This window comes from Engystomops pustulosus, chromosome 6 (genome assembly GCF_040894005.1).
Source record: "Engystomops pustulosus chromosome 6, aEngPut4.maternal, whole genome shotgun sequence".
NCBI lineage: Eukaryota > Metazoa > Chordata > Amphibia > Anura > Leptodactylidae > Engystomops > Engystomops pustulosus.
Genome location: NC_092416.1, coordinates 15955655 through 16099833, shown reverse-complemented (window position 1 = coordinate 16099833; position 144179 = coordinate 15955655). Strand labels below are relative to the sequence as shown.

Here is a 144179-nt window from a genome sequence, read left to right as displayed (position 1 = left end):
TGTTTCAGCTTGTGCACCAGGGCCTGCTGGTATTCATGCATTCTCACACTCCTTTCCCCTCCAGGGATGAGAGTGGAAAGATTTTGCTTGTACCGTGGGTCCAGGAGAGTGAATACCCAGTAATCGGTGCTGGAATAAATTCTTTGAACGTGAGGGTCACGGGATAGGCAGCCTAGCATGAAATCTGCCATATGCGCCAGAGTACCAACGCGCAAGAATTCACTCCCCTCACTGGCCTGACTGTCCATTTCCTCCTCTTCCAACTCCTCTTCTTCTGCCCATACACGCTGAACAGTGAAGGACTGAGCAATGCTCGCCTCTTCTGTCTCGCCAACATTCTCCTCCTCTTCCTCCTCATCCTCCTCCACCTCCTCCGATATGCGCTGAGAAACAGACCTGAAGGTGCTTTGGCTATCAACAAGGGAATCTTCTTCCCCTGTCTCTTGTGACGAGCGCAAAGCTTCCGACTTCATGCTGACCAGAGAGTTTTTCAACAGGCCAAGCAGCGGGATGGTGAGGCTGATGATGGCGGCATCGCCACTGACCATCTGTGTTGACTCCTCAAAGTTACTCAGCACCTGACAGATATTAGACATCCACGTCCACTCCTCATTGTAGACTTGAGGAAGCTGACTGACCTGACTACCAGTTCTGGTGGAAGTTGACATCTGGCAGTCTACAATCGCTCTGCGCTGCTGGTAAACTCTGGATAACATGGTTAATGTTGAATTCCACCTCGTGGGCACGTTGCACAACAGTCGGTGAGCGGGCAGTTGGAGGCGGCGCTGCCCTGCCCTGAGAGTGGCAGCATCTGTGCTGGACTTCCTGAAATGCGCACAGATGCGGCGCACCTTCGTGAGCAAATCAGACAGATTGGGGTATGTCTTGAGGAAACGCTGAACTATCAGATTTAACACATGGGCCAGGCATGGCACATGTGTCAGTCTGCCGAGTTGCAGAGCCGCCACCGGGTTACGGCCGTTGTCACACACAACCATGCCTGGCTGCAGGTTCAGCGGTGCCAGCCACAGATCAGTCTGTGCCGTGATGCCCTGTAATAGCTCTTGGGCGGTGTGCCTTTTATCTCCTAGGCTCAGCAGTTTGAGCACCTCCTGCTGTCGCTTAGCGATGGCACTGCTGCTGTGCCTAGAGCTACCGACTGATGGCGCCATGCCCATGGATGGTAATTCGGAGGAGGAGGTGGAGGAGGGGTGGGAGGAGGAGGAGGCATAGTAGGCCTTTGAGACCTGGACTATACGTCCTTTTGCGCTCCAGCGTCTGGGGTATGGAGAGCTGAACGCTGGTGGATGCTGTGGAGGATCGTGGAGGCGAAGATGGCACAGGGGAAGGAGCAGTGGTGTGCCCAGCCGGAGGTGAACGGACTTGGTGCCATTGAATGGGGTGTTTAGCATTCATATGCCTGCGCATACTGGTGGTAGTTAAGCTAGTAGTTGTGGAACCCCTGCTGATCCTGGTTTGGCAATTCCAACCTGTTCTGCTATAGGACTCGCCTCCGCCTCAGAAGCAATGTGTTCACCCGGCCTATCAACCCAGCTTGGGTCTGTCACCTCATCATCCTCCGATCCCTCAGTCTGTTCCCCCCTCGGACTTCCTGCCCTGACAACAACTTCACCACTGTCTGACAACCGTGTCTCCTCATCGTCCGACACCTCTTTACACACTTCTTCCACTACGTCAAAAATGTCATCATCACCCACAGACTGCGACCGGTGGAAAACCTGGGCATCGGAAAATAGCTCAGCAGCAACCGGACAAGTGGTTTGTGACTGTGGGAAGGGTCCAGAAAACAGTTCCTCAGAGTATGCCGGTTCAAATGCCAAATTTTGCTGGGAGGGGGCAGACTGGGGGGAAGGAGGCTGAAGTGGAGGAGCTGGAGGAGTGCTGATTTCGGTGACATGGGTGGACTGCGTGGAAGACTGACTGGTGGACAAATGGCTAGAAGCCTCTGACCCCTGTAGTAGTTGGACGCCCACGTCCATGCCCTCGTCCTCTACCCCTAGCCCTCGGGTTAAACATTTTCAAAATTAAAGTGTAAACTTTAAAAAATTTTTTTTTTTTGGTGTTTTTTTTTTTTTTTTTTTTTTTTAAACAAAACGATGCTATCCTATTGCTATGGCTAGTTTCTAACCTACACTGACAGCACAAACTGGATTTTGTGCTGTGCCTGATGACTTTGAGCTATAAAAAGAAATAAACGTAAAAAAAAATAAATCACAAGACTGTGCCTAATTCAAATCAAACCCCTAATAAATTGTCCCACTTCGTTGTTTGAGGTGGATATGTGTGTCACTAAGAGCTAAACACAACGGTCGCAAGTCCCCCTGCAAATTTCTCACAATATGGTACTAGCTGCACTACTAGTGGCAGCTAGCCCAGCCACAAGCAAACAAAAAAAAAATATAACGTTATTGTAGCCCTAAGAAGGGCTGTTGGGTTCTTGGAGAATCACTCCTGCCTAACACTATTCTAATAGAACAGCCTAACGCTTTCCCTGACCAGCAGCAGCTCTCTCCCTAGCGGCATCCAGACACAATGATCTGAGCAGCGCGGGCAGCGGCTAGTCTATCCCAGGGTCACCTGATCTGGCCAGCCAACCACTGCTATCGACGTGTAAGGGTACCACGTCATGCTGGGTGGAGTGCAGAGTCTCCTGGCTTGTGATTGGCTCTGTTTCTGGCTGCCAAAAATCACAACGGCGGGAGATGCCATTTTCTCGAGCGGGCGAAGTATTCGTCCGAGCAACGAGCAGTTTCGAGTACGCTAATGCTCGACCGAGCATCAAGCTCGGACGAGTATGTTCGCTCATCTCTAGTCAGGGCCTTTCTATTTCTGTCTGTGTTACCTTTCTGTTCGCAAATCCAGTGTTACAAATACTCTATTAGTTTTAGCCTCATATTTGTGATATACAGTATATAGTACATAGTATTATTTCAACATAATGTATTTATGGTCATGTGGAAACCCGGACTTATCTCTCCTACCTTCATGTTTATCTCCAATCTGTAATGTCATGGTACAAAGTCATTGCCCTCTTAACAGTATTTTCCAAGATTCCCATTTGATAAGATTTAGGGGTTGGGTAGTGTTGTACATAATTATAAGGGAAGGGGAAAGTGTAGGGAAAAGTGGCAGTAAAAAATAGCATTCATTAATTATATTTAAAATAAATAGTAATTGTGAACAAGAATTCTAAACAAATAGGAAAAGTTCATGGGATGTTCTCCCCTTCCATGCAGAGACTGACCCCCTATAATTTGACTTCCCTTATATTGAGGGATTTATTAGAGGGTATCAACTTTGTAGATATTGTTTGTAGTATAATGTCCTGTGTTAACTTTATTAATACTTTGTATCTCATTTGCAATAGAACAATGTTGCACTTTCCTAATCTCTCAGCTCGTTATTTAGAATGGTTTGTCTGTTCGGGCTGAGGGGCTTTGGGCAGCACTGTTTTTATAGATAATGCCTGCACAGAGGGGCAGATTTACTTACCCGGCCCATTCGCGATCCAGCGGCGCGTTCTCTGCGCTGGATTCGGGTCCGCCCGAGATTCATTAAAGTAGTTCCTCCGCCGTCCACCAGGTGGCGCTGCTGCGCTGAGAAGCATCGGAACGCTATGGAGTTCACCGGCTCGGGCTGAGTGAAGGTAAGTGCAATTTTCGCGACACATTTGTTTTTTTAAAATGCGGCGGTTTTTCCGAATTCGTCAGGTTTTCGTTTGGCCACGCCCCCCGATTTCCGTCGCGTGCATGCCGGTGCTGATGCGCCACAATCCGATCATGTGCGCCAAAATCCTGGGGCAATTCAGGGAAAATCGCCGCAAATCGGAAATATTCGGGTAACACGTCGGGAAAACGCAAATCGGGCCCTTAGTAAATGACCCCCAGAGTGTTGTCCTGCGCACACTGTATGTGTTAAATGCAGTGTATAGTATTGTATTTAATGTGGCATCGGTCCCTGGGTTCTGGGAACGATGTTCGCATCACTAGCGTTGCTGCTCCTCTAATGCTAAGTGCTCGTGCAGAGTAGTCAGAGGCAGTCCGTGTAGCAAGCGATTGCCGTGTCAGGACTGCACTATCACAGCAGCATAGTCTCACTCTTCCATGTGAGTGACAAGCCGCTGTGCGCGATCGCGGCTTCACTGCTTCTTCTATGCCGTTAGTGCGCCGCTATCTAACACACGGGTGTCGGCTCCCGTTTCGTGGTGCTTTTTATTCTAATCGGAATGATTGACATCTCTCGTCACCAATCGGATTGGATTCATTGTTCAATTATTTTTAAAGCATTTTCTTTTAGTTTTTATGGCGTATTCACTGTCGATGCTGACAGTATCTTAATGGTAATACTATTCTTGTGTACATATGACAAGATTTATTATTTATTGGAAAATCCATTAGCATAAAAAAAAGAAAAATTATATTTTTATTATTTAATATTTTTGTTATTCTGCTCTTATGTGGTTATTGATCCCATCAAGAGAATTTTTATCGGTATTGTTTAAATCCTTTTACTTATTAGTCGTGTCTTATCAATTGTGATATTGATTATATAGTTGTAAAAAATATCAGATGATGTGGGAATTCCAGAGATATTTTCATTTCCTTATTAGAAGGGGGCAATGTTACTTCGAAGGGAAAATAGTGTACCACCATTGTGTCTCCAGGACACATAGAGGGGGAAGATTCCCCTAAGGAATATAGGTAGGTAATACAAGATAATTGTTCCAATAAGGGATTCTCAGTACAGGCGGTCCCCTACTTAAGGACACCCGACTTACAGACAACCCATAGTTACAGACAGACCCCTCTGCCCACTGTGACCTCTGGTGATGCTCTCTGGATGCTTTAAAATAGTCCCAGACTGCAATAATCAGCTTAAAATTGTCTGCAATGAAGCTTTATTGATAATTCTTGGTCCTATTACAGCAAAAAAATTTGAAACTCCAATTGTCACTGGGGCAAAAAAAAAAATTTGTCGGGAACTACAATGATAAAATATACAGTTTCGACTTACATACAAATTCAACTTAAGAACAAACCTACAGTCCCTATCTTGTATGTAACCCGGGGACTGCCTGTATGTTTTTCCTGGAATTATGTCTTCTTATGTTAAGCAATGGCTCCACTCTCCATTCTCCCGAGTTGGAGATCGTGGGTCCTTTACCATAGCCAGGTGTTGGTATGCCTGACCTAGTGCTTATATCTTTATTACAAGAAGCATCCAAAATTAAAGAGTTCATTTTAAAAATCCATTCACTTTCCTTCTGAAGAAGGATCTTATCCAGATCTCCTCCTCTGATATTAAGTTTTTTTTGACAGATGGCCCATCCTTTCAATTCACCGATTTTTTCTTTATGGACCACATTCATGTGTCTGGCTACTGGTGTTGGTTGAAAGATGTTCTTTTCTCTTCTGCATTTTTCTTCTTCTTTTGTATAGTTTTTTATTTTATTCAGGTGTTCTCTGATTCTTACTCTCTTGGTTTTTCCCACATAATAGAGATTACATGTGCATTGCAGTATGTAAATAATGCCTTTTGATGCACACGTAATGGGGGTCATTTACAAAATTATGGGCAACAGCATGGCCATGACAGAGTGACTGAATGAGGCTAGATAGCATCTAAAACATCCAATAATTGACCCTGACACTATAGGGGACGGCATGCAGAGGCAGCGGCAGCAGTGGCAGGCTAGAGAGTGTCATGGCGACATACCCTAAATGGACTCAGGCTTCAAACCAATTTAAAAAATTCCTTTTGGCGAGGATAACGTGTAGCACTGTATGGATCAGTATTTTGCCTGGTTAAGACGGCAGAGAGGAACCAAAGGAGGTGAGCAAGAAGCGCTGAAATGATTTCCTCTGTGAACAAAAGGTTGACGGTATATTTAGTCGATAACACAGCATGGTGGCGACATAGTGACCAAGTTCCATAACGTATCTGGTGAAACACCCGAAAAATGTGCCTGACACAGCTCTTTTGATAAGGGGACGACATGTGGAGGCAGCCATGGAGACGACTTCCATGATTAAGAGCGACAGTATGGGGCATCCATATTGCGCTGCTATGATTGAAACTTCAGGTCTCCAGTATGGTGGCGACAGATGCGCCTATTCCATTATGTATCTGGTGAAACACCTAAAAATTCTGCCTGACACAGCTCGTTTGATAAGGGGATGATGTGGTGTATATCCTCTCGCGCTACAGCGTCTGGAGTATAGAGAGTTGAAAGCTGCACATGGAGACATTGGTGGACGCTGTGGAGGATCGTGGAGGCGAAATGGACAGGAAACAGCAGGGGCAGCATGCATGGATGCCTCTGAGGCTGCCTAATCTTGAGATGGAGCTGGCGGTCCGCTGCCAGGCGAGCTTTCGCCTGTCCAAGCCCCTGTCTCTCGGCTCCTCCCCACCCAAAATGGGCCTGGGGGCCAGAAGCATTAACTTTGAAAAAATTATAATTTTCAAACCAGGCGGGGGCTACAAACAGCACTTCTAAGAACCTTTTGTATAAGATCAAGTGTAGTCGTGTTCTTATAAGTAATTGGCTTGGTTATGGTGGGTGAGGGGAATGTAAACAGATGCGCAAGAAGCGCTGAAATAATATTGGTAAATGATAAAAGTTTGCCAGTATATTTTGTGGATAACACAGCAGGGTGGTGACAAAGTTAACAAGTTTGATGTGGAAGCCATGAAAACAACCCAAAATTCTGCCTGACACAGCTCGTTTGCTAAGGGGACGATGTATGGAGGCAGCTATATGGACGACTTTGGGAGGCAGCTATAAAGACGACGTGTGGAGGCTGCTATGGAGACAATTAAATTTGGATAGTGCCTGTATGTGGCAGTCCAAAAAAGTTTTCAAACCAGAGGAGCAGGTAGGTGGTCCTCCAGAAAAATTAAATAGATTGAGTGCCTGTATGTGGCAGTCCAAGAAAGTTTTCAAACCAGAGGACCGGGTGTGTGGCCCTCCAGAAAAATTAAATACATAGAGTACCTGTATGTGGCACTCCCAAAAATGGTTTAAAACAGAGGACCGGGTAGGTGGCCCTCCAGAAAAATTAAATAAAATTAAATTGAGTACTATACCTAGAGCCAGTTGGCCCTGGGAAAAAATTGCCAGTTTCCTCTGCTTTAGTGTACAAACAGGAGGAGAAGGAGGAAAATGAGGAGGAGGAGTGCATACATTATTCAGGTTGAGCTTCTTTCACCTGGTGGAGAATGGAAATCCTGAGAAATCTAGGCTTTATTCATCTTGATAAGCGTCAGCCTGTCAGCACTGTCAGTCGACAGGCGTGTACCCTTATCGGTGATGATGCCACCAGCTGCACTGAAAACCCGCTCAGACAACACGCTAGCGGCAGGGCAGGTAAGAACCTCCAAGGCGTACAGCGCCAGTTCGTGCCACATGTCCAGCTTTGAAACCCAGTAGTTGTAGGGAGCAGTGTGATCATTTAGGACGATGGTATAGTCAGCTACGTACTCCCTCACCATCTTTCTGTAAAGATCAGCCCTACTCTGCCGAGACTGGGGACAGGTGACAGTGTTTTGCTGGGGTAACATAAAACTGGCAAAGGCCTTGTAAAGCTTGCCCCTGCCAGTGCTGGACAAGCTGCCTGCTCGCCTACTCTCCCTCGCTACTTGTCCCGCAGAAGTACGCCCTCTGCCGCTAGTGCTGTCAGAAGGGAAATACTGTTTCAGCTTGTGCACCAGGGCCTGCTTGTATTCATGCATTCTCACACTCCTTTCCTCTCCAGGGATTAGAGTGGAAAGATTTTGCTTGTACCGTGGGTCCAGGAGAGTGAATACCCAGTAATCGGTGCTGGAATAAATTCTTTGAACGCGAGGGTCACGGGATAAGCAGCCTAGCATGAAATCTGCCATATGTGCCAGAGTCCCAACTTGCAAGAATTCACTCCCCTCACTGGCCTGACTGTCCATTTCCTCCTCCTCCAAGTCCTCCAACTCCTCTTCTTCTGCCGATACACGCTGAACAGTGAAGGACTGAGCAATGCTCCCCTCTTCTGTCTCGCCAACATTCTCCTCCGCTTCCTCCTCATCCTCCTCCACCTCCTCCGATATGCGCTGAGAAACAGACCTAAGGGTGCTTTGGCTATCAACAATGGAATCTTCTTCCCCCGTCTCTTGTGACGAGCGCAAAGCTTCCGACTTCATGCTGACCAGAGAGTTTTTCAACAGGCCAAGCAGCGGGATGGTGAGGCTGATGATGGCGGCATCGCCGCTGACCATCTGTGTTGACTCCTCAAAGTTACTCAGCACCTGACAGATATCAGACATCCACGTCCACTCCTCATTGTAGACTTGAGGAAGCTGACTGACCTGACTACCAGTTCTGGTGGAAGTTGACATCTGGCAGTCTACAATCGCTCTGCGCTGCTGGTAAACTCTGGATAACATGGTTAATGTTGAATTCCACCTCGTGGGCACAACAGTCGGTGAGCGGGCAGTTGGAGGCGGCACTGCACTGCCCTGAGAGTGGCAGCATCTGTGCTGGACTTCCTGAAATGCGCACAGATGCGGCGCACCTTCGTGAGCAAATCAGACAGATTGGGGTATGTCTTGAGCAACCTCTGAACTATGAGATTTAACACATGTGCCAGGCATGGCACATGTGTCAGTCTGCCGAGTTGCAGAGCCGCCACAAGGTTACGGCCGTTGTCACACACAACCATGCCTGGCTTCAGGTTCAGCGGTGCCAGCCACAGATCAGTCTGCGCCGTGATGCCCTGTAATAGCTCTTGGGCAGTGTGCCTTTTATCTCCTCGGCTCAGCAGTTTGAGCACCACCTGCTGTCGCTTAGCGACGGCACTGCTGCTGTGCCTAGAGTTACCGACTGATGGTGCCATGCCCACGGATGGTAATTTGGAGGAGGAGGTGGAGGAGGGGTGGGAGGAGGAGGCATAGTAAGCCTAAAAGACCTGGACCGAGGTAGGCCCCGTAATCCTCGGCGTCGGCAGTATATGACCAGCCCCAGGGTCAGACTCGGTCCCAGCCTCCACCAAGTTAACCCAATGTGCCGTTAGCGAAATATAGTGGCCCTGCCCGGCAGCAATCGCCCACATGTCCGTGGTCAGGTGGACTTTGTCAGAAACGGCATTGGTCATGGCACGGATGATGTTGTCTGACACGTGCTGGTGCAGGGCTGGGACGGCACATTGGAAAAGTAGTGGCGGCTGGGGACCGAATACCGAGGGGCGGCTGCCGCCATGAGGTTGCGAAAGGCCTCGGTCTCTACCAGTCTATAGGGCAGCATCTCCAGGCTAAGTAATTTGGAGATGTGGACGTTGAGGGCTTGGGTGTGTGGGTGGGTTGCACAGTATTTCCTCTTGCGCTCCAGCGCCTGGGGTATAGACAGCTGAATGCTGTGCATGGAGACATTGGTGGATGCTGTGGAGGATCGTGGAGGCGAAGGTGTGGTTTTCGCACGGGAGGTGTTTGGGCCGGGGTCCTGGGCAGGGGGCTGACTAGCAGATAACACAGGGGAAGGTGCAGTGATGTGCCCGGCCGGAGGTGAACGGCCTTGGTTCCATTGAGCTGATTGTTTATCATTCATATGCCTGCGCATACTGGTGGTGGTTAAGCTGGTAGCGGTGGAACCCCTGCTGATCCTGGTGATCAGGATTTGGCGCTGATGCACCAGCTCTGGCCCTGCCTCTCTGGCCCCACCACTGCTTCTTCCAACCTGTTCTCGTCCAGGACTCGCCTCTGTCTCAGAAGCACTGTTTTCATCTGGCCTCTGATCCCTCAGTCTGCTTCCCCCTCGGACTTCCTGCTCTGACAACAACTTCACCACTGTCTGAAAAATGTGTCTCCTCATCGTACGACACCTCTTTACACACTTCTTCCACTAAGTCAACAATGTCATCATAACCCACAGACTGCGACCGGTGGAAAACCTGGGCATCAGGAAAGAGCTGAGCAGCAACCGGACAAGTGGTTTGTGACTCTGGGAAGGGTCCAGAAAACAGTTCCTCAGAGTATGCCGGTTCAAATGCCAAATTTTGCTGGGAGGGGGCAGACTTGGGGGAAGGAGGCTGAGGTGGAGGAGCTGGAGGAGTGCTGATTTCGGTGACATGGGTGGACTACGTGGAAGACTGACTGGTGGACAAATGGCTAGAAGCATTTTCCGCAATCCACGACATCACCTCTTCGCACTGTTCTGGCCTCAACAGTGCTCTACCACGAGTCCCAGTAACTTGAGACATGAACCTAGGGAGTGCAGCTCTGCGGCGTTCCCCTGCTCCCTCATCATCAGGTGGTGTCTCACCCCGCCCAGGACCACGGCCTCTGACCCCTGCAGTAGTTTGACGCCCACGCCCTCATCCTCTACCCGTACCTCTAGCTCTCGGGTTCAACATTTTCAAAACTAAAGTGTAAACTGTAAAAATTTTGTGTGTTTTTTTGTGTTTTTTTAATGTTTTTGTATTTTTGTACACAGCAACCACATAAGATAATGATGATTGCTATGGCTAGTTTGTAACCTACACTGACAGCACACAACTGGATGACTTTTACTTTTGAAAAAAAAAGACTCTGCCTAATTCAATCAAACACCTAATAAATTGTCCCACTTAGGTGTTTGAGATGGATATGTGTGTCAGTAAGAGCTAAACACAACGGTCGCAAGTCTCCCTGCAAATTCCTCACAATATGGTACTAGCTGCACTACTAGTGCCAGCAAGGCCAGCCACAAGCAAATAAAAAAAAAAAAAATATATATAACGCTATTGTAGCCCCAAGAAGGCCTGTTGGATTCTTGTATGCCTAGTTTCTAACCTACACTGACAGTACACAACTGGATTTTGTCCTGTGCCTGTGAATTAAAGTTTTGAAAAAAAAAAAAAAAATCGGCAGACTGTGCCTAATTCAATCAAACCCCTAATAAATTGTCCTACTTAGGTGTTTGAGATGGATATGTGTGTCACTAAGAGCTAAATAGAACGTTCCCAAGTCTTCCTGCAAATTCCTCACAATATGGTACTAGCTGCACTGCTAGTGCCAGCAAGCCCAGCCACAAGCAAATAAAAAAAAAAATATATATAACGCTATTCTAGCCCTAACAAGGGCTGTTGGGTTCTTGTAGAATCACTCCTGCCTAACACTATTCTAATAGAACAGCCTAACGCTTTCCCTGACCAGCAGCAGCTCTCTCCCTAGCGGCATCCAGACACAGAATGATCCGAGCAGCGCGGGCAGCGGCTAGTCTATCCCAGGGTCACCTGATCAGGCCAGCCAACCACTGCTATCGACGTGTAAGGGTACCACGTCATGCTGGGTTGAGTGCAGAGTCTCCTGGCTTGTGATTGGCTCTGTTTCTGGCTGCCAAAAATCACAACGGCGGGAGATGCCATTTTCTCGAGTGGGCAAAGTATTCGTCCGAGCAACGAGCAGTTTCGAGTACACTAAAACTCGAACGAGCATCAAGCTTGGACGAGTGTGTTCGCTCATCTCTAGTTGCCGTCTTTTTTCTGTAAAGCTCGGTTTCGATCTTTCCATATTCACCTTGATATATGGTGAGGTCTAAGAATGGTATTTGGTTTCTACTGAATTCTACTGTGAGCTTGATGTTAAATTCATTCCTATTTAAGGCCTGGAAGTATTCAGTGAGCTCGTTTTCACTGCCTTTCCAGATGCATACCACATCGTCTATATAACGACGCCACAGAACTATGTGGTCTTTCCATCTTAGGTGGTTTTCTTTAAAAACCACTTCTTGCTCCTACCATCCTAATAATAAATTTGCGAACGTTGGTGCGCAAGCGGCACCCATGGCCGTTCCATGGATTTGTAAATAGAAACGGCCACAAGGGTCTTTCAGGAGGAAATATTCGACTGCTTTACAGCCCAAGTCATGTCCTATACTAGTGTATAGGCTTTCTACATCACAGGTTGTCAAAATTTCGTCATCTCCCAGATTCACACCATCCAGGTCTTGTAATACCTGCATGGTGTCCCTGGTATAGGAGGGTAGTTGATATACATATTTACGAAGTTCATTGTCGAGCCATTGGCTTGCCTTTTCTGTAAGGCAGCCAATGCCCGACACAATAGGTCGTCCCGGGGGGTTGTTCTAAATTCTTGTGGACTTTAGGTAACATATAGAAAGTTGCCACTTTAGGATGTTTATTTTCCAAAAAGTTTTCCTCCTGTTTGGTTATGGCTAGATTCTCCATCCCTTCCGCAATCAGAATTTCATATTCCTTTAGGAATTCTGCACTAGGGTCTGCCCACAGCGCTTTGTAGCATTTTTTGTTGTGTAATTGTTTATTCGCTTCTGCTACATAAAGGTCTTTTGGCCACAGAACCACATTCCCACCTTTATCTGACTTTTTGAAGACTACACTGTCTAGATCTTTCAACTCTTTAAGTGGTTCTCTGTCATTTTTTGTCAGATTATCTTTGAAATAGTCTTCTGGGAGTGCCATGATGTCTGCTGTTACTAAGTCCAGGAATACTTTTACATGTGGGCTTTTGTCAAGAGGGGGCATTCTTTGAGATTTAGGTTTTAATCTTTTCTTTTTATATTGTTTTGAGATTTCTGTTTCTCTATCATCTTGATCTGAGATCAAGTTCAGTAAAACATCTAGATCTGTATCTATATTATTCTGACAGAGATTCCAGGCATTCTAAGGCTTCCTTCTCCATATCTGTTATGTTGTCATCCAGGAGATCCTTCGATTTTGACGTGAAGATCTTTTTATAAATTAATTTCCTTCTGAAAAGATGTAGATCCTTTATGCACTCAAATTTGTTGAGACGTCTGGGTAAACAAAAAAATCAGACCTTTCTTTAGTAGGCTAGCTTGAGCTCCTGTTAATACATGTTTTTTTTTTTTTTTTCAAATATAAATTTTTATCGTTATTTTCATTTTATACATTGACAAGTCATGGAATTTTTCCAATTTTTACAGACAGTATAATAAATGAACATTACATTTCTGACGCTTTTCCTATATATATGTTGCCAAAAGTTATATGCATTTACTATGACTGACTTTGCTGTCAGCCAGTTATCTGCATCATTTTACATAGACCTGCCAAGATCAGTCTCATTTCTCAGGGTAGAAGACCTAGCACCTAGACCCTGATACCCTGCTTCGTCAATAATAAACAAAACTATAACCTTAACCCCTTAACGACTTGGCCTTTTTTAGTTTTTTCACTTCCATTTTTCACTCACCAACTTCAAAAATCTATAACTTTTTTTATTTTTCCACATAAATAGCTGTATTATGGCTTATTTTCTGCGTAACAAATTGCACTTCATAGTGACGGTATTTAATATTCTATGGCGTGAGCTGGGAAGCGGGAAAAAAATTCCAAATGCAGTGAAAATGGTGAAAAACCACATTTGTGACGTTTTCTTGTGGGCTTGGATTTTACAGCTTTCACTCTGCGTCCCAAATGACATGTCTAATTTATTCTTTGGGTTGGTATGATCATGTGGATACCAAATTTGTATAGTTTTTATAATGTTTTCATACATTTAAAAAAATTAAAACCTCCTGTACAAAATATTTTTTTTTTATTTTGCCATCTTCTGGGGCCAATAACGTTTTCATACTTTGGTGTACGGAGCTGTGGATAGTTTTTGTCAAATTTTGATGTCGTTTTCATTACTATAATTTTCAGGACTGTGTGACCTTTTGATCACTTTTTATAAATTTTTTTATATTTTTCAAAATGGCAAAAAAATGCCATTTTCGACTTTGGACGCTATTTTCCGTTACGGGGTTAAACGTTGTGAAAAAACATTATCATATTTTGATAGATCGGGCATTTTCGGACGCGGCGATACCTAATGTGTTTATGATTTTTACAGTTTATTTCTTTTTATATCAGTTCCAGGGAAAGGGGGGTGATTTGAATTTTTAGGTTTTTTACTAGTACGGCGCGCGTCGGGAAGGGGTTAAACTCTGAACTGAGAAAGTGTTGTATTGATATGAATGAGAGTATGAAATTTAGACACTATCCTTTATGGTGCATGTTCATATTTCGAAGGTATGTTAAAGATTGTCTTGAAATCTTTAAGAGAACCTAAATATGTGGATTGTTTTGAGCTATGTACCTATCTCCAGCCATTTCTCACTTTTTGTCCGATTTCCTTATTATTTTTTTCCATTATGCAGTTAAACCCGGTATATCTGGGCTTGAGGCAGGAACTCTGTTCACCCATGGGTCCCACATCCCTTTATAAAGTCTTTCCTTATTGTTTCTGTAGGCTATTACTCTATCATAAAAGCAGTGCTCTGATAGGAGATCAGTAAGCTCCCACATTCCTGGTGCCCCTTTATTTTTCCACTTTCTAGCTATTAACAGTTTAGCTGATAGTAATATGTGGAGCACTATCTTTCTTGCGAAAACCGGGATTTTTGTTATACCTAGTCCAAACAACGCTAAAGACGCCTTAGGTCTGATGGTCGTATTTGCTACTGTGGAGCATAGCTTAAAGACTTCACTCCAAAAGTTTGTTAGAACTGGGCAACTCCAAAATATGTTACTTAAGGCACCTTCCCTGCTGCATCCTCTCCAGCAATGTTGCGATGTACCTGGGTATATCTTTGCCAGTCTGGTTGGAGTTAGGTACCATCTCGTAAGGACCTTCAAGTGTACCTCCAAAACGTTAGCGCTCCCTGAAGCCTTAGATACTCAGTAACTAGCCTGTTCCCACTCTGTTGGGTGGAACACAAAACCAAAATCTTTATGCCATTTTGCCTGAGCTACTACATTTATGCAAGAGGGGTCTTATTTGCATGTAAGTAAGAAATTCTTTGTGTCCAATCTGGAATTTCTCTACCAAAGATTGGAATCTGACTGGGGTAGTACCGTCAAATAATTCATCAAGATTCCTGATTCCTTTGTCTTGCCAGTGTTGAATTCTTATTTGGGGGTTCAATAGGCCCAATGTGTGTATTTGAATGGATCGTTTTGTCTGAGGAGAATTATGATGTAATGCTTTACATAAATTTTGCCAAGCCCCTATAGACGCCTGGATAGTGGGGGCTTCTTTGTATGTTGGAGGGTTTCCTAAGTTTATTTGGTGAGCCATTAACAGGTGTGAGGGATTGTCTACCCCCGTTATATGGGATTCCACTGTCGGCCAGCTAGATACTTCTTGCCTACCGCACCAATAGCTCAATTGTTGGATAATTATAGCGTTATGATAAAGTTTTAGATTTGGGACTCCCATCCCTCCTCTGTTTCTTGGAGCATATAAAGTCTTCGCCGCCACCCTCGGTTTTCGTCCCTGCCATATGTATGTGAGCATTTGTAATTGGAGCTTTCGAAAAATAGTATCTGGGATGGGGATTATCAGTGTACGTAGGAGATATAAAATTTTTGGGAGGATCCTCATTTTATATAAAATTATCCTCCCCAACCATGAAGACTCTACTTTATCCATATTTGTCCATAAGTTCAGCCCTTATTTGTTCCAGTAATTCTTGATAAAGGACAAATTTTTATCCCTAAATAGGAAATAGCCTTTTTCTCCCATTGGAATGGGAACTCCTTCGTTATCATCAGCAAAGAGTCCTATTTTGTGCTGGTTGTGACCTATTTTTACTCCCTCCACTGATTCAGTTATCCTCACTATCTCTGCTAAGGGTTCCATGACCATCACAAATATCAAAGGGGATAAAGGACATCCCTGTCGTGTCCCATTAGAGATTTTCAAAGGGTCTGACATATGTCCGTTCGCTAAAACCCTCGCAGAAGGAGATGAGTACAAAGCTCTTATAGCCTCGAGAATATTGCCCCGGAACCCAAATTTGCCTAGTGTGGAGAACGCAAATCCCCAATGAATTCTATCGAACGCCTTCTCTGCATCCAAAGTGAGGAGCAGAGAAGGCGCTCTAGTTGTTTCCATCACTGATGCCAGGTCAATAATTCTCCTCGTCCCATCTGGGGCTTGTCTACCCTTAGTGAACCCCACCTGATCATTATGTATTAATCCTGGTAGGACTTTTAAAATGTGATTTGCCAGTGCCTTTGCATATAACTTCGTGTCACAATTAAGCAGGGATATTGGACGGAAGTTTTGAGGGACTGTGGGTTCTTTGCCAGGCTTGGGTAGAGTGACAATAGTCGCCTGAAGCATATCGGGACGTAATGTTCCTGTTTGCATGGCTTGATTAAAAGCTTCAACCATATAAGGGCCTAAGTCTTCATGGAATTGTTGGTAGTATTCGTTCCCAAACCCATCGGGCCCCGGAGCTTTACCCTTTTTAGCCCCTCTAATAGTTGCTTCCACCTCAGCTAGTGAGAACGGAAGATTTAGCTCTTCTAATTGTCCTTCCGACAAGCATGGGACTTTTATTTTAGCCAAGAATTTATCAATTGCCTCCTGATTGGGTTGGACTGTGGTGTCATTATCTTTCAAGTTTTATAATTCTTCATAGATTTTTTTACAAAGGTTGGCTATTTTGTTCGGGTGGGATTCTTTATCAGCACGGACGTTAGATTTGTAAAGAAAAGGAATACTTGTTTTTAGCCTTTTCTGTTTTACCTTTGCTGCCATTAATTTACTAGGTTTGTTATAAGAGGTATAGAACGTTGCTTTCCTATATTTGACTTGTTTATCGTATTGGTCAATCAAGGCCGCCCTAAGTTTTTGTCTAGCTTGCATAAGTTTGTCATATAGATCAGGGATGTGACCTGCCTGCAGCTGATGTTCTAAGTTTCTTATTACCCTAACACTTTCATTTATTTGTTTTTCTCTAGACTTTTTATGTTGAGCACTCATTTGCATCAGCGTGCCTCTGATTGCTATTTTATGTGCTGCCCAAAGGTCCATTGCACTAATTTGGTCTCTGTTGTTTGATTTGAAATATTCCTGCATTGCCTTTTTTAATTCTATTTCTATAAGAAGGAATTGTGAATAAAAAGGTAGAATTCCTCCAGTTTCTTGTTGGTAAAATTTTAGGGGATAATGTAATATCCAGCTCTACTGGCGCATGGTCTGACCAAGTTGCCACTCCAATTTTTGAATTTGATACCCAGGATAAAGTGTCTCTGTCTACTAGAAACAGGTCCAATCTAGAAAAGGATCTGTGTCTATTAGAGAAAAATGTGCATTCTTTGGAGTCTGAGTTTAGACATCTGAAACAATCAAATAAACCTTCGTTTTGTAACCACTTACTTAATTGTGGAGGAGATACCCTGCTCTGGTTCGTGGTGTCCATCTTGTAGTCCGGGACCAGATTAAAGTCTCCACAGATCACGAGGTTACCTTTTTGAATTTTCCTTACTTTTTTCATCACTTTATTTAAAAAACGGACCTGTGCTGAATTTGGAGAATCGATGTTAACAATTGTGAATATTCTTGAGTTAATTGAACAAACCAGAGCAATGAATCTACCCCCACTATCAGACAGACAATCCATTGACTCAAAGTCCACTGTATCTCTTATTGCGATACTTACTCCCGCAACCTTCATTACCGCATTAGCATGCATTATTACAGGAAATTTTTTGTGAGTGAACAGTGGCTCCTTCCCCCTAGCAAAATGCGTCTCTTGGACACATACTACGTCTGCTCTAGAAGCTACTGCTTCCTTCCATACTGAAGACCGTTTATATGGTGAATTCAACCCATTTGCATTGATACTAACCATTTTAATTGACATTTTGAGGGTTCTCTTTTGGACTCAATTCTGAATATAGAAACAAACCACACCTTATTTTCAATCATACCACATTGAGCATAGTGCCTTCTCATAGAATCAAACCATATAACATAGCCTTGAATTAACCTGGCGATAGAGGGGACACATAGATCCTGCTGCCATCGCCCCAACAAAGCTGTAAAAACAGCCCAACTTAAGATCCAGACAACGTTCCTAGCGGGTTTCTCACTGACCCGCATGAAATCTTAGGGTAATTTCAGTTCACCTGGAGACCTTTCGACCTGAAATTGAAAAGTCCAAAACAATGTGTGGTGAGACATCTATCAGCCTATCAGGCCACTTCCCAGTCTTGTGCTGGCAATGTCTTGCGAAGTTTTTTCTGTTGCAATTCCCCAAGAAGCCAGCAGGTGGGGACCATCCTCTGGTTTCATTAATGCATGCGTGTTGCCATCTTTGCGAATCAGAAGCTTAAGGGGAAAACCCCATTTATAAGGGATATTTTGAGATCTTAGCGCAGTGGTGGTTTCTGCAAACTTCTTTCTCGCCTGCAACGTGGCTTGAGATAAATCAGCAAAAATTTTTATATTGCTGTATGGTGCCGGAAGAGATGATTCTTTCCTAGAAGCAAACATCAGCATTTCTTTTACATGGAAATAATGTAATCTCGCAATTACATCTCTAGGTAAGTTCTCAGGCACCGCTTTTGGCTTTGGCAGTCTGTGAGCTCTATCAATCAGGCATTCTGACTCTGGTATCTCAGGAAGAATGGATGTCATAAGTTGAGTCAAATACTTCTTCAGATCTCCCGTTGCGACAGATTCTGGAATCCCTCTGAATTTCAGGTTATTCCTCCTGCCCCTGTCTTCCATATCTGCAATCTTTATTTTTATTTTATCCATTTCTTCCTCCAGCCCGTAATGAGCATCTATTAGCTCGTTATGCGATTCTGTTAGCTCTGCCATTTTATTTTCTATGTGATCCACCCTTCCCCCCAGTTCCTCTATAGATGTGTGCAAACTAGATGAGAGGTGGTTAAAGTCCTTCTTTAGAGACCCTTTCAGTGCCAACATCATATTTTTAATAAATGCTTCAGAGGCTACCTTGTCTGACGATGGAACATCTGTTAGTGGGTCACGGTCTTCCTCCTCAGACAGCTCCTCATGGAGCTCCTTGTTTATGTCATGTCTTGACAATCTGGGTCTCTGTTTTTCAGGGCTCTTACTCGGGGATGATAGATTGCTGTCACTTTCCCCCGCCATTTTGTTTTCTCCAGCCTCCTCATTCGCCCAGTTTTGCCTGTCCTCTCTTTCTTTGTGCTTTATAGGAGATCCCCGCTTACCGTTTCCCCTCTCCTGCAGGTCCCGACTGGAGCTAGATGAGGACGGGGAGGGCTGCGTTGCATCCCGTGAAGGAGGTGAGGCGGGATCGTCGGCGCCATCTTGTGAACCTCTCGGTCCATGCGGTCTGGAGGCAAAGAAGTCCGTAAGCCTCTTCGGACTGTTCCCGGCGGTCCTTTTGCGGGTCATCATTGTAATAGGAGCAGCCTGGGTAAGTTATAGCTTTTTGTGGTGTCTTGCCACTGCTTATTATCGTCGCTCTCAGGTCTAGAGACGGAGCTCCTCTCTCACGCGTCCGTCTCGGTGCACGTCCAGGCCACGCCCCTCCTGTTAATACATGTTTTGAAAGGTTTATTATTTGCATGTTATTAGTACCCATTTTTGTTTCGCAATTTAGTATTTCCCTCTTCCTCTCCCTCTCGATCTCCCTCTGTGGTAGTTCTGACCTCTTCTTTGTTCTCTGAAGCCCCATTTTAAACGGTCCCTTAAAAAATGGGAGGGTCCTTCTTGGGAGGAAGATGCTACTAAAGTGTTAGAGCTGTTTATTTGTGGCGAGGAATCTTTTTGACTTTCCTCTTCTGTTATCTTCGTTCTCTGATTCTGTTTCTGCACCTGAGTAATTGCTAGTTTCTACTTCACTAACTTCGGGGGGTTGCTCTTGATCTCTTCGGTACTGTACCCTATCAGATTTTTTCCCCCAGTTATAGATCTGTCCCGTCTTATAATCTTTTTGATCTCTCTGATATATTCGTCTCTTCTTCTCCTTAATTTTGTTTTCTGCTCTCTCTATTTGGGTCAGTGTTCTCTGTAGTTTTTCCTCAAAATTATCAGTAGTTTTACCGATATTTTCTAATTTTTCTACTGTATTGCTGATTTGAGGTTCTTTATAGAACCTCAAATCAGCGATTACTCAGGTGCAGAAACAGAATCAGAGAACGAAGATAACAGAAGAGGAAAGTCAAAAGATTATTCACCACAAATAAACAGCTCTAACACTTTAGTAGCATCTTCCTCCCAAGAAGGACCCTCCCATTTCCCAAAAATGATCATCCTATAACTGCAAATTAAATGAATCACTCCTGAAAAACTCCCAATGTCTTTCAGAACTTAAACAGATGGTAGAAGTGTTCATAAAGGACCACAATCACGATACATCATCTCCAACATTAAAATGGGAAACCCTCAGAGGGATTCTAATGAAATACTGGGCACGTACGAAAAGAGCAGCCGAATCCAAATTACAATCACTTATGACAAAACTGCACGTGCTCGAAAATAAACATAAACAATCTCTCCAATTAGCCACCCTTAGAGAGCTTACTCTAGTCAGACATGAATTAAACTCAATACTAGAAGCTAACCAAAAGAGAATAAAACAGATATGCATCAGAACATGTTACGAATGGAGCAATAAACCAGGGAAATGCTTGGCAAGAGCGTTAAGAGACAAAAAAGCTACCACCTATATTCCAGCCATCAAAACGTCATCAGGCTCCACAGTACATAAAAGTGAAGAAATACTACTCCTCTCTATATAATCTACCAGCTCCATCGACAACATTCTCACCCCCCTACAACCATAACACTCTCTCAATATATCGAGGAAACCGCTTTACCCACAATTACAAAAGACGATTCAAAACAATTAGACCTACCCTTCTCAGTAGAAGAACTACAAGAAGTAATAAATGCACTTCCGAATGGCAAAGGCCCGGGGCCTGATGGCTACACAGCCATCTTCTATAAGACCCTCTTAGATGAGCTGACAACCCCACTCTTATACACGTTCAATGCAATTTCAGATTCAGTTCTTTTCCCCCCAGCGTTCTTACATGCGTATGTCACCGTAATCCCAAAGGAAGGGAAAGACCCACAATTATGCCAAAGTTATAGGCCAATCTCCTTAATAAACACTGACACCAAAATATATGCAAAGCTCATTGCAAATTGTCTCTCTCGTTTCTTGGAATCCCTGGTTCACCCAGATCAAGTGGGCTTTGTCCCAAACAGAGAGGCCAGGGACAACACCCTGAAAACCTTCTCGCTCATTCACCAAGCCAATAAGACATCCAACCCTTTTTAAGCACTCTCGCTCGATGCAGAAAAGGCCTTCGATCGGGTGGACTGGGGATTCCTGGTAGAGACCCTGAAACAAATAGGGATAGGACATAATATGCTGTCAAAAATTCAAGCACTATACAAATCCCCTCAAGTTCAAATTAGAATCAACGGCACTTACTCCCCCCCGTTCACAATAAATAACGGCACTAGGCAGGGATGCCCCCTCTCCCCATTATTATATGCACTAGTTATAGAACACCTTCTAGTAGCCATCAGAGCCCATCCTAAAATATCAGGAGTCAAAATAAAAGACAAATCATACACCTGTTAAGACAACGTATTGATATACCTTTCCAAGCCACTTATATATCTAACGGAGACCCTGCAAACTTTCGGATTTTTCAGCAACCACAAAATCAATCTGTCAAAATGTACGGCAATGAGCATTGGTCTAAAAGACTCTGTGATAAAAATTTTACAAAAAAATACCCTTTCACATGGGAAAAAGAGGCTTTTACTTATCTGGGGTTGAAAATAACCGCAAAATCAGACACCATATTTTCAAACAATTACTAAACACTCCTTAACATCTCCAATCAGATCTCACAAAGTGGGGACTGAAAAATATATCCTGGTTGGGAAAAATAAACACTATAAAAATGACCATCCTCCCCAAAGTGCTATATCTGTTTCAAACGATCCCACTCTCCCTCCCCAAATCCTTTTTCAACAAACTTACATCTCTCATAAACCATTTTATTTGGCATCCATCCTCAACTAGAGTTTCCAAAAACACACTAACACGTAGGAAATTACAAGGAGGTCCAGGTGTCCCCGATTTTAGAGGATATTTCCTTGCCGCTAACCTCTCTAGAGTCCTAGACAGGTTCCACCATAGCTCAAAACCGTGGGTAAAGCTGGAAGAACAACTCTCTCCCTTACCTCTATCAGGTCTTCCTTGGTCTCCAAGCTCAATTTTTCTCCCACATCACTTGACCACTCTGCCCCTGGTAACAGCACAAACTCTGAAGACTTTACACAAGCCGCTAGATACAACAAAACTATTTGAAAACAATGGCCCCGTCACTCCGATTTCTGACAACCCAGATTTTCCACCGGGAAACAACTCTGATTTTCTACTTCCTTTTAGAGAATCTCTAAAACCTCTAAGATTCCTTGACATAACAGAAATAGATTCCCTAAAGTCGTTAGAGTCTTTAAGTAATCCCAACCCTTGCTCCCAAAAAACACAATGGGAGTACAGGCAACTATCAAACTTTTATACTAGACACAAAAACAAACTAAATCTCCATAGAAAACCAACTCCATTCGAAGAATTGTGTCTCTCGCCATCACCAATCACCCACACAATTTCAAAGATCTACAATCTCCTACTAGACAAATGGGCTGAGCTTCCACTACAGAACACAACACACTGGGAAGAAGAATTAAATAAGAACTTCATAAAAGACGACTGGAGTAGAGCTTTTAAGCAAATACATAAAACATCAACATCAATTAAAGCACATGAAACAAACTACAAAATCCTATCAAGCTTTTACTGGGTACCCACTAAACTTAATAAAGTATTCCCCACAAGTCCAAATGAATGTTGGAGATGCAAAGACCAGAGGGCTCAATGAAACACATCTGGTGGGACTGCCCCATCTTACAACCTTTCTGGGAAAAAGTGTGCAAAATCTCCACAGAGATAACAAAACATAAAGTTCTCAACAACCCCGCCAAACAGGAAACAACCAGACAAACAGGAAATAATGATTACACTTTACTAAATTTTATGTTGACAGCAGCCGGCTCTTTGATTCCCAGATTATGGAGGACCACCAGAGCCCCAACCCTGACGAGCTGGTTTGAGAAAATTCTCCACCTTAAAAAAATTGAAGACTTGACTGCAGAATCCAAAAAAACACACAATAAATACTTAAAGATATGGGCCCCTTGCTTATCCTTTAAAGAATCACCAACATTCCTCAATACAACAGAATATTAACAGAAACACTCTATTCAAGCTCTCAATGCATCAGGTTAATCTAATGCTTGACCAGAATCCCACTCCCCCACTTCCCAACATCAACACACCCCTTACCCTCCTAGCCCTTCACCCACCCTTATTTCCCTATCATGTTCAATTTTTGACTCTGTTATGTATGTTAACAAAATTGTTGAATAATACTATGACTGATATATCACATCCTATAGAAGGTAAAATTGTCCCTTAAAATGTTATGTACTTGTTATAACTCCTAAAAATTCTCAATAAAGCGAGATTGATAAATAACTTACCTTGCACCCTGACAAAATCCTGGGGTTGGTCTTTGGTTTGGATGCATTTCAATAAACAACATGTGACTTGTCTGTGTTACCATTCTTCAGATCTTAGCTCCCACCTTTGTGCTCCTGTACAGCTCCTCCCTTCTGCTTTTTCGCAGAGGCCACTGCCTGGTGAGCTGACATCAGTGGGAGAGGAAGGAGCTGTACAGGAGCACAAAGGTGATATTGGTGGGTGGCACAGTGTGAAAGGGGTTCAACCTGATGGGTGCGGGCTATAGCGTGTCTGATCCTAGACCGCTATGTTCAACAGGAAACCAAGGAAGTAGCCAGCACTCCATCTTCAAATCAAAGGTGTTTATTCACCAGGTGGATATACAGCAACGTTTCAGCTAACTCGATGTAGCCATTCTCAAGCAGTGACAAGAGTGTTGGCTGAAACATTGCTGTATATCCACCTGGTGAATAAACACCTTTGATTTGAAGACGGAGTTCTGCTACTTCCTTGGTTTGCTGGAGCACAAAGGTGGAGGCTGAGAGCCGAGGAGTCTGCAGCACAGACAAGTCACGTGTTGTTTTTTGAAATGCATCCAAACCAAAGCCCAACCCCTGTGACTACCCTAGATAAGGTATAAAACACAGTTATATTGTAATCCAAATGCTTACAAAAGGCAAAGAGGCATTTTTGCACTGCAGGTGTCATGGGCTTCTGCAGACTGTCTTTAGTGAAAATGAGGTCCCGGGTGACAGGTTCCCTTTAAAAAAAACCTGACAGGGTACAACATCCCTGCTTAACTGTGCTGGTACCGTACATATTCTAGGTCCATTTCCCACAATGCGAGAGGAGGCACCGGTGTTGGATCTACCGTTGTGCCTCGTCAGACTCACATCCAGGTAGTATAAATGGACGCAGAAAATGGATTTTATTTAGAGATGGGCGAATTTGTTAAATTAGTTTCGACCCAATTTGCAGAATTTTTCGACCCGAATCGAATCAAAACTAATCACGTTAAAAAACAGGCATTTCCTGGCTGCAGAGAGCCTGTAGGGTGTTCTAGAATGTTGTGCCATGCTTAAATATGCATAGGGAGCGTGGTTTGGTCTTCAAACAATGCTGTTTTAGTATGACACGCACATGACAGCCGCAGCTCTTAGAATCGCTTCACTCTTCACTTCCATGTGCACTTACATAGGCCAACTTCCCCAAATAAGCGAAGAGTGAACGCAGCCTGACAAGGTAACGTCAGTGCCAGCTCGAAAGGACTGAGCTGAGGGCCAAGATCCCACTATAACATCAAAGAGTGCGCTCTTTTTACACTAAGTGGCACAATGATATAGTGTGTTGGTGGCATCAAAAGCAGCAGCAGGAGCCCGCAGAGGGGCACAATGATATAGTGTGAAGATGGCATCAGTAGCAGCAGGAGCCCGCAGAGTGGCACAATGATATAGTGTGAAGGTGGCATCGGAAGCAGCAGGAGCCCGCAGAGTGGCACAATGATATAGTGCGTTGGTGGCATCAGTAGCAGCAGCAGCAGGATCCTGCAGAGTGGCACAATGATACAGTGTGAAGCTGGCATCAGTAGCAGCAGGAGCCCGCAGAGTGGCACAATGATATAGTGTGAAGGTGGCATCAAAAGCAGCAGGAGCCCGCAGAGGGGCACAATGATATAGTGTGAAGGTGGCATCAGAAGCAGCAGGAGCCCGCAGAGTGGCACAATGATATAGTGTAAAGGTGGCATCAGAAGCAGCAGGAGCCTGCAGAGTGGCACAATGATATAGTCTGTTGGTGGCATCAGTAGCAGCAGCAGGAGCCCGCAGAGTGGCACAATGATATAGTGTGAAGGTGGCATCAGTAGCAGCAGCAGGAGGAGACCGCAGAGTGACACAATGATATAGTGTGAAGGTGGCATCAGAAGCAGCAGGAGCCCGCAGAGTGGCACAATGATATAGTGTGTTGGTGGAATCAGTAGCAGCAGCAGCAGGAGACCGCAGAGTGGCACAATGATATAGTGTGAAGGTGGCATCAGTAGCAGCAGCAGGAGCCCGCAGAGTGGCACAATGATATAGTGTGAAGGTGGCATCAGAAGCAGCAGGAGCCCGCAGAGTGGCACAATGATATAGTGTGGAGGTGGCGGACAATTCCAGTCCCTGGTAAAGATGGTAGGAGGCAGATGGTGCAATTAGCAGCAGATGTGTGGCATCAGGCGGGTGGCAGCAACCGAATAGTAGCTGAGGCAGGTAGTTAGAACCCCGACTCATTTCTCAACGTTTGGAGGAGGCGTCATGGCTGATCTAATCTGATGCATTAGGCATTGGTGAGTTGAAATCCTGGCCGATCCAAGCCTGATTCATCTTGACAAAGGTCAGTCTCTCCAAATTACGGGTGAACAAGCGGGTTCTCCTGGGGGTAATGATGGCCCCCGCCGCACTAAACACCCGCTCTGATGCCACACTACTGGCCGGGCAGGACAGCTTCTCTACTGCAAACTCCGCAAGTTGCGGCCACGCATCAAGTTTGGCTGCCCAGTAGTCCATGGGATACTCTACCCCAGGTGGTAAAGTGCTGTCCAAGAAGCAGCGGCTACCCTCCTCACTAGGCGGGTGAAGGAAATTGCTCATTAAGGAATCCAGACTTAAGCGACTGTTGATGGAACTGCTACTGCTCCTAGCCCCCCAGCTCCCCACAGCAGCCGTAGTAGTAGTACGTGAGCCATGACTGCCAGGAATCCCCCGGTCAGACCTGACAGAGGATGGACATAGGCATCGGCCAACTGTGTGCTCAGTATTTCTCTATAGTATGCCAGTTGTTCCTTCCTCTCAGCAGCAGGAAAAAAGTCACCCATTTTGGACCGGTAGCGAGGGTCCAAGAGGATGGAGAGCCAAAAGTCATCCCTATGCCGGATGTTGACTATTCGGCTGTCACTACTTAGGCAAAGCAGCATGCTGCGGGCCATCTGCGCAAGTGACTCTGAGGGACTCCCGGTCTCCATATCCACAGTATACTGCCACGGTGCTTCTGGGTCATCTGCCTCGTCTTCTACCTCCTCCGGATGCTCCTGCTCCTCCTCTCCTGTTACCTGAGTAGAAAAACCACAAATTGCACCAGACTCTGCTTGTGCTCCAATGTCCTCCTCCTACTCCTCCACTCTGCGGGCTCCTGCTGCTGCCACCTTTACACTATATCATTGTGTCACTCTGCGGGCTCCTCCTGCTTTTGATGCCACCAACACATTATATCATTGTGCCACTCTGCGGGCTCCTGCTGCTTCCAATGCCACCTTCACACTATATCATTGTGCCACTCTGTGGGCTCCTGCTGCTACTGATGCCACCTTCACACAGTATCATTGTGCCACTCTACCGCACATATTGGTGAAGGGCTGGCACAGCCTTTTTGGGAAAAAAATTGTGGCTTGGAACTCTCCACCCCGGTTCGGCACAAGCCATTAGTTCTCTGAAGGGTCAGAGTCCACGACTTGGAAAGGGAGAGACTGCAGTAACAACAACTTCGACAAGAGCACGGTCAGCTTCTACACCTTAAGATGGCTGGACACATAGAGTTGTCTTTTTGTAATCGCCTCGCTCAACGACTGCTGGCGCCATGCATAGCGAGGAGCAGGAGCATCTGGACTGGGAGATGATGTCAAAGACAAACAGCTCCCATCGGCAGAGGTGCTGGAGCCTTGACTTGCTGAAACAGCATGTTGGCCACTAGGTGCTGCTGCTGCTGTTGCAGAGCCTGCAGGATGGACTGCACCTGACGCCCGTTTCTCCCAGGCCATTGGATGGTGACACTGCATGTGTTGGCGCAGGGCCGTGGTGCCAAGGTTAGCTCCCTGGCCACGCTTCACTTTCTGCCCGCAGATACGACATATACCCACGCTCGGCTCCTCTGGTGTCTTTACAAAAAACTGCCACACCGCTGAGCTGGTAATTTTACCGCCAACACTCTGCACTGAGCGACTACTACTGCCGTTTCCTCGCTGAGCCCCTGTGGCACTGCTTATTTGGGCCTGTGAATCGGGATTTGTACCCCGCGGACGTTTGGCTCCCGTCCTCGCACTGCTGCCACCCTGCTGACTCACAGCCACAGTAGCGACTTGCTGCCTGCTCCGCAAGCTGAAACTCTTTTTGCCTGACGATGATGAATCCCCTGCTACACCAGGCTCCCAAGTGCGATCGGCTGCATCATCGTCAATTTGCGTTTCCCGGTCACTGTTACTCTCCTCACCGATGTCAGTATACACAGCCAGCCAACTGCAGGAAGCAGCGGAAGTCTGCCCCACCTCTTCACTGCAAAGCAGCTGCTGCCTGTCCTGACTTCATCCTCGCTGAATAGTGGCGCGGAGCCCAGACCACCTACTAGCTCTCTGGCTGCGGGAAAGGAACAGGACAGAGCCTGGTTGAGGACAGGTGAGGGCCGCTGACCTGCTCCTGGGCCATGCCAACTAATTGTTGTATCAGAGGAACCTACGGACTCTTAGCTGGGGTTGTCAGATGTTATATTTGAGGAATTGGATGACCTAGTCAACCATTCAACATCCTTTGAGTTGTTGATCAACACACTGCCACTAGATGAAAACGGCAGTTCTGGCCTCACAGAGTCACCCCTGCTGCGACATCCCCTTACTGTGCTGCCCCCTCTGCCTGCTCCACCTGCCACCTTTCTGTCTGATATAGTGGTTTATAAACTACGTGGATTTGACACGTAAATCTGGCTGTAAACTAGAGCCCCCAAAAGGTATTGCAATGTGCGTTATACAGATACCCCATAACTGACAGCTCACTACTGCAGATACATGAATGTCAATCAGATTTCTTCCAATTCGATTTTGTCACTAAATAGAACTGCTATTTGGGGTATACAGATCCCCCTTAAAGAACAACCAGGTATTAGTCCACCAATCGCTACTACAGATGCATGAAAGTCAAACAGATTTCTTCCTATTCGATTTTGTCACTAAATAGAACTGCTATTGGGGGTATACAGATCCCCCTTAGAGAACAGCGAGGGATTGCATCAAGAATCGCACAGCACAATAGCAGCAGCTGGACGCTACAACATGAAGTGTGAAGTGCTGAGATAATGGCTGGTTTTATAGGGCTGTGTGACATCACATGAGCCTGCCTGTCGCTGATTGGCTTACAGGTCTGCAGATGACATCGGGGGTATTCCTTTCTCCTTCCCAGAGTTCTCTGCCCCATGTAACACGTTGTTCTCGCGCCCATTTAGCTGAAACAGGAGAGGAAACAAACCCACTTCGTTCCCGCGAATCAGCATAAACTTCGGCTTTGTGGCGGATCGAACTTTTCCTGAAATTGTAACCGAAGTTAGAAACATTAGAATCGATTCGCCCATCTCTAATTTTATTATATACAGCCACTATTATTATCCCCATCCCCCTTATTATACACAGCCCCCCTTATATTTTACACAGTCCCTCTTATATTATACACAGCCCACCTTCTATAATATGTAGCCTCCCTTATTTTATAATATGCCCATTTCTAAAAAAATAATAAAGCCGTTACTCACCTCGACTCCTGTCACGCTTCTACGCGACCTTTCATGCCCTTTTCATCTTCCTGGCTCTTCTGCTCTGTGTCGCAGGCAGTGCCACCCCATCCCAGGCTCCCAGCCCTGAACTCTCCTTTAACTCACAGAGTTGACCGATCCTTCCATACACATTGTTATCAAAGCAATGGTGGAGATCATGTGCGATCAGACATTTGTAGGGACTGGCTAGCTGCTGATTGGCTGGTCATGTCATGTGTTGTATTGTTGTTGTGGCTCTGCACTGTAACTTACAAACACACTTATATGTCAATTTAGGAAAAACTTTGTTAACTATGTACCAGGACAACTACAAATTTTCTAAAAGTTTGGATCAAATTCCACTTTGACAGCTCTGCTGACTCTGTTTCCAGGCAGAATGTTAAGTAAAATTTTTTTCTGTTCAATTCCTTCAAGGCAAATTGACACTTTCTCAGGGTAACCGGTTTGTGCTGCGTGTCTTCGATCGTTAGCCCCTGGTCACATAGAAGAGGATATTTCCCATCACAAGTCTCTGAGTGATTTGTAGATAAAGATGAAGGTGAAGGCTCCTCATGGGTCGTTCTGTTCCCCGGAGGCACTTGGAGGAATAAGTGGCTTTGTTATTATCTTATATGAAGGTCGCCTTGGTTTAGGATTTCAAACAATTACTATAACAATTAAAGTAATATTAGCTTACACTATAGCAAGACAAAGGGGGCTGGAGAACCAACAAAATGGGGTGGGAGGAGGTCCATGTCACTAGAGTTTGGAAGATGTGGAGTGTCTAGTTGTGGGTTCTAAAATTACATTTTAACAGGGGAAGAGGAGTGGAGTTAGCACAGGACTGGGGGGTGATGAGATGTCCCGTCACGTAGCTCTTGGTTAAAGATGTCCTGGCTATTTCTGTATCATGGGCTTGTGGGGGGTATCTTGGTGGAGTTCTCACAGCAGCATATTTAGGGAATGCAGGGTCCTTGAAATAGAAATAATCACGGGGTATGTTCTTGTCCTGAACAGTATTGATAACCAATTGGTTGGACAGGCAAATGGTGGGACTTTTACATGGTGGGCTTCCTAGGAGTCAACGGTCCAAGATTGAGCCACCTAGCGTCGCTAAATACTGGATGGCGACAGATGATCTTTTGAGACACTTTACCACTTTGTGCTGTAGCTTCTTGGCCCAACTTGCAATTTTTACTTTGTTGAGTTTTATCTTACCCTTAGATTTGAGGACATTAATAGCTCTTGGGTAATATTTCAAAAAATCCTGAAAATCAACCATAGAAAATGTTTTTTATCTACTTGCAAATGTTCTTTCTTGCACAACTTGTCGGTCTTTATAGTATATCTACCATCACAATCCATCATGATAAAGCAGGGACATTACTCATAGATCCAGGCACCGGGACTGTGGTATCTTCTTATATTTGTGTATACTGGAAAAAATGGGGTATAAGAATATGTACTACATCTGAAGTTGAGTAGTTTCAGGTTCAAGAAAGAAAGCAGATGTAATTTACAAAATTACAGATGGATTTTATTAGAGTCAACAATACATAGATAAAAGCAATTAAAAACCCACAAAACGGGTCAAAACTCAGGTCCCCCAGTATTCAAGTATTACCAAAATTCATAGTTTTACAATAAATATTTAGTCATGCTATGGCATATTATGAACAAATAAAGTGCATTAAGTCATATAAGGTATCACATAATAATTAAAGTGCAAAGTGGAATGATTAAGCAGTTTAAGTGTAAAAAAATAAATAATAAAGTGCAATAGCAAAGACAAGTATTACAAAGAGGTATTACCAGTCATCTAGGTCCTGGGGGAGGAGGTAGGAATGCCCCACGCGTATCGCCCGCTAAACGGGCTTCCTCAGGGGATACAATATCAAAATACATCCTCCACCTTTTATACCTGTGCTTGCTCTGATGGGACGCGGCTAGTGGGACGCGATGCGCTGACTTCCGGTCTAAACCGGAAGTACGTCATACCCAGAATGCATTGCGTGCGTTTCAAATACAAGGAAGTATGTGTAAAGGGGTTGTCCCGATGTATTCCAGCATCGTATTGTGGAGCTGTCAATCAGTTCCAGTGACAGCTTGTGAGAGATTGTCAAATTTTGTACAAGAATGCTTAGATCTATAACGATCCTGTCTTTAAAGAGGGAAAATAAGTAAATAAACGAAGATGTGCAATTAATAAAGAGACCTGTCAAGGTAAGGCATATTGATAATTCATAGTCTCTTAATATAAAAGATTGACACAATTTGTCCATGATTTTGTGATTCCAGGTGCTGTCAGTGATGAATCCAATTTCTGCTAGCATTTTTGCCTATAAGATAGTGGATTAAGGTCATCATTGGTTATTGTCAGGCAAGATACGTATCAATTATTGTCAGATAAATTATTGTAACAAACGCATATGCGTATATAAGAAAAGTGGTAAATTTAGGATCATCATCAGTTATTGTCAAACAAAATTTATATTAATTATTATCAGATAAATCCTTATAGCAAGCGCATATGAATCGGAAAGGAGGGGGAGGGGGGGAGGGGGGGGAGGGGAAGCGGAAAGGGGGCTAGCCTAGGTCCCATCAGAGCAAGCATTAAGACATAGAACGAATGTAATAATATATATAACAATAATTATCATATTTTAATCATAAGTATTCAAAACATAATATATTTGAAAATAAGTAGGTCACAATTATCAATAAGGCATGTATAGAAAAGGTTCGCCCATATATTTAAGGTACATGGCCCTAGTAGAGTTCGTGTACATCAATTGATTCCTCCCAGCAGATGGAGTTACTGGTGCATGGTATTAAGGGATATCATATAGATCATATGATTCATTCAAATATTGTATTCTTGAGGCACAGGAAAAGTTCGTAGGGAATGGGAAATACAAGTCGCCATCAGCGGTCATTATGGAGGTGCATCTTGGTCCCCTTCTTTTATTTCTTTAAATAGTATACTGTAAATAAGTGATTAGGTGAAGGAGGATCGCACAAAAAATATACATTAAGTGTGGTGATTCAAACCTGTGAGAAGAAATAAAACGTGTTAGTGATCAAAAAAAACTTATATGTACAAAGTGATAAGGGGCCCAGTATACACAACAATATTCTTTAAGGGGTCCTAGTAGGAAAAATGTGAGGGAAAGACCCAAGGGAGGGTTGGGAAGTATATAAGTGTCAGGCTAGTGAATTCTAGCACAAATTAAACGGTGTGAAAAGAAAAGTGGGGTGGAGTATTGTTCCGGTGTATGAATAGTTACTGACTATATATGGTGAAAATCCTATTATTTGCACGAAATTGTTATTGTTTATAATGACCTGTAAAAAGTAGCTCCTCATTCAGTCCCCTTGGTGCAGTCGTGTCCAGTCTGTAAATCCATCTGGACTCTTTTCGTAGTAGATGGGGGACTAGATTTCCTCCTCTGATGTTCTGCGTGACTTTCTCTAAACCTACAAACTTAAGATCCCGCGTCCGGCCATTATGATGTTGAAGAAAGTGTGAGGCCACCGAAGTGAGTGTCTTTCCTTTCTGCATATCTGATCTTGCTGTGTTAATTGTTGAGAGATGTTGTTGACATCTCTTTCTCAGTTCCTGGGTGGTTTGACCTATATACACTTTTGGACATGGACATATTAAGGCGTATATAACGCCCTTCGTTTTGCAGTGAATGAATTCCCGGATTTGGTATCTGTCATGACGGACTGGATCCACAAATTCTTTTGTCCTGTTCATGTAAGGACAAATCGAACACTCCCCACACGGGAACGAGCCCTGCAGTCGAATACCTCTTCCCAAGGAAGGATTGGTCCGTTGGAAATGACTTGATGTAAGTAGGTCTTTTAGATTTTTTGAGCGTCGCGCTGTTAGAGGTGGCCTTTCACTGAGGAAGGGTGTGAGTCTAAGATCACTTTGTAAAATGCGCCAATTCTTTCCCAGTATGGTACGGACATCATTCCACTGATTGTTGAATGTGGTTATTATACGTGGCTTCGAATCTGAAGGGCGGGTTTTAGTTTGTAGCAGTGTTTTCCGATCATTGTTCTTTGCCCGTATGTACGATCTGGAGATCACCTTTCGGGGATATCCCCTGTCTTTAAAACGGGTGGTTAGATCTTTTGCATGGTCCTTGAAGTCCGAATCAGTGCTGCAGTTTCTTTTTACTCTGTAGAATTGTCCAGTTGGAATTCCATTCCTGAGGTGGTGGGGATGGAAACTAGAGTAATGGAGAAGGTTGTTAGTGGAAGTTTCCTTTCTATGGAGTGTGGTGGTCAAAGTAGGGCGTGTGTTCAAGATCTTAATGTCTAAAAATTCCACCGACCTGTCTGATAGATGCGAAGTGAGTTTGATGTGCCACGGGTTGATATTCAAGTCCCGGATGAAATCTTGGCAATCCTCCATCGTCCCTGTCCATAGAAAAAAGATATCATCTATGAAACGAGACCAGCACATCACCCTACTTTGGAAGATGTTTGAGCGATATACCACGTTTTCTTCCCACCACCCCAGGAATAAGTTTGCATATGAGGGCGCGCACTTGGCCCCCATGGCAGTGCCAGAAATTTGTTTATAAAAAACACGATCGAACACAAAATAATTTTGGTGTAAAATCAGTGACAGAAGGTCCAGAAGGAATGAATCGTGCCTTCTGTCCATAGACCATTGTTTGTCTAAAAAATAAGAAACTGCCTCAATACCTGTTTTGTGTTCGATTATCGTGTACAAGGCTTCCACGTCCAAGGTTACCAGGATGGCGGGGGTCGGAATTTGCAAGTTGTCAATCTTTTGTATGAGATGCGTGGTATCTCTTATATATGAAGCCAATCTGTGGACCAAAGGTTGTAGGTAAAAATCAAGATATATGCATAGTTTTTCATTTAGCCCACCAATCCCCGAGACTATTGGGCGTCCAGGTGGTTTTTCCAGGGATTTGTGGACTTTAGGCAATATGTAAAAGGTGGGGACTACAGGTTTATCGACGGTGAGGAACTTGTGTTCCCCTTTGTTGAGAATTCCCGCATGTAAAGCTGCCGCCAGGAGTCGATCGATCTTGTTTTTAAAGATGGAGGTAGGGTCCGAGGGTAAGACCGTGTAAAACTCAATATTGTTGAGCTGTCTTTTTGCCTCCTCCAGATACATAGTTGTGGGCCAAATTACTATGTTGCCCCCCTTATCGGCCTCCTTTATTAAAAAATCGGTACGTTTTTTAAGATTGGAAAGTGCTATGCGCTCTGGTTTCGGGAGGTTCTCCATCTTATTCCTGTCAGGTTTAAGTGCTCGAATATCCCGTACGGTAAGTTCGTAAAAGATTTCTATTGCGGGGAACAATCTGAAACTTGGCGTACTTTGTGAGGGGTTGCGCAATTCAAACTTCCTCTTACCTGTTGTGTTTGAGTTTTCGTTGAGAAGATCCAAGAGATCCCGAAATGTCTGTCTGTCTTCTTCGGCAATCGTATCCAAAAGATCTGGACGATGGTACATTAATTTAAATGCTAGTTGCCTACAAAATAAGTAAATGTCTTTGGTTAATTCAAATTTGTCAAGCCTATTCATGGGGGAAAAGGACAGACCCTTTTTCAGAACAGACAGTTCAGTAGTCGACAAATGGTAAGAGGAAAGGTTAATGACTTGGAGGTTGTTCATATTACCATCATTCTTGTTCCTCCTGCCACGGGCTGTTTTTTCACGTTTGTAGTTCGGGGACCAATCCCGATATCTCGCACCCCTTTTTCTAGTATTTTGTGTATTTGGAATTAGGTCATCTTGTGATGTCTCTGATTCACTCGGTTCTGAGGACTGTGATTAGAGATGAGCGAACATGCTCGTCCGAGCTTGATGCTCGGTCGAGCATTAGGGTACTCGAAACTGCTCGTTACTCGGACGAATACTTCGCCCGCTCGAGAAAATGGCAGCTCCCGCCGTTTTGCTTTTTGGCGGCCAGAAACAGAGCCAATCACAAGCCAGGAGACTCTGCACTCCACCCAGCATGACGTGGTACCCTTACACGTCGATAGCAGTGGTTGGCTGGCCAGATCAGGTGACCCTGGGATAGACTAGCCGCTGGCCGCGCTGCTCGGATCATTCTGTCTCTGGATGCCGCTAGGGAGAGAGCTGCTGCTGGTCAGGGAAAGCGTTAGGGTGTTCTATTAGCTTACTGTTAGGCAGGAGTGATTCTCAAAGAACCCAACAGCCCTTCTTAGGGCTACAATAACGTTCTACTTTTTTTATTTTAATTTGCATCTTTTACCATTTTGTGAGGAATTAGCAGGGGGACTTGCTACCGTTGTGTTTAGCTCTTAGTGGCACACATATCCATAGCAAAGACCGAAGTGGGAAAATTCAGTAGGGGTTGGATTTCTATTAGGCAATAACTCAGTGTCATCTCATCTGGCATAGTAGTGTGCTTCCTTTGATACTTGGCTAGAAAATAGCCATAGGAGAATACAAACAGCTTCTTGAAGCCTACAGTAGCGTTCTATATATTTGATTTCTGGTTGATCTGCTGGTGGCTGTAGTTTCTGCAGTGCATGTACTAGCCAATTCTGAGCAATTTGTAGTGAGACTTGCGACCGCTGTGTTCTGCGCTTAGTGGCGCACATATCCATAGCAAAGGCCGAAGTGGCAAAATTCAGTAGGGGTTGGATTTCTATTAGGCAATAACTCAGTGTCATCTCATCTGGCATAGTAGTGTGCTTCCTTTGATACTTGGCTAGAAAATAGCCATAGGAGAATACAAACAGCTTCTTGAAGCCTACAGTAGCGTTCTATATATTTGATTTCTGGTTGATCTGCTGGTGGCTGTAGTTTCTGCAGTGCATGTACTTGCCAATTCTGAGCAATTTGTAGTGAGACTTGCGACCGCTGTGTTCTGCGCTTAGTGGCGCACATATCCATAGCAAAGGCCGAAGTGGCAAAATTCAGTAGGGGTTGGATTTCTATTAGGCAATAACTCAGTGTCATCTCATCTGGCATAGTAGTGTGCTTCCTTTGATACTTGGCTAGAAAATAGCCATAGGAGAATACAAACAGCTTCTTGAAGCCTACAGTAGCGTTCTATATATTTGATTTCTGGTTGATCTGCTGGTGGCTGTAGTTTCTGCAGTGCATGTACTTGCCAATTCTGAGCAATTTGTAGTGAGACTTGCGACCGCTGTGTTCTGCGCTTAGTGGCGCACATATCCATAGCAAAGGCCGAAGTGGCAAAATTCAGTAGGGGTTGGATTTCTATTAGGCAATAACTCAGTGTCATCTCATCTGGCATAGTAGTGTGCTTCCTTTGATACTTGGCTAGAAAATAGCCATAGGAGAATACAAACAGCTTCTTGAAGCCTACAGTAGCGTTCTATATATTTGATTTCTGGTTGATCTGCTGGTGGCTGTAGTTTCTGCAGTGCATGTACTTGCCAATTCTGAGCAATTTGTAGTGAGACTTGCGACCGCTGTGTTCTGCGCTTAGTGGCGCACATATCCATAGCAAAGGCCGAAGTGGCAAAATTCAGTAGGGGTTGGATTTCTATTAGGCAATAACTCAGTGTCATCTCATCTGGCATAGTAGTGTGCTTCCTTTGATACTTGGCTAGAAAATAGCCATAGGAGAATACAAACAGCTTCTTGAAGCCTACAGTAGCGTTCTATATATTTGATTTCTGGTTGATCTGCTGGTGGCTGTAGTTTCTGCAGTGCATGTACTTGCCAATTCTGAGCAATTTGTAGTGAGACTTGCGACCGCTGTGTTCTGCGCTTAGTGGCGCACATATCCATAGCAAAGGCCGAAGTGGCAAAATCCAGTAGGGGTTGGATTTCTATTTGGCACTAACTCAGTGTTATCTCATCTGGCATAGTAGTGTGCTTCCTTTGATACTTGGCTAGAAAATAGCCATAGCAATAGGATAGGATTGTTTGGTTTTAAAAACTCAAAAAAAAAAAAAAAACACAAAAAAACACAAAAAAAAACAAAAAGAAGTAAAAAAAAAAAAAAAGTTATAACTCTCATTTTAAAAATGTTTAACCCGAGGGCTAGGGGTAGAGGACGAGGGCGTGGGCGTCCAACTACTGCAGGGGTCAGAGGCCGTGGTCCTGGGCGGGGTGAGACACCACCTGCTGATGAGGGAGCAGGGGAACGCCGCAGAGCTACACTCCCTAGGTTCATGTCTGAAGTTACTGGGACTCGTGGTAGAGCACTGTTGAGGCCAGAACAGTGCGAACAGGTGATGTCGTGGATTGCTGACAATGCTTCGAGCAATTTGTCCACCACCAGTCAGTCTTCCACGCAGTCCACCCATGTCACCGAAATCCCCACTCCTCCAGCTCCTGCACCTCAGCCTCCTCCCCCCCAGTCTGCCCCCTCCCAGGAAAATTTGGCATTTGAACCGGCATACTCTGAGGAACTGTTTTCTGGACCCTTCCCACAGTCACAAACCACTTGTCCGGTTGCTGCTGAGCAATTTTCCGATGCCCAGGTTTTCCACCAGTCACAGTCTGTGGGTGATGATGACCTTCTTGACGTAGTGGAAGTGTGTAAAGAGGTGTCCGACGATGAGGAGACACGGTTGTCAGACAGTGGGGAAGTTGTTGTCAGGGCAGGAAGTCCGAGGGGGGAGCAGACTGAGGGATCGGAGGATGATAAGGTGACAGACCCAAGCTGGGTTGAGAGGCCGGGTGAACACAGTGCTTCTGAGACGGAGGAGATTCCTCGACCTGAACAGGTTGGAAGAGGCAGTGGTGGGGCCAGACGGAGAGGCAGGGCCAGAGCTGGTGCATCAGCGCCACTGTCAACTAGTGAAGCTCCCGTGGTCAGGGCTCTGGCGGCGAGGGCTAGATCTTCAGAAGTGTGGAGGTTCTTTAAGGAAACACCGGATGACCGACGGACTGTGGTGTGCAACATTTGCCAAACCAGGCTCAGCAGGGGTTCCACCACTACTAGCTTAACTACCACCAGTATGCGCAGGCATATGAATGCTAAGCACCCCACTCAGTGGCAACAAGCCCGTTCACCTCCGGCCGTGCACACCACTGCTCCTTCCCCTGTGTCAGCTGCTAGTCAGCCCCCTGCCCAGGACCCTGGCACAAAAACCCCATCGTCGCCTCCACGATCCTCCACAGCATCCACCAGCGTTCAGCTCTCCATACCCCAGACGCTGGAGCGGAAACGCAAATATAGTGCAACCCACCCGCACGCCCAAGCCCTTAATGTGCACATCTCCAGATTGCTTAGCCTGGAGATGCTGCCCTATAGGCTAGTAGAGACCGAGGCCTTTCGCAACCTCATGGCGGCGGCCGCCCCTCGGTATTCGGTCCCCAGCCGCCACTACTTTTCCCGATGTGCCGTCCCAGCCCTGCACCAGCACGTGTCAGACAACATCATCCGTGCCCTGACCAACGCCGTTTCTGACAAGGTCCACCTGACCACGGACACGTGGACGAGTGCTGCCGGGCAGGGCCACTATATATCGCTGACGGCACATTGGGTTAACTTGGTGGAGGCTGGGACCGAGTCTGACCCTGGGGCTGCTCATATACTGCCGACGCCGAGGATTGCGGGGCCTACCTCGGTCCAGGTGTTTCAGGCCTACTATGCCTCCTCCTCCTCCCACCCCTCCTCCACCTCCTCCTCCGAACTACCATCCGTGGGCACGGCGCCATCAGTCGGTAGCTCTAGGCACAGCAGCAGTGCCGTCGCTAAGCGACAGCAGGCGGTGCTCAAACTGCTGAGCCTAGGCGACAAAAGGCACACCGCCCAAGAGCTATTACAGGGCATCACGGCGCAGACTGATCTGTGGCTGGCACCGCTGAACCTCAAGCCGGGAATGGTTGTGTGTGACAACGGCCGTAACCTGGTGGCGGCTCTGCAACTCGGCAGACTGACACATGTGCCATGCCTGGCCCATGTGTTAAATCTGATAGTGCAGCGTTTCCTCAAGACATACCCCAATCTGTCTGATTTGCTCACGAAGGTGCGCCGCATCTGTGCGCATTTCAGGAAGTCCAGCCCAGATGCTGCCACTCTCAGGGCAGCGCAGCGCCGCCTCCAACTGCCCGCTCACCGACTGTTGTGCGACGTGCCCACGAGGTGGAATTCAACACTGACCATGTTATCCAGAGTTTACCAGCAGCGCAGAGCGATTGTAGACTGCCAGATGTCAACTTCCACCAGAACTGGTAGTCAGGTCAGTCAGCTTCCTCAAGTCTACAATGAGGAGTGGACGTGGATGTCTGATATCTGTCAGGTGCTGAGTAACTTTGAGGAGTCAACACAGATGGTCAGTGGCGATGCCGCCATCATCAGCCTCACCATCCCGCTGCTTGGCCTGTTGAAAAACTCTCTGGTCAGCATGAAGTCGGAAGCTTTGCGCTCGTCACAAGAGACGGGGGAAGAATATTCCCTTGTTGATAGCCAAAGCACCCTGAGGTCTGTTTCTCAGCGCATATCGGAGGAGGTGGAGGTGGAGGAGGATGAGGAGGAAGAGGAGGAGAATGTTGGCGAGACACAAGAGGGGACCATTGTTGAGTCCTTCACTGTTCAGCGTGTATGGGCAGAAGAAGAGGAGTTGGAGGAGTTGGAGGAGGAGGAAATGGACAGTCAGGCCAGTGAGGGGAGTGAATTCTTACGCGTTGGTACTCTGGCGCATATGGCAGATTTCATGCTAGGCTGCCTATCCCGTGACCCTCGCGTTCAAAGAATTTATTCCAGCACCGATTACTGGGTGTTCACTCTCCTGGACCCACGGTACAAGCAAAATCTTCCCACTCTCATCCCTGGAGAGGAAAGGAGTGTGAGAATGCATGAATACCAGCAGGCCCTGGTGCACAAGCTGAAACAGTATTTCCCTTCTGACAGCGCTAGCGGCAGAGTGCGTAGTTCTGCGGGACAAGTAGCGAGGGAGAGTAGGCGAGCAGGCAGCTTGTCCAGCACTGGCAAGGGTACGCTTTACAAGGCTTTTGCCAGCTTTATGTCACCCCAGCAAGACACTGTCACCTGTCCCCAGTCTCGGCAGAGTAGGGCTGATCTTTACAGAAAGATGGTGAGGGAGTACGTAGCTGACCATACCATCGTCCTAAATGATCACACAGCTCCCTACAACTACTGGGTTTCAAAGCTGGACATGTGGCACGAACTGGCGCTGTACGCCTTGGAGGTTCTTGCCTGCCCTGCCGCTAGCGTCTTGTCCGAGCGGGTTTTCAGTGCAGCTGGTGGCATCATCACCGATAAGCGTACACGCCTGTCGACTGACAGCGCTGACAGGCTGACGCTTATTAAAATGAATAAAGGCTGGATTTCTCAGAATTTCCAATCTCCACCAGGTGAAGGAAGCTCAACCTGAATAATTGATCCACTCCTCCTCCTCCTCCTCATTTTCCTCCTTCTCCTCCTCTTTGTACAGTAAAGCAGAGGAAAATGGCTATTTTTTGACAGGGCCCACTGGCTCTTGCTATAGTACTTCATGCATTTAATTTTTCTGGAGGGCCACCTACCCGGTCCTCTGTTTGAAACAATTTTTGTGAGTGCCACATACAGGCACTCAATCTATTCCATTTTTCTGGAGGGCCACCTACCCGGTCCTCTGTTTTAAAAAATTTTTGGGACTGCCACATACAGGCACTCAATCTATTCCATTTTACTGGAGGGCCACCTACCTGCTCCTCTGGTTTGAAACATTTTTGGGACTGCCACATACAGGCACTCAATCTATTCCATTTTACTGCAGGGCCACCTACCTGCTCCTCTGGTTTGAACAATTTTTGGGACTGCCACATACAGGCACTCAATCTATTCCATTTTACTGGAGGGCCACCTACCTGCTCCTCTGGTTTGAAACATTTTTGGGACTGCCACATACAGGCACTCAATCTATTCCATTTTACTGCAGGGCCACCTACCTGCTCCTCTGGTTTGAACAATTTTTGGGACTGCCACATACAGGCACTCAATCTATTCCATTTTACTGGAGGGCCACCTACCTGCTCCTCTGGTTTGAAACATTTTTGGGACTGCCACATACAGGCACTCAATCTATTCCATTTTACTGCAGGGCCACCTACCTGCTCCTCTGGTTTGAACAATTTTTGGGACTGCCACATACAGGCACTCAATCTATTCCATTTTACTGGAGGGCCACCTACCTGCTCCTCTGGTTTGAAACATTTTTGGGACTGCCACATACAGGCACTCAATCTATTCCATTTTACTGCAGGGCCACCTACCTGCTCCTCTGGTTTGAACAATTTTTGGGACTGCCACATACAGGCACTCAATCTATTCCATTTTACTGCAGGGCCACCTACCTGCTCCTCTGGTTTGAAGAATTTTTGGGACTGCCACATACAGGCACTCAATCTATTCCATTTTACTGGAGGGCCACCTACCTGCTCCTCTGGTTTGAAACATTTTTGGGACTGCCACATACAGGCACTCAATCTATTCCATTTTACTGCAGGGCCACCTACCTGCTCCTCTGGTTTGAACAATTTTTGGGACTGCCACATACAGGCACTCAATCTATTCCATTTTACTGGAGGGCCACCTACCTGCTCCTCTGGTTTGAAACATTTTTGGGACTGCCACATACAGGCACTCAATCTATTCCATTTTACTGCAGGGCCACCTACCTGCTCCTCTGGTTTGAACAATTTTTGGGACTGCCACATACAGGCACTCAATCTATTCCATTTTACTGGAGGGCCACCTACCTGCTCCTCTGGTTTGAAGAATTTTTGGGACTGCCACATACAGGCACTCAATCTATTCCATTTTACTGGAGGGCCACCTACCTGCTCCTCTGGTTTGAAACATTTTTGGGACTGCCACATACAGGCACTCAATCTATTCCATTTTACTGCAGGGCCACCTACCTGCTCCTCTGGTTTGAACAATTTTTGGGACTGCCACATACAGGCACTCAATCTATTCCATTTTACTGCAGGGCCACCTACCTGCTCCTCTGGTTTGAACAATTTTTGGGACTGCCACATGCAGGCACTCAATCTATTCCATTTTACTGGAGGGCCAACTACCTGCTCCTCTGGTTTGAAGAATTTTTGGGACTGCCACATACAGGCACTCAATCTATTCCATTTTACTGGAGGGCCACCTACCTGCTCCTCTGGTTTGAAACATTTTTGGGACTGCCACATACAGGCACTCAATCTATCCCATTTTACTGGAGGGCCACCTACCTGCTCCTCTGGTTTGAAAAATGTTTGGGACTGCCACATACAGGCACTATCCAAATTAAATTGTCTCCATAGCAGCCTCCACACGTTGTCTCCATTGCTACCTCCAAAAGTCGTCCATATAGCTGCCTCCATACATCGTCCCTTTATCAAACGAGGTGTGTCAGGCAGAAATTTGGGTTTTTTTTCATGGATTCCACATCAAAGTTGTTAACTTTGTCGCCACCCTGCTGTGTTATCCACAAAATATACTGGCAAACTTTTACCATTTAGGGATATTATTTCAGCGCTTCTTGCGCATCTGTTTACATTCCCCTCACCCGGCATATCCTAAACTTATAAGAACGCTACTACACTTGATCTTATACAAAAGGTTCTTAGAAGTGCTGTTTGGGGAGTAGCCTAGAGACAGGGGCTTGGATTGGCGAAAGCTCGCCTGGCAGCGGAACGCCAGCTCCATGCGCATCATGCGCTTCTTGCGCATCTGTTTACATTCCCCTCACCCGCCATATCCCAAACTTATAAGAACGCTACTACACTTAACTTGGTGCAGGCTGGGACCGAGTCTGACCCTGGGGCTGGTCATATACTGCCGACGCAGAGAATTGCGGGGCCTACCTCGGTCCAGGTCTCAAAGGCCTACTATACCTCCTCCCACCCCTCCTCCACCTCCTCCTCCTCCGAATTACCATCCGTGGGCATGGCGCCATCAGTCGGTAGCACTAGGCACAGCAGCAGTGCCGTCGCTAAGCGACAGCAGGCGGTGCTGAAACTGCTGAGCCTAGGCGATAAAAGGCACACCGCCCAAGAGCTATTACAGGGCATTCCACATCAAAGTTGTTAACTTTGTCGCCACCCTGCTGTGTAATCCACAAAATATACTTGCAAACTTTTACCATTTAGGGATATTATTTCAGCGCTTCTTGCGCATCTGTTTACATTCCCCTCACCCGCCATATCCTAAACTTATAAGAACGCTACTACACTTGATCTTATACAAAAGGTTCTTAGAAGTGCTGTTTGGGGAGTAGCCTATAGACAGGGGCTTGGATTGGCGAAAGCTCGCCTGGCAGCGGAGCGCCAGCTCCATGCCAAGATCCAACTAACATAGTTTTAACTGCAGCACCTTTAATCTACTACTAGTTCACTGCCTCCATACATGGTCCCCTTATCAAATGAGCTGTGTCAGGCAGAATTTTGGGTTGTTTTCATGGCTTCCATGTTAACTTTGTCGCCACCCTGCTGTGTAATCCACAAAATATACTGGCAAACTTTTATCATGTACCGATATTATTTGAGCGCTTCTTGCTCACCTCCTTTGGTTCCTCTCTGCCACCCATTGGTTTGAAGCCTGAGTCCATTTAGGGTATGTCGCCATGACACTCTCTAGCCTGCTGCCGCTGCCTCTGCATGCCGTCCCCTATAGTGTCAGGGTCAATTATTGGATGTTTTAGATGCTATCTAGCTTCATTCTGTCACTCTGTCATGGCCATGCTGTTGCCCATAATTTTGGCATAATGGTGCGATTAGGCAGCCTCAGAGGCATCCATGCATGCTGCCCCTGCTGTTTCCTGTCCATTTCCGTGGTGTTTCCATCCTTTTCTGAGGTTCCCAGGTGTTTGGCCAAGCTTCCCTGTGCAGAGCCTTGGTCCCCTTGAAAAATGCTCGAGTCTCCCATTGACTTCAATGGGGTTCGTTATTCGAGACGAGCACTCGAGCATCGGGAAAAGTTCGTCTCGAATAACGAGTACCCGAGCATTTTAGTGTTCGCTCATCTCTAACTGTGATCCTTCCGTTTGGCCCCCCTCCTCCGTGGGGTGTTTGTATGTTCTGGTTGGTTGAAAACGTCGCTTGTTGCCCCTATGGGTCCAATGGTAGGCTTTGCCTTTCTCATAGTCCCTTTTATCCCGTTGTAGTTTGCTCTGTTTGTTTTGTATAATATTTCTCTCATAGCCTTCAATAGTTTCTTTTAGTTTTTTGGAGAATGGTAATATATATTATTACATTCGTTCTATGTCTTAATGCTTGCTCTGATGGGACCTAGGCTAGCCCCCTTTCCGCTTCCCCTCCCCCCCCTCCCCCCCTCCCCCTCCTTTCCGATTCATATGCGCTTGCTATAAGGATTTATCTGATAATAATTAATATAAATTTTGTTTGACAATAACTGATGATGATCCTAAATTTACCACTTTTCTTATATACGCATATGCGTTTGTTACAATAATTTATCTGACAATAATTGATACGTATCTTGCCTGACAATAACCAATGATGACCTTAATCCACTATCTTATAGGCAAAAATGCTAGCAGAAATTGGATTCATCACTGACAGCACCTGGAATCACAAAATCATGGACAAATTGTGTCAATCTTTTATATTAAGAGACTATGAATTATCAATATGCCTTACCTTGACAGGTCTCTTTATTAATTGCACATCTTCGTTTATTTACTTATTTTCCCTCTTTAAAGACAGGATCGTTATAGATCTAAGCATTCTTGTACAAAATTTGACAATCTCTCACAAGCTGTCACTGGAACTGATTGACAGCTCCACAATACGATGCTGGAATGCATCGGGACAACCCCTTTACACATACTTCCTTGTATTTGAAACGCACGCAATGCATTCTGGGTATGACGTACTTCCGGTTTAGACCGGAAGTCAGCGCATCGCGTCCCACTAGCCGCGTCCCATCAGAGCAAGCACAGGTATAAAAGGTGGAGGATGTATTTTGATATTGTATCCCCTGAGGAAGCCCGTTTAGCGGGCGATACGCGTGGGGCATTCCTACCTCCTCCCCCAGGACCTAGATGACTGGTAATACCTCTTTGTAATACTTGTCTTTGCTATTGCACTTTATTATTTATTTTTTTACACTTAAACTGCTTAATCATTCCACTTTGCACTTTAATTATTATGTGATACCTTATATGACTTAATGCACTTTATTTGTTCATAATATGCCATAGCATGACTAAATATTTATTGTAAAACTATGAATTTTGGTAATACTTGAATACTGGGGGACCTGAGTTTTGACCCGTTTTGTGGGTTTTTAATTGCTTTTATCTATGTATTGTTGACTCTAATAAAATCCATCTGTAATTTTGTAAATTACATCTGCTTTCTTTCTTGAACCTGAATCTTCTTATATTTGTTATCCATGGTCTCCTTCCTTCTAATATCAACTCTTGAACAGTGTAAAAGCCTGTAAAGCCTGTAGGGCGTGGGTAATGACCCAGAGCTATTCTGGCTAATTATCATAATTTCAATAGTTGGTTTTAAATAACAAATATAATCTAGAAGGGCCAATAACAGCGACTCATGCTGCCCTGGTGCTGCCAGGCTGCTGCTGCTGGTTGTATCTGGATGGAGAAGAAATAATATGGGGGCAGCGACATAATTTTTTAAAATAATTTTAACAAAAAAAATGTGTGGGATTCCCCTAGTTTTTCTTCCCCAGCCAGATACAACCAGCAGCAGCAGTCTGGCAGCACCAGGGCAGGATGAGCCGCTGTTATTGGCCCTTCCCAGCCTTGTACTACCAGCCTGGTGCCGCCCAAGAAGGTGTGTAGAAGGTCTGTTCCTGCAGATCCCCGGCTCCTCCCAAGACCCCTGGTGGCGGTAGGTGCCGGGATAATTATTTGGGGCTTGGTGCTAGCACTAAGCCTCAGCCTAAGTAATGGTCGTCCCTCTATAAGATGGGATAGGACATGTTCTATGTTCAGAGCGGTACTGTGCCACACGTGTGCGGCCATCGCCTGGTTTATTGGGGACGTTTATACGGCCACAATCTTGTAGCCGTGCATAGTAGGTTTGTGTAAATGCAGCCATAGAGCATGCCAGTCGTGCATGCTTAACCCTTAGAGCATCAGTGGTGCTCAAAGGGTTAATAAAGGTAGCAGTGAAGATCCCTTAGAGATAACCACTTCTGCCTTTGTTAACCCTTAGATACTACCTGTCACATCACTGCCTCTGCTGCCTCCTCTGTATGTGATTCTAGGCTTAGGAGACATGGAGTTGTACTCTTATTTTCTCATCCAGCAGTCTGAACTGGACTCTAGTGGCTGACAGAGCTGATATCTGCCACACCCCTCACTCTGCCTTAGTACAGCAAGAGTTAACTCTGTGTGACTGTGATTGGTAGCTCTTTCCACCTGTGGCAGGGCCTAACCCTCCTGTATGTGCCCAGCACAGGCTTCACTCCTTGCTGGTCAAACTGCTGTCAAACCATGTTCACACTCGCTCTGTTCTTGCATTTACTGACCTTCTGATATGTTCTCTTTATTACTGATTTCTCCTTTCGATTTGGATATCACCATTGTCTGCTCCCGCTGTTGTCAATCTGGTTTGTCTACTCTGCCTTGTACTTTTTTCTTTTTTTGCCGTGTTCTGTGTGTGCACTAAGATTATGGGGGATTGTCTTCTAGTTGTCTACCCCCTACCTAGGGGTGGCTGGGCAATAGGAAGGGACAGCTGGGAACTGGATTGTCTCACTGTGTGTCTCATCTGTCTGTCTTATACTTCCTAGATGCCTTAGAGATCCCAAGGATTTCTTGGAACAAGTAGAAATGGTTCATATGAGAGAAGTCACATATTTATGCACACTAGACATCAAAAGTATGCATAAGTTGGGGATTGAGATATCGGGGACTGGTTGAGATATTAACTTACATCTGATCCATCATGATAAAGCAGGGACACTTAGACATAGATCCAGGCACCGGGACTGTGGTATCTTCTTATATTTGTTATCCATTGTCTCCTTCCTTCTAATATCAACTCTTGAACAGTGTAAAAGCCTGTAAAGCCTGTAGGGCGTGGGTAATGACCCAGAGCTATTCTGGCTAATTATCATAATTTCAATAGTTGATTTTAAATAACAAATATAATCTAGAAGGGCCAATAGCAGCGACTCATGCTGCCCTGGTGCTGCCAGGCTGCTGCTGCTGGTTGTATCTGGATGGAGAAGAAATAATATGGGGGCAGTGACATAATTGTTTAAAATAATTTGAACAAAAAAAATGTGTGGGATTCCCCTAGTTTTCCTTCCCCAACCAGATACAACCAGCAGCAGCAGTCTGGCAGCACCAGGGCAGGATGAGCCACTGTTATTGGCCCTTCTCAGCCTTGTAATACCAGCCTGGTGCCGCCTAAGAAGGTGTGTAGAAGGTCTGTTCCTGCAGATCCCCGGCTCCTCCCAAGACCCCTGGTGGTGGTAGGTGCCGGGATAATTATTTGGGGCTTGGTGCTAGCACTAAGCCTCAGCCTAAGTAATGGTCGTCGTCTATAAGATGGGATAGGACATGTTCTATGTTCAGAGCGGTACTGTGCCACACGTGTGCGGCCATCGCCTGGTTTATTGGGGACGTTTATACGGCCACAATCTTGCGGCCGTGCATAGTAGGTTTGTGTAAATGCAGCCATAGAGCATGCCAATCGTGCATGCTTAACCCTTAGAGCATCAGTGGTGCTCAAAGGGTTAATAAAAGAAGCAGTGAAGATCCCTTAGAAATAACCACTTCTGCCTTTGTTAACCCTTAGATACTACCTGTCACATCACTGCCTCTGCTGCCTCCTCTGTATGTGATTCTAGGCTTAGGAGACATGGAGTTGTACCCTTATTTTCTCATCCAGCAGTCTGAACTGGATTCTGGTGGCTGACAGAGCTGATATCTGCCACACCCCTCACTTAGTACAGCAAGAGTTAACTCTGTGTGACTGTGATTGGTAGCTCTTTCCACCTGTGGCAGGGCCTAACCCTCCTGTATGTGCCCAGCACAGGCTTCACTCCTTGCTGGTCAAACTGCTGTCAAACCATGTTCACACTCGCTCTGTTCTTGCATTTACTGACCTTCTGATATGTTCTCTTTATTACTGATTTCTCCTTTCGATTTGGATATCACCATTGTCTGCTCCCGCTGTTGTCAATCCGGTTTGTCTACTCTGCCTTGTACTTTTTTCTTTTTTTGCCGTGTTCTGTGTGTGCACTAAGATTATGGGGGATTGTCTTCTAGTTGTCTACCCCCTGCCTAGGAGTGGCTGGGCAATAGGAAGGGACAGCTGGGAACTGGATTGTCTCACTGTGTGTCTCATCTGTCTGTCTTATACTTCCTAGATGCCTTAGAGATCCCAAGGATTTCTTGGAACAAGTAGAAATGGTTCATATGAGAGAAGTCACATATTTATGCACACTAGACATCAAAAGTATATACATTAACATCCTGAGAGATGAAGGAATTAAAGCGATAAGAGAGAAATTATGATCAGCTTTCTCATAAGTCTGCTTCAGGTCCGAAAGTCATTATTATCTGCAGCTACAGGTAACTTCTGTGGGGTCCCCTGTGGTGCCAAGATTTACTAACACACATGGTAATTTTTGAGGATCTGTACCTTTATGGCCATAAACACAGTCACCACTCTAAACTATGAGTTATATATGTGGATGACGTGTTCATGTGCTGGAAGGGGACAGAGAGTGAGTTGCAAGAATGGATACAATGGGGCGCATTTACTAAGGGTTCGAATGCGGCACTTTCGTCAGGTTTTGCAATTATTTTCGAATTGGCCCGGGTTTTTGGTGCACGCGATCGGATTGTGGCGCATTGGCCCCGGCTTGCATGCGACAGAAATCGGGGATAGGGCCGTGGGACAACCCGATGGATTCAGAAAAACTGCGGAATTTAAAAAAGGAAGTGTGTCGCAAGATCAAGCACTCACATGCACCAAGAAGAAGCAGGTGAACTCTGGCGGACCTTGGTGCAGAAGCAACGGATGTTGTGCCGGACCCGAATCCTCGTCGGACAACGCACTGCAGGATCACGACGGAACCGGGTAAGTAAATCTGCCCCAATATATGAACATGCGGCAGGAGCTCATAGGGTGAAAATTATCATGAACCAAAGTATGATAAAGGTCCCCCATCCCCTGGATATATTAAGAGGCTTAGACCTCTTGATATATGCGGTGGGTGGATGTGCTGCCAGGCAAAACTACACTAGTCCAGACCGGGTGTAGTTTTCTGGAAAAACCTGCACCTACTCCACAGCAACCGCCCCCCCTCCACATGGCATGGAGGTAGCGTATACACAAAATTAATATGAGCATTGCAAGAAATTGTGGTTATTTAATTGATTCTATGCCAAAAACTGGCCCTGCTAAATCTCCCCCATAGAGTTTACACCAGAATGTCAGACTGACCATATCTGTTATGGAGATGTGGAAGTCAACAAGCAAGAGGATCATAAGCCTAAAGGTTGTAATAATCTGTTGCAGAGAAAGAGCTTCCACATTCTCCAAATGTTCAAAGGGATCTCCAAGGAACAATTCATTAGAGCTCGCTGTATATGTAATACATAAGGAATAAAAATATGCTGAACAATTCTCTGAAAATGGTTCTTCTAAAAAATCATAACACAGACGAAGTAGGACAAAAAGGAAGAGAGAAAATAAGTGAAACAAAAAAGACGAAATTAGATCAGAGTTCAGGTCTCATGAAGAATTGACTATAAAAGTGATAAAAAACATTGGGGATTGAGATATCGGGGACTGGTTGAGATATTAACTTACATCTGATCCACAACAATTCAACTATTGTAAAGGGAAAACAATGGGAAATTGATAAGAGCTAAACAAACCTTTATACAAGACGGGGAACGTTTCTTTGTCTTGCCAAAATTGTCATTCCATAAGTAGAGGCGATAACAATTCTCACCCCAGTAGAGGGACATTAATTAGGGGATGTTTTACTTGTGAAACGAGGAATGTGATATAAATGTTACAATTCCCATACAGAAAAGATCTGGCGAGACAAGGGAGGGTCAGGAGAAATGAACAAAAGTCGTCAATTAGAAAATATAAGACAAAATGTACAGAAAGAGAAAAGGGAAGAGAAACAAAGCAAATTTGGGTAAACAATTGTGGAACAGCATTTCTATGAGACGAAACATTGCATTGCACTTACTCACCAGAGCTGAACCGGCATCGGAAAACACAAGGGGGCATATTTATCAGGACCTCTGGGCCACGCCAGCTTATAGCTTATTCCTAGCAGTTGTGAATATTTGCCCCAAACTGACACCTTCACAGGGGGCGTGAAGGAGAGTGAAGGGGGGGGGGGCGCGCCTGGATGAGCGGAGGGCGCGGTCGGCCGGGAGTAGGCTGGCAAAGGGCATTACTGTCCCCGCGCCAGCGCACTCAAAGCCGCCGGCGACTTTTCGTATGTGAAAAGTCGCCGGCTGCCCCAATACATCCTGCGGCTTCTGCCCCATAATGTATGCCACTGCGAAAATGCAGTGACCGCAGCATTTAAATGCCTGCAGGGAGATCCCTTGCACAATTGGAGCCCCACAAAGCGTTTTCGGAGACCACTGATCATTGCTAGGGTAACCCTGGGGTCTTGTCTATGACCCCAGGGCTGTCGATAATAAATGCCTGTAAGGTCCCATCAGTATTGCAGGGAATTATAATGAACAAGCAATCAAATAATTTTTTGTTTGTGTTCCATAGTGGGACGAGTATAAGAGTTAAAAAAAAGTTTTCAAATAAAAAAACAAACAAATAAATTAATAAAAATGGCCCAAAAGCCATGTCAATTATAAAAAGTACATAAAACATAAAAAAGTGTAAATCACCATACAAGCCCCACATATATAGTATCGTCATGTCCACAATGACCCCTAAAAAAAACCCAAAATCATTATTGAATGCACATGATGAACAGGGGCGTAAAAAAAGTTATAAAAAAAACTACCAGAAATGATGATTTTTACCTATTATAATGCTAAAAATATTGATCAAAACAAGGTATTTATACACAAATGTTATTGCTGTAAGATACATGTACAGATCAGCCCGGCGGGAGGGCTCTACATTCCTTGCTACAGGGAACAATGTTTTTTCCCCAGTTGGACTGTGACAGACGGTAATTGATCGCTCCAGAATGTCCGACCACTTTCTGTCACAGCTAAAAATGAGGAAGTGTCACCGATTTTAAACTGAATTCCTTTCCTGGGGTTTTTTTTTTAAAGCATTTACCACTTTCATCCCCTTTATGCAAATCTAGATGTTTCTAGTATTTATAAACATGTAAAGGAAACCTACCACCACGGATCTACCTACTAAGGTGACAGGTTACTGTAATGTAGTGTAGTCTAATGCTTTTTGTAATGAAACTTTTTGTGCCCCAGAACTTAATACAACTTTAATCTGCTGTATATACATTTTTATAAAGAAGCATGGAGCATGGGGCATGGAGTAGCTGCGCCAAGAAGTAGGAGCTACCGCTACTTCCGAGAGAGCCTCATCCTGCCTTCCCAATATGAATATTACTGCAGGACCTAGAGTGATGTCAGAAGTCAGGGTCCTAGAGTCCTTTTGTGCTGCAGGGGATGGTGTCAGGCAATAAGCTGTGGCTGGAACTGGGTATGAAGAAGAGGTGGCTGTGTGTATGGATGTAGCAGTGATGAGTGTGTTCATGTGAGTGAATGTATGTAGCAAACCTAAGTGAGTGATTGCAGCAAGAGGTGTGTGAGTAAGTGTTTGTAATTAATCTGTGTGTTGATCTATGGTTGTAGTAGAGTTGTGTGGGTAAATCTGATTGAGTGAATGTAGAGGTTAAGAGGTGAGTTAGTGAATGGATGTAGCACATCTGTGTGTGCTGTGCTTGTGTGTGAGAAACATGGAATTTTTAATTGGTGTAAAATATATAAATATATTAAATATGACTAAACCTGAGGTCTTAACCAGTGTATTTTTCCTAAGTGCAGCTGTTTAAGTGCACATCAGAATTATTCCAGAATGGAAACAGAAGGGAACAAAGTGACTTTATCTGTAAGAAAATGTCCACCTCTTCTCTTTCAAAATGTCATCTGAAGAGCACAGTGACCTCTTTCTTCCATCGCCTTCCAACTCAGAATCTCGTGGACTTGTAGAGGCACTTAGAAAGATGCACTGCCAAGATGGCACCATTCCGGCTTTTGACCCCCACCCAACCCTGTGGCATCTACTTGGCACACTAACATAATCACCCCCTAACTAAGCAAATCAACAGCAGCAGGGGCTCCATGTAGCAAAACTGGTTGAAACAGAGCGCCGGAACCAGATCCTGGCAGACAAGAGAACCAGTTATGGCTTCATCGGAGCACCTGAAATGTAAGTGATCAGAACCAGAGGCTTACCGCAAGTCAGGAGGAACCAGAACCAGGGCTCCAGTGACAGCCACAACCAGGCAGCTTTTCAGTATCCTCTGCCAAACCAACAGCAGCAGCACACCGCCATATGACCACAACACTGTTAGCACTGCACCGGCACCCCTACTGTAGTCTATACATCTCTGTCCAGTCCGTGTCTATGTGTTATTTTGACTGTTATATTTTCATCTCATAATTGCTTCCCCATTTTTAATGTAATGTGTTCATGTAATATGTTTTGGGCCTTTTTGTAATAATCTGTAACTATATGTGTATGCAACCAAGAAGCTAGCAACATGTAAGAACGCCCCTCTCAAAGTATATATGTGTCTGAATGCTTTAACCTGTCTCTAACTGTGTAACAATTGCCAGAAATCTACTTACACAATAAAGTTGCATTGTATCATATCGTAAGCCAAGTGTTATTGTCCAGAAAATATAGTAATAAAAAAAAAAAAATTCCAAAAAGTATGTTGCTTCCAATTGGTTAAAAAGTTCTGCCTAAAGGGGTTGAGTCATCAACAACAGTGGATACTTGTGGATACATGTATGATCTCATGTGGGTCTCACAGCTGGGACCTCCATAATCAGCTGAATGGGGACACATCTGCCCTTTTCCTGCACCATGACAGATGACACAGACAATGTGCCCTAATGCTGAACCATGAAACTCACCGTACCTACTCATTCGTTCCACCCTAGGCAGTGGCCAGTAACTGGGTGACAATCCCTCCCTCCACCAAAAGGCAAAACAAGGAGTTAAAGACAAAACAAACAAGCAAACAGTTAAGAATAGCCACCAGAGCTGGGTCACAACAAGAAGGGCAAACACAGTACAGAATTGCAAAGCAGAAGGGTAGTCTGAGTAAAGGCAGAAAGTCAGGATACCAGAATACTGAAATACAATATATGAGGATCTTGCTGCAATCAGAAAATATAGCATGCACACAGCACTGACCAGGAGGAGCTTATAACAGAATCATGGTCCTGGCCCAGAAGGTGATTGGTGAGGAAAAGAGATGAGCGAACATACTCGTCCGAGCTTGATGCTCGTTCGAGCATTAGCGTACTCGAAACTGCTCGTTGCTCGGACGAATACTTCGCCCGCTCGAGAAAATGGCAGCTCCCGCCGTTTTGCTTTTTGGAGGCCAGAAACAGAGCCAATCACAAGCCAGGAGACTCTGCACTCCACCCAGCATGACGTGGTACCCTTACACGTCGATAGCAGTGGTTGGCTGGCCAGATCAGGTGACCCTGGGATAGACTAGCCGCTGCCCGCGCTGCTCGGATCATTCTGTGTCTGGATGCCGCTAGGGAGAGAGCTGCTGCTGGTCAGGGATAGCGTTAGGGTGTTCTATTAGCTTACTGTTAGGCAGGAGTGATTCTCCAAGAACCCAACAGCCCTTCTTAGGGCTACAATAACGTTATACTTTTTTTTTTGTTTGCTTGTGGCTGGGCTTGCTGGCACTAGTAGTGCAGCTAGTACCATATTGTGAGGAATTTGCAGGGGGACTTGCTACCGTTGTGTTTAGCTCTTAGTGACACACATATCCACCTCAAACACCAAAGTGGGAAAATTTATTAGGGGTTGGATTTCAATTAGGCACAGTCTGCCATTTCCTTTTTATTTTACGTTTATTTTTTCATAACTCAGCGTCATCTCATCAGTGTGCTTTCATACTTGGCTAGAAAATAGCCAAAGGAGAATCCAAACGGCTTACTTACGCCTACAATAGCGTTATATATATTTTATTTCTGGTTGATCTGCTGGTGGCTGTCCTTGCTGCAATGCATATACTAGCCAATTGTGAGGAATTTGGAGTGAGACTTGCGACCGCTGTATTTAGCGCTTAGTGACGCACATATCCATCGCAAAGACCGAAGTGGGAAAATTTATTAGGGGTTGGATTTCAATTAGGCACAGTCTGCCATTTCCTTTTTATTTTACGTTTATTTTTTCATAACTCAGCGTCATCTCATCAGTGTGCTTTCATACTTGGCTAGAAAATAGCCAAAGGAGAATCCAAACGGCTTACTTACGCCTACAATAGCGTTATATATATTTTATTTCTGGTTGATCTGCTGGTGGCTGTCCTTGCTGCAGTGCATATACTAGCCAATTGTGAGGAATTTGGAGTGAGACTTGCGACCGCTGTGTTTAGCGCTTAGTGACGCACATATCCATCGCAAAGACTGAAGTGGGAAAATTTATTAGGGGTTGGATTTCAATTAGGCACAGTCTGCCATTTCCTTTTTATTTTACGTTTTTTTTTTCATAACTCAGCGTCATCTCATCAGTGTGCTTTCATACTTGGCTAGAAAATAGCCATAGCAATAGGATAGCATTGTTTGGTTTTAAAAACTAAAAAACACAAAAAAAAACTAAAAAACACAAAAAAACACAAAAAACAGTTAAAAAAAAAATTAAAGTTATATAACTTTCATTTTCAAAATGTTTAACCCGAGGGCTAGGGGTAGAGGACGAGGGCGGGGACGTGGGCGTCCATCTACTGCAGGGGTCAGAGGCCGTGGTCCTGGGTGGGGTGAGACACCACCTGCTGATGAGGGAGCAGGGGAACGCCGCAGAGCTACACTCCCTAGGTTCATCATGTCTGAAGTTACTGGGACTCGTGGTAGAGCACTGTTGAGGCCAGAGCAGTGTGAACAGGTGATGTCGTGGATTGCCGACAATGCTTCGAGCAATTTGTCCACCAGTCAGTCTTCCACGCAGTCCACCCATGTCACCGAAATCGGCACTCCTCCAGCTCCTGCACCTCAGCCTCCTCCCCCCCAGTCTGCCCCCTCCCAGGAAAATTTGGCATTTGAACCGCCAAACTCTGAGGAACTGTTTTCTGGACCCTTCCCACAGTCACAAACCACTTGTCCGGTTGCTGCTGAGCAATTTTCCGATGCCCAGGTTTTCCACCAGTCGCAGTCTGTGGGTGATGATGACCTTCTTGACGTAGTGGAAGAAGTGTGTAAAGAGGTGTCGGACGATGAGGAGACACGGTTGTCAGACAGTGGTGAAGTTGTTGTCAGGGCAGGAAGTCCGAGGGGGGAGCAGACTGAGGGATCGGAGGATGATGAGGTGACAGACCCAAGCTGGGTTGAGAGGCCGGGTGAACACAGTGCTTCTGAGACGGAGGAGAGTCCTATAGCAGAACAGGTTGGAAGAGGCAGTGGTGGGGCCAGACGGAGAGGCAGGGCCAGAGCAGGTGCATCAGCGCCAAATGTGTCACGTAGTGAAGCTCCCGTGCCGAGGGCTCCCGCGGCGAGGGCTAGATTTTCAGAAGTCTGGAGGTTCTTTAAGGAAACACCGGATGACCGACGGACTGTGGTGTGCAACGTTTGCCAAACCAGGATCAGCAAGGGTTCCACCACTACTAGCTTAACTACCACCAGTATGCGCAGGCATATGAACGCTAAACACCCGAATCAGTGGCACCAAGCCCGTTCACCTCCGGCCGTGCACACCACTGCTCCTTCCCCTGTGTCAGCTGATAGTCAGCCCCCTGCCCAGGACCCTGGCACAAAAACCCCATCGTCGCCTCCACGATCCTCCACAGCATCCACCAGCGTTCAGCTCTCCATACCCCAGACGCTGGAGCGGAAAAGAAAATATAGTGCAACCCACCCGCACGCCCAAGCCCTTAATGTCCACATCTCCAGATTGCTTAGCCTGGAGATGCTGCCCTATAGGCTAGTAGAGACCGAGGCCTTTCGCAACCTCATGGCGGCGGCCGCCCCTCGGTATTCGGTCCCCAGCCGCCACTACTTTTCCCGATGTGCCGTCCCAGCCCTGCACCAGCACGTGTCAGACAACATCATCCGTGCCCTGACCAACGCCGTTTCTGACAAGGTCCACCTGACCACGGACACGTGGACGAGTGCTGCCGGGCAGGGCCACTATATATCGCTGACGGCACATTGGGTTAACTTGGTGGAGGCTGGGACCGAGTCTGACCCTGGGGCTGGTCATATACTGCCGACGCCGAGGATTGTGGGGCCTACCTCGGTCCAGGTCTCAAAGGCCTACTATGCCTCCTCCTCCTCCCACCCCTCCTCCACCTCCTCCTCCGAACTACCATCCGTGGGCATGGCGCCATCAGTCGCTAGCTCTAGGCACAGCAGCAGTGCCGTCGCTAAGCGACAGCAGGCGGTGCTCAAACTGCTGAGCCTAGGCGATAAAAGGCACACCGCCCAAGAACTATTACAGGGCATCACGGCGCAGACTGATCTGTGGCTGGCACCGCTGAACCTGAAGCCAGGCATGGTTGTGTGTGACAACGGCCGTAACCTGGTGGCGGCTCTGCAACTCGGCAGACTGACACATGTGCCATGCCTGGCCCATGTGTTAAATCTCATAGTTCAGCGTTTCCTCAAGACATACCCCAATCTGTCTGATTTGCTCACGAAGGTGCGCCGCATCTGTGCGCATTTCAGGAAGTCCAGCACAGATGCTGCCACTCTCAGGGCAGCGCAGCGCCGCCTCCAACTGCCCGCTCACCGACTGTTGTGCGACGTGCCCACGAGGTGGAATTCAACATTAACCATGTTATCCAGAGTTTACCAGCAGCGCAGAGCGATTGTAGACTGCCAGATGTCATCTTCCACCAGAACTGGTAGTCAGGTCAGTCAGCTTCCTCAAGTCTACAATGAGGAGTGGACGTGGATGTCTGATATCTGTCAGGTGCTGAGTAACTTTGAGGAGTCAACACAGATGGTCAGTGGCGATGCCGCCATCATCAGCCTCACCATCCCGCTGCTTGGCCTGTTGAAAAACTCTCTGATCAGCATGAAGTCGGAAGCTTTGCGCTCGTCACAAGAGATGGGGGAAGAAGATTCCCTTGTTGATAGCCAAAGCACCCTCAGGTCTGTTTCTCAGCGCATATCGGAGGAGGTGGAGGAGGATGAGGAGGAAGAGGAGGAGAATGTTGGCGAGACACAAGAGGGGATCATTGCTCAGACCTTTACTGTTCAGCGTGTATGGGCAGAAGAAGAGGAGTTGGAGGAGTTGGAGGAGGGGGAAATGGGCAGTCAGGCCAGTGAGGGGAGTGAATTCTTGCGCGTTGGGACTCTGGCGCATATGGCAGATTTCATGCTAGGCTGCCTATCCCGTGACCCTCGCGTTCAAAGAATTTATTCCAGCTCCGATTACTGGGTATTCACTCTCCTGGACCCACGGTACAAGCAAAATCTTTCCACTCTCATCCCTGGAGAGGAAAGGAGTGTGAGAATGCATGAATACCAGCAGGCCCTGGTGCACAAGCTGAAACAGTATTTCCCTTCTGACAGCGCTAGCGGCAGAGTGCGTAGTTCTGCGGGACAAGTAGCGAGGGAGAGTAGGCGAGCAGGCAGCTTGTCCAGCACTGGCAAGGGTACGCTTTACAAGGCTTTTGCCAGCTTTATGTCACCCCAGCAAGACACTGTCACCTGTCCCCAGTCTCGGCAGAGTAGGGCTGATCTTTACAGAAAGATGGTGAGGGAGTACGTAGCTGACCATACCATCGTCCTAAATGATCACACAGCTCCCTACAACTACTGGGTTTCAAAGCTGGACATGTGGCACGAACTGGCACTGTACGCCTTGGAGGTTCTTGCCTGCCCTGCCACTAGCGTCTTGTCCGAGCGGGTTTTCAGTGCAGCTGGTGGCATCATCACCGATAAGCGTACACGCCTGTCGACTGACAGCGCTGACAGGCTGACGCTTATTAAGATGAATAAAGCCTGGATTTCTCATAATTTCCAATCTCCACCAGGTGAAGGAAGCTCAACCTGAATAATTTATGCACTCCTCCTCCTCATTTTCCTCCTTCTCCTCCTCTTTGTACACTAAAGCAGAGGAAACTGGCTATTTTTTGACAGGGCCCACTGGCTCTAGCTATAGTACTTTATGCATGTAATTTTTCTGGAGGGCCACCTACCCGGTCCTCTGTTTTAAACAATTTTTGGGAGTGCCACATACAGGCACTCAATCTATTCAATTTTTCTGGAGGGCCACCTACCTGCTCCTCTGGTTTGAAAACTTTTTTGGACTGCCACATACAGGCACTCAATCTATTCAATTTTTCTGGAGGGCCACCTACCTGCTCCTCTGGTTTGAAAACTTTTTTGGACTGCCACATTCAGGCACTCAATCTATTCAATTTTTCTGGAGGGCCACCTACCTGCTCCTCTGGTTTGAAAACTTTTTTGGACTGCCACATACAGGCACTCAATCTATTCAATTTTTCTGGAGGGCCACCTACCTGCTCCTCTGGTTTGAAAACTTTTTTGGACTGCCACATACAGGCACTCAATCTATTCAATTTTTCTGGAGGGCCACCTACCTGCTCCTCTGGTTTGAAAACTTTTTTGGACTGCCACATACAGGCACTATCCAAATTAAATTGTCTCCATAGCAGCCTCCACACGTTGTCTCCATTGCTACCTCCAAAAGTCGTCCATATAGCTGCCTCCATACATCGTCCCCTTATCAAACGAGGTGTGTCAGGCAGAAATTTGGGTTGTTTTCATGGATTCCACATCAAAGTTGTTAACTTTGTCGCCACCCTGCTGTGTTATCCACAAAATATACTGGCAAACTTTTATGATTAACCGATATTATTTCAGCGCTTCTTGCGCATCTGTTTACATTCCCCTCACCCGCCATATCCCAAACTTATAAGAACGCTACTACACTTGATCTTATACAAAAGGTTCTTAGAAGTGCTGTTTGGGGAGTAGCCTAGAGACAGGGGCTTGGATTGGCGAAAGCTCGCCTGGCAGCGGAGCGCCAGCTCCATGCCAAGATTCAACTAACATAGTTTTAACTGCAGCACCTTTAATCTACTACTAGTTCACTGCCTCCATACATGGTCCCCTTATCAAACGAGCTGTGTCAGGCAGAATTTTGGGTTGTTTTCATGGCTTCCACATCAAACTTGTAAACTTTGTCGCCACCCTGCTGTGTTATCCACAAAATATACTGGCAAACTTTTATGATTAACCGATATTATTTCAGCGCTTCTTGCGCATCTGTTTACATTCCCCTCACCCGCCATATCCCAAACTTATAAGAACGCTACTACACTTAACTTGGTGCAGGCTGGGACCGAGTCTGACCCTGGGGCTGGTCATATACTGCCGACGCCGAGGATTGCGGGGCCTACCTCGGTCCAGGTCTCAAAGGCCTACTATACCTCCTCCTCCTCCCACCCCTCCTCCACCTCCTCCGAATTACCATCCGTGGCCATGGCGCCATCAGTCGGTAGCTCTAGGCACAGCAGCAGTGCCGTCGCTAAGCAACAGCAGGCGGTGCTCAAACTGCTGAGCCTAGGCGATAAAAGGCACACCGCCCAAGAGCTATTACAGGGCATTCCACATCAAACTTGTTAACTTTGTCGCCACCCTGCTGTGTAATCCACAAAATATACTGGCAAACTTTTATCATTTACCAATATTATTTCAGGGCTTCTTGCGCATCTGTTTACATTCCCCTCACCCGCCATATCCCAAACTTATAAGAACGCTACTACACTTGATCTTATACAAAAGGTTCTTAGAAGTGCTGTTTGGGGAGTAGCCTAGAGACAGGGGCTTGGATTGGCGAAAGCTCGCCTGGCAGCGGAGCGCCAGCTCCATCCCAAGATCCAACTAACATAGTTTTAACTGCAGCACCTTTAATCTACTACTAGTTCACTGCCTCCATAATAATAATAATAATAATCTTTATTTATATATCGCCATCATATTCCGTAGCGCTTTACAAATCATAGGAAACAAATACAAATGTAATGTAACAGAGCACAACATTTGTATGGAACAACAGGAGTGAGGTCCCTGCTCGCCAGAGCTTACGGTTTATGAAGATGATGGGGAAACACGAGGTAAAAGAATATTTAATGGTCAAGCCATTCTTCTTAGGGAATAGAACAAAATATAATAAATGGAATTGCTGTCGCTTGAACCACTCAGCCGTCATCTTATATACCAGGTCCAGGGTGAATGGGACTGCAGAGAAGTCTGGTGCCTGTTGGTTGCTGGATAACAGATGGGAGGACGACACAGGACGGGTTAGTAGAAGAGTTAAAACTTCATGCAGTTAATGAGTGTTATAGGCTTGCCTAAAGAAATGGGTTTTAAGAGCACGTTTGAAACTTTGGAGGTTAGGAATTAGTCTGATAGTCTGGGGCAGAGCATTCCATAGAATTGGTGCAGCTCTAGAGAAGTCTTAGAGACGCGAGTGGGAGGTCCGCACTAGGGTAGAGGTTAATCTAAGATCACTGGCGGATCTAAGAGCACGGGTTGGGCGATAGACTGAGATAAGAGAGGAGAGGTAGGGGGGTGCAGCATTATACAGAGCTTTATGAATGAGGGTTATTATTTTAAACTGTATTCGAAAGGAGACTGGCAGCCAGTGCAGCGACTGGCATGAACTGTAAGCATACATGGTCCCCTTATCAAACGAGCTGTGTCAGGCAGATTTTGGGTTGTTTTCATGGCTTCCACAACAAACTTGTTAACTTTGTCGCCACCCTGCTGTGTAATCCACAAAAAATACTGGCAAACTTTTATCATTTACCGATATTATTTCAGCGCTTCTTGCGCATCTGTTTACATTCCCCTCACCCGCCATATCCCAAACTTATAAGAACGCTACTACACTTGATCTTATACAAAAGGTTCTTAGAAGTGCTGTTTGGGGAGTAGCCTAGAGACAGGGGCTTGGATTGGCGAAAGCTCGCCTGGCAGCGGAGCGCCAGCTCCATGCCAAGATCCAACTAACATAGTTTTAACTGCAGCACCTTTAATCTACTACTAGTTCACTGCCTCCATACATGGTCCCCTTATCAAACGAGCTGTGTCAGGCAGAATTTTGGGTTGTTTTCATGGCTTCCATGTTAACTTTGTCGCCACCCTGCTGTGTAATCCACAAAATATACTGGCAAACTTTTATCATGTACCGATATTATTTGAGCGCTTCTTGCTCACCTCCTTTGGTTCCTCTCTGCCACCCATTGGTTTGAAGCCTGAGTCCATTTAGGGTATGTCGCCATGCCACTCTCTAGCCTGCCGCTGCTGCCGCTGCCTCTGCATGCCGTCCCCTATAGTGTCAGGGTCAATTATTGGATGTTTTAGATGCTATCTAGCTTCATTCTGTCACTCTGTCATGGCCATGCTGTTGCCTATAATTTTGGCATAATGGTGCGATTAAGCAGCCTCAGAGGCATCCATGCATGCTGCCCCTGATGTTTCCTGTCCATTTCCGTGGTGTTTCCATCCTTTTCTGAGGTTCCCAGGTGTTTGGCCAAGCTTCCCTGTGCAGAGCCTTGGTCCCCTTGAAAAATGCTCGAGTCTCCCATTGACTTCAATGGGGCTCGTTATTTGAGACGAGCACTCGAGCATCGGGAAAAGTTCGTCTCGAATAACGAGTACCCGAGCATTTTAGTGCTCGCTCATCTCTAATTATTATCTGCAGCTACAGGTAACTTCTGTGGGGTCCCCTGTGGTGCCAAGATTTACTAACACACATGGTAATTTTTGAGGATCTGTACCTTTATGGCCATAAACACAGTCACCACTCTAAACTATGAGTTATATATGTGGATGACGTGTTCATGTGCTGGAAAGGGACAGAGAGTGAGTTGCAAGAATGGATACAATGGGGCGCATTTACTAAGGGTTCGAACGCGGCACTTTCGTCAGGTTTTGCAATTATTTCCGAATTGGCCCGGGTTTTTGGCGCACGCGATCGGATTGTGGCGCATCGGCCCCGGCTTGCATGCGACAGAAATCGGGGATAGGGCCGTGGGACAACCCGACGGATTCAGAAAAACTGCGGAATTTAAAAAAGGAAGTGTGTTGCAAGATCAAGCACTCACATGCACCAAGAAGAAGCAGGTGAACTCTGGCGGACCTCAGTGCAGAAGCAACGGATGCAAGAACTCCGGCGCACGATCTTAGTGAATTGTGCCGGACCCGAATCCTCGTCGGACAACGCACTGCAGGATCACGACGGAACCGGGTAAGTAAAGCGGCAGGAGCTCATAGGGTGAAAATTATCATGAACCAAAGTATGATAAAGGTCCCCCATCCCCTGGATATATTAAGAGGCTTAGACCTCTTGATATATGCGGCGGGTGGATGTGCTGCCAGGCAAAACTACACTAGTCCAGACCGGGTATAGTTTTCTGGAAAAACCTGCACCTACTCCACAGCAACCCTCCGCCGTCCACATGGCATGGAGATAGCGTATACACAAAATTAATATGAGCATTGCAAGAAATTGTGGTTATTTAATTGATTCTATGCCAAAAACTGGCCCTGCTAAATCTCCCCCATAGAGTTTACACCAGAATGTCAGACTGACCATATCTGTTATGGAGATGTGGAAGTCAACAAGCAAGAGGATCATAAGCCTAAAGGTCGTAATAATCTGTTGGAGAGAAAGAGCTTCCACATTCTCCAAATGTTCAAAGGGATCTCCAAGGAACAATTCATTAGAGCTCGCTGTATATGTAATACATAAGGAATAAAAATATGCTGAACAATTCTCTGAAAATGGTTCTTGTAAAAAATCATAACACAGGCGAAGTAGGACAAAAAGTAAGAGAGAAAATAAGTGAAACAAAAAAGAAGAAATTAGATCAGGTTTCATCCACACATGACAAAAATGCAGAATTGACAGTAAAGGGATAAAAAAACATTGGGGATTGAGATATTGGGGACTGGTTGAGATATAGGGGCAGATTTACTGACCCGGTCCGTTCGCGATCCAGCGGCGCGTTCTCTGCGGTGGATTCGGGTCCGGCCGGGATTTACTAAGGCAGTTCCTCCGCCGTCCACCAGGTGGCGCTGCTGCGCTGAAGTTCCCCCGGAGGCACGCTGGAATGCCCTGAAATTCACCGGCCTATACCTGGTGAAGGTAAGTGTAATTTTCGCAACACATTTTTTTTCTTAAATGCGGCGGTTTTTCCAAATCCGTCGGGTTTTCGTTCGGCCACGCCCCCCCATTTCCGTCGCGCGCATGCCAGCGCCGATGCGCCACAATCCGATCGCGTGCGCCAAAATCCCGGGGCAATTCAGGTACAATCGGCGCAAATCGGAAATATTCGGGTAACACGTCGGAAAACGCGAATCGGGCCCTTAGTAAATGACCCCCATTAACTTAAATCTGGATCCACAACAATTCATCTATTGTAAAGGGAAAACAATGGGAAATTGATTAGAGCTAAACAAACCTTTATACAAGACGGGGAACTTTTCTTTGTCTTGCCAAAATTGTGATTCCATAAGTAGAGGCGATAACAATTCTCACCCCAGTAGAGGGACATTAATTTGGGGGATGTTTTACTTGTGAAACGAGGAATGTGATATAAATGTTACAATTCCCATTCAGAAAAGATCTGGCGAGACAAGGGAGGGTCAGGAGAAATGAACAAAAGTCGGCAATTAGAAAATATAAGACAAAATGTACAGAAAGAGAAAAGGGAAGAGAAACAAAGCAAATTTGGGTAAACAATTGTGGCACAGCATTTCTATGAGACGAAACATTGCATTGCACTTACTCACCAGAGCTGAACCGGCATCGGAAAACACAAGGGGGCATATTTATCAGGACCTCTGGGCCATGCCAGCTTATAGCTTATTGCTAGCAGTTGTGAATATTTGCCCCAAACTGACACCTTCACAGGGGGCGTGAAGGAGAGTGAAGGGGGGGGGGGCGCGCCTGGATGAGCGGAGGGCGCGGTCGGCCGGGAGTAGGCTGGCACAGGGCATTACTGTCCCCGCGCCAGCGCACTCAAAGCCGCCAGCGACTTTTCGTATGTGAAAAGTCGCCGGCTGCCCCAATACATCAAGCGGCTTATGCCCCATAATGTATGCCACTGCGAAAATGCAGTGACCGCAGCATTTAAATGCCTGCAGGGAGATCCCTTGCACAATTGGAGCCCCACAAAGCGTTTTCGGAGACCACTGATCATTGCTAGGGTAACCCTGGGGTCTTGTCTAAGACCCCAGGGCTGTCGATAATAAATGCCTGTAAGGTCCCATCAGTATTGCAGGGAATTATAATGAACAAGCAATCAAATAATTTTTTGTTTGTGTTCCATAGTGGGACAAGTATAAGAGTTAAAAAAAAGTTTTCAAATAAAAAAACAAACAAATAAATTAATAAAAATGGCCCAAAAGCCATGTCAATTATAAAAAGTACATAAAACATAAAAAAGTGAAAATCACCATACAAGCCCCACATATATAGTATCGTCATGTCCACAATGACCCCTAAAAAAAACCCAAATCATTATTGAATCCACATGATGAACAGCGGCGTAAAAAAAGTTATAAAAAAACCCACCAGAAATGATGATTTTTACCTATTATAATGCTAAAAATATTGATCAAAACAAGGTATTTTTACACAAATGTTATTGCTGTAAGATACATGTACAGATCAGCCCGGCGGGAGGGCTCTACATTCCTTGCTACAGGGGACAATGTTTTTTCCCCAGTTGGACTGCGACAGACGGTAATTGATCGCTCCAGAATGTCCGACCACTTTCTGTCACAGCTAAAAATGAGGAAGTGTCACCGATTTTAAACTGAATTCCTTTCCTGGGGTTTTTTTTTTAAAGCATTTACCACTTTCATCCCCTTTATGCAAATCTAGATGTTTCTAGTATTTATAAACATGTAAAGGAAACCTACCATCACGGATCTACCTACTAAGGTGACAGGTTACTGTAATGTAGTGTAGTCTAATGCTTTTTGTAATGAAACTTTTTGTGCCCCAGAACTTAATACAACTTTAATCTGCTGTATATACATTTTTATAAAGAAGCATGGAGCATGGGGCATTGAGTAGCTGCGCCAAGAAGTAGGAGCTACCGCTACTTCCGAGAGAGCCTCATCCTGCCTTCCCAATATGAATATTACTGCAGGACCTAGAGTGATGTCAGAAGTCAGGGTCCTAGAGTCCTTTTGTGCTGCAGGGGATGGTGTCAGGCAATAAGCTGTGGCTGGAACTGGGTATGAAGAAGAGGTGGCTGTGTGTATGGATGTAGCAGTGATGAGTGTGTTCATGTGAGTGAATGTATGTAGCAAACCTAAATGAGTGATTGCAGCAAGAGGTGTGTGAGTAAGTGTTTGTAATTAATCTGTGTGTTGATCTATGGTTGTAGTAGAGTTGTGTGAGTAAACCTGATTGAGTTAATGTAGAGGTGAAGAGGTGAGTCAGTGATTGGATGTAGCACATCTGTTTGTGCTGTGTTTGTGTGTGAGAAACAGGGAATTTTTAATTGGTGTAAAATATATAAATATATTAAATATGACTAAACCTGAGGTCTTAACCAGTGTATTTTTCCTAAGTGCAGCTGTTTAAGTGCACATCAGAATTATTCCAGAATGGAAACAGAAGGGAACAAAGTGACTTTATCTGTAAGAAAATGTCCACCTCTTCTCTTTCAAAATGTCATCTGAAGAGCACAGTGACCTCTTTCTTCCATCGCCTTCCAACTCAGAATCTCGTGGACTTGTAGAGGCACTTAGAAAGATGCACTGCCAAGATGGCACCATTCCGGCTTTTGACCCCCACCCAACCCTGTGGCATCTACTTGGCACACTAACATAATCACCCCCTAACTAAGCAAATCAACAGCAGCAGGGGCTCCATGTAGCAAAACTGGTTGAAACAGAGCGCCGGAACCAGATCCTGGCAGACAAGAGAACCAGTTATGGCTTCATCGGAGCACCTGAAATGTAAGTGATCAGAACCAGAGGCTTACCGCAAGTCAGGAGGAACCAGAACCAGGGCTCCAGTGACAGCCACAACCAGGCAGCTTTTCAGTATCCTCTGCCAAACCAACGACAGCAGCAGCACACCGCCATATGACCACAACACTGTTAGCACTGCACCGGCACCCCTACTGTAGTCTATACATCTCTGTCCAGTCCGTGTCTATGTGTTATTTTGACTGTTATATTTTCATCTCATAATTGCTTCCCCATTTTTAATGTAATGTGTTCATGTAATATGTTTTGGGCCTTTTTGTAATAATCTGTAACTATATGTGTATGCAACCAAGAAGCTAGCAACATGTAAGAACGCCCCTCTCAAAGTATTTATGTGTCTGAATGCTTTAACCTGTCTCTAACTGTGTAACAATTGCCAGAAATCTACTTACACAATAAAGTTGCATTGTATCATATCGTAAGCCAAGTGTTATTGTCCAGAAAATATAGTAATAAAAAAAAAATTCCAAAAAGTATGTTGCTTCCAATTGGTTAAAAAGTTCTGCCTAAAGGGGTTGAGTCATCAACAACAGTGGATACTTGTGGATACATGTATGATCTCATGTGGGTCTCACAGCTGGGACCTCCATAATCAGCTGAATGGGGACACATCTGCCCTTTTCCTGCACCATGACAGATGACATAGACAATGTGCCCTAATGCTGAACCATGAAACTCACCGTACCTACTCATTCGTTCCACCCTAGGCAGTGGCCAGTAACTGGGTGACAATCCCTCCCTCCACCAAAAGGCAAAACAAGGAGTTAAAGACAAAACAAACAAGCAAACAGTTAAGAATAGCCACCAGAGCTGGGTCACAACAAGAAGGGCAAACACAGTACAGAATTGCAAAGCAGAAGGGTAGTCTGAGTAAAGGCAGAAAGTCAGGATACCAGAATACTGAAATACACTACATCAATATATGAGGATCTTGCTGCAATCAGAAAATATAGCATGCATACAGCACTGACCAGGAGGAGCTTATAACAGAATCATGGTCCTGGCCCAGAAGGTGATTGGTGAGGAAAAGAGATGAGCGAACATACTCGTCCGAGCTTGATGCTCGTTCGAGCATTAGCGTACTCGAAACTGCTCGTTGCTCGGACGAATACTTCGCCCGCTCGAGAAAATGGCAGCTCCCGCCGTTTTGCTTTTTGGAGGCCAGAAACAGAGCCAATCACAAGCCAGGAGACTCTGCACTCCACCCAGCATGACGTGGTACCCTTACACGTCGATAGCAGTGGTTGGCTGGCCAGATCAGGTGACCCTGGGATAGACTAGCCGCTGCCCGCGCTGCTCGGATCATTCTGTGTCTGGATGCCGCTAGGGAGAGAGCTGCTGCTGCTGGTCAGGGAAAGCGTTAGGGTGTTCTATTAGCTTACTGTTAGGCAGGAGTGATTCTCCAAGAACCCAACAGCCCTTCTTAGGGCTACAATAACGTTATACTTTATTTTTTTGTTTGCTTGTGGCTGGGCTTGCTGGCACTAGTAGTGCAGCTAGTACCATATTGTGAGGAATTTGCAGGGGGACTTGCTACCGTTGTGTTTAGCTCTTAGTGACACACATATCCGCCTCAAACACCAAAGTGGGAAAATTTATTAGGGGTTGGATTTCAATTAGGCACAGTCTGCCATTTCCTTTTTATTTTACGTTTATTTTTTCATAACTCAGCGTCATCTCATCAGTGTGCTTTCATACTTGGCTAGAAAATAGCCAAAGGAGAATCCAAACGGCTTACTTACGCCTACAATAGCGTTATATATATTTTATTTCTGGTTGATCTGCTGGTGGCTGTCCTTGCTGCAGTGCATATACTAGCCAATTGTGAGGAATTTGGAGTGAGACTTGCGACCGCTGTGTTTAGCGCTTAGTGACGCACATATCCATCGCAAAGACTGAAGTGGGAAAATTTATTAGGGGTTGGATTTCAATTAGGCACAGTCTGCCATTTCCTTTTTATTTTACGTTTTTTTTTTCATAACTCAGCGTCATCTCATCAGTGTGCTTTCATACTTGGCTAGAAAATAGCCATAGCAATAGGATAGCATTGTTTGGTTTTAAAAACTAAAAAACACAAAAAAAACCTAAAAAACACAAAAAAACACAAAAAACAGTTAAAAAAAAAATTAAAGTTATATAACTTTCATTTTCAAAATGTTTAACCCGAGGGCTAGGGGTAGAGGACGAGGGCGGGGACGTGGGCGTCCATCTACTGCAGGGGTCAGAGGCCGTGGTCCTGGGTGGGGTGAGACACCACCTGCTGATGAGGGAGCAGGGGAACGCCGCAGAGCTACACTCCCTAGGTTCATCATGTCTGAAGTTACTGGGACTCGTGGTAGAGCACTGTTGAGGCCAGAGCAGTGCGAACAGGTGATGTCGTGGATTGCCGACAATGCTTCGAGCAATTTGTCCACCAGTCAGTCTTCCACGCAGTCCACCCATGTCACCGAAATCGGCACTCCTCCAGCTCCTGCACCTCAGCCTCCTCCCCCCCAGTCTGCCCCCTCCCAGGAAAATTTGGCATTTGAACCGCCATACTCTGAGGAACTGTTTTCTGGACCCTTCCCACAGTCACAAACCACTTGTCCGGTTGCTGCTGAGCAATTTTCCGATGCCCAGGTTTTCCACCAGTCGCAGTCTGTGGGTGATGATGACCTTCTTGACGTAGTGGAAGAAGTGTGTAAAGAGGTGTCGGACGATGAGGAGACACGGTTGTCAGACAGTGGTGAAGTTGTTGTCAGGGCAGGAAGTCCGAGGGGGGAGCAGACTGAGGGATCGGAGGATGATGAGGTGACAGACCCAAGCTGGGTTGAGAGGCCGGGTGAACACAGTGCTTCTGAGACGGAGGAGAGTCCTATAGCAGAACAGGTTGGAAGAGGCAGTGGTGGGGCCAGACGGAGAGGCAGGGCCAGAGCAGGTGCATCAGCGCCAAATGTGTCACGTAGTGAAGCTCCCGTGCCGAGGGCTCCCGCGGCGAGGGCTAGATTTTCAGAAGTCTGGAGGTTCTTTAAGGAAACACCGGATGACCGACGGACTGTGGTGTGCAACGTTTGCCAAACCAGGATCAGCAAGGGTTCCACCACTACTAGCTTAACTACCACCAGTATGCGCAGGCATATGAACGCTAAACACCCGAATCAGTGGCACAAAGCCCGTTCACCTCCGGCCGTGCACACCACTGCTCCTTCCCCTGTGTCAGCTGATAGTCAGCCCCCTGCCCAGGACCCTGGCACAAAAACCCCATCGTCGCCTCCACGATCCTCCACAGCATCCACCAGCGTTCAGCTCTCCATACCCCAGACGCTGGAGCGGAAAAGAAAATATAGTGCAACCCACCCGCACGCCCAAGCCCTTAATGTCCACATCTCCAGATTGCTTAGCCTGGAGATGCTGCCCTATAGGCTAGTAGAGACCGAGGCCTTTCGCAACCTCATGGCGGCGGCCGCCCCTCGGTATTCGGTCCCCAGCCGCCACTACTTTTCCCGATGTGCCGTCCCAGCCCTGCACCAGCACGTGTCAGACAACATCATCCGTGCCCTGACCAACGCCGTTTCTGACAAGGTCCACCTGACCACGGACACGTGGACGAGTGCTGCCGGGCAGGGCCACTATATATCGCTGACGGCACATTGGGTTAACTTGGTGGAGGCTGGGACCGAGTCTGACCCTGGGGCTGGTCATATACTGCCGACGCCGAGGACTGCGGGGCCTACCTCGGTCCAGGTCTCAAAGGCCTACTATGCCTCCTCCTCCTCCCACCCCTCCTCCACCTCCTCCTCCGAACTACCATCCGTGGGCATGGCGCCATCAGTCGCTAGCTCTAGGCACAGCAGCAGTGCCGTCGCTAAGCGACAGCAGGCGGTGCTCAAACTGCTGAGCCTAGGCGATAAAAGGCACAACGCCCAAGAACTATTACAGGGCATCACGGCGCAGACTGATCTGTGGCTGGCACCGCTGAACCTGAAGCCAGGCATGGTTGTGTGTGACAACGGCCGTAACCTGGTGGCGGCTCTGCAACTCGGCAGACTGACACATGTGCCATGCCTGGCCCATGTGTTAAATCTCATAGTTCAGCGTTTCCTCAAGACATACCCCAATCTGTCTGATTTGCTCACGAAGGTGCGCCGCATCTGTGCGCATTTCAGGAAGTCCAGCACAGATGCTGCCACTCTCAGGGCAGCGCAGCGCCGCCTCCAACTGCCCGCTCACCGACTGTTGTGCGACGTGCCCATGAGGTGGAATTCAACATTAACCATGTTATCCAGAGTTTACCAGCAGCGCAGAGCGATTGTAGACTGCCAGATGTCATCTTCCACCAGAACTGGTAGTCAGGTCAGTCAGCTTCCTCAAGTCTACAATGAGGAGTGGACGTGGATGTCTGATATCTGTCAGGTGCTGAGTAACTTTGAGGAGTCAACACAGATGGTCAGTGGCGATGCCGCCATCATCAGCCTCACCATCCCGCTGCTTCGCCTGTTGAAAAACTCTCTGATCAGCATGAAGTCGGAAGCTTTGCGCTCGTCACAAGAGACGGGGGAAGAAGATTCCCTTGTTGATAGCCAAAGCACCCTCAGGTCTGTTTCTCAGCGCATATCGGAGGAGGTGGAGGAGGATGAGGAGGAAGAGGAGGAGAATGTTGGCGAGACACAAGAGGGGAGCATTGCTCAGACCTTCACTGTTCAGCGTGTATGGGCAGAAGAAGAGGAGTTGGAGGAGTTTGAGGAGGGGGAAATGGGCAGTCAGGCCAGTGAGGGGAGTGAATTCTTGCGCGTTGGGACTCTGGCGCATATGGCAGATTTCATGCTAGGCTGCCTATCCCGTGACCCTCGCGTTCAAAGAATTTATTCCAGCTCCGATTACTGGGTATTCACTCTCCTGGACCCACGGTACAAGCAAAATCTTTCCACTCTCATCCCTGGAGAGGAAAGGAGTGTGAGAATGCATGAATACCAGCAGGCCCTGGTGCACAAGCTGAAACAGTATTTCCCTTCTGACAGCGCTAGCGGCAGAGTGCGTAGTTCTGCGGGACAAGTAGCGAGGGAGAGTAGGCGAGCAGGCAGCTTGTCCAGCACTGGCAAGGGTACGCTTTACAAGGCTTTTGCCAGCTTTATGTCACCCCAGCAAGACACTGTCACCTGTCCCCAGTCTCGGCAGAGTAGGGCTGATCTTTACAGAAAGATGGTGAGGGAGTACGTAGCTGACCATACCATCGTCCTAAATGATCACACAGCTCCCTACAACTACTGGGTTTCAAAGCTGGACATGTGGCACGAACTGGCACTGTACGCCTTGGAGGTTCTTGCCTGCCCTGCCACTAGCGTCTTGTCCGAGCGGGTTTTCAGTGCAGCTGGTGGCATCATCACCGATAAGCGTACACGCCTGTCGACTGACAGCGCTGACAGGCTGACGCTTATTAAGATGAATAAAGCCTGGATTTCTCATAATTTCCAATCTCCACCAGGTGAAGGAAGCTCAACCTGAATAATTTATGCACTCCTCCTCCTCATTTTCCTCCTTCTCCTCCTCTTTGTACACTAAAGCAGAGGAAACTGGCTATTTTTTGACAGGGCCCACTGGCTCTAGCTATAGTACTTTATGCATGTAATTTTTCTGGAGGGCCACCTACCCGGTCCTCTGTTTTAAACAATTTTTGGGAGTGCCACATACAGGCACTCAATCTATTCAATTTTTCTGGAGGGCCACCTACCTGCTCCTCTGGTTTGAAAACTTTTTTGGACTGCCACATACAGGCACTCAATCTATTCAATTTTTCTGGAGGGCCACCTACCTGCTCCTCTGGTTTGAAAACTTTTTTGGACTGCCACATTCAGGCACTCAATCTATTCAATTTTTCTGGAGGGCCACCTACCTGCTCCTCTGGTTTGAAAACTTTTTTGGACTGCCACATACAGGCACTATCCAAATTAAATTGTCTCCATAGCAGCCTCCACACGTTGTCTCCATTGCTACCTCCAAAAGTCGTCCATATAGCTGCCTCCATACATCGTCCCCTTATCAAACGAGGTGTGTCAGGCAGAAATTTGGGTTGTTTTCATGGATTCCACATCAAAGTTGTTAACTTTGTCGCCACCCTGCTGTGTTATCCACAAAATATACTGGCAAACTTTTATGATTAACCGATATTATTTCAGCGCTTCTTGCGCATCTGTTTACATTCCCCTCACCCGCCATATCCCAAACTTATAAGAACGCTACTACACTTGATCTTATACAAAAGGTTCTTAGAAGTGCTGTTTGGGGAGTAGCCTAGAGACAGGGGCTTGGATTGGCGAAAGCTCGCCTGGCAGCGGAGCGCCAGCTCCATGCCAAGATTCAACTAACATAGTTTTAACTGCAGCACCTTTAATCTACTACTAGTTCACTGCCTCCATACATGGTCCCCTTATCAAACGAGCTGTGTCAGGCAGAATTTTGGGTTGTTTTCATGGCTTCCACATCAAACTTGTAAACTTTGTCGCCACCCTGCTGTGTTATCCACAAAATATACTGGCAAACTTTTATGATTAACCGATATTATTTCAGCGCTTCTTGCGCATCTGTTTACATTCCCCTCACCCGCCATATCCCAAACTTATAAGAACGCTACTACACTTAACTTGGTGCAGGCTGGGACCGAGTCTGACCCTGGGGCTGGTCATATACTGCCGACGCCGAGGATTGCGGGGCCTACCTCGGTCCAGGTCTCAAAGGCCTACTATACCTCCTCCTCCTCCCACCCCTCCTCCACCTCCTCCGAATTACCATCCGTGGCCATGGCGCCATCAGTCGGTAGCTCTAGGCACAGCAGCAGTGCCGTCGCTAAGCAACAGCAGGCGGTGCTCAAACTGCTGAGCCTAGGCGATAAAAGGCACACCGCCCAAGAGCTATTACAGGGCATTCCACATCAAACTTGTTAACTTTGTCGCCACCCTGCTGTGTAATCCACAAAATATACTGGCAAACTTTTATCATTTACCAATATTATTTCAGGGCTTCTTGCGCATCTGTTTACATTCCCCTCACCCGCCATATCCCAAACTTATAAGAACGCTACTACACTTGATCTTATACAAAAGGTTCTTAGAAGTGCTGTTTGGGGAGTAGCCTAGAGACAGGGGCTTGGATTGGCGAAAGCTCGCCTGGCAGCGGAGCGCCAGCTCCATCCCAAGATCCAACTAACATAGTTTTAACTGCAGCACCTTTAATCTACTACTAGTTCACTGCCTCCATAATAATAATAATAATAATCTTTATTTATATAGCGCCATCATATTCCGTAGCGCTTTACAAATCATAGGAAACAAATACAAATGTAATGTAACAGAGCACAACATTTGTATGGAACAACAGGAGTGAGGTCCCTGCTCGCCAGAGCTTACGGTTTATGAAGATGATGGGGAAACACGAGGTAAAAGAATATTTAATGGTCAAGCCATTCTTCTTAGGGAATAGAACAAAATATAATAAATGGAATTGCTGTCGCTTGAACCACTCAGCCGTCATCTTATATACCAGGTCCAGGGTGAATGGGACTGCAGAGAAGTCTGGTGCCTGTTGGTTGCTGGATAACAGATGGGAGGACGACACAGGACGGGTTAGTAGAAGAGTTAAAACTTCATGCAGTTAATGAGTGTTATAGGCTTGCCTAAAGAAATGGGTTTTAAGAGCACGTTTGAAACTTTGGAGGTTAGGTATTAGTCTGATAGTCTGGGGCAGAGCATTCCATAGAATTGGTGCAGCTCTAGAGAAGTCTTGGAGACGCGAGTGGGAGGTCCGCACTAGGGTAGAGGTTAATCTAAGATCACTGGCGGATCTAAGAGCACGGGTTGGGCGATAGACTGAGATAAGAGAGGAGAGGTAGGGGGGTGCAGCATTATACAGAGCTTTATGAATGAGGGTTATTATTTTAAACTGTATTCGAAAGGAGACTGGCAGCCAGTGCAGCGACTGGCATGAACTGTAAGCATACATGGTCCCCTTATCAAACGAGCTGTGTCAGGCAGATTTTGGGTTGTTTTCATGGCTTCCACAACAAACTTGTTAACTTTGTCGCCACCCTGCTGTGTAATCCACAAAAAATACTGGCAAACTTTTATCATTTACCGATATTATTTCAGCGCTTCTTGCGCATCTGTTTACATTCCCCTCACCCGCCATATCCCAAACTTAAAAGAACGCTACTACACTTGATCTTATACAAAAGGTTCTTAGAAGTGCTGTTTGGGGAGTAGCCTAGAGACAGGGGCTTGGATTGGCGAAAGCTCGCCTGGCAGCGGAGCGCCAGCTCCATGCCAAGATCCAACTAACATAGTTTTAACTGCAGCACCTTTAATCTACTACTAGTTCACTGCCTCCATACATGGTCCCCTTATCAAACGAGCTGTGTCAGGCAGAATTTTGGGTTGTTTTCATGGCTTCCATGTTAACTTTGTCGCCACCCTGCTGTGTAATCCACAAAATATACTGGCAAACTTTTATCATGTACCGATATTATTTGAGCGCTTCTTGCTCACCTCCTTTGGTTCCTCTCTGCCACCCATTGGTTTGAAGCCTGAGTCCATTTAGGGTATGTCGCCATGCCACTCTCTAGCCTGCCGCTGCTGCCGCTGCCTCTGCATGCCGTCCCCTATAGTGTCAGGGTCAATTATTGGATGTTTTAGATGCTATCTAGCTTCATTCTGTCACTCTGTCATGGCCATGCTGTTGCCCATAATTTTGGCATAATGGTGCGATTAAGCAGCCTCAGAGGCATCCATGCATGCTGCCCCTGATGTTTCCTGTCCATTTCCGTGGTGTTTCCATCCTTTTCTGAGGTTCCCAGGTGTTTGGCCAAGATTCCCTGTGCAGAGCCTTGGTCCCCTTGAAAAATGCTCGAGTCTCCCATTGACTTCAATGGGGCTCGTTATTTGAGACGAGCACTCGAGCATCGGGAAAAGTTCGTCTCGAATAACGAGTACCCGAGCATTTTAGTGCTCGCTCATCTCTAATTATTATCTGCAGCTACAGGTAACTTCTGTGGGGTCCCCTGTGGTGCCAAGATTTACTAACACACATGGTAATTTTTGAGGATCTGTACCTTTATGGCCATAAACACAGTCACCACTCTAAACTATGAGTTATATATGTGGATGACGTGTTCATGTGCTGGAAAGGGACAGAGAGTGAGTTGCAAGAATGGATACAATGGGGCGCATTTACTAAGGGTTCGAACGCGGCACTTTCGTCAGGTTTTGCAATTATTTCCGAATTGGCCCGGGTTTTTGGCGCACGCGATCGGATTGTGGCGCATCGGCCCCGGCTTGCATGCGACAGAAATCGGGGATAGGGCCGTGGGACAACCCGACGGATTCAGAAAAACTGCGGAATTTAAAAAAGGAAGTGTGTTGCAAGATCAAGCACTCACATGCACCAAGAAGAAGCAGGTGAACTCTGGCGGACCTCAGTGCAGAAGCAACGGATGCAAGAACTCCGGCGCACGATCTTAGTGAATTGTGCCGGACCCGAATCCTCGTCGGACAACGCACTGCAGGATCACGACGGAACCGGGTAAGTAAAGCGGCAGGAGCTCATAGGGTGAAAATTATCATGAACCAAAGTATGATAAAGGTCCCCCATCCCCTGGATATATTAAGAGGCTTAGACCTCTTGATATATGCGGCGGGTGGATGTGCTGCCAGGCAAAACTACACTAGTCCAGACCGGGTATAGTTTTCTGGAAAAACCTGCACCTACTCCACAGCAACCCTCCGCCGTCCACATGGCATGGAGATAGCGTATACACAAAATTAATATGAGCATTGCAAGAAATTGTGGTTATTTAATTGATTCTATGCCAAAAACTGGCCCTGCTAAATCTCCCCCATAGAGTTTACACCAGAATGTCAGACTGACCATATCTGTTATGGAGATGTGGAAGTCAACAAGCAAGAGGATCATAAGCCTAAAGGTCGTAATAATCTGTTGGAGAGAAAGAGCTTCCACATTCTCCAAATGTTCAAAGGGATCTCCAAGGAACAATTCATTAGAGCTCGCTGTATATGTAATACATAAGGAATAAAAATATGCTGAACAATTCTCTGAAAATGGTTCTTCTAAAAAATCATAACACAGGCGAAGTAGGACAAAAAGTAAGAGAGAAAATAAGTGAAACAAAAAAGAAGAAATTAGATCAGGTTTCATCCACACATGACAAAAATGCAGAATTGACAGTAAAGGGATAAAAAAACATTGGGGATTGAGATATTGGGGACTGGTTGAGATATAGGGGCAGATTTACTGACCCGGTCCGTTCGCGATCCAGCGGCGCGTTCTCTGCGGTGGATTCGGGTCCGGCCGGGATTCACTAAGGCAGTTCCTCCGCCGTCCACCAGGTGGCGCTGCTGCGCTGAAGTTCCCCCGGAGGCACGCTGGAATGCCCTGAAATTCACCGGCCTATACCTGGTGAAGGTAAGTGTAATTTTCGCAACACATTTTTTTTCTTAAATGCGGCGGTTTTTCCAAATCCGTCGGGTTTTCGTTCGGCCACGCCCCCCCATTTCCGTCGCGCGCATGCCAGCGCCGATGCGCCACAATCCCGGGGCAATTCAGGTACAATCGGCGCAAATCGGAAATATTCGGGTAACACGTCGGAAAACGCGAATCGGGCCCTTAGTAAATGACCCCCATTAACTTAAATCTGGATCCACAACAATTCATCTATTGTAAAGGGAAAACAATGGGAAATTGATAAGAGCTAAACAAACCTTTATACAAGACGGGGAACTTTTCTTTGTCTTGCCAAAATTGTGATTCCATAAGTAGAGGCGATAACAATTCTCACCCCAGTAGAGGGACATTAATTTGGGGGATGTTTTACTTGTGAAACGAGGAATGTGATATAAATGTTACAATTCCCATTCAGAAAAGATCTGGCGAGACAAGGGAGGGTCAGGAGAAATGAACAAAAGTCGTCAATTAGAAAATATAAGACAAAATGTACAGAAAGAGAAAAGGGAAGAGAAACAAAGCAAATTTGGGTAAACAATTGTGGCACAGCATTTCTATGAGACGAAACATTGCATTGCACTTACTCACCAGAGCTGAACCGGCAACGGAAAACACAAGGGGGCATATGTATCAGGACCTCTGCGCCACGCCCGCTTAAAGCTTATTGCTAGCACTTGTGATTATTTGCCCCAAACTGACACCTTCACGCCAGTGGGGCGTGAAGGAGAGTGAAGGGGTGGGGGGCGCGCCTGGACAAGCGGAGGGCGCGGTCGGCCGGGAGTAGGCCGGCGCAGGGCATTACTGTCCCCGCGCCAGCGCACTCGAAGCCGCCGGCGACTTTTCGTATGTCGTATTCGTATTTTCGGCTGCCCCAATACATCAAGCGGCTTCTGCCCCATAATGTATGCCACTGCGAAAATGCAGTGACCGCAGCATTTAAATGCCTGCAGGGAGATCCCTTGCACAATTGGAGCCCCACAAAGCGTTTTCGGAGACCACTGATCATTGCTAGGGTAACCCTGGGGTCTTGTCTATGACCCCAGGGCTGTCGATAATAAATGCCTGTAAGGTCCCATCCGTATTGCAGGGTATTATAATGAACAAGCAATCAAATAATTTTTTGTTTGTGTTCCATAGTGGGACAAGTATAAGAGTTAAAAAAAAGTTTTCAAATAAAAAAACAAACAAATAAATTAATAAAAATGGCTCTAAAGCCATGTCAATTATAAAAAGTACATAAAACATAAAAAAGTGTAAATCACCATACAAGCCCCACATATATAGTATCGTCATGTCCACAATGACCCCTAAAAAAAAACAAAATCATTATTGAATCCACATGATGAACAGCGGCGTAAAAAAAGTTATAAAAAAACCCACCAGAAATTATAAATTTTTACCTATTATAATGCTAAAAATATTGATCAAAACAAGGAATTTTTACACAAATGTTATTGCTGTAAGATACATGTACAGATCAGCCCGGCGGGAGGGCTCTACATTCCTTGCTACAGGGAACAATGTTTTTTCCCCAGTTGGACTGTGACAGACGGTAATTGATCGCTCCAGAAAGTCCGGCCACTTTCTGTCACAGCTAAAAATGAGGAAGTGTCACCGATTTTAAACTGAATTCCTTTCCTGGGGTTTTTTTTTTAAAGCATTTACCACTTTCATCCCCTTTATGCAAATCTAGATGTTTCTAGTATTTATAAACATGTAAAGGAAACCTACCACCACGGATCTACCTACTAAGGTGACAGGTTACTGTAATGTAGTGTAGTCTAATGCTTTTTGTAATGAAACTTTTTGTGCCCCAGAACTTAATACAACTTTAATCTGCTGTATATACATTTTTATAAAGAATCATGGAACATGGGGCATGGAGTAGCTGCGCCAAGAAGTAGGAGCTACCGCTACTTCCGAGAGAGCCTCATCCTGCCTTCCCAATATGAATATTACTGCAGGACCTTGAGTGATGTCAGAAGTCAGGGTCCTAGAATCCTTTTGTGCTGCAGGGGATGGTGTCAGGCAATAAGCTGTGGCTGGAACTGGGTATGAAGAAGAGGTGGCTGTGTGTATGGATGTAGCAGTGATGAGTGTGTTCATGTGAGTGAATGTATGTAGCAAACCTAAGTGAGTGATTGCAGCAAGAGGTGTGTGAGTAAGTGTTTATAATTAATATGTGTGTTGATCTATGGTTGTAGTAGAGTTGTGTGAGTAAATCTGATTGAGTGAATGTAGAGGTGAAGAGGTGAGTTAGTGAATGGATCTAGCACATCTGTGTGTGCTGTGCTTGTGTGTGAGAAACATGGAATTTTTAATTGGTGTAAAATATATAAATATATTAAATATGACTAAACCTGAGGTCTTAACCAGTGTATTTTTCCTAAGTGCAGCTGTTTAAGTGCACAACAGAATTATTCCAGAATGGAACCAGAAGGGAACAAAGTGACTTTATTTGTAAGAAAATGTCTACCTCTTCTCTTTCAAAATGTCATCTGAAGAGCACAGTGACCTCTTTCTTCCATCGCCTTCCCACTCAGAATCTTGTGGACTTGTAGAGGCACTTAGAAAGATGCACTGCCAAGATGGCACCACTCCGGCTTTTGACCCCCACCCAACCCTGTGGCATCTACTTGGCACTCTTACCCTATCACCCCTAACTAAGCAAATCAACAGCAGCAGGGGCTCCATGTAGCAAAACTGGTTGAAACAGAGGGCCGGAACCAGATACTGGCAGACAAGAGCACCAGTTATGGCTTCAACAGAGCACCTGAAATGTAAGTGATCAGAACCAGAGGCTTACCGCAAGTCAGGAGGAACTAGCACTAATACTGCAGTGGAAGCCACAACCAGGCAACTTTGCAGTATCCTCTGCCAAACCAGCAGCATCAGCAGCACACCGCCATATGACCACAACACTGTAAGCACTGCACCGGCACCCCTACTGTAGTCTATACATCTCTGTCCAGTCCGTGTCTATTAGAGATGAGCGAACATACTCGTCCGAGCTTGATGCTCGTTCGAGCATTAGCGTACTCGAAACTGCTCGTTGCTCGGACGAATACTTCGCCCGCTCGAGAAAATGGCATCTCCCGCCGTTTTGCTTTTTGGCGGCCAGAAACAGAGCCAATCACAAGCCAGGAGACTCTGCACTCCACCCAGCATGACGTGGTACCCTTACACGTCGATAGCAGTGGTTGGCTGGCCAGATCAGGTGACCCTGGAATAGATTAGCCCCAGCCCGCGCTGCTCGGATCATTCTGTGTCTGGATGCCGCTAGGGAGAGAGCTGCTGCTGGTCAGGGAAAGCGTTAGGCTGTTCTATTAGAATAGTGTTAGGCAGGAGTGATTCTACAAGAACCCAACAGCCCTTCGTAGGGCTACAATAACGTTATACATTTTTTTTTTTATTTGCAGCTAGTACCATATTTGGAGGAATTTGCAGGGGGACTTGCTACCGTTGTGTTTAGCGCTTAGTGACACACATATCCACCTCAAACACCAAAGTGGGACAATTTATTAGGGGTTTGATTTCAATTAGGCACAGTCTGCCAGTTTCTTTTTATTTTACATTTATTTTTTCATAACTCAGCGTCATCTCATCTGGCATAGCAGTGTGCTTTCATACTTGGCTAGAAAATAGCCATAGGAGAATCCAAACGGCTTACTTAGGCCTACAATAGCGTTATATATTTTATTTCTGGTTGAGCTGCTGGTGGCTGTCCTTGCTGTAGTGCATCTACTACCATATTGTGAGGAATTTGCAGTGAGACTTGCGACCGTTGTGTTTAGCGCTTAGTGACGCACATATCCATCGCAAAGACCGAAGTGGGACAATTTATTAGGGGTTGGATTGAAATTAGGCACAGTCTGCCATTTACTTTTTATTTTACGTTTATTTTTTCATAACTCAGCGTCATCTCATCTGGCATAGTAGTGTGCTTTCATACTTGGCTAGAAAATAGCCATAGCAATAGGATAGCATTGTTTGGTTTTAAAAACTAAAAAACACTACACTCCCTAGGTTCATGTCTGCAGTTACTGGGACTCGTGGTAGAGCACTGTTGAGGCCAGAACAGTGCGAACAGGTGATGTCGTGGATTGCCGACAATGCTTCGAGCAATTTGTCCACCAGTCAGTCTTCCACGCAGTCCACCCATGTCACCGAAATCGGCACTCCTCCAGCTCCTGCACCTCAGCCTCCTCCCCCCCAGTCTGCCCCCTCCCAGGAAAATTTGGCATTTGAACCGGCATACTCTGAGGAACTGTTTTCTGGACCCTTCCCACAGTCACAAACCACTTGTCCGGTTGCTGCTGAGCAATTTTCCGATGCCCAGGTTTTCCACCAGTCGAAGTCTGTGGGTGATGATGACCTTCTTGACGTAGTGGAAGAAGTGTGTAAAGAGGTGTCGGACGATGAGGAGACACGGTTGTCAGACAGTGGTGAAGTTGTTGTCAGGGCAGGAAGTCCGAGGGGGGAGCAGACTGAGGGATCGGAGGATGATGAGGTGACAGACCCAAGCTGGGTTGAGAGGCCAGGTGAACACAGTGCTTCTGAGACGGAGGAGAGTCCTCGACCAGAACAGGTTGGAAGAGGCAGTGGTGGGGCCAGACGGAGAGGCAGGGCCAGAGCTGGTGCATCAGCGCCAAATGTGTCACGTAGTGAAGCTCCCGTGGCGAGGGCTCCCGCGGCGAGGGCTAGATTTTCAGAAGTCTGGAGGTTCTTTAAGGAAACACCGGATGACCGACGGACTGTGGTGTGCAAACTTTGCCAAACGAGGATCAGCAGGGGTTCCATCACTACTAGCTTAACTACCACCAGTATGCGCAGGCATATGAATGCTAAACACCCCACTCAGTGGCACCAAGCCCGTTCACCTCCGGCCGTGCACACCACTGCTCCTTCCCCTGTGTCAGCTGACAGTCAGCCCCCTGCCCAGGACCCTGGCACAAAAACCCCATCGTCGCCTCCACGATCCTCCACAGCATCCACCAGCGTTCAGCTCTCCATACCCCAGACGCTGGAGCGGAAAAGGAAATATATTGCAACCCACCCGCACGCCCAAGCCCTTAATGTCCACATCTCCAGATTGCTTAGCCTGGAGATGCTGCCCTATAGGCTAGTAGAGACCGAGGCCTTTCGCAACCTCATGGCGGCGGCCGCCCCTCGGTATTCGGTCCCCGGCCGCCACTACTTTTCCCGATGTGCCGTCCCAGCCCTGCACCAGCACGTGTCAGACAACATCATCCGTGCCCTGACCAACGCCGTTTCTGACAAGGTCCACCTGACCACGGACACGTGGACGAGTGCTGCCGGGCAGGGCCACTATATTTCGCTGACGGCACATTGGGTTAACTTGGTGGAGGCTGGGACCGAGTCTGACCCTGCGGCTGGTCATATACTGCCGACGCCGAGGATTGCGGGGCCTACCTCGGTCCAGGTCTTTCAGGCCTACTATGCCTCCTCCTCCTCCCACCCCTCCTCCACCTCCTCCTCCGAACTACCATCCGTGGGCATGGCGCCATCAGTCGCTAGCTCTAGGCACAGCAGCAGTGCCGTCGCTAAGCGACAGCAGGCGGTGCTCAAACTGCTGAGCCTAGGCGATAAAAGGCACGCCGCCCAAGAACTATTACAGGGCATCACGGCGCAGACTGATCTGTGGCTGGCACCGCTGAACCTGAAGCCAGGCATGGTTGTGTGTGACAACGGCCGTAACCTGGTGGCGGCTCTGCAACTCGGCAGACTGACACATGTGCCATGCCTGGCCCATGTGTTAAATCTCATAGTTCAGCGTTTCCTCAAGACATACCCCAATCTGTCTGATTTGCTCACGAAGGTGCGCCGCATCTGTGCGCATTTCAGGAAGTCCAGCACAGATGCTGCCACTCTCAGGGCAGCGCAGCGCCGCCTCCAACTGCCCGCTCACCGACTGTTGTGCGACGTGCCCACGAGGTGGAATTCAACATTAACCATGTTATCCAGAGTTTACCAGCAGCGCAGAGCGATTGTAGACTGCCAGATGTCAACTTCCACCAGAACTGGTAGTCAGGTCAGTCAGCTTCCTCAAGTCTACAATGAGGAGTGGACGTGGATGTCTGATATCTGTCAGGTGCTGAGTAACTTTGAGGAGTCAACACAGATGGTCAGTGGCGATGCCGCCATCATCAGCCTCACCATCCCGCTGCTTGGCCTGTTGAAAAACTCTCTGATCAGCATGAAGTCGGAAGCTTTGCGCTCGTCACAAGAGACGGGGGAAGAAGATTCCCTTGTTGATAGCCAAAGCACCCTCAGGTCTGTTTCTCAGCGCATATCGGAGGAGGTGGAGGAGGATGAGGAGGAAGAGGAGGAGAATGTTGGCGAGACACAAGAGGGGACCATTGTTCAGTCCTTCACTGTTCAGCGTGTATGGGCAGAAGAAGAGGAGTTGGAGGAGGAGGAAATGGACAGTCAGGCCAGTGAGGGGAGTGAATTCTTGCGCGTTGGTACTCTGGCGCATATGGCAGATTTCATGCTAGGCTGCCTATCCCGTGACCCTCGCGTTCAAAGAATTTATTCCAGCACCGATTACTGGGTATTCACTCTCCTGGACCCACGGTACAAGAAAAATCTTTCCACTCTCATCCCTGGAGAGGAAAGGAGTGTGAGAATACATGAATACCAGCAGGCCCTGGTGCACAAGCTGAAACAGTATTTCCCTTCTGACAGCGCTAGTGGCAGAGTGCGTAGTTCTGCGGGACATGTAGCGAGGGAGAGTAGGCGAGCAGGCAGCTTGTCCAGCACTGGCAAGGGTACGCTTTACAAGGCTTTTGCCAGCTTTATGTCACCCCAGCAAGACACTGTCACCTGTCCCCAGTCTCGGCAGAGTAGGGCTGATCTTTACAGAAAGATGGTGAGGGAGTACGTAGCTGACCATACCATCGTCCTAAATGATCACACAGCTCCCTACAAGTACTGGGTTTCAAAGCTGGACATGTGGCACGAACTGGCGCTGTACGCCTTGGAGGTTCTTGCCTGCCCTGCCGCTAGCATGTTGTCCGAGCGGGTTTTCAGTGCAGCTGGTGGCATCATCACCGATAAGCGTACACGCCTGTCGACTGACAGCGCTGACAGGCTGACGCTTATTAAGATGAATAAAGCCTTGATTTCTTATAATTTCCAATCTCCACCAGGTGAAGGAAGCTCAACCTGAATAATTTATGCACTCCTCCTCCTCATTTTCCTCCTTCTCCTCCTCTTTGTACACTAAAGCAGAGGAAACTGGCTATTTTTTGACAGGGTCCACTGGCTCTAGCTATAGTACTTTATGCATTTAATTTTTCTGGAGGGCCACCTACCCGGTCCTCTGTTTTAAACAATTTTTGGGACTGCCACATACAGGCACTCAATCTATTCAATTTTTCTGGAGGGCCACCTACCTGCTCCTCTGGTTTGAAAACTTTTTTGGACTGCCACATACAGGCACTCAATCTATTTCATTTTTCTGGAGGGCCACCTACCTGCCCCTCTGGTTTGAAAACTTTTTTGGACTGCCACATACAGGCACTCAATGTATTTCATTTTTCTGGAGGGCCACCTACCTGCTCCTCTGGTTTGAAAACTTTTTTGGACTGCCACATACAGGCACTATCCAAATTAAATTGTCTCCATAGAAGCCTCCACACGTTGTCTCCATTGCTACCTCCAAAAGTCGTCCATATAGCTGCCTCCATACATCGTCCCCTTATCAAACGAGGTGTGTCAGGCAGAAATTTGGGTTGTTTTCATGGATTCCACATCAAAGTTGTTAACTTTGTCGCCACCCTGCTGTGTTATCCACAAAATATACTGGCAAACTTTTATGATTAACCGATATTATTTCAGCGCTTCTTGCGCATCTGTTGATTACACTGCTGTGTAATCCACAAAATATACTGCCAAACTTTTACCATTTACGGATATTATTTCAGCGCTTCTTGCGCATCTGTTTACATTCCCCTTACCCGCCATATCCCAAACTTATAAGAACGCTACTACACTTAACTTGGTGGAGGCTGGGACCGAGTCTGACCCTGGGGCTGGTCATATACTGCCGACGCCGAGGATTGCGGGGCCTACCTCGGTCCAGGTCTCAAAGGCCTAATATACCTCCTCCTCCTCCCACCCCTCCTCCACCTCCTCCTCCTCCGAATTACCATCCGTGGGCATGGCGCCATCAGTCGGTAGCTCTAGGCACAGCAGCAGTGCCGTCGCTAAGCGACAGCAGGCGGTGCTCAAACTGCTGAGCCTAGGCGATAAAAGGCACACCGCCCAAGAGCTATTACAGGGCATTCCACATCAAACTTGTTAACTTTGTCGCCACCCTGCTGTGTAATCCACAAAATATACTGGCAAACTTTTATCATTTACCGATATTATTTCAGCGCTTCTTGCGCATCTGTTTACATTCCCCTCACCCGCCATATCCCAAACTTATAAGAACGCTACTACACTTGATCTTATACAAAAGGTTCTTAGAAGTGCTGTTTGGGGAGTAGCCTAGAGACAGGGGCGTGGATTGGCGAAAGCTCGCCTGGCAGCGGAGCGCCAGCTCCATCCCAAGATCCAACTAACATAGTTTTAACTGCAGCACCTTTAATCTACTACTAGTTCACTGCCTCCATACATGGTCCCCTTATCAAACGAGCTGTGTCAGGCAGAATTTTCAGGTGTTTCACCACATACATAGTGGAACTCGGCGCGTCTGTCGCCGCCATGCTGGAGACCTGCAGTTGCAATCATAGAAGCGCAATATGGATGCCCCATACTGTCGCTCTTAATCATGGAAGTCCTCTCCATGGCTGCCTCCAAATGTCGTCCCCTTATCAAACGAGCTGTGTCAGGCTCATTTTTCGGGTGTTTCACCAGATACGTTATGGAACTTGGTCACTATGTCGCCACCATGCTGTGTTATCGACTAAATATACCGTCAACCTTTTGTTCACAGAGGAAATAATTTCAGCGCTTCTTGCTCACCTCCTTTGGTTCCTCTCTGCCACCCATTGGTTTGAAGCCTGAGTCCATTTAGGGTATGTCGCCATGCCACTCTCTAGCCTGCCGCTGCCTCTGCATGCCGTCCCCTATAGTGTCAGGGTCAATTATTGGATGTTTTAGATGCTATCTAGCCTCATTCGGTCACTCTGTCATGGCCATGCTGTTGCCCATAATTTTGGCATAATGGTGCGATTAAGCAGCCTCAGAGGCATCCATGCATGCTGCTCCTGCTGTTTCCTGTCCATTTCCGTGGTGTTTCCATCCTTTTCTGAGGTTTCCAGGTGTTTGGCCAAGCTTCCCTGTGCAGAGCCTTGGTCCCCTTGAAAAATGCTCGAGTCTCCCATTGACTTCAATGGGGCTCGTTATTCGAGCACTCGAGCATCGGGAAAAGTTCGTCTCGAATAACGAGTACCCGAGCATTTTAGTGCTCGCTCATCTCTAGTGTCTATATGTTATTTTGACTGTTATATTTTCATCTCATAATTGCTTCCCCATTTTTAATGTAATGTGTTCATGTAATATGTTTTGGGCCTTTTTGTAATAATCTGTAACTATATGTGTATGCAACCAAGAAGCTAGCAACATGTAAGAACACTCCTCTCAAAGTATTTATGTGTCTGAATGCTTTAACCTGTCACAAAGTGTGTAACAATTGCCAGAAATCTACCTACACAATAAAGTTGTATTGTATCATATCGTAAGCAAAGTGTTATTGTCCAGAAAATATAGTAATAAAAAAAAATTCCAAAAAGTATGTTGCTTCCAATTGGTTTAAAAGTTCTGCTTAAAGGGGTTGAGTCATCAACAACAGTGGATACTTGTGGATACATGTATGATCTCACGTGGGTCTGACAGCTGGGACCTCCATAATCAGCTGAATGGGGACACATCTGGACTTTTCCTGCGCCATGACAGATGACACAGACAGTGTGCCCTAATGCTGAACCATGAAACTCACCGTACCTACTCATTCGTTCCACCCTAGGCAGTGGCCAGTAACTGGGTGACAATCCCTCCCTCCACCAAAAGGCAAAACACGGAGGCAAAGACAAAACAAACAAACAGTTAAGAATAGCCACCAGAGCTGGGTCACAACAAGAAGGGCAAACACAGTACAGAATTGCAAAGCAGAAGGGTAGTCTGAGTAAAGGCAGAAAGTCAGGATACCAGAATACTGAAATACACTACATCAATATACCAGGATCTTGCTGCAAACAGAAAATATAGCATGCATACAGCACTGACCAGGAGGAGCTTATAACAGAATCATGGTCCTGGCCCAGAAGGTGATTGGAGAAGAACACTGTCAATAACTGCGGGTTAAATACCGAAGAACCAAAGCATAGCTGCAGGAGACTTCCCGGGTGTGGTGCAGCAACAACCAAGGCAGCCAACTAGCATAAACCAGTGTTCAGAGTGAAAACAATATCACAATCAGCACATCCTCAGCCGCACTCCATAGGGAACGCTGACACGGATAATGCACATGATTCATATAACACTGAAACATTGTATGTAAAGAAATATTCAATTATCTAATAAAACAACATGTGATTTGTCTAAATGGGCTCAACTCTTGGGCTAATAAAAGCACAATCAAGAAACCCTAGATATCTCTTTGCTTCAGTTTGGGGCAAATACCAAAAAATGCTTCTACTGAGAACTGTACAGAAGGGGATTGTATCATGATAACATGGCCATTTTATTGTTTAATTTCTATACAATGTAAGAAAATGTATATGTAAAAGTACATAAAGGAAAAACAATAAAATGTCCTAGATCAAAAGATAGTCAGTTCTCCTAAGGAGGGGCATTGTCAGTGTCGTAAAAGATCTGGGGCACGGACCCCAATGCACATGTGCCAAATTCTCTTTAGTGTCGCGCCGGGGATTATGTTGCACGCGATCGTTTTGTGTCACAATCACGCCGGCTTTCACATGACACAAATCGGGGGCAGGCCGACTGACGATCCGACAGATTCGGACTACACACGGGAGTTAACAATTCAAATTGTGTCGCAAGATATGCACTTACATGCACCAGGAAGAAGAAAGTGAACTCCGGCAGACCTGAGCGAGGATGCGACACATGCAGGATCTCGGGTGCACGATCTTGGTGAATCGCAGAAGACTTCATCCTCGTCGGGCAATGCACCTCTGAGATCGCGGAGGGACCGGGTAGCTAAATGTGCCCCAATGTTCCCCAAATGTGGCCTTACATGTAATAATAGAACCTGCACTAAATACCTGTGTCCTCTAATTTCTCTAAAATTTGACCGGCACTGAATAATGCCACCTCTACTCTCCTATACTTAATGCTCCCTGATAGTGGTCCCTTTCTAATCATGCCCACTGTGCGGTGCCCCCAACTAATACTACCCACACTAAATAATGCCCTACCCATTTGCAAATAACACCATATTAAATAAGAAATGTCCCCACAGCCCAAGCAATAGTTTGCAGGAGCAGCCCAGACAATGGCCGCCTCCATCTACAGGAGTGTAACCAACAATGTCCCCCAATAGACAGTCGCTGGGCTGGATAAGCATTAATTGCTCATCTGCAGGTCATGACATGTGATGTCTTTTAGTTTAACTAACACATGTCGCCAATATTTTAGGAAAAACTTTATTTCCACAAATCGCCAATAAATTCTGGTTCATGACAAATCAAAATTTTTATAAAGTTCGGATCGAATTCTTCTCTGGCAAATTTGATTAGTTCATCTGTAGATACAATGTAAATCTTATCATCTTTGCGAAGTCTGATTCCTGGCAGCTTGTTCAGTAAAATGTCCATGTTAAGTTCATTCTAGTGAAATCTAGTCTTATTTTCTCAGGGTAATCTGTTTGTGCTGCATATCTTACCTTGTCACACCCTGGATACATAGGGGAGGATATAACAGGTCTCAGGAAGATTTGCAGGTCAGTTGAAGATGAAGTCTCTTCTTGGATTCCTCTGCTTCCTGGTGGCTCTCGTAGGAACAGGTAACTTTTTATTCTCTTTTATGAAGGCTGCCATGTTTTACATGACTTTTACCAACAATTATGATAATAATAATTTAGAATAAAGAGGGCTGAAGCCCCAATCAAAGTGGACAAGAGGAAACCCTTACCATTATAATTTGGGAGTCCTGGAATGTGGGTTCTAAAATTAAATCTTAGAAGAGGAAGAGAGAGAAGAGAGTGGACAAGGTGAGCAGAAGACCCTTTCGTTAGGTCTTTGTTGTTTGTTCTTCTTGCCCATGACTGTATCATGTGACTATGGGGGTTATCTTGGTGGTGGTGTATTTCCTGCCATAACTGTATAGACGAACTATTGGTTGGCCTGGCACATGGTAGGACTTTTACATGATGAGATCTCTTTAGAGTCAAGGGTCCAAAATTGGGCCATCTAGAATGATCCAATGGTCTAGCAACAACTTACAAATGTTACTATGTTGGGTGTTATATTATTCTCAGATTCAAGGACTTCAGTAGCTCCCAAAATTCACCACAATAAATGTTTTTGTCTTCTAGGAAATGCTCTTTCTTGCACATCTTGTCAGAGTTTAGTAACAGGTCAACCAACCTGTACAAATTCTTTAACCGTGCAATGTGCGGCCAATGAGCAGTGTTCCACCGCCTACCGAAAAACTGTGTCAGGTAAGTCATCTTGTCATGGACAAAAGAAGTAGAGTTTTGCTGCCACAATTCAAGTCCACAAAAGTAGATGCCAAAAATGTCACCAATTTTGTAGGCAAATAATCTTCTAACAGACAATCTAATAGTTGGACTTCGGATCTGAACTTTGGTATATTTTAGACAACTTATTTTTGGATCTTCTATTAGTTGCCATATTTTGTGGCAGAATTTGGCTTTAAGTTGGTGCATGTTAATCACTTGCTGGCAAACTAATGGTAGACTATCAGCTACTCTACCAAACAAGAGAGACCAAGAGAAGTGTGTATAGGCCAAAAAATATATACAAATCTTTATTCATTATTGACACCACATAACAAACATTTAAAAACACCTAAAAAGTACATGCGTACATGCAACCTTGACCCATGTATTGAGATCACAATAGATCGATACAAATCACATCACCCCAATAAACAGTAGATGTATTGTCTTATTGTTCCTGTCAAAATAATGAGTGAATGGGAACTTTAAATCATACATAAAGATGTTTGAAGTAAGTATATGCAGTTCACCTTTGGCAATATGCATATGGTGCTATAGGAACAAAAGGCACACTCTGAAGTGAGGGACCCCTGAGGAAGTCGCACCCAGCGACGAAACGCGTGGGGTATTTTCGCCCACATCGCCCCTTGCACACGCTCTGTTTATCTCAATCACTATGGATGGGTAACTATGTACCGCTGATCAGTCATTTCTCACTTCAGAGTGTGCCTTTTGTTCCTATAGCACCATATGCATATTGCCAAAGGTGAACTGCATATACTTACTTCAAACATCTTTATGTATGATTTAAAGTTCCCATTCACTCATTATTTTGACAGGAACAATAAGACAATACATCTACTGTTTATTGGGGTGATGTGATTTGTATTGATCTATTGTGATCTCAATACATGGGTCAAGGTTGTATGTACGCATGTACTTTTTAGGTGTTTTTAAATGTTTGTTATGTGGTGTCAATAATGAATAAAGATTTGTATATATTTTTTGGCCTATACACACTTCTCTTGGTCTCTCTTGTTTGGTAAATTTGTCACTGTAGTGTGTTGGCTGTTTTTGGTACCTTTATATTACTCTTTAGCTGTGCAGGTTTGTCCTATATCAGTGGTGGCGAACCTATGGCACGGGTGCCCGAGGCGGCACTCAGAGCCCTTTCTGTGGGCACCCGGGCCATCGCCCCAGTACACCAGACAGGACTCAAAGAATCTTCCTGCAGTTCCAAGCAACTTAAAAGATGCTGCTTTCAGTCATATTTTGATACTGACTTCGTTACTTGGGACTGTAGGAAGAGGGAGAATGAGTAGACAGGATTGAATTATCTTTGGAGGACCTTCTCCTGGTCCCACAATTCTCTGTGTACAGAGGGACACTGGAAAGCAGCTAAAATGATGAAAATTTTCCATCTTTCTACTGTGTTGCTGTCCTCGGGAGGCCAATATGATTGAAAGTTGTTGAACAGGGAGCAATAGGTTACTGCATTAATTTTTAGTTGGCACCTCGTGATAAATAAGGGGGGTTTTGGGTTGCAGTTCGACACTCGGCCGCAAGAAGGTTCGCCATCACTGTCCTATATGATAGACTATCAGCTACTAATTATACTTTCCAAAGATTTATAGATTATTTATTTTTTATGTGCAAATTCTGTTCTCAATATTATTCTGAGTTCTACAACTTTTCCTTCATCCATTGATTTATTGATTTATTTAACCTGTTGTTATAGCAATAACATTATTATAACATTACTATACATGAAGCACAACAATTTTCAAATTCTGATTGATCAACATTTCACAGAAGCCCTCAGTCCCGTTTTTATTTTACATCAATTTGTTTTTGTTTTATATCTTATATTTTATGTTTTATACATATTAGTCTCATTTCAATTTATAAACATTTCATCCATACTTTATGACGTGACCTGTGTGCGCCTCTTCTGACAGGGTTCAACGTAGAGCCACAAAAATGATAAGGGGTATGGAGGGTCTCAGTTATGAGGAAAGATTAAAATAACTAGATTTATTTAGTCTGGAAAAGAGACGACTACGAGGGGACATGATTAATTTATACAAATATATGAATGGTCCATACAAAAAATATGATGGTAAGTTGTTTCAGATTAAATCAAATCAAAAGACGAGGGGGCACTGTCTCCGTCTGGAGAAAACAGGGTTTAATCACCGGAGGTGACAGGGCTTCTCTACTATGAGAACTGTCAATCTGTGGAATAGCCGAGCTCAGGCGCTGGTCACAGCAGGAACAGCAGAGAGCTTCAAGAAGAGTCTAGATGCCTTTTTACACCTAAATAACCTTGGTGATTATGTTATATAGAATTGTTTCCCCTAAATCCCTTCCTCATCCAATCCCTTCCCTTCCTTGGTTGAACTTGATGGACATGTGTGTTTTTTCAACCGTATGAACTATGATACTATAATTAGAAATTCGGCAAGTCATTAAACAATAGAGAAGAACTGGTTATTATTGGCGGCCCAACTTTCTTTAAAATAGTCAGAGATGGTCCCAACCAGGTCTGGGGACAGACCGTGCACAATTTTAATATGTTCTGCTTCTTTCTATCAAGAATCATGAAGGGAGGGGGAATACATAATTTGCTATAGATTTTAATCTGAATTCCTCTGCGAGGTTTTTGTTTTGAAAAATTCCTTACATTATGTACCTATATAGATGCGGGATAGCTCCAGGCAAGCTGCCACAAATTTCACCTTATATGAACTTAAAAAAAAAAAAAAAGGTTAAAATGTTGCTTAGGTTTTTATTTATTTATTTATTTTTTTCAATGACAAGGAAGCTTTTAGCACAAGAAATGTATCCGTTCAAAGAAAAAAAAAAATCACAGCTTAAACGGAAGTTTATTAAGTTACGACTAGAGATGAGCGAGCACTAAAATGCTCGGGTACTCGTTATTCGAGACGAACTTTTCCCGATGCTCGAGTGCTCGTCTCGAATAACGAGCCCCATTGAAGTCAATGGGAGACTCGAGCATTTTTCAAGGGGACCAAGGCTCTGCACAGGGAAGCTTGGCCAAACACCTGGGAACCTCAGAAAAGGATGGAAACACCACGGAAATGGACAGGAAACAGCAGGGGCAGCATGCATGGATGCCTCTGAGGCTGCTTAATCGCACCATTATGCCAAAATAATGGGCAACAGCATGGCCATGACAGAGTGACAGAATGAGGCTAGATAGCATGTAAAACATCCAATAATTGACCCTGACCCTATAGGGGACGGCATGCAGAGGCAGCGGCAGCAGCGGCAGGCTAGAGAGTGGCATGGCGACATACCCTAAATGGACTCAGGCTTCAAACCAATGGGTGGCAGAGAGGAACCAAAGGAAGTGAGCAAGAAGCGCTCAAATAATATCGGTACATGATAAAAGTTTGCCAGTATATTTTGTGGATTACACAGCAGGGTGGCGACAAAGTTAACATGGAAGCCATGAAAACAACCCAAAATTCTGCCTGACACAGCTCGTTTGATAAGGGGACCATGTATGGAGGCAGTGAACTAGTAGTAGATTAAAGGTGCTGCAGTTAAAACTATGTTAGTTGAATCTTGGCATGGAGCTGGCGCTCCGCTGCCAGGCGAGCTTTCGCCAATCCAAGCCCCTGTCTCTAGGCCACTCCCCAAACAGCACTTCTAAGAACCTTTTGTATAAGATCAAGTGTAGTAGCGTTCTTATAAGTTTAGGATATGGCGGGTGAGGGGAATGTAAACAGATGCGCAAGAAGCGCTGAAATAATATTGGTAAATGATAAAAGTTTGCCAGTATATTTTGTGGATTACACAGCAGGGTGGCGACAAAGTTAACAAGTTTGTTGTGGAAGCCATGAAAACAACCCAAAATTCTGCCTGACACAGCTCGTTTGATAAGGGGACCATGTATGCCTACAGTTCATGCCAGTCGCTGCTCTGGCTGCCAGTCTCCTTTCGAATACAGTTTAAAATAATAACCCTCATCCATAAAGCTCTGTATAATGCTGCACCCCCCTACCTCTCCTCTCTTATCTCAGTCTATCGCCCAACCCGTGCTCTTAGATCCACCAGTGATCTTAGATCAACCTCTACCCTAGTGCGGACCTCCTACTCGCGTCTCCAAGACTTCTCTAGAGCTGCACCAATTCTATGGAATGCTCTGCCCCGGACTATCAGACTAATACCTAACCTCCAAAGTTTCAAACGTGCTCTTAAAACCCATTTCTTTAGGCAAGCCTATAACACTCATTAACTGCATGAAGTTTTAACTCTTCTACTAACCCGTCCTGTGTCGTCCTCCCATCTGTTATCCAGCAACCAACAGGCACCAGACTTCTATGCAGTCCCATTCACCCTGGACCTGGTGACGGCTGAGTGGTTCAAGCGACAGCAATTCCATTTATTATATTTTGTTCTATTCCCTAAGAAGAATGGCTTGACCATTAAAAATTCTTTTACCTCGTGTTACCCCATCATCTTCATAAACCATAAGCTCTGGCGAGCAGGGACCTCACTCCTGTTGTTCCATACAAATGTTGTGCTCTGTTACATTACATTTGTATTTGTTTCCTATGATTTGTAAAGCGCTACGGAATATGATGGCGCTATATAAATAAAGATTATTATTATTATTATTATGGAGGCAGTGAACTAGTAGTAGATTAAAGGTGCTGCACTTAAAACTATGTTAGTTGTATCTTGGGATGGAGCTGGCGCTCCGCTTCCAGGCAAGCTTTCGCCAATCCAAGCCCCTGTCTCTAGGCTACTCCCCAAACAGCACTTCTAAGAACCTTTTGTATAAGATCAAGTGTAGTAGCGTTCTTATAAGTTTGGGATATGGCGAGAGAGGGGAATATAAACAGATGCGCAAGAAGCGCTGAAATAATATCGGTAAATGATAAAAGTTTGCCAGTATCTTTTGTGGATTACACAGCAGGGTGGCGAGAAAGTTAACAAGTTTGATGTGGAATGCCCTGTAATAGCTCTTGGGCGGTGTGCCTTTTATCGGCTAGGCTCAGCAGTTTGAGCACCGCCTGCTGTCGCTTAGCGACGGCACTGCTGCTGTGCCTAGAGCTACCGACTGATGGCGCCATGGCCACGGATGGTAATTCGGAGGAGAAGGAGGTGGAGGAGGGGTGGGAGGAGGAGGAGGTATAGTAGGCCTTTGAGACCTGGACCGAGGTAGGCCCCGCAATCCTCTGCGTCGGCAGTATATCACCAGCCCCAGGGTCAGACTCGGTCCCAGCGTGCACCAAGTTAAGTGTAGTAGCGTTCTTATAAGTTTGGGATATGGCGGGTGAGGGGAATGTAAACAGATGCGCAAGAAACGCTGAAATAATATTGGTAAATGATAAAAGTTTGCCAGTATATTTTGTGGATTACACAGCAGGGTGGCGACAAAGTTAACAAGTTTGTTGTGGAAGCCATGAAAACAACCCAAAATTCTGCCTGACAAAGCTCGTTTGATAAGGGGACCATGTATGGAGGCAGTGAACTAGTAGTAGATTAAAGGTGCTGCAGTTAAAACTATGTTAGTTGGATCTTGGCATGGAGCTGGCGCTCCGCTGCCAGGCAAGCTTTCGCCAATCCAAGCCCGTGTCTCTAGGCTACTCCCCAAACAGCACTTCTAAGAACCTTTTGTATAAGATCAAGTGTAGTAGCGTTCTTATAAGTTTGGGATATGGCGAGAGAGGGGAATGTAAACAGATGCGCAAGAAGCGCTGAAATAATATCGGTAAATGCTAAAAGTTTGCCAGTATCTTTTGTGGATTACACAGCAGGGTGGCGAGAAAGTTAACAAGTTTGATGTGGAATGCCCTGTAATAGCTCTTGGGCGGTGTGCCTTTTATCGGCTAGGCTCAGCAGTTTGAGCACCGCCTGCTGTCGCTTAGCGACGGCACTGCTGCTGTGCCTAGAGCTACCGACTGATGGCGCCATGGCCACGGATGGTAATTCGGAGGAGGAGGAGGTGGAGGAGGGGTGGGAGGAGGAGGAGGTATAGTAGGCCTTTGAGACCTGGACCGAGGTAGGCCCCGCAATCCTCTGCGTCGGCAGTATATCACCAGCCCCAGGGTCAGACTCGGTCCCAGCGTGCACCAAGTTAAGTGTAGTAGCGTTCTTATAAGTTTGGGATATGGCGGGTGAGGGGAATGTAAACAGATGCGCAAGAAGCGCTGAAATAATATTGGTAAATGATAAAAGTTTGCCAGTATATTTTGTGGATAACACAGCAGGGTGGCGACAAAGTTAACAAGTTTGTTGTGGAAGCCATGAAAACAACCCAAAATTCTGCCTGACAAAGCTCGTTTGATAAGGGGACCATGTATGGAGGCAGTGAACTAGTAGTAGATTAAAGGTGCTGCAGTTAAAACTATGTAAGTTGGATCTTGGCATGGAGCTGGCGCTCCGCTGCCAGGCGAGCTTTCGCCAATCCAAGCCCGTGTCTCTAGGCTACTCCCCAAACAGCACTTCTAAGAACCTTTTGTATAAGATCAAGTGTAGTAGCGTTCTTATAAGTTTAGGATATGGCGGGTGAGGGGAATGTAAACAGAAGCGCAAGAAGCGCTGAAATAATATTGGTAAATGATAAAAGTTTGCCAGTATATTCTGTGGATAACACAGCTGGGTGGCGACAAAGTTAACAACTTTGATGTGGAATCCATGAAAACAACCCAAATTTCTGCCTGACACACCTCGTTTGATAAAGGGACGATGTATGGAGGCAGCTATATGGACGACTTTTGGAGGTAGCAATGGAGACAACGTGTGAAGGCTGCTATGGAGACAATTTAATTTGGATAGTGCCTGTATGTGGCAGTCCAAAAAAGTTTTCAAACCAGGGGAGCAGGTAGGTGGCCCTTCAGAAAAATGGAATAGATTGAGTGCCTGTATGTGGCAGTCCAAAAAAGTTTTCAAACCAGAGGAGCAGGTAGGTGGCCCTCCAGAAAAATGGAATAGTTTGAGTGCCTGTATGTGGCAGTCCAAAAAAGTTTTCAAACCAGAGGAGCAGGTAGGTGGCCCTCCAGAAAAATTGAATAGATTGAGTGCCTGTATGTGGCACTCACAAAAATTGTTTAAAACAGAGGACCGGGTCGGTGGCCCTCCAGAAAAATTAAATGCATAAAGTACTATAGCTAGAGCCAGTGGGCCCTGTCAAAAAATAGCCAGTTTCCTCTGCTTTACTGTACAAAGAGGAGGAGAAGGAGGAAAATGAGGAGGAGGAGGAGTGGATATATTATTCAGGTTGAGCTTCCTTCACCTGGTGGAGATTGGAAATTAGGAGAAATCCAGGCTTTATTCATCTTAATAAGCGTCAGCCTGTCAGCGCTGTCAGTCGACAGGCGTGTACGCTTATCGGTGATGATGCCACCAGCTGCACTGAGAACACGCTCGGACAAGACGCTAGCGGCAGGGCAGGCAAGAACCTCCAAGGCGTACAGCGCCAGTTCGTGCCACATGTCCAGCTTTGAAACCCAGTAGTTGTAGGGAGCTGTGTGATCATTTAGGACGATGGTATGGTCAGCTACGTACTCCCTCACCATCTTTCTGTAAAGATCAGCCCTACTCTGCCGAGACTGGGGACAGGTGACAGTGTCTTGCTGGGGTGACATAAAGCTGGCAAAAGCCTTGTAAAGCGTACCCTTGCCAGTGCTGGACAAGCTGCCTGCTCGCCTACTCTCCCTCGCTACTTGTCCCGCAGAACTACGCACTCTGCCGCTAGCGCTGTCAGAAGGGAAATACTGTTTCAGCTTGTGCACCAGGGCCTGCTGGTATTCATGCATTCTCACACTCCTTTCCTCTCCAGGGATGAGAGTGGAAAGATTTTGCTTGTACCGTGGGTCCAGGAGAGTGAACACCCAGTAATCGGTGCTGGAATAAATTCTTTGAACGCGAGGGTCACGGGATAGGCAGCCTAGCATGAAATCTGCCATATGCGCCAGAGTACCAACGCGTAAGAATTCACTCCCCTCACTGGCCTGACTGTCCATTTCCTCCTCCTCCAACTCCTCCAACTCCTCTTCTTCTGCCCATACACGCTGAACAGTGAAGGACTCAACAATGGTCCCCTCTTGTGTCTCGCCAACATTCTCCTCCTCTTCCTCCTCATCCTTCTCCACCTCCACCTCCTCCGATATGCGCTGAGAAACAGACCTAAGGGTGCTTTGGCTATCAACAAGGGAATCTTCTTCCCCCGTCTCTTGTGACGAGCGCAAAGCTTCCGACTTCATGCTGATCAGAGAGTTTTTCAACAGGCCAAGCAGCGGGATGGTGAGGCTGATGATGGCGGCATCGCCGCTGACCATCTGTGTTGACTCCTCAAAGTTACTCAGCACCTGACAGATATCAGACATCCACGTCCACTCCTCATTGTAGACTTGAGGAAGCTGACTGACCTGACTACCAGTTCTGGTGGAAGTTGACATCTGGCAGTCTACAATCGCTCGGCGCTGCTGGTAAACTCTGGATAACATGGTCAGTGTTGAATTCCACCTCGTGGGCATGTCGCACAACAGTCGGTGAGCGGGCAGTTGGAGGCGGCGCTGCGCTGCCCTGAGAGGGGCAGCATCTGTGCTGGACTTCCTGAAATGCGCACAGATGCGGCGCACCTTCGTGAGCAAATCAGACAGATTGGGGTATGTCTTGAGGAGACGCTGAACTATCAGATTTAACACATGGGCAAGGCATGGCACATGTGTCAGTCTGCCGAGTTGCAGAGCCGCCACCAGGTTACGGCCATTGTCACACACAACCATGCCTGGCTTCAAGTTCAGCGGTGCCAGCCACAGATCAGTCTGCGCCGTGATGCCCTGTAATAGTTCTTGGGCGGTGTGCCTTTTATCGCCTAGGCTCAGCAGTTTGAGCACCGCCTGCTGTCGCTTAGCGACGGCACTGCTGCTGTGCCTAGAGCTACCGACTGATGGCGCCATGCCCACGGATGGTAGTTCGGAGGAGGAGGTGGAGGAGGGGTGGGAGGAGGAGGAGGCATAGTAGGCCTGAAACACCTGGACCGAGGTAGGCCCTGCAATCCTTGGCGTCGGCAGTATATGACCAGCCGCAGGGTCAGACTCGGTCCCAGCCTCCACCAAGTTAACCCAATGTGCCGTCAGCGATATATAGTGGCCCTGCCCGGCAGCACTCGTCCACGTGTCCGTGGTCAGGTGGACCTTGTCAGAAACGGCGTTGGTCAGGGCACGGATGATGTTGTCTGACACGTGCTGGTGCAGGGCTGGGACGGCACATCGGGAAAAGTAGTGGCGGCTGGGGACCGAATACCGAGGGGCGGCCGCCGCCATAAGGTTGCGAAAGGCCTCGGTCTCTACTAGCCTATAGGGCAGCATCTCCAGGCTGAGCAATCTGGAGATGTGGACATTAAGGGCTTGGGCGTGCGGGTGGGTTGCACTATATTTGCGTTTCCGCTCCAGCGTCTGGGGTATGGAGAGCTGAACGCTGGTGGATGCTGTGGAGGATCGTGGAGGCGACGATGGGGTTTTTGTGGCAGGGTCCTGGGCAGGGGGCTGACTATCAGCTGACACAGGGGAAGGAGCAGTGGTGTGCACGGCCGGAGGTGAACGGGCTTGTTGCCACTGAGTGGGGTGTTTAGCATTCATATGCCTGCGCATACTGGTGGTAGTTAAGCTATTAGTGGTGGAACCCCTGCTGATCCTGGTTTGGCAAATGTTGCACACCACAGTCCGTCGGTCATCCGGTGTTTCCTTAAAGAACCTCCAGACTTCTGAAAATCTAGCCCTCGCCGCAGGAGCCCTCGCCACGGGAGCTTTACTAGTTGACACATTTGGCGCTGATGCACCAGGTCTGGCCCTGCCTCTCCGTCTGGCCCCACCACTGCCTCTTCCAACCTCTTCTGGTCGAGGACTCTCCTCCGTCTCAGAAGCACTGTGTTCACCCGGCCTCTCAACCCAGCTTGGGTCTGTCACCTCATCATCCTCCGATCCCTCAGTCTGCTCCCCCCTCGGACTTCCTGCCCTGACAACAACTTCCCCACTGTCTGACAACCGTGTCTCCTCATCGTCGGACACCTCTTTACACACTTCTTCCACTACGTCAAGAAGGTCATCATCACCCACAGACTGCGACTGGTGGAAAACCTGGGCATCGGAAAATTGCTCAGCAGCAACCGGACAAGTGGTTTGTGACTGTGGGAAGGGTCCAGAAAACAGTTCCTCAGAGTATGCCGGTTCAAATGCCAAATTTTCCTGGGAGGGGGCAGACTGGGGGGGAGGAGGCTGAGGTGCAGGAGCTGGAGGAGTGCCGATTTCGGTGACATGGGTGGACTGCGTGGAAGACTGACTGGTGGACAAATTGCTCGAAGCATTGTCGGCAATCCACGACATCACCTGTTCGCACTGTTCTGGCCTCAACAGTGCTCTACCACGAGTCCCAGTAACTTCAGACATGAACCTAGGGAGTGTAGCTCTGCGGCGTTCCCCTGCTCCCTCATAAGCAGGTGGTGTCTCACCCCGCCCAGGACCACGGCCTCTGACCCCTGCAGTAGTTGGACGCCCACGTCCCCGCCCTCGTCCTCTACCCCTAGCCCTCGGGTTAAACATTTTGAAAATGAGAGTTATAACTTTAATTTTTTTTTTACTTTTTTTTGTGTTTTTTGTTTTTTTTTGTGTTTTTTAGTTTTTAAAACCAAACGATGCTATCCTATTGCTATGGCTATTTTCTAGCCAAGTATGAAAGCACACTGCTATGCCAGATGAGATGACGCTGAGTTATTAAAAAAATAAACGTAAAATAAAAAAGGAAATGGCAGACTGTGCCTAATTGAAATCCAACCCCTAATAAATTTTCCCACTTCGGTCTTTGCGATGGATATGTGCGTCACTAAGCGCAAAACACAGCGGTCGCAACTCTCACTACAAATTGCTCACAATTTGCTAGTAGATGCACTGCAGCAAGGACAGCCACCAGCAGATCAACCAGAAATCAAATATATATAACGCTACTGTAGGCGTAAGTAAGCCGTTTGGATTCTCCTATGGCTATTTTCTAGCCAAGTATGAAAGCACACTGATGAGATGACGCTAAGTTATGAAAAAATAAACGTAAAATAAAAAGTAAATGGCAGACTGTGCCTAATTGAAATCCAACTCCTAATAAATTTTCCCACTTCGGTCTTTGCGATGGATATGTGCGTCACTAAGCGCAAAACACAGCGGTCGCAACTCTCACTACGAATTGCTCACAATTTGCTAGTAGATGCACTGCAGCAAGGACAGCCACCAGCAGATCAACCAGAAATCAAATATATATAACGCTACTGTAGGCGTAAGTAAGCCGTTTGGATTCTCCTATGGCTATTTTCTAGCCAAGTATGAAAGCACACTGATGAGATGACGCTAAGTTATGAAAAAATAAACGTAAAATAAAAAGTAAATGGCAGACTGTGCCTAATTGAAATCCAACTCCTAATAAATTTTCCCACTTCGGTCTTTGCGATGGATATGTGCGTCACTAAGCGCAAAACACAGCGGTCGCAACTCTCACTACGAATTGCTCACAATTTGCTAGTAGATGCACTGCAGCAAGGACAGCCACCAGCAGATCAACCAGAAATCAAATATATATAACGCTACTGTAGGCGTAAGTAAGCCGTTTGGATTCTCCTATGGCTATTTTCTAGCCAAGTATGAAAGCACACTAATGAGATGACGCTGAGTTATGAAAAAATAAACGTAAAATAAAAAGTAAATGGCAGACTGTGCCTAATTGAAATCAAACCCCTAATAAATTTTCCCACTTTGGTGTTTGAGGTGGATATGTGTGTCACTAAGAGCTAAACACAACGGTAGCAAGTCCCCCTGCAAATTCCTCACAATATGGTACTAACTGCAAATAAAAAAAATAAAAAGTATAACGTTATTGTAGCCCTAAGAAGGGCTGTTGGGTTCTTGTTGAATCACTCCTGCCTAACACTATTCTAATAGAACACCCTAACGCTTTCCCTGACCAGCAGCAGCTCTCTCCCTAGCGGCATCCAGACACAGAATGATCCGAGCAGCGCGGGCAGCGGCTAGTCTATCCCAGGGTCACCTGATCTGGCCAGCCAACCACTGCTATCGACGTGTAAGGGTACCACGTCATGCTGGGTGGAGTGCAGAGTCTCCTGGCTTGTGATTGGCTCTGTTTCTGGCCGCCAAAAAGCAAAACGGCGGGAGCTGCCATTTTCTCGAGCGGGCGAAGTATTCATCCGAGCAACGAGCAGTTTCGAGTACGCTAATGCTCGAACGAGCATCAAGCTCGGACGAGTATGTTCGCTCATCTCTAGTTACGACTTATCATGAAAAGACCAAAACAATAAAACATTATTTTAAAACAGAAAATCGAAAATAGGTCTGGGGTAATGTTCTTTTGTAATATTTGTGTCTTCAATAACATTATCCACAAGACAATGGATACAATATAATCATATGGCGATCCCAACCCATAATCAGTGCCACACATCCGCCACTGACCTACACCATGTCACCAGAATTTGGGGTTCAGTCCATCCTGTAAGACGCATAGAAGTCAATTTCATCCTCCCCCCCTATCATACATTAATCCCCAGATTAAGACCGCCATGTGCCCGGCGCTTTATGGATATTACAGCCCCTACAAGTATGCAATGACTTTCTACCTATGATATTAAAATCAGGTTTTTGGGGAATAGAGGATGTGTCCCCTCTGTCTGCTTTCAATCCGGGGTTTCCAGACCTTTGAAGGACTCCACGATCCTGAAATGGTTCTTGTGTAAATTTATATTGAAAGCAGGTGGAGGAGGATTTCATGAGTGAAGGTCCCTTCCAAGTATAAAATTTGGTGGGTGGTTCAGGTGGCCATAGGCCCCGCCAGAAGCTTTGGGCCCCGGACTACTGCCCAAACCACCCATATTATAATTTGCCTTTGTGCCATGTTCCTTCTTAACAAATGTGCAAATATTGTTAAATATTGGTCTGTAGTTGACAAACCGCATTAGATGTCTCACAGCGCCATTGCACAGAACAGTCAGATCAGAGGCAGCAATGAGTTTCCAGCACGGACCCTCGTCTGTAAGGAGATATATAGGTGACAAACACATTCTATTATATTCCAATTTAAAAATATTCATGGTGCCATGAGAGAAAAGGAGAATTATTCTCACCGTTAATTCGGTTTCCATTAGTCCACCATGACGGCCCCAACTGGAGGATGACCCTTGACCTCTGTAGGGACAGGAAGCAGAGAGGTTAAATACCCCACCCCGGCATCCGTACTCCAGTGGCTACCAAATAACTACACCGCTCTTGGATGCAACCCATTTATTGTATTTTACTATTACACACAGAACAAATAGGCAATTTTCCTAAACTTAGACTTTTCAAAATTTTAGGGTGGGAATATATATGGGCCGTCATGGTGGACTAATGGAATCCGAATTAACGGTGAGAATAATTCTCCTTTTCCATAGCGTCCCCCATGACGGCCCCAACTGGAGATGTACCAGATAATCAATTAGGGGGGGACAACAGCTTGTAATACCTTCCTTCCGAAGGACTGGTCTCTAGCACTCTGAACATCTAGCCTATAGTGTTTGACAAAAGTTAGGTGAGTAGAACAGGTAACTGCTCTACATATATCCTCTAGTGAGGTACCACGTTTCTCAGCCCAAGAGGCTGCCACTCCTCTGGTTGAGTGGGCCCTAATAGTGCCCAGAATGTCCAAGTTGTTGGCATCATAAGCTTCTTTGATGACAGTCCGGATCCATCTAGCAATGGACACTTTTGAAGCTTTTTTGCCCTTGTTCCTTCCTTTGAATTGTAGGAGAATGTTGTCATCTTTCCTCCAGGACTTGGTAAATTCAAGATAATGTAGAAGGTATCTTCTGACGTCCAATGTATGCCACTCTGATTCTCTGGCATGTCTTGGGTTCTGACAAAAGGAAGGTAGAATAATCTCTTGGTTACGGTGAAAGGATGAGGCCACCTTGGGTGTGAAGGTTTTATCTAACATTAGCACGACCTTATCCTCATACATTTTAAGATAGGGCTCTTTAATTGACAAGGTTTGGATTTCTCCCAAACGCCTAGCTGTCGTTATGGCTATAAGAAAGGTGAGTTTTAACATCAGCTCTCTAATTTTAACCATTTCTAGGGGTTCAAATGGTACTTTCGTGAGGTGGTTCAGTACTAATGAGAGATCCCAATTTGGGATATTGGGGGTCATTTACTAAGGGCCCGAATCGCGTTTTCCCGACGTGTTACCCGAATATTTCCGATTTGCGCCGATTGTACCTTAATTGCCCCGGGATTGTGTCGCACGCGATCGGATTGTGGCGCATCGGCGCCGGCATGCGCGCGACGGAAATCGGGGGGCGTGGCCGAACGAAAACCCGACGTATTCGGAAAAACCGCCGCATTTAAAAACCGAAAAAGTGTCGCTTGGTGACCGCTTACCTTCACCTGGTCCGAGGTGGTGCATTCCGGCGCGTGGAGATGATTTTCAGCGCAGCAGCGCCACCTGGTGGACGGCGGAGGAACTGCCTTCATGAATCCCGGCCGGACCCGAATCCAGAGCAGAGAACGCGCCGCTGGATCGCGAATGGGCCGGGTAAGTAAATTTGCCCCATTTTGTTTTATGTGTGGCCTTAGTCTAGCGGTAGCTTTGACAAACCTTTGAATCCACCTGTTTTCCGCTAGTGAGATGTCGAAGAATGCGCTGAGGGCTGAGATCTGGACTTTTAAAGAACTTGTCTTAAGGCCCTTGTCAAATCCTGCCTGCAGGAAGTCCAGCACCTGTGAAATGTTAGGGGACAGTTGGTTAGGAGGAGTCCTGCCACAAAAGGATACAAATCTTCCCCATATCCTGGAATAGATTTTGTGAGTAACTGGCTTGCGGCTCGCCTTGAGCGTGGAAATTACCTTATTTGATAATCCTTTGGATATCAGCAACATCCTTTCAGGATCCATACCGAGAGCTGGAGAGCCTGTGGATTTGGATGGTATACTGAACCCTGGAACAGAAGGTCGTTTAGAGGTTCCAGCATGATAGGTTCTTCCAACGCCATCTTCCCTAACCACGGGAACCAGTTCCTCTTTGGCCACCAGGGTACAATGAGAATAACCCTTGCTTGGTCCTCTCTGATCTTCTGAACAACTCGTGCTATGAGAGGTAGGGGAGGAAATGCATACATCAGAGGTCCGCTCCAGGACTGACTGAAGGCGTCTCTTTGACCAAACGGAGTCTTTGGTTCTAGAGAGAAGAAATGAGGCAAAGAGATCTATTGCTGGTTGTCCCCATCTTTGTGTGAGACGTGCAAAGATGTTCTCATTCAGACACCATTCGTTCTGGTCTATGACCTGACGACTGAGATAGTCCGCTATCAGATTCTCTTCCCACCTTTGGATGGGTGGCTGAGAGGGAGCAGATGTTGATTTCCGCCCATGCAAATATCTTCCCTGAAAGACTGAGAAGATCGGAGTTCCTGGTACCTCCTTATTGAAGAAGATAAGCCACCGTGGTGGTATTGTCCGAGTATATCCTTACATGTTTCCCCTTTAATTTTAGAGTGCTGGCTCTTAAAGTCTCTAAAACGGCTCTCAATTCTCTGTAGTTTGAGGATCGGGATCTGCTTGACCGTGGCCATAGTCTCTGTGTCCGGAGACCTGCTACGTCTGCTCCCCAGCCTGACTGACTCGCATCCGTCTGGATATTTATTACTGGCCAGGGATGCCATGATACTCCTCTTCCCAGATTTGAAGGGTTCTTCCACCAATTCACGGATCGCTTGACTACTTCTGGTATCTGTATTCTTTGATTTAGGTGTTGAGGATTTTTGTCCCAGGAGGCCAATATCCAACTCTGAAGGGATCTTGTGTGACTCTGGCTCCACTGTACACACTGTATGCATGAAGTCATAATTCCAAGGATTCTCATGGCTTCTCTTACTGTGCATTGATTTCTTCCATGAAATACAATAGTCTGCTGTATCAGACTTGTTGTTTTCTCTGGTGGTAAGAAGGACATTTGCTGAATTGAATCCAACAATGTTCCTAAAAAGACTACTTCCGTACTTGGGGTTAGTTTGGACTTCTCCAAATTGATTATCCAGCCTAACTGACACAAGGTTATCATCGTGACGTCCCGGTGCTGTATTAGTTCCTGTCTTGAACTGGCCACCACTAACAAGTCGTCCAGATAGGGAATTACTAATATCCCTTTTTTCCTCAGGAATGCTACCACTTCTACCATAAGTTTTGTGAATGTCCTTGGGGCCGAAGAGATCTCAAAAGGCAGTGCCTTGTATTGAAAATGAACTTCCTCTCCCCTGGGCGATAGTACTGCGAACCTGAGGAATTTTTGTGAGGTTGAGTGTATTGGCACATAGTAGTACGCATCTCTTAGATCTATTGTACACATGAATGCTCCCGGTTGGATCAGGACAGCTGCTGAGTTCACTGTTTCCATCTTGAATTTCCGGTTGCGTACATATCTGTTCAGGTTCTTCAGATTGCAAATCATCCTGAATGTGCCATTCGGCTTTTTTATGAAGAAGAGGGGAGAGTAGTGTCCTTCCCTTAGATGTTCCTGAGCCACAGGGATGATTACGTCTAAATGGATCAATTTCTGTATCTCTGACCATAGTAGGACTGAGAGGTTTTCTGAGGGTTGTTCTGTCAAGACAAACTTTTTGGGAGGAAGAGAGGTTAGCTCTATGCGGTAACCTTCTTGAAGAATACTTAATATCCAGGGATTCGATGTAATTTGATCCCACTGTGAATGGAATTCCAACAATCTTCCCCCCACTCTGGCGTCATTGTTTTCTGTAAGCTGGGGCAGAGTTACTGGCGCTAAGGAGGAAACCTCTTCCTCTCCCTCCTTTAGGGTAGCTCCACCTGCCCTGCTTGCCTTTCCCTCTGTAAAACTGCTTCTTATCCTTGAAATCCTGAAAGGGCTGTTTCCTTGGATTACTTCTTGATTCTGGAAAGCCTTTCTTTCTATCTGCCGCTTTTTCTAGAAGCGTGTCCAATTCAGAACCGAAAAGATATTCCCCTTTGAATGGAATACCACATAGTTTTGACTTTGACCTGAAATCTCCAGTCCATTGGCGAAGCCAAAGTGATCTCCTGACTGAATTAGATAGTGCACCTTCTTTGGCGCTTATTCTTACTCCTTCTGCTGAGGCATCTGCGATGAAAGCTGTAGCCGCTCTCAATGTGGGGAAGGTACTTAACAGCATCTCTCTCGGAGTGCCGTCTCTGACATGGTTTTCCAATTCGGTTATCCAGTGAAAGAGGGTACGAGCCATGGATGTCATGGCGATATTGGATTTTAAATTTAACATGGCACACTCCCATGTCTTTTTTAGAAGGCTGTCCTCTTTCCGATCCAAGGGATGGTAGGTCCGTTTTTTTGGTCATTTTTGTGACCTGGATGTCTACTTTGGGCGTAGAATTCCAAATTTTAGTCTCAGATTCGTCAAAAGAAAGACGGTTTTTAAATTCTTTAGATATGGAGATCCTGTTTTCTGGTTCTCTCCATTCTTCCAGTATTAATTCCTTGAGGGTGTTGTTGATTGGAAACACACGTCTCTTTTTGACTTTAAGAAGTCCGAATAGCTCATCTTGAATAGTCTTGGTCTCTTCTACTTCTTCTATTTTGAGGGTAACCCTTATAGCTCTCACAAGTGGTTCCAGATCTTCGGTTGCCAGTAGATATCTAGATTCCATCTTACTTGCTGAATTTGACGGGCCTGAATTCATATCTACAGATTCCTTGGTTCCAGTTCCTTCTGAGCCTGATGCTGAATCTGACATGGATTCTATAATCCTTTGTCTTTTATGTGGAGGTTCTTGAGGGATTAATGCCGCTATGGATGTTGTAACTGAAGTTTTAACTTCGTCTCTGATAAAGTTACGCATCTACGAGGTTCTTTCCTCTCTGAGTAAATTATCCACACAATTTTTGCAAACTGTTTTTTTGTAATCCGTAGGGAGTTTTTTTAGACACATATTGCATTTCTTTGATGTGGCCTTTTTTGTGCTCGACTGATCCTTAGCTCTCCTTTATCCTTCTCCTTTTCCCTGGGATCCTACCAAGGAGAAGGAGGAGTAGTTAGTCCTTAATCGGACACCTCATGTGATAATATGGGGATATGTGGGTGACCCACCAACCTATCCCTAAATGACCCCACTTACAGGGTTCAAGGATATGAGGTCCAGGCCCAAGGCCTCCATGCCATGTGTCTCCATATTCCCAATCGTGAAACTACTGATATCAGCAAGCCTAAACATTAACAGAAATGCATGATAGTTTCTGACATCAATACAATGCAGTGTATAAGTGAAAGAGTACCTTGAAATAGCTTGAACAAGGGATGCACTGCACAAGTTTCTAAAGAAAACATACACATGGATATAGACCACATCGTATATGGTACAATTGAACCAAACATACAGCATATGACCGAACTTGACGGCTGGGAAATGCCTAGAGTAGAGTCTGATCTCGGAAGCACCTGGGTCAGGACTGACATACGATCATTAGACCTCAGATCAACGTGCCTACCTCGCTTTTTGAATCTTACCGCTCCACGCTCCTGCTTCCGGGTCGTGCCATCGTGACGTCACATCCGGCTCCGTCATTTCCGGCGGACGTCATCACCAGAGTCGGACGGCAGCCGGCCCACATGACCTCCGCGATGGACGCGCTCCGGGTGTCCTTAGCTTCACGGAGCTGCGGGCAGAGCCGGAGGAATACAGTCTCCTTTGTGGCAGAGGAAAGGACTGGAGTCCGATCAAGGCCGAGACTGCTTGGAGTAAGGGGACAAGTCCCTGCGCCTCTCACGATCCCCCCTCACCGTCCCAACTACTGGGGATGAGGAGAGAACTTCCCTCTACTCCCTGATCTGTGTAGGGACAGGAAGCCACTGGAGTACAGATGCCGATGTGGGGTATTTAACCTCTCTGCTTCCTGTCCCTACAGAGGTCAAGGGTCATCCTCCAGTTGGGGCCAACATGGGGGACGCTATGGAAAATCTGGATTGATTCTTAATCGTAGTCTCATTTTGATTAAGAATCGTTCCAGATTTGAAACGCATCAGTTCTTATATATTTTTTATTTAAAATATAATAAAAGGTGTTTTTAACCTATAAATGTCGTAAAGGACTTGGCTCCATGCTGGAAACTCATGTGCTGCCATAGTTACCCACATACCCCAGCACACAGGTCACATGTCCCTATGACATCACAGCTTTATACCAATGGGATGGGAGATAAGCAGATCCACTTCTATAATATCCCAGCCTGGAAAAGAATGTCCTAGTTTGTCTACAATGACATCACGATAATGGGGTTGGGGTATGTGATGGTCTCTTGTGGAACATACCCTGTATGGTAACTTTCACACTGATCTGTAAACTCGCTACATAGAATCTACAATAATTGTATTTCCTTTCCTTACCACAGGTGGCGCTGTCTCCTATGATGTCATCAGAGGCTGCTCTCCATCAGAGAAGTGTAATAAGGTGGGAAGTCTGACGTATTCAGGTAACAAGATGACGCTGGGATTAGGATGCTGCAACACGGACCTCTGCACCCCCGATCTACCGCAATGTGAGTGACTGGTAATGTACATCGCTGTCATTATAAAGTATTTATTACTATTCTTACTGCTCATTTATTGCTCACATCATGTTTTCAAATAAGTGGAAGGACTTTCTTGGTGCTGGAGGGAATGTTCAATTGGAGATAAGTGAATAATCTTGTGTCACATTGTGGAGCGAAATGCAGAGGCTGTGGGCGGAGCTTGTGTGGGTAACAAGCACCACATGTTTTACTGAGCAGCATGTGCAGTATGATGGGAGATCAGGGACATGTACAGTATGATGGGAGATCAGGGACATGTACAGTGTGATGAGAGACCAGGGACATGTGCAGTATGAGGAGAGATCAGGGACATGTGCAGTATGATGAGAGACCAGGGGCATGTGCAGTATGATGAGAGATCAGGGACATGTGCAGTATGATGGGAGACCAGGTACATGTGCAGTATGATGAGAGATCAGGGACATGTGCAGTATGATGAGAGACCAGGGACATGTGCAGTATGATGAGAGACCAGGGACATGTGCAGTATGATGAGAGATCAGGGACATGTACAGTATGATGGGAGATCAGGGACATGTGCAGTATGATGAGAGATCAGGGACATGTGCAGTATGATGAGAGATCAGGGACATGTACAGTATGATGAGAGACCAGGGACATGTGCAGTATGATGAGAGATCAGGGACATGTGCAGCATGATGGGAGACCAGGGACATGTGCAGTATGATGAGAGACCAGGGACATGTGCAGTATGATGAGAGATCAGGGACATGTGCAGTATGATGAGAGACCAGGGACATGTGCAGTATGATGAGAGACCAGGGATATGTGCAGTATGATGAGAGACCAGGGACATGTGCAGTATGATGGGAGATCAGGGACATGTACAGTATGATGAGAGACCAGGGACATGTGCAGTATGATGGGAGATCAGGGACATGTGCAGTATGATGAGAGATCAGGGACATGTGCAGTATGGTGAGAGACCAGGGACATGTGCATTATGATGGGAGACCGGGGACATGTGCAGTATGAGGAGAGATCAGGGACATATGCAGTATGATGGGAGATCAGGGACATGTGCAGTATGATGGGAGACCAGGGACATGCGCAGTATGATGGGAGAGCAGGGACATGTACAGTATGATGGGAGATCAGGGTCATGTGCAGTATGAGGAGAGATCAGGGACATGTGCAGTATGATGGGAGATCAGGGACATGTACAGTATGATGAGAGACCAGGGACATGTGCAGTGTGATGAGAGATCAGGGACATGTGCAGTATGATGGGAGATCAGGGACATGTGCAGTATGAGGAGAGATCAGGGACATGTACAGTATGATGGGAGATCAGGGTCATGTGCAGTATGAGGAGAGATCAGGGACATGTGCAATATGATGAGAGACCAGGGACATGTGCAGTATGATGGGAGATCAGGGTCATGTGCAGTATGAGGAGAGATCAGGGACATGTGCAGTATGATGAGAGACCAGGGACATGTGCAGTATGATGGGAGATAAGGGTCATGTGCAGTATGAGGAGAGATCAGGGACATGTGCAATATGATGAGAGACCAGGGACATGTGCAGTATGATGAGAGACCAGGGACATGTGCAGTATGATGAGAGATCAGGGACATGTGCAGTATGATGGGAGATCAGGGACATGTACAGTATGATGAGAGACCAGGGACATGTGCAGTATGATGGGAGATCAGGGACATGTGCAGTATGAGGAGAGATCAGGGACATGTGCAGTATGATGAGAGACCAGGGACATGTACAGTATGATGAGAGACCAGGGACGGTTGCAGTATGATGAGAGACCAGGGACATGCGCAGTATGATGGGAGACCAGGGACTTGTCCAGTATGATGGAATATCATGGACATGTGCAGTATGATGAGAGATCAGGGACTTGTGCAGTATGATGGGAGATCGGGGACATGTGCAGTATGATGAGAGATCAGGGACATGTGCAGTATGATGAGAGACCAGGGACATGTGCAGTATGATGAGAGATCAGGGACATGTGCAGTTTGATGAGAGATCAGGGACATGTGCTGTATGATGAGAGATCAGGGACATGTGCTGTATGATGGGAGATCAGGGACATGTGCAGTATGATGAGAGATCAGGGACATGTGCTGTATGATGAGAGATCAGGGACATGTGCAGTATGATGAGAGATCAGGGACATGTGCTGTATGATGAGAGATCAGGGACATGTGCAGTATGATGAGAGATCAGGGACATGTGCAGTATGATGAGAGATCAGGGACATGTGCAGTATGATGAGAGACCAGGGACATGTGCAGTATGATGGGAGATCAGGGACATGCACAGTATGATGAGAGATCAGGGACATGTGCAGTATGATGGGAGATCAGGGTCATGTGCAGTATGAGGAGAGATCAGGGACATGTGCAGTATGATGGGAGATCAGGGACATGTGCAGTATGATGGGAGATCAGGGACATGGGCAGTATGAGGAGAGATCAGGGACATGGGCAGTATGATGAGAGACCAGGGACATGTGCAGTATGATGGGAGATCAGGGACATGTGCAATATGATGGGAGATAAGGGACATGTGCAGTATGAGGAGAGATCAGGGACATGTGCAGTATGATGGGAGATCAGGGACATGTGCAGTATGAGGAGAGATCAGGGACATGTGCAGTATGATGAGAGACCAGGGACATGTACAGTATGATGAGAGACCAGGGACGGTTGCAGTATGATGAGAGACCAGGGACATGCGCAGTATGATGGGAGACCAGGGACTTGTCCAGTATGATGGAATATCATGGACATGTGCAGTATGATGAGAGATCAGGGACATGTGCAGTATGATGAGAGATTGGGGACATGTGCAGTATGATGGGAGATCAGGGTCATGTGCAGTATGAGGAGAGATCAGGGACATGTGCAGTATGATGGGAGATCAGGGAAATGTGCAGTATGAGGAGAGATCAGGGACATGTGCAGTATGATGAGAGACCAGGGACATGTACAGTATGATGAGAGACCAGGGACGGTTGCAGTATGATGAGAGACCAGGGACATGTGCAGTATGATGGGAGACCAGGGACATGTACAGTATGATGGGAGACCAGGGACATGTGCAGTATGATGAGAGACCAGGGACATGTACAGTATGATGAGAGACCAGGGACATGTACAGTATGATGGGAGATCAAAGACATGTACAGTATGATGAGAGACCAGGGACGGTTGCAGTATGATGAGAGACCAGGGACGGTTGCATTATGATGGGAGACCAGGGACTTGTCCAGTATGATGGAATATCATGGACATGTGCAGTATGATGAGAGATCAGGGACATGTGCAGTATGATGAGAGATCGGGGACATGTGCAGTATGATGAGATATCAGGGACATGTGCTGTATGATGAGAGATCAGGGACATGTGCAGTATGATGGGAGATCAGGGTCATGTGCAGTATGAGGAGAGATCAGGGACATGTGCAGTATGATGGGAGATCAGGGACATGTGCAGTATGAGGAGAGATCAGGGACATGTGCAGTATGATGAGAGACCAGGGACATGTACAGTATGATGGGAGACCAAGGACATGTACAGTATGAGGAGAGATCAGGGACATGTGCAGTGTGATGAGAGACCAGGGACATGCGCAGTATGATGAGAGACCAGGGACATGCGCAGTATGATGGGAGAACAGGGACTTGTCCAGTATGATGGAATATCATGGACATGTGCAGTATGATGAGAGATCAGGGACATGTGCAGTATGATGGGAGATCGGGGACATGTGCAGTATGATGAGAGATCAGGGACATGTGCTGTATGATGAGAGACCAGGGACATGTACAGTATGATGAGAGACCAGGGACATGTGCAGTATGATGGGAGATCAGGGACATGTGCTGTATGATGAGAGATCAGGGACATGTGCAGTATGATGAGAGATCAGGGACATGGGCTGTATGATGAGAGATCAGGGACATGTGCAGTATGATGAGAGATCAGGGACATGTGCAGTATGATGAGAGACCAGGGACATGTGCAGTATGATGAGAGACCAGGGACATGTACAGTATGATGAGAGATCAGGGACATGTGCTGTATGATGAGAGATCAGGGACATGTGCTGCATGAAGGGAGATCAGGGACATGTGCAGTATGATGAGAGACCAGGGACATGTGCAGTATGATGGGAGATCGGGGTCATGTGCAGTATGATGAGAGACCAGGGACATGTGCAGTATGATGAGAGATCAGGGACATGTGCAGTATGATGAGAGATAGGGGACATGTGCAGTATGATGAGAGATCGGGGGACATTTGCAGTATGATGGGAGACCAGGGGCATGTGCAGTATGATAAGAGATCAGGGACATGCGCAGTATCATGGGAGGCCAGGGACATGCGCAGAATGATGAGAGATCGGGGACATGTGCAGTATGATGAGAGATCGGGGACATGTGCAGTATGATGAGAGATCAGGGACATGAGCTGTATGATGATAGATCAGGGACATGTGCTGTATGATGAGAGATCAGGGACATGTGCTGTATGATGGGAGATCGGGGACATGTGCTGTATGATGAGAGATCAGGCACATGTACAGTATGATGAGAGATCAGGGACATGTTCATTATGATGAGAAATCAGGGACATGTGCAGTATGATGATAGATCAGGGACATGTGCTGTATGATGAGAGATCAGGGACATGTGCTGTATGATGGGAGATCGGGGACATGTGCTGTATGATGAGAGATCAGGCACATGTACAGTATGATGAGAGATCAGGGACATGTTCATTATGATGAGAGACCAGGGACATGTGCAGTATGATGAGAGATCAGGGACATGTGCAGTATGATGAGAGATCAGGGACATGTACAGTATGATGAGAGACAAGGGACATGTGCAGTGTGATGAGAGACCAGGGACATGTACAGTATGATAAGAGATCAGGGACATGTGCAGTATGATGGGAGATCAGGGACATGTACAGTATGATGAGAGATCGGGGACATGTGCAGTATGATGAGAGATCAGGGACATGTGCAGTATGATGAGAGATCGGGGACATGTGCAGTATGATGAGAGACTAGGGACATGTGCAGTATGATGGGAGGCCAGGGACATGCGCAGTATGATGAGAGATCGGGGACATGTGCAGTATGATGAGAGATCGGGGACATGTGCAGTATGATGAGAGATCGGGGACATTTGCAGTATGATGGGAGACCAGGGGCATGTGCAGTATGATAAGAGATCAGGGACATGCGCAGTATGATGGGAGGCCAGGGACATGCACAGAATGATGAGAGATCGGGGACATGTGCAGTATGATGAGAGATCGGGGACATGTGCAGTATGATGAGAGATCAGGGACATGAGCTGTATGATGAGAGATCAGGGACATGTGCAGTATGATGAGAGATCAGGGACATGTGCTGTATGATGAGAGATCAGGGACATGTGCTGTATGATGGGAGATCGGGGACATGTGCTGTATGATGAGAGATCAGGGACATGTGCAGTATGATGAGAGATCAGGGACATGTGCAGTATGATGAGAGATCAGGGACATGTGCAGTATGATGATAGACCAGGGACATGTGCAGTATGATGGGAGATCGGGGTCATGTGCAGTATGATGAGAGACCAGGGACATGTGCAGTATGATGAGAGACCAGGGACAAGTGCAGTATGATGAGAGATCAGGCACATGTACAGTATGATGAGAGATCAGGGACAAGTGCAGTATGATGAGAAATCAGGCACATGTACAGTATGATGAGAGATCAGGGACATGTGCAGTATGATGAGAGACCAGGGACATGCGCAGTATGATGAGAGATCAGGGACATGTGCAGTATGATGAGAGATCAGGGACATGTGCAGTATGATGGGAGATCAGGGACATGTGCAGAATGAGGAGAGATCAGGGACATGTGCAGTATGATGAGAGACCAGGGACATGTGCAGTATGATGAGAGACCAGGGACATGTGCAGTATGATGAGAGACCAGGGACATGTGCAGTATGATGAGAGACCAGGGACATGTGCAGTATGATGGGAGATCAGGGACATGTACAGTATGATGAGAGACCAGGGACATGTGCAGTATGATGGGAGATCAGGGACATGTGCAGTATGATGAGAGATCAGGGACATGTGCAGTATGATGAGAGACCAGGGACGGTTGCAGTATGATGAGAGACCAGGGACATGCGCAGTATGATGAGAGATCAGGGACATGTGCTGTATGATGAGAGATCAGGGACATGTGCAGTATGATGAGAGATCAGGGACATGTGCTGTATGATGAGAGATCAGGGACATGTGCTGTATGATGGGAGATCAGGGACATGTGCAGTATGATGAGAGATCAGGGACATGTGCTGTATGATGAGAGATCAGGGACATGTGCAGTATGATGAGAGATCAGGGACATGTGCTGTATGATGAGAGATCAGGGACATGTGCAGTATGATGAGAGATCAGGGACATGTGCAGAATGATGAGAGATCAGGGACATGTGCAGTATGATGAGAGACCAGGGACATGTGCAGTATGATGGGAGATCAGGGACATGCACAGTATGATGAGAGATCAGGGACATGTGCAGTATGATGGGAGATCAGGGTCATGTGCAGTATGAGGAGAGATCAGGGACATGTGCAGTATGAGGGGAGATCAGGGACATGTGCAGTATGAGGAGAGATCAGGGACATGGGCAGTATGATGGGAGATCAGGGTAATGTGCTGTATGATGAGAGATCAGGGACATGTGCAGTATGATGGGAGATCAGGGACATGTGCAGTATGATGGGAGACCAGGGACATGTACAGTATGATGAGAAATCAGGGACATGTACAGTATGATGAGAGATCAGGGACATGTGCAGTATGATGAGAGATCAGGGACATGTACAGTATGATGAGAGATCAGGGACATGTGCAGTATGATGAGAGATCAGGGACATGTGCAGTATGATGAGAGATCAGGGACATGTACAGTATGATGAGAGATCAGGGACATGCGCAGTATGATGAGAGATCAGGGACATGTGCAGTATGATGAGAGATCAGGGACATGTGCAGTATGATGAGAGATCAGGGACATGTACAGTATGATGAGAGATCAGGGACATGTGCAGTATGATGAGAGATCAGGGACATGTGCAGTATGATGAGAGATCAGGGACATGTGCAGTATGATGGGAGATCAGGGTCATGTGCAGTATGAGGAGAGATCAGGGACATGTGCAGTATGATGGGAGATCAGGGACATGTGCAGTATGAGGAGAGATCAGGGACATGAGCTGTATGATGAGAGATCAGGGACATGTGCAGTATGATGATAGATCAGGGACATGTGCTGTATGATGAGAGATCAGGGACATGTGCTGTATGATGGGAGATCGGGGACATGTGCTGTATGATGAGAGATCAGGCACATGTACAGTATGATGAGAGATCAGGGACATGTGCATTATGATGAGAGACCAGGGACATGTGCAGTATGATGAGAGATCAGGGACATGTGCAGTATGATGAGAGATCAGGGACTTGTACAGTATGATGAGAGACAAGGGACATGTGCAGTGTGATGAGAGACCAGGGACATGTACAGTATGATAAGAGATCAGGGACATGTGCAGTATGATGGGAGATCAGGGACATGTACAGTATGATTAGAGATCGGGGACATGTGCAGTATGATGAGAGATCAGGGACATGTGCAGTATGATGAGAGATCGGGGACATGTGCAGTATGATGAGAGACTAGGGACATGTGCAGTATGATGGGAGGCCAGGGACATGCGCAGTATGATGAGAGATCAGGGACATGTGCAGTATGATGATAGACCAGGGACATGTGCAGTATGATGGGAGATCGGGGTCATGTGCAGTATGATGAGAGACCAGGGACATGTGCAGTATGATGAGAGATCAGGGACATGTGCAGTATGATGAGAGATCAGGGACAAGTGCAGTATGATGAGAGATCAGGCACATGTACAGTATGATGAGAGATCAGGGACATGTGCAGTATGATGAGAGACCAGGGACATGCGCAGTATGATGAGAGATCAGGGACATGTGCAGTATGATGAGAGATCAGGGACATGTGCAGTATGATGAGAGACCGGGGACATGTGCAGTATGATGAGAGATCAGGGAAATGTGCAGTATGATCGGAGACCAGGGACATGTGCAGTATGATGAGAGATCAGGGACATTTGCAGTATGATGAGAGATCAGGGACATGTGCAGTATGATGGGAGACCAGGGAGATGTGCTGTATGATGAGAGATCAGGGACATGTGCAGTATGATGAGAGATCAGGGACATGTGCAGTATGATGAGAGATCAGGGACATGTGCAGTATGGTGAGAGAGTAGGGACATGTGCAGTATGATGGGAGGCCAGGGACATGTGCAGCATGATAAGAGATCAGGGACATGCGCAGTATGATGGGAGGCCAGGGACATGCGCAGAATGATGAGAGATCGGGGACATGTGCAGTATGATGAGATACCAGAGACATGTGCAGTATGATGAGAGATCGGGGACATGTGCAGTATGATGAGAGATCGGGGACATGTGCAGTATGATGGGAGACCAGGGGCATGTGCAGTATGATGGGAGATCGGGGACATGTGCAGTATGATGAGAGATCGGGGACATGTGCAGTATGATGGGAGACCAGGGACATGTGCAGTATGATGGAAGATCGGGGACATGAATAGTAAGATGGGAGACCAAGGACATGTGCAGTATGATGGGAGACCAGGGGCATGTGCAGTATGATGGGAGATCGGGGACATGTGCAGTATGATGAGAGATCGGGGACATGTGCAGTATGATGGGAGACCAGGGGCATGTGCAGTATGATGGGAGATCGGGGACATGTGAAGTATGATGAGAGATCGGGGACATGTGCAGTATGATGGGAGACCAGGGACATGTGCAGTATGATGAAAGATCGGGGACATGAATAGTAAGATGGGAGACCAAGGACATGTGCAGTATGATGAGAGATCGGGGACATGTGAAGTGTGATGAGAGATCGGGGACATGTGCAGTATGATGAGAGATCGGGGACATGTACAGTATGATGAGACACCAGGGACATGTGCAGTATGATGAGAGATCGGGGACATGTGAAGTATGATGAGAGATCGGGGACATGTGCAGTATGATGAGAGATCGGGGACATGTACAGTATGATGAGAGACCAGGGACATGTACAGTATGATGAGAGACCAGGGACATGTGCAGTATGATGGGAGACCAGGGACATGTGCAGTATGATGAGAGATCAGGCACATGTGCAGTATGATGAGAGATCGGGGACATGTGCTGTATGATGAGAGATCAGGGACATGCGCAGTATGATGGGAGATCAGGGACATGTGCAGTATGATGGGAGATCAGGGACATGTGCAGTATGATGAGAGATCAGGGACATGTACAGTATGATGAGAGATCAGGGACATGTACAGTATGATGAGAGACCAGGGACATGTGCAGTATGATGAGAGATCGGGAACATGTACAGTATGATGAGAGACCAGGGACATGTGCAGTATGATGAGAGATCGTGGACATGTGCAGTATGATGGGAGACCAGGGACATGTGCAGTATGATGGGAGACCAGGGACATGTGCAGTATGATGGGAGATCGGGGACATGTGCAGTATGATGAGAGACCAGGGACATGTGCAGTATGATGAGAGACCAGGGACATGTGCAGTATGATGGGAGATCGGGGTCATGTGCAGTATGATGAGAGACCAGGGACATGTGCAGTATGATGAGAGATCAGGGACATGTGCAGTATGATGAGAGATAGGGGACATGTGCAGTATGATGAGAGATCGGGGACATTTGCAGTATGATGGGAGACCAGGGGCATGTGCAGTATGATAAGAGATTAGGGACATGCGCAGTATCATGGGAGGCCAGGGACATGCGCAGAATGATGAGAGATCGGGGACATGTGCAGTATGATGAGAGATCGGGGACATGTGCAGTATGATGAGAGATCACGGACATGAGCTGTATGATGAGAGATCAGGGACATGTGCAGTATGATGATAGATCAGGGACATGTGCTGTATGATGAGAGATCAGGGACATGTGCTGTATGATGGGAGATCGGGGACATGTGCTGTATGATGAGAGATCAGGCACATGTACAGTATGATGAGAGATCAGGGACATGTGCATTATGATGAGAGACCAGGGACATGTGCAGTATGATGAGAGATCAGGGACATGTGCAGTATGATGAGAGATCAGGGACATGTACAGTATGATGAGAGACAAGGGACATGTGCAGTGTGATGAGAGACCAGGGACATGTACAGTATGATAAGAGATCAGGGACATGTGCAGTATGATGGGAGATCAGGGACATGTACAGTATGATGAGAGATCGGGGACATGTGCAGTATGATGAGAGATCAGGGACATGTGCAGTATGATGAGAGATCAGGGACATGTGCAGTATGATGGGAGATCAGGGACATGTGCAGTATGATGGGAGATCAGGGACATGTGCAGTATGATGAGAGATCAGGGACATGTGCAGTATGATGAGAGATCGGGGACATGTGCAGTATGATGGGAGATCAGGGACATGTACAGTATGATGAGAGATTGGGGACATGTGCATTATGATGAGAGATCAGGGGCATGTGCAGTATGATGAGAGATCAGGGACATGTGCAGTATGATGAGAGACCAGGGACATGTGCAGTATGATGAGAGATCGGGGAGATGTGCAGTATGATGGGAGATCAGGGACATGTGCAGTATGATGAGAGATCGGGGACATGTGCAGTATGATGAGAGACTAGGGACATGTGCAGTATGATGGGAGGCCAGGGACATGCGCAGTATGATGAGAGATCGGGGACATGTGCAGTATGATGAGAGATCGGGGACATGTGCAGTATGATGAGAGATCGTGTACATGTGCAGTATGATGGGAGACCAGGGACATGTGCATTATGATGGGAGATCAGTGACATGTGCAGTATGATGGGAGACCAGGGACATGTGCAGTATGATGAGAGATCGGGGACATGTGCAGTATGATGGGAGACCAGGGACATGTGCAGTATGATGAGAGATCGGGGACATTTACAGTATGATGAGAGATCAGGGACATGTGCAGTATGATAAGAGATAGGGGACATGCGCAGTATGATAAGAGATAGGGGACATGCGCAGTATGATAAGAGATCGGGGACATGTGCAGTATGCTGAGAGATCGGGGACATGTACAGAATGATGAGAGAATAGGGACATGTACAGTATGATGAGAGACCAGGGACATGTGCAGTATGATGAGAGATCGTGTACATGTGCAGTATGATGGGAGACCAGGGACATGTGCATTATGATGGGAGATCAGTGACATGTGCAGTATGATGGGAGACCAGGGACATGTGCAGTATGATGAGAGATCGGGGACATGTGCAGTATGATGGGAGACCAGGGACATGCGCAGTATGATGAGAGATCGGGGACATTTACAGTATGATGGGAGATCAGGGACATGTGCAGTATGATGGGAGATCAGGGACATGTGCAGTATGATGAGAGATCAGGGACATGTGCAGTATGATGAGAGATCGGGGACATGTGCAGTATGATGGGAGATCAGGGACATGTACAGTATGATGAGAGATTGGGGACATGTGCATTATGATGAGAGATCAGGGGCATGTGCAGTATGATGAGAGATCAGGGACATGTGCAGTATGATGAGAGACCAGGGACATGTGCAGTATGATGAGAGATCGGGGAGATGTGCAGTATGATGGGAGATCAGGGACATGTGCAGTATGATGAGAGACCAGGGACATGTGCAGTATGATGAGAGATCGGGGACATGTGCAGTATGATGAGAGATCAGGGACATGTGCAGTATGATGGGAGGCCAGGGACATGCGCAGTATGATGAGAGATCGGGGACATGTGCAGTATGATGAGAGATCGGGGACATGTGCAGTATGATGAGAGATCGTGTACATGTGCAGTATGATGGGAGACCAGGGACATGTGCATTATGATGGGAGATCAGTGACATGTGCAGTATGATGGGAGACCAGGGACATGTGCAGTATGATGAGAGATCGGGGACATGTGCAGTATGATGGGAGACCAGGGACATGTGCAGTATGATGAGAGATCGGGGACATTTACAGTATGATGAGAGATCAGGGACATGTGCAGTATGATAAGAGATAGGGGACATGCGCAGTATGATAAGAGATCGGGGACATGTGCAGTATGCTGAGAGATCGGGGACATGTACAGAATGATGAGAGAATAGGGACATGTACAGTATGATGAGAGACCAGGGACATGTGCAGTATGATGAGAGATCGTGTACATGTGCAGTATGATGGGAGACCAGGGACATGTGCAGTATGATGGGAGACCAGGGACATGTGCAGTATGATGAGAGATCGGGAACATGTGCAGTATGATGGGAGACCAGGGACATGTGCAGTATGATGAGAGATCGGGGACATTTACAGTATGATGAGAGATCAGGGACATGTGCAGTATGATGAGAGACCAGGGACATGTGCAGTATGATGAGAGATCAGGGACATGTGCAGTATGATGAGAGATCAGGGACATGTGCAGTATGATGAGAGATCAGGGACATGTGCAGTATGATGAGAGATCAGGGACATGTGCAGTATGATGGGAGATCAGGGACATGTGCAGTATGATGAGAGATCAGGGACATGTACAGTATGATGAGAGATCAGGGACATGTACTGTATGATGAGAGATCAGGGACATGTGCAGTATGATGAGAGATCAGGGACATGTACAGTATGATGAGAGATCAGGGACATGTACAGTATGATGAGAGAACAGGGACATGTGCTATATGATAAGAGATAGGGGACATGTGCAGTATGATGGGAGATCAGGGACATGTGCAGTATGATGGGAGATCAGGGACATGTGCAGTATGATGAGAGATCAGGGATATGTACAGTATGATGAGAGAACAGGGACATGTACAGTATGATGAGAGATCAGGGACATGTGCAGTATGATGAGAGATCGGGGACATGTACAGTATGATGAGAGATCAGGGACATGTGCAGTATGATAAGAGATAGGGGACATGCGCAGTATGATAAGAGATAGGGGACATGCGCAGTATGATAAGAGATCGGGGACATGTGCAGTATGATAAGAGACCATGGACATGGACAGTTGTAATGGTCACACTGTGGGTTCGGCACATGACATAAGTAATGGATTCTTTCTGGTCAGCTAAGTTTCATCACACACAGGACATGTTGAATATCTGCACAGGCGTCACCGTCAGTATAACCTGATTTATTTAGGAGAACCAATTATTACAATTATGTTGTGTGATGCACATATATTGTATTTTGTACATAGTTTATATTCATTCTTACATTTGAATTTTCATACTCTAACTAGCTGTAGCTCCTGGCATTGCCTGGGATAGTAAATAACTTCTCCTTACTATTGTAAAATGGAATGGGTTAACAAAAATGACAGCCTCTGTCACTATCTTTCTCTGACACTGTCATTCCAGTGACTGTCTCTGACACTGTCATTCCAGTGACTGTCTCTGACACTGTCATTCCAGTGACTGTCTCTAACACTCTCATTCCTGTTACCGTCTCTGACACTCTTAGTCTAGTCACTCTCTCTGTTTCTGACTGTCTCTTTGTCGATGTAGAGTATGAAGTGTCTGAGAGCAAAACTGCTCTAGTTGGCCATGGCAACCAATCATTTTACCACAGCTGTTTATAAAATTACAGCTGATTTCAGATTGGTTTCCATGGGCAACAGGAACAGTTTTACCTCAGACATTTCTGATAAATCTCCCACTATCTCTTTCTCCCTATTCATCTTACCTCACACATAAGATTCTTATACCCATTGCCTATAGTAACCAATCACAGCTCAGAGCTCATATTAATGACCTGTGGCAAAGCAGCAACCAATCATGGCTCAGATTGCCAACTGCCACAGAAGCAGCAGATAATGGCTCCTGTATATGGTGGATTGCTGAAAGAGTGGGGTGAAAATTTGGGCTCAAAAACGAATCTATGATATTACCTGAGTCACAGAGAGGGGCTTGCACAATTTGGTGACTGTAAACCAATGGTGCAGACACACAAATACAAACTCATACATACATATACACAAATACATACTTACACACACATTCACACATACATACACACATACAAACACATGCATACATACATACACAAATACATACATGCATACATACATACATACACACATACATACATACACACATACATACAAACATACACACATATACACACATACAAACACATGCATACATACATACATACACACACATACACAAATACATACACACATACACACACACATACATACATGCATATATACACTCACCGGCCACTTTATTAGGTACACCTGTCCAACTGCTCGTTAACACTTAATTTCTAATCAGCCAATCACATGGCGGCAACTCAGTGCATTTAGGCATGTAGATATGGTCAAGACAATCTCCTGCAGTTCTCCCGAGCATCAGTATGGGGAAGAAAGGTGATTTGAGTGCCTTTGAACGTGGCATGGTTGTTGGTGCCAGAAGGGCTGGTCTGAGTATTTCAGAAACAGCTGATCTACTGGGATTTTCACGCACAACCATCTCTAGGGTTTACAGAGAATGGTCCGAAAAAGAAAAAACATCCAGTGAGCGGCAGTTCTGTGGGCAGAAATGCCTTGTTGATGTCAGAGGTCAGAGGAGAATGGGCAGACTGGTTCGAGCTGATAGAAAGGCAACAGTGACTCAAATCGCCACCCGTTACAACCAAGGTAGGCAGAAGAGCATCTCAGAAGACCACACCGGGTGCCACTCCTTTCAGCTAAGAACAGGAAACTGAGGCTACAATTTGCACAAGCTCATCGAAATTGGACAGTAGAAGATTGGAAAAACGTTGCCTGGTCTGATGAGTCTCGATTTCTGCTGCGACATTCGGATGGTAGGGTCAGAATTTGGCGTCAACAACATGAAAGCACGGATCCTTGTATCCTTGTATCAACGGTTCAGGCTGGTGGTGGTGGTGTCATGGTGTGGGGAATATTTTCTTGGCACTCTTTGGGCCCCTTGGTACAACGCCACAGCCTACCTGAGTATTGTTGCTGACCATGTCCATCCCTTTATGAGCACAATGTACCCTGTAACATCTGATGGCTACTTTCAGCAGGATAATGCGCCATGTCATAAAGCTGGAATCATCTCAGACTGGTTTCTTGAACATGACAATGAGGTCACTGGACACAAATGGCCTCCACAGTCACCAGATCTCAATCCAATAGAGCATCTTTGGGATGTGGTGGAACGGGAGATTCGCATCATGGATGTGCAGCCGACAAATCTGCGGCAACTGTGTGATGCCATCATGTCACTATGGAGCAAAATCTCTGAGGAGCTTCCAGCACCTTGTTGTATCTATGCCACGAAGAATTGAGGCAGTTCTGAAGGCAAAAGGGGGTCCAACCCGTTACTAGCATGGTGTACCTAATAAAGTGGCCGGTGAGTGTACATGCATACATACATACACACATACATACACACATATACACATACATACATACATGCATACATACATACACACATACATACATACATGCATTCATACATACACACATACATACACACATACACACATACACACATACATACACACATACATACACACATATACACACACATACATACACACATACATACATACATACATACATACACACATACATACACACATATACACATACATACATACATGCATACATACATACACACATACATACATACATGCATTCATACATACACACATACATACACACATACACACATACACACATACATACACACATACATACACACATATACATACATACACACATACACACATACATACACACATACATACACACATACATACACACATATACACACATACACTCAGCTTTATATATAAGATAATCCTCCTCTGAGAAGGAATCACCACTCTATTTATACCGGGTCATTACCCCTTATTTCTTCAGAAACGTCGCTGTTGTATGGGTGAGTAAACTTCACATTATTTACTTGATGTCGGAGCGCTGTGTTTTTTTTAGTTTTTAGATAGATTTTGGCTCTAATGTTTCTTTTTGTCCTTATGTATTATCCTATTATCCAGTGCCGACAGAAAGTTCTTCCTCTAATGGAGTTCAGTGTGGAACCTGCTCGTCCGTGGCGTCTACCACGTGTAATCCTACAGCTAATATAGCCTGCAGCGGGAATGAGAAACGGTGCGTTGCCTACACTCAGACCGGTACAGGTAAGTACATGGGTGATACCAGTCAATGGCAGATTATCTTATGGGCCATATGGGGGGGCACCTGGGGTCTTAGGCCACGCCCACCCAAACACCATAAGATCAGCAAAACAGGAACTGCAAAATGTCAGTGGTAACTGGGGGGTGGGTGCTATATAATGGGGGTCTGGTGCTGTATACTGGGGGTCTGGTGCTATATTCTGGGGGTCTGGTACTATATAATGGGGGTCTGGTGCTGTATACTGGGGGTCTGGTGCAGTATACTGGGGTCTGGTGCTATATAATGGGGGTCTGGTGCTGTATCCTGGGGGTCTGGTGCTATATACTTAGTGTCTGGTGATGTATACTGGGGTGTCTGGTGCTATATAATGGGGGTCTGGTGCTGTATACTGGGGGTCTGGTGCTGTATACTGGGGTGTCTGGTGCTATATAATCGGGGTTTGGTGCTGTATAATGGGAGTCTGGTGCTATATACTGGGGTGTCTGGTGCTATATAATGGGAGTCTAGTGCTGTATACTGGGGGTCTGCAGCTATATAATGGGGGTCTGGTGCTATATACTGGGGGCCTGGTGCTGTATACTGGGGTCTGGTGCTATGTATTGGGGTCTGGTGCTGTATACTTGGTTCTGTTGCTATATAATGGGGTCTTGTGCTGTGTACTGGGGGTTGGGTTCTACATTATGGGTGTCTGGTGCTATATAATGGGGTCTGGTGCTGTATACTGGGGGTCTGGTGCTATATACTTAGTGTCTGGTGATGTATACTGGGGTCTGGTGCTATATAATGGGGGTCTGGTGCTGTATACTGGGGTCTGGTGCTATATAATGGGGGTCTGGTGCTGTATACTGGGGTCTGGTGCTATATAATGGGGGTCTGGTGCTGTATACTGGGGTCTGGTGCTATATAATGGGGGTCTGGTGCTGTATACTGGGGTCTGGTGCTATATAATGGGGGTCTGGTGCTGTATACTGGGGTGTCTGGTGCTATATAATCGGGGTCTGGTGCTGTATAATGGGGGTCTGGTGCTATATACTGGGGTGTCTGGTGCTATATAATGGGGTCTGGTGCTCTATACTGGGGGCCTGGTGCTATATACTGGGGTGTCTGGTGCTATGTATTGGGGTCTGGTGCTGTATACTTGGTTCTGTTGTTATATAATGGGGTCTTGTGCTGTGTACTGGGGGTTGGGTTCTACGTTATGGGTGTCTGGTGCTATATAATAGGTCTGGTGCTGTATACTGGGGGTCTGGTGCTATATACTTAGTGTCTGGTGCTATATAATGGGGTCTGGTGCTGTATACTGGGGGGTCTGGTGCTATATAATGGGGTCTGGTGCTCTATACTGGGGGCCTGGTACTGTATACTGGGGGTCTGTTGCTGTATACTGGGGGTCTGTTGCTATATTGCTATATACTGGGGTGTCTTTTGCTATATAATGGGGTCGGTGCTGTATACTGGGGGTCTGGTGCTATATACTGGGGTGTCTGGTGCTATATACTGGGGGTCTGGTGCTGTATACTGGGGGTCTGGTGCTATATACTGGGGGTCTGGTGCTATATACTGGGGTGTCTGGTGCTGTATACTGGGGGTCTGGTGCTGTATACTGGGGTGTCTGGTGCTATATAATGGGGTGTCTGGTGCTATATACTGGGGGTCTGGTGCTATATACTGGGGTGTCTGGTGCTGTATACTGGGGGTCTGGTGCTGTATACTGGGGTGTCTGGTGCTATATAATGGGGTGTCTGGTGCTATATAATGGGGTCTGGTGCTGTATACTGGGGTGTCTGGTGCTATATAATGGGGTGTCTGGTGCTATATACTGGGGGTCTGGTGCTATATACTGGGGTGTCTGTTGCTGTATACTGGGGGTCTGGTGCTGTATACTGGGGGTCTGGTGCTATATAATGGGGTCTGGGGCTGTATACTGGGGGTCTGGTGCTGTATACTGGGGGCCTGGTGCTGTATACTGGGGGTCTGGTACTGTACACTGGGGGTCTGGTGCTATATAATGGGGTCTGGTGCTGTATACTGGGGGTCTGGTGCTGTATACTGGGGGTCTGGTGCTGTATACTGGGGGTCTGGTGCTGTATACTGTAGAGATGGATTTATATACTTTTAACAATATTAAAATAGGAACAAAGCTTATAACAATAGGGCAATCCCACAGGGTAGTAAGAATAAAGTGCCCAAATCATGTAAATTATGACACAGCATTCCAATAATAGAGAGACTTTGTAGCAAAAATGTACACAAATAAAACTAAATCTTATAACCGGGAACACCAAAACCGTAAAAAAAAGAAAATCTCAAAGCAAGAGCTGGGCAGAATAAATCCACTATTACTATTATTTTTACTTCTACTACTATTATTGTTACTATGTTTATTATTATTATTATTATTATTATTATTATTATTATTATTATTATTATTATTATTATTATTACTATTATTATTATTCTTTTTGTTATTATTATAATTATTATTACTATTATTATTATTGCTATTTTTATTATTAGTTTTATTATTATTACTATTGTTATTATTGCTACTACTTCTATTATTGCTACTATTTTTATTATTTTTTCATTAATATTACTATTATTCTTTTTATTATTATTATTATTATTATTATTATTATCAATATTATTACTAATACTACTATTATGGGCAGTAGTTCTTATCTTTATTAATGTTTATTCCCTCTTTCTATCCTGCAGGTACAGCTATAGTTTATCAGGGCTGTGGTACTCAGTCTCTCTGTGATCTTCAGCAGTTTTCTGCCTCCTATATGGGGTTCTCCATCCAGCACAGCTTCACCTGTGGCGCCTTAGGTATAGTCACTGGTGGTCTCTCCCCTGGATTCATTCTCACAGTTATGATTCATGTGATTCTGATGAACCAATGGATGTAAAGTAAAATCCAATCATGGAATAAAACAACGTTGTATCTTATGTGTGATATGTCTCACTCGGGGTGAGGTGTTGCCGATTGCCGAATATTCATCATAGCCAAAAAATAATTAACAATAAATAATAATAATTATATAGTGCACACAGATTACACAGCGCTGCACAGAACTTGCCAATTCAGCCCAACACAAAGACCAAAACTTTATAAATTACATAAATATTCATAGATTCTTAGATATTCATAGATTCTTAGATATTCATAGATTCTTAGATATTCATAGATTCTTAGATATTTATAGATTCTTAGAAATGTTTAGAATCCTTAGAATTTTGTACATGTAAGAATAATCTTGAATTTATGACATGGATCTGTTTGTACTGATATTTTGTATTGTAAATTTTAAAATTAGAAAAATGTCATATCCGTACATTGAAAAATAAAAAAGTTTATACTAATATTATTAGTTTCAGTTAATAGACTATGATTATATCACCGCAAATCAAATGAAATGTATCACATGTTCTATTTTGCTGGATAAATTCTGAGTTGTGCAACAAATAAATTTTTTTTTTTTTAAATTGCACCTATATGAAAAGACATTATACGTCATAAGTTCAATAATAATAACCGGCCATCTCCCTTCACAGCAGGTTTGTATGAGATGCCAACAGTAAGTTAATATCTTTAGGGAGATGCCCCAGTGTTATGCAGGGTTATGGAAAGACCTGGATTGACGGGAAGGAGACAGATGGACAATGAGCCCTAAGACTTAAATTTGTTTCAGTGTTCCGTACCTAATTGCACAGCTTATCCTAAGGGTAAGTGACAACTGGTTGACGTTCCCTTCCTGTACCAAAATGTAAAATGCAATCACAAAGATGGACTGAGACGTTGTAACATCAGTGCAGGTAGTAGAATAGATCACAGCCGGTATAACACACATAGGTAGGTTCCAGTCTGGGAGCAGGAGACTGGAACAGGTCACCATACTCAAGCAATGTTAGGATCCCCGCATGGTTTTCTTATAGGCCCAACCAGGAAACAAGATGGCCCCCACAATACATTCGGTCAACCATCTTAGGTAAGAGCAAATAGAGCATCCTCTAGTGGTGAATAGCAGAAGTGCAGCACAATAAGACTGAGAGAAACAGCATCCACTAGTGGTCAATAATGAAAGTACTCCAGGATTCAGAAAATATTTGCTCCCCTTAACAATGGCCTCTGGTCACTGAATGACCTGGTTTGTCTGGAAATATTTAATTGAATTAATTTATCAGTTGTGGGGGCACTGATATTGTTTGGGGGTTCCCAAGAATTGCTTTTAGGTCCATACCTGCGCCACTTAATTAAAGAGACCAGGATCTTCTCAACAATATAAAGTTCTTGTCCATTAATTGATTAGGGACAACAGAGATTCATGAAAAACTGCATGCACCCTCGTAGATTTGAAGAAGGAAGGCTACAGAGTTTGCTCGTCCAATGATCCTGAAGGGCCAATACATTTTTGGCCCATTGTTGCTAAAGGTAAGTGAAGTTGTAGATGGCGTCTGCTTAGTAAAGACCCTACTACTTACCGGTATATGGAAACTTTGCCATCAGAAGCAAATCAACCCGGTCCTCCTGTAAATGACAAATGTAGCATTGGAAATACATCTCCAAAGTCAGATTTGTACGTTGTGTATAGTCATTCGATTGTGGATGAAAAGCAGGTGATAGATTCACCTTCCAGAATCTCAAAGTAAATTGTACCCCACAATCAAAAGCAACTTCATCATATTTGCCTATTATATACATTTGCAATTTTTCAGTGCATTTATTATACCTTCTCTTAGAAAATTTCCCTACAGGTGTGCTTTGCCTTATACTGTTTTCTTTAAAGGGGTTGGCCACTTCACCTCATGTTTTTGTGATGTCTGTGTATGGGGGGGGAGGATATTAGGCAATTTACCAATATACATATAGTAATCATCCTTTTCTTCATTGTAGATATGTAAAGTGAAGCCTCCTGTCTTTTACCTCATCAGCCGGAGATTCCTGTCCATAACATGGCCGCAGATGGAGCGTCATGTGATCTCTGTCTGTCCATGAACAATTGCCCTGCCCTGACCTTGATCTTATACTCATGAATACTATCATTAGGTCTTGGCAGGGTGATTATTCATGGACAGTTAGAGATCACACGACCCTCCATCAGCGGCCGTTTTATGGACAGGAATCTCTGGCTGATGCGGTAAAAGACAGGAGGCTTCACTTTACACATCAAGAAACCGGAGCAGAATTATTAATAGATGTATATTGGTAAATCCCCTCATATCCTGCCCCCCCCCCCCCACACATTACAATAAAATGAGGTACTACTGGGTTTATTAGGGCACAGAATATCTCAATCTTATAATAGGGACAGTGTAGGAATACACTGAAACAGTTTGTGATAAGAGATCGTCCGCTCACATTACAAACAGAGGGTTAATACCCCTGTTGGGCAGTGGGTCCGGGCTACGAGATATGGGCTGATATACAGCGCCGAATAGCAGAAGAGCGATATGCGCCGCACGCTGTATGGTGCTTGGACCACGAGATATCAACACGTAATTTGCCGGCGGGTCCGTAATAGAAGTCCGATGCTTATCAATAGCGCAGCAGAGGATGTTTGCACTCATTCGGGTCACACTGCATGGACATTATACAGGTATTACAACCACTCAATAAGTGTGTCATTTAGCTATGACAATACATATGAAACCATATCCTTTTTTTGCCTCTTATATACTATATGACGATACACTGCTAACCGAAAGTCCAGCCTTCAATGGAGTTAAATGTGAAACGTACTTGTCCAGATGAATTGCAATGTGTGAGACATCGGAAATAGAACCTGTAGCGGGAAGGAGAATAGTTGTGTTGCCTACATTCAGGCAGGTGCAGGTAAGTAGATGGAGTATATATGTCCCACAATCTCCCCATTATAGGTCCAGGATTACTTTTAATTACCTCCTTGTTTCTTCCCTGCACTTATATCCCACCTTGCATTGAATGTAGAGAAAAAGGAACGGCGTGCGGCAGCTCACCATGTGATACAAGTCTCTCAATCAATTTGGTTTTTTACAGCACGGAGGTGAAAGAAGGATGGGCTGCTCCGAGATATCCAAGGAAAAACAAAAGGTATTTGCTCCAGCGTGGAATGGGAAAACAGTATTAAAAACAAAATTTATTTAATCCATGTTAAAGCATCATGTGCACAAGGAAAAGGTGGGAAAAAAATGCACGTCTTTTGGCGTGTTTTGGAAAAAACGGTCTTGGTTTTCTTCTTCACATGCACGCACTGTTATGATTACGGAATTGTTTTTTTTCCAAAACTCTTCAACAGATGTGCGTTTTCCCCGCTTTGTCATGTGCACATGATGTTTTAACATGGATTAAATAAATTTTGTTTTTAATGCCGTTTCCCAATTCCACGCTGGAGCAATTACCTTTTGTCTTGCCTGGATTCTAAGCCCTGATTAGGTGGTTCCTTGGGACCTGTTATCTGATAACAGAACAGAACCAACCTGTAATATTATACCGCTCAAAGCTGAACTGAGGAGGAGGAAATGCTACCTGATAACCATCATCTCTGCCCCAGATGTTACACAAAGAATTCTTGGACTAGGCAAGACTCTGATTTATATAAAACTTGGGATTTCCGCGATGTAGTCATCACAAACAGGTTTATTTCATTGTCAAATCTTGTTTTATTTTATTTATTAAATTACGTTGTCCGACGAAGAATCAGAGCTGCCACGATTCACTAAGATCGTGCGCCCGAAATCCTGCATGTGTCGCTTCCCCGCTCAGGTTCCGGCACAGTTCACCATCTTTTTCCCTGTGCATGTAAGTGCTTGGCTTGCGACACAATTTTGAATGTTAATTCCCGTGCTGAGTCCGAATCAGTCGGATTGTCCGATGGCACGCCCCCAATTTCTGTCGCATGAAAGTCAGCGCCAAAAATCTGATTGCGTGCGCCAAAAACCCCAGTTAAATGCGGCGCAAAACGGAAAAAGTCGGGAAACCGACGAAAATGCGGTCCGCGGACCCTTAGTAAATGTGCCCCATTGTGTTTTGCATTGTGTTGAAGCATTCGTTCTGGTGTGTGAAACGAGTTGTCTGAATTCATGTTTTATTCTATGGGTCACATTCTACAATGACGTGGAAACCATACTTCGATATTTTTCTTACGTTTTACTAAATTTCTCAAAATAAAACCTAAAATCGGGAAATATCTATTGTATTTGCATAGTAGACTTCCAAGTAACATAGTACTTTAATTTTTTTGTCTATGGTTGATGGCTTGTATTTTGTGGGAAATGTAGTACTTTTCACGAGTATCAGTCTGGAATAGATATGTTTTTTGATCACTTTGATCACTTGAATACCTGTTTCATGATTTTTTTAATGTATTTTATCTTTGGAATAAAACAAGTATTGAAGGTGAAATAAAACAAGACTTGAAAGTGGAAGGATGTCATAACTACACTAGAATGTGTCTCGGGTGCTCTTGCCACCCACGTCGCAGATGCACCCGTGCCCCTCTCAGTGTCACCCACACCCCCGGGTTCACTCACTTCTACACGTTTCTGCTCCCGTTCCAACTTCCCAGTGCACGTGTCCCCGTTTCATAGATTTAAAGGGCCAGCGCACTGCTGATTGGTGCTGGCCATTTCCTGGAATAGAATAAAACCCGGCCTCTGACAGCATTCCCTGCCAGATCGTTATGCTATATGCATGTTCCCTTGCCATATATCTGTGTATTGATCTCCTTTTGTGACCCCAGACCTGTTCCCGTTTATGCTCCTCCGCTGCCAGCCCTGACCTTCTGCTTTGCTTCTGACCCTGAACCTTTGCCGCCTGTCTTGACTTCCTGCCTGTGCCCGACCACGAACTTGCCCTCTGACTCACATTGGCTGCCACTAGAGATGAGCGAGCACTAAAATGCTCGGGTGCTCGTTATTCGAGATGAACTTTTTCCGATGCTCGAGTGCTCGTCTCGAATAACGGGCCCCATTGAAGTCAATGGTAGACTCGAGCATTTTTCAAGGGCATCAAGGCTCTGCACAGGGAAGCTTGGCCAAACCTCAGAAAATTATGGAAACACCACGGAAATGGACAGGAAACAGCAGGGGCAGCATGCATGGATGCCTCTGAGGCTGCTTAATCGTACCATTATGCCAAAATTATGGGCAACAGCATGGCCATGACAGAGTGACCGAATGAGGCTAGATAGCATCTAAAACATGCAATAATTGACCCTGACACTATAGGGGACGGCATGCAGAGGCAGCGGCAGCAGCTGTAGGCTAGAGAGTGGCATGGCGACATACCCCAAATGGACTCAGGCTTCAAACCAATTTAAAAAATTCCTTTTGGCGAGGATAACGTGTAGCACTGTATGTATCAGTATTTTGCCTGGTTAAGGCGGCAGAGAGGAACCAAAGGAGGTGAGCAAGAAGCGCTGAAATGATTTCCTCTGTGAACAAAAGGTTGACGGTATATTTAGTCGACAACACAGCATGGTGGCGAGATAGTGACCAAGTTCCATAACGTATCTGGTGAAACACCCGAAAAATGAGCCTGACACAGCTCGTTTGATAAGGGGACGACATGTGGAGGCAGCCATGGAGACGACTTCCATGATTAAGAGCGACAGTATGGGGCATCCATATTGCGATGCTATGATTGCAACTTCAGGTCTCCAGCATGGCGGCAACAGATGGGCCGAGTTCCACTATGTATCTGGTGAAACACCTGAAAATTCTGCCTGACACAGCTCGTTTGATAAGGGGATGATGTGCTGCATATCCTCTCGTGCTCCAGCGTCTGGGGTATAGAGAGTTGAAAGTTGCGCATGGAGACATTGGTGGACGCTGTGGAGGATCGTGGAGGCAAAATGGACAGGAAACCGCAGGGGCAGCATGCATGGATGCCTCTGAGGCTGCCTAATCTTGGGATGGAGCTGGCAGTCCGCTGCCAGGCGAGCTTTCGTCTGTCCAAGCCCCTGTCTCTCGGCTCCACCCCACCCAAAATGGGCCTGGGGGCCAGAAGCGTTTACTTTGAAAAAATTATAATTTTCAAAGCAGGCGGGGTCGTTTGAATATTTCACCTAGGAATAATGGAATAGCATAGTGGTTCTATTTTTAATTGATTTTTCGGAAATTGTTCCATGATTAAGAGCGACAGCATGGGGCATCCATATTGCGCTGCTATGATTGCAACTTCAGGTCTCCAGCACGGCGGCAACAGATTGGCCGAGTTCCACTATGTATCTGGTGAAACACCAGAAAATTCTGCCTGACACAGCTCGTTTGATAAGGGGATGATGTGCTGCATATCCTCTCGTGCTCCAGCGTCTGGGGTATAGAGAGTTGAAAGTTGCGCATGGAGACATTGGTGGACGCTGTGGAGGATCGTGGAGTCAAAATGGACAGGAAACAGCAGGGGCAGCATGCATGGATGCCTCTGAGGCTGCCTAATCTTGGGATGGAGCTGGCGGTCCGCTGTCAGGCGAGCTTTCACCTGTCCAAGCCCTGTCTCTCGGCTCCTCCCCACCCAAAATGGGCCTGCGGACCAGAAACGTTTACTTTGAAAAAATTATAATTTTCAAAGCAGTCAGGGTCGTTTGAATATTTCACCTAGTAATAATGGAATAGCTATTTTTGATTGTTTTTTCGGAAATGGTTCCATGATTAAGAGCGACAGTATGGGGCATCCATATTGCGCTGCTATGATTGCAACTTCAGGTCTCCAGCCTGGCGGCGACAGATGGGCCGAGTTCCATTATGTATCTGGTGAAACACCTGAAAATTCTGCCTGACACAGCTCGTTTGATAAGGGGACGATGTATGGAGGCAGTGAACTAGTAGTAGATTAAAGGTGCTGCAGTTAAAACTATGTTAGTTGGATCTTGGGATGGAGCTGGCGCTCCGCTTCCAGGCAAGCTTTCGCCTGTCCAAGCCCCTGTCTCTCGGCTACTCCCCAAACAGCACTTCTAAGAACCTTTTGAATAAGATCAAGTGTAGTAGTGTTCTTATAAGTTTGGGTTATGGTGGGTGAGGGAAATGTAAACAGATGCACAAGAAGCGCTGAAATAATATCGGTAAATGATAAAAGTTTGCCAGTATATTTTGTGGATTACACAGCAGGGTGGCGACAAAGTTAACAAGTTTGATGTGGAAGCCAAGAAAACAATCCAAAATTCTGCCTGACACAGCTCGTTTGATAAGGGGACCATGTATGGAGGCAGTGAACTAGTAGTAGTTTAAAGGTGCTGCAGTTAAAACTATGTTAGTTGGAACTTGGGATGGAGCTGGCGCTCCGCTGCCAGGCGAGCTTTCACCAATCCAAGCCCCTGTCTCTCGGCTACGCCCCAAACAGCACTTCTAAGAACCTTTTGTATAAGATCAAGTGTAGTAGTGTTCTTATAAGTTTGGGTTATGGCGGGTGAGGGGAATGTAAACAGATGCGCAAGAAGCGCTGAAATAATATTGGTAAATGATAAAAGTTTGCCAGTATATTTTGTGGATTACACAGCAGGGTGGCGACAAAGTAAACAAGTTTGATGTGGAAACAACCCAAAATTCTGCCTGACACAGCTCGTTTGCTAAGGGGACGATGTATGGAGGCAGCTATATGGACGACTTTTGGAGGCAGCTATGGAGATGACGTGTGGAGGTAGAATTGGAGACAACGTGTGGAGGCAGCTAAAAAGACGACGTGTGGAGGCTGCTATGGAGACAATTTAATTTGGATAGTGCCTGTATGTGGCAGTCCAAAAAGTTTTCAAACCAGAGGAGCAGGTAGGTGGTCCTCCACAAAAATTAAATAGATTGAGTGCCTGTATGTGGCAGTCCAAAAAAGTTTTCAAACCAGAGGAGCAGGTAGGTGGTCCTCCACAAAAATTAAATAGATTGAGTGCCTGTATGTGGCAGTCCAAAAAAGTTTTTAAACCAGAGGAGCAGGTAGGTGGTCCTCCAGAAAAATTAAATAGATTGAGTGCCTGTATGTGGCAGTCCAAAAAAGTTTTCAAACCAGAGGAGCAGGTAGGTGGTCCTCCAGAAAAATTAAATAGATTGAGTGCCTGTATGTGGCAGTCCAAAATAGTTTTCAAACCAGAGGAGCAGGTAGGTGGTCCTCCAGAAAAATTAAATAGATTGAGTGCCTGTATGTGTCACTCCCAAAAATTGTTTAAAACAGAGGACCGGGTAGGTGGCCCTCCAGAAAAATAAAATACATAGAGTACTATAGCTAGAGCCAGTTGACCCTGGCAAAAAATAGCCAGTTTCCTCTGCTTTAGTGTACAAAGAGGAGGAGAAGGAGGAAAATGAGGAGGAGGAGTGCAAAAATTATTCAGGTTGAGCTTCCTTCACCTGGTGGAGAATGGAAATCCTGAGAAATCCAGGCTTTATTCATCTTGATAAGCGTCAGCCTGTCATCGCTGTCAGTCGACAGGCGTGTACGCTTATCGGTGATGATGCCACCAGCTGCACTGAAAACCCTCTCGGACAACACGCTAGCGGCAGGGCAGGCAAGAACCTCCAAGGCGTACAGCGCCAGTTAGTGCCCCATGTCCAGCTTTGAAAGGGAGCTGTGTGATCATTTAGGACAAAGGTATGGTCAGCTACATACTCCCTCACCATCTTTCTGTAAAGATCAGCCCTACTCTGCCGAGACTGGGGACAGGTGACAGTGTCTTGCTTGGGTGACATAAAACTGGCAAAGGCCTTGTAAAGCGTACCCCTGCCAGTGCTGGACAAGCTGCCTGCTCGCCTACTCTCCCTCGCTACTTGTCCCGCAGAAGTACGCCCTCTGCCGCTAGCGCTGTCAGAAGGGAAATACTGTTTCAGCTTGTGCACCAGGGCCTGCTGGTATTCATGCATTCTAACACTCCTTTCCTCTCCAGGGATGAGAGTGGAAAGATTTTGCTTGTACCGTGGGTCCAGGAGAGTGAATACCCAGTAATCGGTGCTGGAATAAATTCTTAGAACGCGAGGGTCACGGGATAGGCAGCCTAGCATGAAATCTGCCATATGCGCCAGAGTACCAACGCGCAAGAATTCACTCCCCTCACTGGCCTGACTCTCCATTTCCTCCTCCTCCAACTCCTCTTCTTCTGCCCATACACGCTGAACAGTGAAGGACTGAACAATGGTCCCCTCTTCTGTCGCGCCAACATTCTCCTCCTCTTCCTCCTCCACCTCCTCCACCTCCTCCGATATGCGCTGAGAAACAGACCTGAGGGTGCTTTGGCTATCAACAAGGGAATCTTCTTCCCCCGTCTCTTATGACGAGCGCAAAGCTTCCGACTTCATGCTGACCAGAGAGTTTTTCAACAGGCCAAGCAGCGGGATGGTGAGGCTGATGATGGCGGCATCGCCACTGACCCTCTGTGTTGACTCCTCAAAGTTACTCAGCACCTGACAGATATCAGACATCCACGTCCACTCCTCATTGTAGACTTGAGGAAGCTGACTGACCTGACTACCAGTTCTGGTGGAAGTCGACATCTGGCAGTCTACAATCGCTCTGCGCTGCTGGTAAACTCTGGATAACATGGTTAATGTTGAATTCCACCGCGTGGGCACGTCGCACAACATTCGGTGAGCGGGCAGTTGGAGGCGGCGCTGCGCTGCCCTGAGAGTGGCAGCATCTGTGCTGGACTTCCTGAAATGCGCACAGATGCGCCGCACCTTTGTGAGCAAATCAGACAGATTGGGGTATGTCTTGAGGAACCGCTGAACTATAAGATTTAACACATGGGTCAGGCATGGCACATGTGTCAGTCTGCCGAGTTGCAGAGCCACCACCAGGTTACGGCCGTTGTCACACACAACCATGCCTGGCTTCAGGTTCAGCGGTGCCAGCCACAGATCAGTCTGTGCCGTGATGCCCTGTAATAGCTCTTGGGCGGTGTGCCTTTTATCGCCTAGGCTCAGCAGTTTGAGCACCGCCTGCTGTTGCTTAGCGACGGCACTGCTGCTGTGCCTAGAGCTACCGACTGATGGCGCCATGCCCACGGATGGTAATTCAGAGGAGGAGGTGGAGGAGGGGTGGAAGGAGGAGGAGGTATAGTAGGCCTGAGAGACCTGGACCGAGGTAGGACCCGCAATCCTCGGCGTCGGCAGTATATGACCAGCCGCAGGGTCAGAATCGGTCCCAGCCTCCACCAAGTTAACCTAATGTGCCGTCAGCGATATATAGTGGCCCTGCCCGGCAGCACTCGTCCACGTGTCCATGGTCAGGTGGACCTTGTCAGAAACGGCGTTGGTCAGGGCACGGATGATGTTGTCTGACACGTGCTGGTGAAGGGCTGGGACGGCACATCGGGAAAAGTAGTGGCGGCTGGGGTCCGAATTCCGAGGGGCGGCCGCCGCCATGAGGTTGCTAAAGGCCTCGGTCTCTACCAGCCTATAGGGCAGCATCTCCAGGCTAAGTAATCTGGAGATGTGGACGTTGAGGGCTTGGGCGTGTGGCTGGGTTGCACTATACTTCCTTTTGCACTCCAGCGTCTGGGGTATGGAGAGCTGAACGCTGGTGGATGCTGTGGAGGATCGTGGAGGCGAAGATGGGGTTTTCGCACGGGAGGTGTTTGGGCCGGGGTCCTGGGCAGGGGGCTGCCTAGCAGATGACACAGGGGAAGGAGCAGTGGTGTGCCCGGCCGGAGGTGAACGGGCTTGGTGCCATTGAGTGGGGTGTTTAGCATTCATATGCCTGCGCATACTGGTGGTAGTTAAGCTAGTAGTGGTGGAACCCCTGCTGATCCTGGTTTGGCACAGGTTGCACACCACAGTCCGTCGGTCATCCGGTGTTTCTTTAAAGAACCTCCAGACTTCTGAAAATCTAGCCCTCGCCACGGGAGCTTGACTACGTGAAACATTTGGCGCTGATGCACCAGCTCTGGCCCTGCCTCTCCGTCTGGCCCCACTACTGCCTCTTCCAACCTGTTCTGGTATAAGACTCGCCTCCGTCTCAGAAGCACTGTGTTCACCCGGCCTATCAACCCAGCTTAGGTCTGTCACCTCATCATCCTCCGATCCCTCAGTCTGCTCCCCCCTCGGACTTCCTGCCCTGACAACAACTTCACCACTATCTGAGAACCATGTCTCCTCATTGTCCGACACCTCTTTACACACTTCTTCCACTACGTCAACAATGTCATCATCACCCACAGACTGCGACCGGTGGAAAACCTGGGCATCGGAAAAGAGCTCAGCAGCAACCGGACAAGTGGTTTGTGACTCTGGGAAGGGTCCAGAAAACAGTTCCTCAGAGTATGTCGGTTCAAATGCCAAATTTTCCTGGGAGGGGGCAGACTGGGGGGAAGGAGGCTGAGGTGGAGGAGCTGGAGGAGTGCTGATTTCGGTGACATGGGTGGACTGCGTGGAAGACTGACTGGTGGACAAATGGCTAGAAGCATTTTCCACAATCCATGACATCACCTCTTCGCACTGTTCTGGCCTCAACAGTGCTCTACCACGAGTCCCAGTAACTTGAGACATGAACCTAGGGAGTATAGCTCTGCGGCGTTCCCCTGCTCCCTCATCAGCAGGTGGTGTCTCACCCCGCCCAGGACCACGGCCTCTGACCCCTGCAGTAGTTGGACGCCCACGTCCACGCCCTCGTCCTCTACCCCTAGCCCTTAGGTTAAACATTTTCAAAATTAAAGTGTAAACCTATTGCTATGGCTAGTTTCTAACCTACACTGACAGCACACAACTGGATTTTGTGCTGTGCCTGATGACTTTGAGTTATTAAAAAAAATAAACGTAAAAAAAAAAAAAAAAAGAGTAGACTGTGCCTAATTCAAATCAAACCCCTAATAAATTGTCCCACTTCGGTTTTTAAGGTGGATATGTGTGTCACTAAGAGCTAAACACAACGGTCGCATGTCTCCCTGCAAATTCCTCACAATATGGTACTGGCTGCACTACTAGTGCCAGCAAGGCCAGCCACAAGCAAATCAACAAAATATAAAATATATAACGCTATTGTAGGCCTAAGTAAGCTGTTTGGATTCTCCTATGGCTATTTTCTAGCCTACACTGAAAGCACACTGCTATGCCAGATGACTTTGAGTTATAAAAGTAAATAAACGTAAAAAAAAAAATGAGCAGACTGTGCCTAATTCAAATCAAACCCCTAATAAATTGTTCCACTTCGGTGTTTGAGGTGGATATGTGTGTCACTAAGAGCTAAACACAACGGTCGCAAGTCTCCCTGCAAATTCCTCACAATATGGTACTAGCTGCACTACTAGTGCCAGCAAGCCCAGCCACAAGCAAACAAACAAACAAAAAAATATATAACGCTATTGTAGCTCTAACATGGGCTGTTGGGTTCTTGTAGAATCACTCCTGCCTAACAGTAAGCTAATATAACACCCTAACGCTATCCCTGCAGCAACAGCAGCTCTCTCCCTCGGCATCCAGACAGAGAATGATCCGAGTAGCGCGGGCAGGGGCTAGTCTATTCCAGGGTCACCTGATCTGGCCAGCCAACCACTGCTATCGACGTGTAAGTGTACCACGTCATGCTGGGTGGAGTGCAGAGTCTCCTGGCTCGTGATTGGCCTTGTTTCTGGCCGCCAAAAATCAAAACGGCGGGAGATGCCATTTTCTCGAGCTGGCGAAATACTCGTCCGAGCAACGAGCAGTTTCGAGTACGCTAATGCTCGAACGAGTGTGTTCGCTCATCTCTAGCTGTGTTCCCATATTCTGACATCCATACCTTTCCATATTTCTGTGTACAGGTCTGAGTAGGGATGAGCTGACGCTTGGATATTGCTATCATTCTGGGGACTTTACAAACTGTGAAAAATTGTGAAAACTGACTTTATTTCTTTTACAATGTTCCCTGTATGGGAGAATTATTTATATATGTCAATAGAATGGGCGATGGGACACAGGGACAACTAACATGCTTATGATTATAGGGAGCACAACTTTGGGTCTCTCATGTGGTGCTTTAACATTTGTGCAGAGTAACGTGAAGTACATTTATGTGTTACCTTATCTCTCCTACATCTGCTTCCAGATTTCCCCCTCTCCCCCCATACTCATTCACCTAGCCCCTCTCTTGTTTTCCTCAATTTTTTTTTCAGTTACCTGCTTTGTGTCCTCCTCCTCTTCATCCCCTTCTCATGCTCCCCATCATTCACTGAGCCTCCCTCATGTTTTCCTCTCCCTTATGCCCCCCTGTGCCCCCCTTCTTTCAGTGAGCCCCTTCCCCCTTCATTCACTGAGCCCCGTTCCCCCTTCTTTCATTCAGTGAACCCCACCTTTGTGCTCCCCCTTCATTCACTGAGCCCCCACTCCTTGTGTCCCCCTTCATTCAGTGAGCCCCCACTCCTTGTTTCCCCATTCATTCAGTGAGCCCCGCCTCCTTGTGTTCCCCTTCATTCAATGAGCCCCCCTTGTGCAGGAGGTCGATTGAATTCTGTCTCATTACCTTCTTGAAAGTACAGTTGTGGGACTGACCCCCCCCCCCCCCTATCTGCCAAAAATACCCATCAACCAAGTCTACTTTTGGAACTTCTATTGCCTTGGATTGTGATCACCACTCCACCCAACAGACCTGAGGTCTCTACATAGGTGCAGATCCCAGACATTTCAGGTTGCTTTAAACTCTTTGGGCACATTTACTGGGGGAGAGAGGGTCTTGTTAAAAGTGTTTCATAGTTTTTATTGAAGACTGTGATATTGATAGAAGCAGAGATGACCTGATAAGACAATGTTCGAGTACAGTATTTATTCACAGGACATTAAATTGATTATACAGATGGTCCCCTACTTAAGAACACCCGACTTACAGATGACCCCTAGTTACAAACGGACCTCTGAATGTTGGTAATTTACTGTACTTTAGCCTTAGCCTACAATAATCAGCTATAACAGTTATCACAGGTGTCTGTAATGAAGCTTTATTGTTAATCCTGGTTCTTATGACAACCCAACTTTTCTGTCTTTTTTTCTGTTTGGAGTTACAATTATAAAATATACAGTTCCGACTTTTATTCAAATTCAACTTAAGAACAAACCTACAGAACCCATCCCGGGGACTGCCTGTACATGAAACAATCAGTAAAAGATCTGACAATGTCTTGGGCCTTAGCTTTCGACAGATGGTCTTGTGCAGCTTTTAGAAGAGACATCTCAGCAGTAGCAGATTTAGGATGACCGCCCGTACACTTGTGGCACCACTGGTGCACTCAAACGTAATTTCGTCAGTAAATCTTTCAATGTCGTTAGTGTAGGAGAAGTTTCCGATATCACAGTAGCTCTGTGTTGCGCACGCCCAAACGGCTGAGGTAGATGAATGTCCTCGTGCTGCAAAAAATTTCATGGAAAGTTAGTCTATAAAGTACTGCTTTCAATTGTCTTTGAGCTATGATCTGTACTGTGAAGAGATCTCCAAAAGCAGTGTTATGTCTCCCATGAAGGTACTGCCATAGGTCCTCAGTACCAAGTAGCTGTACCATAAGTGCTCATTTTTTAATCTTCCCAGAACCTCATGACCAGAGGTGAGCAGACGCTTTCAGGTTTGGGTTCAACGAGTTTGGTTGAATCTGAACCTGAAATTACACAAATGCTCAACGCCACCGCTAACACCTGTGATCGGGTCTGGCACTGATCATGGGTGCTATCCTTTGAATGCTGCTGGCAGAGCCTTAGTCCTTTTCCTTAGGATTGTCCCTCACATGATGTCATCAGTGGTGGAGCACACCTTTCCAGCAGCACTTAAAGAGAACCTACGACCCCGATTCTACCTATAAAGGTAGAAGGGGTGGTAGGTGGATGGATGGGACGTGAGGATAGCCCTTTTTTGGGCTAATCCTCACGTCCCGGGTGTCTTTTACAAAACTTTATTACATCTATATGCAAATTTTTTTATGCGGCTACTGGGGCGTGGAGTAGCCGGACATTAGGCTACTAGTCGCGGCTACTCCACGCCCCAGTAGCCGCGTTACTCCGCCTACCAGGAAATCTTCAGCTCGCAGCTCCTGGTAGCTGCGCGCCCTCGTCCGGGTCCCCTGCGTTCTGCGCCTGGTAGGCGGAGTAACGCGGCTACTGGGGCGTGGAGTAGCCGCGACTAGTAGCCTAATGTCCGGCTACTCCACGCCCCAGTAGCCGCATAAAAAAATTTGCATATAGATGTAATAAAGTTTTGTAAAAGACACCCGGGACGTGAGGATTAGCCCAAAAAAGGGCTATCCTCACGTCCCATCCATCCACCTACCACCCCTTCTACCTTTATAGGTAGAATCGGGGTCGTAGGTTCCCTTTAAATACATAAATTAACTCACTATTAATAAATGTGGGTCATAGTTTGTAATACAACATAAATTAAAAGCCAGCAGAGCCAAGAGGTGCTCCGGTGATGCGTAGGCTGGAGCACCTGTTGCTCATTAGCATAATTTTATAAACTTGTTTTTATAACATTTTTGCCATCCCAGGAAATAATTAAAATGGTGCCATCTTCTGGAAGAGATGACTAGCATGTGAGTTATGTCTACCTTCAGTAAATCTAAAAAATAAACTGTCTGGTCAATTTGGGTCACTAAACCAACTACAGCTTCTTATGGACCCTTGGTTTTGTATCCCAAATCTCCCTATATGAGATCTGACCGACGGTGTAATAAGAATCAATCTGAGATCATAAAAAGCAAATACTCAGCCCCAATAAGGGGCTCAGGGTTATATCACCAGAGGTAGTTTCCTCATCCAGAGACATGTAAGTGTGGCCTACCGGCGATGATTCTGTTGGTAGATTTCCCATGTTAGTTCACCTTGTATTTTGGTAACACTTATTACTTCAGGTATTTATTCCACAATTCCCTCAAATATTTGCTTAGTATAATAAGATTATGTTTGTGAAGCTGATATTATATATGAGGAAGAATCAGTCCTGGTATAAATAAAGTAAGACATATTCTTACCTGTTACTTCTGATGCAGTATAAAGACACCGATCCTCACTTCCTGTGCACTCTATAGTTTGTGGAGAGTCACATTTTGGGG

At 46.1% G+C, this 144179-nt stretch overlaps 1 protein-coding gene and 1 long non-coding RNA gene across 2 annotated transcripts in view; one reads left to right on the top strand and one right to left on the bottom strand.

Moving 5' to 3' along the window:
- The first annotated feature begins 88399 nt into the window (after nucleotides 1–88399).
- LOC140065502 (phospholipase A2 inhibitor NAI-like) lies at nucleotides 88400–128175 on the top strand. The gene is made up of 5 exons (XM_072113100.1): nucleotides 88400–88532; nucleotides 89064–89189; nucleotides 108672–108818; nucleotides 125085–125225; nucleotides 127942–128175. Exons 1-5 carry the CDS (start codon nucleotides 88481–88483, stop codon nucleotides 128133–128135), a joined length of 660 nt encoding a protein of 219 aa, XP_071969201.1. The 5' UTR covers nucleotides 88400–88480; the 3' UTR covers nucleotides 128136–128175.
- Nucleotides 128176–141994: 13819 nt separating this feature from the next.
- Nucleotides 141995–144179, bottom strand: part of LOC140065501 (uncharacterized) — a 3069-nt gene continuing 884 nt past the window's right edge. Inside the window, exons 2-3 of the long non-coding RNA XR_011847939.1 lie at nucleotides 144099–144179; nucleotides 141995–142488 (exon numbers count right to left, since the gene is read on the bottom strand). The exon at nucleotides 144099–144179 is cut by the window's right edge and continues 60 nt beyond it. This is a non-coding gene — a long non-coding RNA (uncharacterized lncRNA). The remainder of the gene's footprint in view (nucleotides 142489–144098) is intronic.

Excerpts from the sequence above, each read along its gene's own strand:
- LOC140065502 (XM_072113100.1), top strand. The coding sequence starts at position 88,481 with ATGAAGTCTCTTCTTGGATTCCTCTGCTTCCTGGTGGCTCTCGTAGGA. Across the intron at positions 108,819-125,084 it reads CACCCCCGATCTACCGCAAT|TGCCGACAGAAAGTTCTTCC; the intron begins GTGAGTGACTGG and ends CCTATTATCCAG. Across the intron at positions 125,226-127,941 it reads CTACACTCAGACCGGTACAG|GTACAGCTATAGTTTATCAG; the intron begins GTAAGTACATGG and ends TCTATCCTGCAG.